The sequence below is a fragment of the Prinia subflava genome, chromosome 9 (genome assembly GCF_021018805.1).
Source record: "Prinia subflava isolate CZ2003 ecotype Zambia chromosome 9, Cam_Psub_1.2, whole genome shotgun sequence".
Taxonomy (NCBI): Eukaryota; Metazoa; Chordata; class Aves; order Passeriformes; family Cisticolidae; genus Prinia; species Prinia subflava.
Genome location: NC_086255.1, coordinates 5,140,581 through 5,279,918, shown reverse-complemented (window position 1 = coordinate 5,279,918; position 139,338 = coordinate 5,140,581). Strand labels below are relative to the sequence as shown.

Below are 139,338 nucleotides of genomic sequence, written 5' to 3'. Positions count from 1 at the left end.
CATTTAACAGAAATGTTTATAAAATTGAGATCTGTGGTTGTCTTACAGAAATTTTCAGATCTTAGCTTCTTCTGCAAAGTCATTATTCTTTATTAAAAACTATGGAATTTTGTATGCAGAAGTACACGTTTCTGTATTTAGAAATATATTTTGTATTCACAGAGTCAGTAGGATTCCTCTCACTTTGTGGGCAGTTTTAAGGAATGCTTTTTTCAAAAAGATCAGCAATTTGCACTTAAGCGAGGGAGATAAACCATTCTTCATCTACATCCATATGAAGTGAAAGCAGCAGAGTGAGTGCAAGGGAGGAAGGGGTACTAACTCAAATCCAGAAGTTATGCTTGACTTGTTAATTTTACAAATGCAAGTTTTCTTTTTCCTGATGGCATGTTTGCAGCATAGAACCCCAAATTTATGAATACCAAACCAGATCTGCTCAAGGCAATTGATGACTTACTGAACTACACTTACAATCATGACAGTGGCCTCGAAATAAGGTTTAAACCCATCTGAAAATCTCTTCTTTTTAAGAGGCAGGTTGAGAGTGGTCATTGAGAACTGTCACTATTTTAAAGTAACAATATACCATGTAAATGATGGTGCAATATGTGTAGCATTTGGGCTGTGAACTGTCTGTTTGGTTGTAGGTAGAAGGTTGATGCTTCTTTTAGTTTCATTTTCATAGTCAACAGCGCTGTGTGAGAATACACAATGTCTTGTAACCTTTTGGCTGCTCCAGCTTTGAGAGCAGCATTTGAGGCATTCTAGAAGAGGTGTGAAAGTTCAGCTGCCTGCATAATTCCTGCATGAACTCACTTCAGTGGCACATTGCTCATGCTGGGTTACATTTCAGCTGAGGACACGTATCTGACATCATATAACGAAAATACTTAAATTGAAGAAAATGAGCTGTGGATTTTTAGAACCAAGCTCTCTAAGCAAAGTTTGTGGGAGGTATAAGGCCCTATCTCTTAATGGTTTCTCTTAGTAGACCACTAAAACAATCCAGATCAAAATCACCTCATTAACTGAGGTGGCACCGTGGAAATTAGGATTGTAGTCTTAAAAATATGGTATTTACAGGAAGTAAAATGTGCTGGGTTTTTAATACATGTCATCTGCTGCTACTGGAGCCTGATTCATGTTACACTATTCTGTGTTGGTCAGAGTAGGTGGAGTCAAATTCAATTGCAACTGATGGGGGTCTTTAAAGAAGCAAAGCTGGAGCTAGAGCTGCACTCTGCCAAGTGCTGCTTTAGAAGTTGATTGTTAAAAGTCAGTGCTACTACTGCAGAATTAGGTACAACTCAAAGTGAGGTTTCGTGATGTGGCCTAATAAGGGAAAGTGCATTTGGCTGCCCTGGAGCTGCCTAGCTGGAGACTGGTGCTCTGAGTCATAGTCTCTCCTTGTTTCCTCTGTTGCTCAAGACTAAACTGCGCCCAGTCCAGCTTATATGTCTTGACACATCAGCATAGCTACAAATCCTGCGTATGGGCTGGGAGGAGGGAGTGGCCAAGGAGGAAGCAGCTGGAGCTTCCCACCCATTCCCTGTGAGCTCCTGACCTACTCTGTGCAGAGCCTGTTTGCTGCCTTGAGTTGGTACCAGTGCTGTGTGGAGCCGGCAGAGGAGGGGGATTCCTGCTTCACTTGTCTTTCTGAGGGATGGTGCTACTTGCTCTGTGCTTTGACCCTGGGTAATAACAGGAAACTTGGGTTTGAGACTCAGCTAGAAAATAATTAGGAGTTTAAAACCCTCAGAATTGTGTTACATTACTCCTCAAATGCAGCCGTGCACAACAAACAGCAGCTGTGCTGTTGAATGCAAGGTTTTCAAATACACAGTGCATTTGGAGGAGCCATTTCAAAAAATTGAATAAATGTCAAGCAATGCAATTTATTCAAAACTGAACGATCCCCTGTCAGTGAAAGACGTTGCTTCAGCTCATTTGAAAGTAGCAGGAGGGATATGAAAAGCCTGTGCACAGAACCACAGTAAAAGCTTAGGCTATTTTCTGATTGCACTATCTTGTCCACTGAGTGCTATTTTAAATGCTAGTAGTGGCCTGTTCTCTATATTTAAACCCTCACAGCAGCAAGGCATTGTGTTTCCTGTAAATGTGGCATTTTGACTATTTATTTACAGACTCTCAGACCCTGCCATGCCCTGAGGAAGGGGCAGCACTTACATTGCCCCCAGGAGCAGGGTGAGACAGGCCTGGTGACAATTCCTCTCCAGAGGGAGGGACAAACCCTTCCTTTATCTGGGGTATGTTTTGCTTTCAGTGTTATGTTGGCTCAGCTGTGTTTGCAGGGAAGGTGGGAGAGGAGAGGGGTACAAATCACACTCCATCCAGGAGGCAGGAAAGCAGCACAGCAGTTCAGAGAGGCAGGTTCTGCCCCTGCACCTCAGGTCAAGGTAAGTCAAAGCCCTGATCCAGTGTCCTCAGGGAGGGTATCTCTTTTAAAAATAATTGTAATGGCTTCTGGTGGCTGGCACACTGCTGCTGAAGAGGACAAAACTCAGTCAAGGTATGCTTATGAGGAGGTTTTAATTTGCTATATTTTCAGTCTCCTTAAATGTGCATGTACTGATCTTTTAAAATACTCAGGTAACCAAATAGAAGGCACAATATTATAAACTTAATTAAGACATACACAGGCATGGGGGGAAATTGCCTTAGACTAAAGGTCTGGTAATAGGCAATAATTTCTGTGCTTTTGGTCCTGTTGTGTCCAAGAAATAAAATGCAGATGTCCTAGAAACAAGTCTTAGTGCTGTAAAAGTTGAATATCATAAAATTTTGGGCTTATTACAAAAGTCAGCAGTAAGCCACTTTTTCTGACAAACAAATCCAGCCCTTCTGGGCCACTTGGGTAAAGAAGGCCTTCAGGAAAAACTAATTCAAGCTCAGCACTCTCTGTGGAATACAGATTGAAGCCAGAAGTTAACCATACAAAATACCATTTCCTGGAGCTAGTGTAAATATTAAAACTCTAAAGCCAAGCTTCTCTGGGTAGACAGTACTGCCGTTAATGAAATATGAACACAATCATTTTAGCATTTAGTAAACTGGTTTTATTGCCACTTGTACCTATTTATGTGCAATGTACAGGAGAGCCAAATGAACAAGAGTGTTTAAACCTTTTTTCATAAGATAAATCATTTGTTTAAAGATAAATGGGTGACACTGAGATACATTGGCCTGTTGCACAAAGAAATAGCCTTCAAGACTGGATAATTTGTGTTCCTGAGCTCTGCCCAAAGAATACATCCATAGGATTGTGCATGGGATCAGTCCCTGTGGCAATGAACAACTGAGGGACTGTGGATGGCCTGTAACACTAGAGACCAATGTAACTGAATGCCAGCCCCTGTAATCCAGAGCAAGAGTTATTTTAAGACGGGCAAGAGGCTAGTTACAAAGCAGGGGAACACACCAATTCTCAGTCAAACACCTTCCCAGGATCTATAAATAAGCAACTTCAAAAGAATAAAGGGGCTAGTTCAGTTGTTCCTGCTGGAATTTCCACTCCAGAAGCTGGAAATTGCATGAAAAGAAGGAACAGGTCCAGCCAGCCATTAGCTTCCATATGTCCCTGCAGCAGCAAATTGCAGGGCAAGCAGAAGTGGAGGCTCTTGCATTAAAATTCAGACTGTAAAAGTACACTTGCCACACATCTTTCAGAAAATAATTCCAAAGGCCACTGATCTGTAAGGAAACACTTCATGTTTCAGGATTAAAAATGTAGTATGGAGTTCTTCATCCCTGGTTCTTTACATTTGACATCTATTCAAGGACTGTGCAATGTTCTCTGACGTGTTCCACAACAAACACAGAAATCACTGATAGGGTTTGCACTAAAGGATAACGTTGAAAGTCTCGGTAAAAAGGCTGGAGATAGAACAGAGATGAAAATAATTAACTCCTTCTAGTGATACATGGTGCCTATGTTAGGAATGAGGTGAGCAGGCAAGAAAATGTAACAAACTTTGAAATATTACTACATATATCTATTCAGTGGATAGATGATCTGACAAATAATTTTTAAAAATGGGGTGTTACATGAGGGTTTTTATAAGAGTAAAAGAAATACACTGACTTTAGCAACCAAGGGGTTATGGAACTTAGCCTGTTTTTTACTGCATTTCTACAGCTCCTGACAGTGAACAGATGAGATTTGCAAAATCATCCACATGGGTTACTTGAAGCCCTGATTTATTGCTTTTCATAATTTCATGAACTTCGAGTTCTCATCCATTTGTGTATTGTCAGGAAAGCTCTGCTCCTTCCATTTGCAGAAATGAGCAGTGTGTGGAATAATTCCCTTGCGCATTTCCCACAGGGCTGCAGGCAGATAATGTGATTTTTTTTCTGCAGCCCATACTGATCCATGGCAAAGAATAGGAGTTCCAGCACTCTGTGTTGCCACTCCAAGTACACAGCTCAGATGGTAAAGTGTGTCAGTAAGATAATGTGTCAGTAAGTAATAATGTTTACCCCAGTGCGAGCTTTCCTATTTTATTTAAATCAAGATGAGATGAAAGCATGGAAAACCTAAAGCAGTTTTTCCCAGCAGCCACACATACAGCATTTTTTAATTCCAAAGGACTGATGAAATGATAACACACATCCCTAGTTGGGCATTTCAGTAGGTGTTGGTGAGTGTTTGGTCCCTGGGACCTTTCCTTGTGTCACAATTGAGGATGAGTTCCTGTCTCACCTCCATTCCTGCTCTCCCCAGCTGCCTTTCCAACAACCATGAAATGTTTCTTTCCCTTGGCCTATTACCCTTAGAAAAAAGAGCAAGATAGAGCATGTGAAGATTTCTCTTAAAAATTTAGAGAGCTGGGTCAAAAAAAGTTCTGGGAGTTCAACTCTAACCTCTCTCAGTAATTAAAGGTGATCTTGACTCTGAGCCAATGATCTCAAACATTTATCAAAGTTTCTGCATGACTGCATACCCGGTATAAAGCCAGCTCTTAAGATGGAACATGCCTGGAAGCATGAAAACAAGGATCAAGGTAACTGTAAATAATCCAAATTGGGCTTCTTTCCACCCAAAAGAGTGAAATCATACAATTTACTTTAAAAGTTAGGAAATTTGCACAATGGCAGATGTAAGCATCTGCTGGTGCTGAAAGTGCACTGAAGCAGTGCCAAATTTTAAATGGCCTTATTTGTTTCATTTAGTTCCTAAGATTGTTTACTAGCACCCTGACAAAGATTAAATCTTGTACATCAGAGGCATCTTTTCATTCTGAAGAGTAGTTACTCCATTAGGCTACTCTGTGACAAATAAAAGTATCAGGACAGAAGTTTAGCTGTATGGATATATTAGATTACACTGAATAAAGGATATAAGGTAGGGTTGGATAACAATATCATAAACAAATATTGCTGCCTAGAAACAGCAGGCAGAGACACATTAAAATATTTAAGGTGCCTTTAATGTTAACTACCTAGCAACAAGTCCTTGATTGCTTCAAGGAAAATAGGCACTACTGGAGAAGGCAGGAATCATAGCAATTATTATTGTTATACCTTTCTTTTCCCCTCAGTAACAATTAGACACATAACTTTTATTATATAACATACAATTACCTGCCGAGGGAATCCCTGCCTTAAATAGTTTGTGCTTGACTATGCTAAGAAACAGACGTGATTGTGAAATTAGAGGATGTGGATTTGATAGAGCTGAGAAACAGCATCGCTGAGTTCTGGTTCCTCCCGCGCCTCGGATTTACGGTGTGAGCCCAGCACATCCCCGTTTGGGATTGCGCTCAGAGCTGGGGCACAGCGCAGCGAAGGAACCCGAGGCACCTTCCAGGCTCTCATTTGACGAGAGAACCGGGGCAGGGCGCGGGTCTCCCTCCCGGGACGCTGCTGATGTCGCCGAATCTCCCTGAGTGTCACCGCGGGGATCACAGCGCCGCACTGCCGCCTCCCTCAGCACCGCTGCCCCTGCCAGGCACCACAATTTCCTCCTGCCGTGCTGGTGAAGCAGCAGGACCGCGATGGAAAATGGTTTCCGGCGATAGTGGAGAAGTTTCTCATCTTGCATGTGCCCACCCTGCTGGCAGGATGCTCCCCAGCGGTGTGGGCAGGCTCGGGGGGATGCTGGCATTCCCAGGATTTCTTTTCAAAGCTATAAAAGGTGCCAGGTTTGCATTGGAGGCCTTGGGTTTCTGCAGTTCCAGTTATAACAAACAACATTGACATATCCAGCATTTTAACAGGGGATAGTTTCAGATTTGGCTTCCAAGGTGGGTTTTGTAGAACCCTGCTTGCACATGACACTCTTGATCTTCACATAAAACCAGAAAACATTTCCAGTCTGGGATCTACATGAAGATAATTATCCCCAACACAGGCACTGGAGTTTGTTTCAGTTTATAAATCCCAAAGAAAGCCATTGGCTCATTTCTGCACATCTTTATTCCATAACCACAATTCTAATCCTCATTCCAAATCTCAAAATCACCAACAATCCTAAACCATCAATCTCAAAAGAAATACAAGCCTGCAGATTCAGAAAGAACAAACCCAAAATTTTTCCAGCAGCTCTTAATTTCCTGCAGTCTTGAAACAGAGCATAACTAATTGAGGGAAAGGATAATAAACTGAAGTGGAAAAAACACTGGGGGAAGGTGTGGTTTCAAATACCTTGCTCTCAGTGACATCTACTTTTGAGATTAGTGAGCAGGTCAGCATTGGTGTGATGGGCCTGGCTCTTCTATAGGAGAGAATGAATCAGCCAGCTGTAAAACCAGGTCCTGTATAAATGTTCACCCAGAAGTTGTTTGCTAATTTTACTCATTCACTTGAATTTGTGTTTTTTATCAAATAAGGAATGTAGAATTGAGACGTATCTTTATTTTTTGTGCGTGTGTATTGTACTTTCCTCTGATAAATCTGATAAAAGTTATTTCTTTACCATAAGTAATGGTTTCTTGGTTTAATTACATTAAATGTATTCTCAGATTTTTGCAAAGACTCTTAAAGCATTTGTCTTTATAATTGATTAACATTTTATACCATCCAAGCTACGTCTCCAAGAGGTGTCACATGGTGATATTTTTACTTTTTGTCCCTCAGTCTTCCATTGGGAGCTCTGCATGTGTCTCCAGTAGTTGTTGATAAAGCCTGATCCATTGGTGTAATCCCCTCCTGCTGCTTCTTTTCCCGTAACTCTCCTCTCAGGGGCAGGAGATTTAAGGAGCTTTTTGTGCTTATAATTTCCTCTGTCCTCCCTGGTGGATTTTCTGTCTCAAGGACTGGACAGCCAAAGCTTCCTTTGCTTCCAGAAGCTGGAACAGAGCCTGAGTATATTTATGTAAATGACAGAGCAAGAAAAGACCCAATTTTTGTATTAGCTCAAATGGACATTTCCAGTGTGACTCAAGCAGGTCATGTGCACCTTGGCAAAACAAAATCCAGAGAGTCTGTCAAATTTAAAATCTGAACTCCTGAAGATCCTTGGGCTTGAGCTGAGGAATTTGTTCCTAACTAAGGGATTTTGTTACATGATGCTCTGATAAAGGCAAAATCCACTCAGTGGAAGAACCTAACAGTGCCAGTAAATGGTAACTTAGCATTCATCATACAGATCTTGAGATGGGGAATTCAGATTAGATATTAGAAGAAAATGTTTTCACTCTCTGGTTCTCAGGCATTGGGTATTGGTTGCCCACGGAGATAGTGGAGTCACCATCCCTGGAAGCGTTTAAGAGCAGCAGGGTGATGTGGTTTGTGGGGCGGCCAGCTTGTCTGGGTGATCTTGGTCTCTTCCAACCCTGACAGTTCTGTGGCTCCGCACCAGGAGAAGGCTCCACTGGAGCACTGCTACTAAACCCAGCCGCCCTCCTGAGGCCGCGGGGCCTGGGAGGCCTTAGGAGACCTGCCAGAAGCAGCTCTGGGCTCAGGCCCAGCCCCGGAGCTCGGCTATGACGTCACGCGCCGTGACGTGCGCGGGCGCGGCCGGCAGGGGGCAGCAGCGCCCCGCGGATGGCGCCAAACCCTAAAGCGGCGATTTTCCACAAAAACCGGGCTGTGACGTCACTACCGCACCTGGGAGCGGCACCGGGGCTGTGACGTCACTACCGCACCTGGGAGCGGCACCGCGGCTGGCGCGGAGCTCCGCACGTCTGGCCACGGAAGGGAATGCTGGTATCGGTCTTACGGCACATACGCGTAAATTCTGGCTTAGGTGTTGCTCTTAGAGGTACCTGAACCCTTCAAAACCTCAAAACTACAAAATAAGAGCAGATTTAAGTAGTTCCAGTGCCTTGTATCAGTTATTTTTCCTTATACAGACTGTGAGGAGCAGCAAAATATAAAATTTCAGCCCTGCTCTTAAATGAAGTGCTGCCTCAAGTGAAAGGTTAGGCTAACAATCTGCAGAGTTCCCTTCTGACCAGCATTGGTACAGCTCCACTTTGATTTCTGAAAAAACTCATTTTGAAAGGGCAAGATATTAAAATCACAATCAATCTATTCAGTAAATATTTCTTTTGTTGAGGGTGCTCTTGGTCAAAGCCAGGCCGGGTCAGAATTCATAAAAGACACTTTTTCCCTGAGAGGAAGTGATTGCAGATCCCTTCAGAGCGACTTATGTCACCAAGAGAAGCTGCCAAGGAGCCACAAACGTCTAAGGACTGCTCCGAGCTTTATGATTTGATAGCTGAGACAGCCTTCCCTTGAACAAATTGGACTGTAAGAAGAGGATATGTAAAGCACAGAGCAAAATTTGATCTTTTCATGATGGAATAATGTCCACATAAATTAATCCTATTATCACAATTGTCGGGGATTATTTTTCACTGATTTCCATCAATCTCAGGGAACTTTGCATACTCTTGTGTGTACTTATGTCTTTTAATTACTGATTCCAAAGTGCTTTCCAGTCATGAAATGCTCCGTGGGCATAGTCCATGTGCCCATTATTCCAGTTTACAAGTAGCACAGTGAATTATTTGCAGTGTCTGTTATATAACCCAGTGGTGTTGATTCCCAGGGCTCCCCAAATCCTTCCCCCATAGACATTGTTATAAAACTGTAGCAGGACATGAATTTTTCATTTTATCTTTCTTAAACTGAATCAAATATATTAAACAAAACTGATATTTAAAATTACACACTCTAACTGAGAATCAAACCTGTGACCACGGTTGGTTTTGTTAGTATTACACCGTGTTTGCTTTTGCATACAGTGTTTGATTAACAGTAGGGCAGGAGCTCCTATTTTTAAGATAGTTAGCAAATTTAACTGGAGTTTGTGTTTATTTTTTAGCTGTAATTAACATTGCAGCTTGAGGCAAATCAAATCAGCCAAACAGAACAATTGCTTGTGTGATGCACCAGCTGCTCTCAGAAACCTCGTTTCAAACTGATTTAGCTGAGCAGGAAAGTTATTTGGGGACTTGCTCATGTTTGCTTTCTCATTTTTTGGGGTGGGTTTTCTGGCACATTCAGGGCTGCTCTTTTCTGTAAAGAGGTAATATGTCTAAGGGGGAGAAAGGGAATGTCAGCCTTTTTTCTCTTTTTTTTTTCCCCTTTTTCCTTCTAACAGCTGCCTAGAAAAAAAAAGTATTGATAAATGTCACAGAAAGAAACAAAACTCTTATGAAGGAGGCTTTCTTTTCTTAATTAAAACAATAAATTGAGAGGCTGTGGCCCAAACCTTCTGGTGAAGTATCTACTGGGAGTGCTGGAATGCAGTGGCCTGAAATGTGACAATCCTACCATTCCTCAGGTGGCTCTGGATGCCTCAGTTCATTTGCACAATATTTATAAGCAGGCAGTGCCCTCACAGGAGCTGCACACAGGACGTGACATTCACAGCATTGTTCAGAGGCTCGGAACCCAGCCGGAAGAGGCACAGAAAGCACGGAGGGTTGAGGAGGATGAATGTTGCAATTTCTTGCAGCTGGCAAGTATTTGCAGTTCTGTGGGGCTGCTGCACCTTGGCAGAAACTTCTGCTGCTGCTTGACAGATACATGCGTGAGACAAGAAAGGGAATGGGTGAAAAGAAGGTTAAAGGAATGTGGAAATGGGCAAAGAGACTGAGATTCACAAAAATTAGGGTGCAGCAAATCTTCATAGGTTGTGAATAGGAAGAGATCATATTACCTTGTTCCTGTCTTGCCTAACATGTTCTTAAACACCAGCGGTGGATAATACCCAGATAATGTCACTGAGCAATCTATTCCCAGGCCTGTTCAGCCAAATGCTTGTTTCTAACTCATCCTTTGTTCGTCTAACTCATTCTTCCTGTGATTATGCTCAGTACTTGTATTTTCTAGAATAAGACTTGGGAGTGTTTAGCCTGAAAATGAAAAGACTCAGGGGGGAACCTTTTCAGTGTGTGTAAATGTCTGATGGGAGGAAGAAAAGAAGATGGGGCTAGACTCTTCTCATGGATATCCTGTGAAGAGAGGAGAGGAAACGGCTGCAAACTGAAATACAGGAAATGTCACTTAGAGGTAAGAAATTTTATTTTTTTGTGAAGGTTGTCAAACAGTGGCACAGATTGCCCAGAGTGGAGGTGGGGTCACTGTCTTTGGAGATAGCCAAACCCCACTGGACATGAACCTGGACAAGCTTCCCTAGCTGATCCTGCTGTGAGCAGAGGGCTTCAACCACAGGTACCTTTCACCCTCCACCATTCTATGGTTCAGCGACTCTGGGCAAAGAAACCAGTTTTTCTTGTCCTCTTTCCAGCAATTCTTATGTGTTTTAAGACTGTTTTCCTGTTTCCAATGAGAAACTAGTCCAAAAAAATGCCTGTTCTTCAAATAACAAATCACAGCTTTTAAAGTTCAGATTACCCTTGATTCCCTTTGTCCTGTTTTCAACAGATAATTCTTAAAATGGTTGTATCAAACTGAATATATAATTCCCACTGAGGTCTGACTCAGAGTAGAGTAAAAGGATTACTGCATAGGTCTTATGCATAATGTTCCTGTGTATTCATTGTAGTATAAATGGATTTATTTTTTCACTTTTTTGTTACTAGTTCCTTTATCAATTTATGATCTTGGATTACCCCAGAACTCCTGATTAACCAACTGTTCCTGAGCTTGTATTTATACAGATGATTGTTAATCTTGAAAATTTTTCATCTTGCCAGGCATTTCACTCATTTCAGGTAATTTATTCAGTTTGCCACAATAACCTCACAATGGAATCCTGACTCACAGCAGGCTTTCTGACCCTTCTAGCCTGATGAGTTCACTAAGTACAGTTGTTATTCCATTATTTGGGCCATTGGCAAAGGTACAGGATAGCACCAAACTGGAATGTGAACCATTAGTAACCACCCTCCAGGAGAAAATTCCCAAATGTTAGGACTGTAGAGGTGCCAGAAGTGGGCCGTATTTCCTCAGGCAATTATAGGGAAATCACAAGGAACAGGATCAAAGGTTGTATAAAGTGCAGGCACCACTATTGCCTAGCACTGCTAGACTGTCTTAAGAAGAAAGGATGTTGATTCAGTCTCATGTTTATTATCCTAACTGTTCACACGTCCTTGTCTTGCAGGTACTTGAAGGGACAAACTTTGATAATTTTTTCCTGTTCTTTCTTTTCATTTAAGAAAAGGGTATGGCTGATCTAATCTGTGACTCTTCCTACTTTCCTTTGTTAAGGTCAGGATGGTGGCACAGATTTCTCAATAGATGGGAAGCTTTAACCGCCCAGTGGTTTCACAGACCTTGGGAAACAATAGGAAATTAGAAACCCCAATACTTTTCCTCCTTTCTAGGGCCTCATTCTCTGTTTGTTTTCAAAGATCAGCATTTACTTCTCCAAGTTGATCATGTCTCCATCTGGCCCTACCAGACTGATGACCTAGTGTAACTCCTGCAACAACAACACATGCTTGTAATTTTCCCTTCAGTAATTACTCATGGACATTTCTATTTCCTCCTACATCCTATATGGTGTAATGGTGTATATGGCCTTAATAAATGAAAGGGTGCCTTGCAGTTCTTCCCCCAAAGAGGCCATTTATATGCAGTTTCTAGGATATTTTAGAATTTTGTTTAGGAATGCCTTTGACCTTATCTCAGAAACATCATGTAAAGCTGAGTCATTTGTGTAGCTCCATACCTGTCAGAGTGTTACAGCCTCTGATTTATCACACATAGCCATAGAGCCAGGGTAAAAACCTATTACAGAAATGCAGTATATAAATTGTTCAGGTAGATGTTGTAATATAATTAAAATACCAAAATGAAAAGCACATTGCCAAGTGTTTCATGTGGCTCTTATTCCACCTTGCTCCATTTCAATCTTGCTTCTCACTGGCAGTGCCCCCACAAATGCAGAACCTGACTGACTCCAACAAAAATACAGAACTTCCCTGATTTGTTTGAGGTATGACCATACATAAATTCTATTTTATAATTATTACCATAAAAGATAGACCTTGCTTTCATTTATCTGCATATAAATACGAATGTAAACTGTTGTCCTGGCAGTTTAAAACATTTTACACATATCAATATAGTCAGGCCATAATGCATTTGCACAGTAGGGAACAAATGTTACCTTTAGTCATAAATGTAAAAGTGCAGTGCAAAGAACCTGCAGTGCGTTCAAGGATAAGGACTCTCACTTTCTGATTTTCAGTCCTCTTTTTCAGTCTCATGTCTGTCTTCTTTCCCTAGGTTTGACAATGACCTACATAGCATTGCACAGGAAAAGCAAAGCCAGCAATAAACACTTTTAGCCTGAATATAGCAATGATCATCTCTCCCAGTCACTCAAGTATAGAACATATAATCTCACAGGAAAATAAAGTTCTTTTAATCTTCTGGTTTAGCCCTTGAGAGTCATAAGAATTCTAATTACCAGCACAGTACTTAACTGAGCATCAAGAGCTTGAGGATTGCAAGATCTATACAGGACTTTTTTATCCATATGCCACAGATGAAGGAAAAGCTGATAAGTATTTTTCGACCTACTGTTGCCTGGCAGCTCGAGACTCTGCTCTTGGGAGAGGAGAAGGTTGAGTGTCACTCTTCTAACTTCACACATCCCTGCTCCTCTAAAACACTGAGGTGTATCTGCAGTGTAAATGCAGCATTATGTAGAGGCTGAGGTTCTGTAAGTATGAGTTCTCTTGGAGACCTGTGGGTATGTGTGTCAATTAGGTTTTTTATGGCTCCAAGTTTCTGCCAGAGTAATTTCACTTGGAGTGTTAAAAACCATCACCTCATCTGTGTGTTGGTGAATCTGTCCGAGGTACAGCAAGGCTTCCAGAAGAGCACTCTTACTGTTCCACCTCACGACATTTGGGAAAGGTGGTGATCCCTGAAAAAGCTCCTTTGGATGACACTCTCTGAGGCCCATCCCAGGCCTCTGCTGTTCTGTGTGTGAGCACATGGATTGGGCTCCTTAAGAGCTGCAACAGAAAGCAGGAGCTGTACTCTGGAACTGCCTGTGACAGGCTCCAGCTGCTAAGAGGTCTGTAGGACAAAACTAGATCTAATCCTAAATAAAGCTCCTGGAGTGTGCATGGTTAACAAGCTGGATCCCCAGCACCAGCTGTTTAGTTCTCCAAATCCTTTCCAATTCCATGGCGCTGCTGCCTAATGTAGGCACGGTTGGCATTAACACATCCACACCACAGACAGGATCTGACTGTGCTCAGTGTGACCGTGGCACTGTCTGAGTGACACTGAGGGAAGTCCTGACCCCACAGAGTTGGGCTCCTGCTGCTCAGGTAAGTTTGTTCTAGCTTCAGTTACTGCGATTTGGAGCCCAGTTTCATAAATAGTACTTCATAGGTTATTGTGCATCTGCAAATCCAGTTGACAATATGCTGCACAAACGCTTGTGGCTATCCAGTGCAGGCATGGGACAGGAATAGAAACACACAGCTGGGAAGGAGGAAAGGATTATTTAAGCTGGCTTTAGCAGCATTCACTATTTTTGCTGAATGTCACAGTGTCAGACCTCACTCTGCAAAGTTCCCTCTGGAACAACTTCTGGGGTGAGGAGGGCAGAGTTTGACCCCAAGTTAATTTGTTGCACATGCTTTTGCTGCAGCTGTACAAGTACATGTGCTATTTTGAAAGCATGTTATTCTCAGTATAGAGAATGGAGTCCACTAGAGTGATATAAATGAATATTTAGTGTTAAAACGTTATTAATTGAATGGAGTACTAAAGTATGTTTTCCATCACAATGCTTAAATCCTGGAATGCTGAGACCATGGCTTCTAAGCTGATGAAAAATGCCTCATCATGTTATGTTCATTCCTCAACACCTCGTTCTGTTCTTGACCTTGCCTTTTGTAGAGGTTCTGAATCCCTGGAATCTGAGCAGACACTGCTGGCTCTGCACAGCACCTCCCACAGGGGGGGCCTTGTCCAGAACTGAAGCTCCTGGGCATGACACAAATGTAAACAATGCACAAGAATTCAGAAATCCTGGATAAATAATGAGTGCCAGGAGAACAGGGAGCAAGAGGAATGAGATTCAGCCCCCCCTCACTTTTCCTGCATTTATTTCCATCACACATGACTGACAGATTTTTGCACTGAATAGCTAATTAATACATTTCCTTTTCCTAGGGCAGCCAAACCCAGGGAAAAGTGACAAAAAGTCATGTATAACACTTCAGCACTTGGCAACTGCTGCTGTTCCTCAGGTGGCTTTTGATGCTTGGCCTCTGCAGTATTCACAGCTCATAACGTTAGTTATGCAAAAATGGAATATGCATTTTGGGTTACTTTTGCTGTTTTACTGTCTAATCTACTGATACATCTTGGGGAAAAAGCTAGATTCAGTGGATACCAGTAACGTCACAAAGACGATGGGGTTTTTTTTCTACAATATTAAAATAGAAAAAAAAAACCCTTAGGGAAATTAAACTTCCAAGAAAGCTAATTGCAAAATCAATTCAAATTGGCTAAATGCTATCAGAACAAAAAACAAAAAACAAACAAAAAACCTTTAAAAAATCTTCTTTTTCTAAAAGACATATTCCAGTGATCCTGCAATTTTACTTTTTATCATTTCTAAAGGCAGATTTTTTCTTTTTGTAATGTGAGCTATTTTACTCTTTAAAAAAACCCCAGCCCAAATTAAAAGTAAAGAAATGGAGATAAGTTCTTTCAAAGGGTAATAAAAACCATTACCTTTTTCAGACTGAGGAAACGCAAGTAGAATCTATTTTAAATGACATGCAAATTTTATTACAATGGCCATGAGGAACAGCCTGCTGTTTACTTTGGAGAAATTATGAATTAAATGTGGCCTTGGTATAGTATAAACCATATTTTAACTGAGGAAGGCAGCCCAACAGCACAGTAAGGAATCTTTTTATGTGCACCAGCTTGGTAGTCTTCAAAGTGCAATTTGCAATCCCAGAATAAAAGAATTGTAGGAAGTTAAAACACTTTAATTTGATTTTGAAAATGGTCCCATTGATTTGCTCTTAACAGCCAGTGCAACAGAGGGAAATCAATACCTTGTCCATAAGCCGTAGTGTATATTGCAGATATTAACCACAAACACATTGCTTTGAAGGGAGAAGGTTGTTCTTTTCCTAGTGCTCACTGAAATAGAAATATTCCCATTGCAAGGTAGAGATTTTCATGGGGAAGGAGGCAATACCAGAGTTCCTCTTCCTTTAGAGGTAACTACAGCTGCCACAAAAAGTTACTTCATTTAAAAGAAAGCTAAAAATAAATTCAGGCAAAAATTCTTACGCAGAACTGCTTTGCCTGGGTTTTGAGAGTTTTCATTTTCTTGCCAAAAAGCTAATATTCATTCCAATAGTTTTGTATTTTTCTGTTATAAAATACATCACACAACTGTTTTTCAGTAGTACATTTACAGGCACTCCAGAAAATGTTCTAGTCCCAAACAGATCTTTTTTATCCTCTGCATTGTCTGTCAGGGGACCCTCTTGTGTTACTCTTTTTCTTCTCAAAGCAGATTCTTCAGTCTGTGTTTAATGCATAACAGACCCTCTCCAAAAAGCACACAAAAGCCTTCTCAAAAACATATTTCAGAATGGGAAAGTAATCTCACTGCAAAGGAAAACAGGAGCACATGGAAGTGGGTAGGGAATGCCAAGGAGGAATACAGAGATATTGCCTTGGACACACAGGGATGAAAATAGAAAGGACAAAGCACAGTTGGGTTAAAAACTAGCAAGGAGTATGAAGGGTAACAAGAAAGCCTTTTGTAGTTACTTTGGCATCAAAATAGATGACCCAAGATTTTTCTAGTGTTTCTCAGGAAGCTACCGGGAGCATTGAAGCCAAACAGACAAAAAAATTATTTCACGACTTTTTAATGACCAACATTTAGAAATAAAGTTCCTCACTCTGTCTACAGTGCCACTTCCAAATCTGGTACCCTTCACCTCAGGAAGAATGGTCTATTTGCCCAATCTATCCAGCCAATTGTACTTCCAAGTGTGGAGTGTTACTAAATCACATCCCTTTCTGTTCATCAACATTGAAACTTGAAATCAAGCTGCTGGCAATCAGGTAATATGAGAGAGTGCATGACTAATTGTCAGCCTACGCATTTCCTTAACATTAGCTAGTGACAATGAATTGCAAAAATGCAAAATTAATCTTTCAGTCTTTCCCCCCTATGCTAACTAAAGCTGACAGGCTCATAAAAACAGCACCCAGCTGGGAATCTATGGAAAACACACTGAATGCAAACAGAAAGCTACCCACGGGGGAAAGAAAATCTCTGATCAAAGCGTGAAAAAGGGCAAAACAAAAGTCTGTCCTTGAAATCCCTGCAAGCATTTTAATGATGACCCTGTGCATTGTGCTAGAGCACTGAACTATTTGGGATATGCAAGCAGAATAGAGATGATATTGCAAGTGAGAAATACTTAGTGAATGATAGTGCAGACTAAAAACATGGGAGCAAAAATAATATTTTGACCCCCTGAGAAGTTCAGTTCCCAGTCCCAAACCAGAAAAGTTCTGAAGTACATGCTTATCTTAAAAGAAGCTAATGGTCAATTAAACCAATTTAAATTATACATCCAAAGTCATGCCTGCACTTAAATGCTTTTCTAGACTGTCTGCTCAGTACCTCCCAAAATCAAGCTCCTCCCTGGCTCTTGAATGTTCACATTTAATAATGAGATTTCTCGTTTCTTAATGTCCTTTAGTCACTTAGTGTTTTGTAGCATCACCAATATGTATCAATGGAGAAAAATAGTATGAGAGAAACCGATCTTTTCAGAGAGTGGTTTGAAGGTAGTGTTTTTCTCCTACTGTAGGTGGGTTAACAGTAATCGGTAAATGTTTTAATTTGTGAATTGAAGCAGCCAGCAGCCCTTCAGTAGGACGCCAGGTGCCCACCAGAGCTGCTCCATCACTCCCCTACCTGTGTGCAGGACAGGATGCTTTTTGTCCGCCTCCATCTCTTCCTCAGTTTCACAGGGAGCGGGACTTCAGCTTCTGTAATCAAACAAAAGCTCTGGAAGCCTGTGGACAAGCCCTCAGTAAGGCTGGGAAGGGTCTGGAGCAGCGGCAAGTTTGCAGGTACGTTTTCCAGCGGTGCCTGCAGAAGAGTCAGAGGGAATGATTTGCCCTTTCATCAGGAGGTGCCGCCTTCTGGATAAATATTTAAAATAACGATGAGCCCTGTGCTGTGGTCCTGACATTTCCTTTCACCACGAGTTATAGCAGGTATCACCTTTTGAGGGCTGAGGGGAGCGGGACTGAGGGGAGAGGGGATGAGAATGTCCGGGCTGAGGGGAGCGGGGATGAGGTGAGCGGGCTGAGGGGAGCCGAAATGATGGACTGGGGGCTGAGGGAAAGAGCTGAGGGCAGCCGATCTTAGAGGAGCCGGGCTGAGGGGAAGGGGCTGAGGGCAGCCCATCTGAGGGGAGCCGGGCTGAGGGGAAGGGGCTGAGGGCAGCCGATCTGAGGGGAGCCGGGCTGAGGGGAAGGGGCTGAGGGACCACCCGGGGCCGTCGGGCAGGGTCGGGAGCGCAGCCCCGCCCCTCACAGACCACGCCCACAAAGGCCCCGCCCCCTCAGGCCCCGCCCCCCGCGCTGCCCCTTTAAGCGCGCGCGGGGCGGGGCCGCGCGCTGTCACGTGCGGCGGCGGGAGCGGAACCCGAGCTCGCGCGCGCTCCGCCCGCTCGCGCTCGGGCTCCGGGGCAGCGCCCCCGCGTGCGCGCCCCCGCGCGCGGCCGCCCGGGAGCGCGCGCCCCCCGTGCCGGCCATTCCCCCTTCCGCCCCGGGGCCGCGCGCGGCGGCGGCAGCGGCGGGAGCGCCCCTGCCATTCCCTTCCCTTCCCTTCCATTCCCTTCCTCCCCTCCGTCCCTCTCTCCCGGCGGCTCCCGGCGCGCCAGCATGGAGCTGTTCCAAGCCAAGGACCACTACATCCTGCAGAGCGGGGAGCGGGCGCTGTGGTGCAGCCGGAGGGACGGCAGCCTGCAGCTGCGAGCCGGTGAGACCCCCGCGGCCGCGCCCGGGGAAGGGCGGGCTGGGACCCACCCCAGCGCCGGGGCGGGCGGGGGGCGGCGGGGCCGGGCCGGGCGCGGTGTCCCCGGCGGTGCCGCGGGGGTTCGGTACCGCGGGGGTTCGGTGCCGCTGCCCGTCGCCCCGCAGCCCCCGGGAGGTCACGCGTGTCCCGCTGTCCCGGCCGGCGCGCTGCTTTCCCTCTCCGTGCCGCGGTTTCCCCGCAAATAAAGCAGCGCTGCCCCCGCCCGGGGCTCCGTGCACGGTGTGACCCCGGGAGCTGCCGGTGTCCAGAGGCACCCGGGCATCCCCGGGAGCATCGCTGGGGCCGTGTGGGGCCGGTGTCAGCCTTACATAAGGGATGCTCCCGAGGCACGGGCATTGCGTCTTTGGGCAGATGTGGCCCCTGGTCGCCTCTTCCAGCAGAAACTGAACAGGTGGATACACTAGGTAGGGACTGGGTGATCTGTAAGGTCCGTTCCGATCCTCTGACGTCCTGTGATTCTGTGGCTTCTAAAGTGCTTCTGAATTCTTCAGTGATTACAGGCTGTGTAAAGTGACAATTACACAGAGCTCCACTGTGTGTTAATATAAGACTGAAGGGAAGGCAGTGCGAGCAAAAATTGAGATGGAGTTGTGTAAAAGGGAATTTTGAAACAAAGGTAATTATCCTATCCTACCTAGGGGGTTACTCAGTAAAGGTGTCCGTAAAATAAAATGCCGTGGAAATTAGCTTGCTTTGTGTAATATGGGCTCGCTACCCATGGTAGGGAGTTGGAACAAAATGATCTTTAAGGTCCCTTCCAAGCCAAACAATTCTGAGTTCTCATCGTTCTTTGTGATTCTATTGTGTAGCTTTCATGTAAAAGACCATGCTGACCCTGCTGATTTACTAAAGAACTCTAAATAGCTGGATGTTTCACCAAACACGTGTCAGGCTGCACAGAGGTTGCTTACAGCTTTCTAAAACTGGGATCTGTGTTATGCCAAAAAAGATGGCTAAACATGTATATGACGAGGTTGGCTGAGTACAGTAGACTTCATGAGCTTGTGTGAAAGGCTGGATAAACTTTAAACATAAACATCAAATACCGTTGTTATCTGTGTTTTTCCAGAGAACTGTTTTTCATACTGCACTTTCTTGTGTTATATTTTCATCTTTGAGTTGTGTCTTCTCAGCGCAGTTTGTTTGTGTTTCTTAGATAAAATTGCAATCTGTGTCGAGTTAGCGTGACTAATTCTTGTCCATCAACTTCACTAATCCAGCAATACTTCGATTTGCAAGTGATCTTACAAAATAATTGGTGTGAAGCTGGCAGACAGTACTGCCAGTCAGTGAAATGTGTGCTTTCCCAGGGGGGAAACCCCTCAGGTTTGGGTTTCTGATGGTTACAGCCATCTGCATGGGCTAAAAGCTCTCCTTGACCCCCAGTAATTAAAACACAAACTAGTGATCTGTAGTTCTGGAGATCAGTGTTTGGTAACTTTAACTTTTAAAAGCATCAATGCCTTGCTTTCATGCAGCCATTGTGTTTTATTTTTTCTTGCTGTTCCTTAATTTCGAGGAGGCTTTGCCAGTGCCCAGCAGTTTGTCTGCCTGCTGTTCCAGCAGCATTTTGTCCTTTGCCTGCCTCTGCATTTTCAGGCAGTTTCCATGTGATCCCTATTGTGTGTGACCTGCAGATTAACTAAAGGTAATGTGATATTGAAGTCCCCTGGCCTGCTTGAAACTCTCAGTTGTTAACAATTCTCATTTCCCTGTGTTTGGAGCTTTCTTTTTCCAGTTCAGTCTGTGGATCATCTTCTTGACAGTGGATTCCAGGTCTGTGAAGTGAAATACCTTAGCAGTTTGAAAGTAAGCCCAAGAAAGAAACAGTTCTCTCACAGGAAGTGTTTCTTGGATCAATAGCTCTTTCTTGTATTAAGACAAAACTGCATATCCTCAAGTTTACAATTTTATTACATTTGACCATTTATTATTGAGGCCACTGCCCGGAAATGATTAAATGGATTTCTGTGTGATGAGTCACTGCTGGGTTAAAAGAAACAACAAAGTCATAACTTGTGTTCATTGACATGTTTAATAATCTGTCAAAGGGCTGTGATCTAGCTGTGTGTCTCTGCTTGGTTTTGGAGGCCTTGGTTTTAAAAATTGCATCTCACAGAGGCTGCTCTGAATTAATCTTTGGACATTCATGGGTTGAAATAGATAATACTGGTAAACCTTGCAAATCATTACTTGAGAGGGTAGGTCTCAATCTGAAGAGCTGATGTTAAGCTCTAAAGTACTCTTCTCCCTCAACTATAAAGGCATGTTCAGAAATTTAGTGATGTTGAGAGCTGTATTTCTGACCTCTTTGAATCATGGAGATAACAGCTTGAATTTTAAAAAAAAGGGGCAAATAATCTTGGTAAATATTTGCCATAAGCAAAGTCTGAGGTTGGCCCTCATTTGAAGGATGTCAGCCTGTGTTTACAAGATGTTTCTGGGTTTTTTTATTCTCTAAAGTGAAAGCATTAATGAGTCACCTGCAGGAAATCTATGAATCACATTGGCATCATAGATTTTTTTTTTTTTTTTAAGGATTTGGCTGTCGAGAGTGTACTTTTTTCAGTGTAGTGAAAAAACATGTGCTGTTCAGCCATGCCTTAAATACCTTACATCAGGTCTTGGTCAGGATTTCACTCTTGGGTTACGCTGTTTATGCTCTATGTGGCTGCTCTTGACTGGTAGTTCTACACAGATTACAAATATTTTTTTTTATTGATGATGTTTGTATAAATTATGTGTTTATATTTGCATATGTATGCATATATGTGTGTGTGTAAAGGATAAAAAGTGTTGAAGACACTGAATTCTCCTCACCCCTTTTTTAGCAGCAGCAGGAGGAATGAGACTGTTATGGTGTGAAAGCTTCTATTATCGTTGTGCTGGCCTTGATCATACTCCAGGCACTAATGTCAAATAAGATTGGGAACAGTTGCTACTGAAACTATTTCTTGGAATTATGCTGATTCCCACTGCTCTGCAGAAAAAAAATCCTACCAAATATTTTGAGGGGTACACACATTGGAATTAGTCTAACACAGCTTTTGTGGATGTCATGCTCAAAGACTGTGTTGCCTGTGCCTGAAAGATGGGTTAACCTGTGTTTTACCTCTGGAGCTGTAAACTAGAGGCAGAGGAGCATTTGTGTGTTTCAAACAAACATTTCAGGAATTTATTGTTACAGTATTCATTTTCATCTGTTGAAAATGGTTGTGAGTCAGCAACTGAAGCAATACACTTTAAATACTTTTAGTGAGGGATGTGTTACCAAACAGTATTTTCAGAGTAGCAGGAAACACAATTCAGGTTAGGTGTCTTAGTCTGATAGTGTGAAATCATCTCTGAATCACAAATCATAAGGGCATCTGATATTCCAGCTGTGTGTTTGCCTTACTCCTCAAAGGCATTGCAGGAATCAGGAAGAAATGACTTGTCAGAATTCCTGAGCTGTTCTTCATGGCTGTAGACTGGGGAGGAAGAGCAGTTCCTTTGTGGGAAGTCTGGAAGGGCTCAGGTGGAGGCCTTGAGCTAATGAATGGTGTAAGGAGTGATGCCACTGCTACCGAAATGTGTATTGCTAAATTTAAGTCTCCAGAGCAGTCCTAGACGTGGCTCTGAGGGGTGGCAGCCTGGGTGTGAAGTCATGCTACTGAAGTATTTCATACAAAATCGCCTTCCTGAATTTCAGTGGTATGTCTTGGAAACTGCCTATCTATTCTGGGAAACGAATTCCACAGGAGGCTGGAGCTTTAGAAAAATTCTCTCTGTATTTCAAGTTACTTCATAAGGAACCTCAAGCTGGTTTTTGGCACCTTTTTAGCTGCAGTGGGTACTGCACTGCTTCTCACCCTTGCTTGCTCATTCTGTTCCCTCTTTCCCCTACTCTTTCTTGGTTGTCAGCACCACGTACTTGTGGCGTATGTGACAAACCAGATGTCAGAACTGATCTGCATTAGCTGCAACCCAGCGAGAATGTAGGCTGAAAAAACCTTCAGCAGTTGGGTCCCTGTTGCTGCTTTTTCCTTCTTGTGAAAGAGAACAGAAGGGACCAGGGGAATGGGCTGGGCTGTTCTATATCCTTCGTCTGATTAAATATTGCATACATTAGTCACTGTTGTAGCTTCTCACTCTGAGGCGGGATCTTCCTGGATATTTATCAGAAAGAAGTTATTTTCTATTTTTTATAAGTAAGACCTACTTTGTAGTTCCATCCATGGTTCTTTTTTTATAGAATATAGTAAACCTAAAACTGATACTTAAGTGGGTTGATAGTGTGTTAAAACCTAGCCTGGTGAGAATTAAATAAACCTTGAGGTGAAGTGTTTACTTTCCTGTTGAATCTTAGCAGGTGAAGAGTTGAATATGACAAGGCTGTTCCTCTCTTTTTTTCTCCTTTTCCTTCTAGAGAGAGTTCTGAAAATGCCAAATTTGTCCATGCTCAGATGTGTAGATGTCTTGGAATTGCTGAAATGACCTGAGGTTTTAAATAAATATATGAAAAACTCCTAATGCTTCATGTCTTGATATTCTGGTGTTGCTGGTTCTTTTTTTTTTTTTTTTTTTTTTTTTTTTTTTTTTTTTTTTTTTTTTACCTTCCCCTGGAATGAAAATAAATATAAATCAAGCGGATTTCTGTGGCTTGTATTTTGCTGGCAGAGGTGACTCATCTTTGATCTCATAAGTTAGTATTAACCAAATATTGAAAAGGAAATTGCAGACTAACTGCAGCTAAAATATTTAGAACAGGACACAGATTTCAATTAAGAAAGGTCTGCATCTGTACCAAGGGCTTGTGGTTTTTTCATCTGAGAACACTGTTCTTCATGTTGGGTTGTTTCACAGTTTAATGGTGTGGGTGATACTTCAGCTGTATGTGTAAAGAAACTTGAAAACTTTTGTGATTTTAAGTTTTAAACTCTGAACTGCAGGACAAGGCAGCCACTTGTTTGATATGCTGCTTGTGTTCTTTCAAAACAACTGCTGTAGATTGGAATGGGATAAAAAATAAAGTAATGGGAGTGGAGTATCAAAAAGAGGAGAAATTGTTGGTTGTATATCTAAAAGAAAGATGTGGAAATAATGCATAAACTGTTTTTTATTAGAGCTTGGCTTTAGTAAACAGGAATATTAATACTTAATCCTCAGTGGTATTTTCTTGCTCCAAACATCTTCCCCAGTAAAGGGAGAGGATTATTTTCCTGAAAAGCTGAACCCAAATGAATGAAATAGCACTTGAACACTGAGGTTTTCCTTTTAAGGCAGGAATCTTTACTTGAATAGAGCCCTGGAGCAGTTTTTGCTGGGTCTCTAAAAAACTGAAAACAAGGCCCTTGAACATGCTTTGAACTGGAGAACAGAATTCTGAGCCAAATTTCAAAGTAAATGACCTTGCCCAAGAGGTAGTTGCAAGATGTAAATGGCAAATATGCTGGTCTGTCATTAATTGTTGTCTTTCAGGTTTTTTTTTCTTTGTCTGTTTCTCAGTTAATAAAAACCAGCAATGTTTGCACATAGGAGTGATGGTTTAGTTTTTCCCTATACTTGTATGTCTTCCAGTAACACTTAAATTATGTTGCTTCTTGTTGCTTGTTATCTGAGTAGTCAAATTGTCCCCAATAGTTAAAAAAAAAAGAAAAAGAAAAAAAAAAAAAAAAAAAAAAAAAAAAAAAAAAAAAAAAGAAGAGGAATATAGGGGGTGGGGAGTGGCTTGAAATCCTGTCTGTTGCTGATACACATGCCAAATTTTTGGTGTTTAAGGGAGTTTAACTCCCTTTTTTAGTGCTATAAATGGTTGTTCTCCAATCCATAACTCGTTTTGTGCTTTGAGACTGATTAGTTGGACAATCAGAGAAGAAAGTTAATTATGGTATCAGAAGAACAGGTGGCAGTGAGGGAAAACTTTACCTTGCTTAGACTTGGCTCACACTTTAATTCTCTCATGGCTCTTAAGAAGCATTAGCATAAGTCAGCTCAGTGATTAGTAAAACAAACTAATTTCCATAATTGCGAAATCCTTCTGCTCAGCAAATATTTATATTTTAAATTTTTGAGCACAGAATTGCTTTCTTGTGTTCTTCTTTCAGTATAGCTATAGCTGAGCAAACTTTTAACAGACGATGTTCAGAAGGAGTGAACGTAGTGTTTAAGCTGTCAGTTTTGTAAGTAGGTTTGAATAAAATCTTTCTCCTGCCTGATTGATAGTTTCCTTCTTGCAGAGTAAATAGGATTTAAAAAATGCAGACAACCTACTGCTTTCTTAGCTTTAAGGGTATATCCTCAAACAATTTGAGCTTTGTTGAAATACCAGCTAAAAATGGGAATGAATGTGTGTTGGTGTGGAATAATATTAATTAGTGCAGAGTTGTTGGTTTTGGAAGGATAACAGGTACTTTTTCCTATTCTGTTTTACTTCTGAGAAAATGTGTTTGCTAACAAAGTTCAGCAATGTGAAGAATAAAGGGAAGCTCCAAAGTTAAAAAAAAAAAAAAAAGAAAAGCCAAACCAACCAACCAAAAAACCAACCCTGTGAGCTCCAGTGGCTTGGCAATTATTTGCATTTTAAGAGTCCCTGCTGGGTGGTTTTCTGAATGGTATTTACAGGTTTGTGGAAGGGATGTGAGGAAGTGATTCTTGTTTCAAATGGTTGAAATGCACACAGCAATTTGTGGCATAAAACAAATAAAATGGCATAAAACAAAGCCACCTACACCAGTGGTGTCTAAAGTGGGGTGCACACACCTTGTGGGTGCTCAGGGCAGTCCATTGGATGTGTTGGAAGAAAATATTTTGTACCATTAATAAAGACAAATGCTGTTTTAAAATAGTGTCTATTCATCCATTAAAATCCTCTTATCTTTTGTATGTTTTATAATGCATGCAATATAAATTATTTATGTGTTCTGCTGGACTAATAAATAAATATACATATTTGAGATGTGTGCTAATTTTGTTTTTCTTGATGTGGCACTTGATCAAGAAGTTTGGAGGCCGCTGATGCCCAGGGTCAGGCTGTGTTTGGAGCAAACACTGGTGACAGCAGTTTGTTTCCACTTCGAGCACAGGGGTTCCTTGTGCAATTCCATGTAACACTGGACACTCTCCAGACAACTGAACATTTTCCGTATGTTTTCCAGTTTCCCAAGCAATGCCTGGTGACTCAAGGGATTTTCTGACTGCACCAGAATACAAAGAAGTATTTCTTTATCAAGATGAGTAGTAGAGATTCATTTTTGTTAGGTGCTTTCTCTGGGACTTGCATCCTGCTTTGGCAGCAGCAATACAAATGTCTGTTCTTGTGTGCTGCCATCCCCACTGCTTTAAATCTGTCACTGAATTGTGCTTGACCTGTTTGTGTTCATCTCTTTTAATGCTGAGATGTTGAAGGAAAGTGTCCCAATAAAGCAGGTGGTCAGCTGAAGGGATAACTTGTTTAAAGTTTGGAGGAGAACATTCAAGTAAATAAAGTTAACACTTAATAACAATTAAGAGTTTGTAATACTGAATGTCTTAGTGCTCTGTCATTCTGCAAGTAGCTTAAATAGAGTTTCAGAAATCTGTGTTGAAAGGAAAATTCAAGTAGCCTAAGTTTTATTTGCTTAAATAGTACTTTATTTCCTCCAGGAGAAAGAAGTTCAGTTTTATATTCTTAAATCTTCCCAGTTAATTTGTAATCTCTTAATCCTGGATAATATTCCAGAACACTATTCAAAGATGAAGTGAAACTTGGAAGCAGACTTTCTTTTGAAAAGCCACAGGAGGTCATAAAGGTCAAATAATGCTAATAATAAAGTCTTGCAGTTGTTTTTGATCTAAAGCAGACACAATTTAAAGAAAAAAAAACCTACCCTGAAATCTATTTTTAAATAGGATTGAAGCTTCTTCCTGAAAATTAACACTTCTGGTGTTGAAATTTACAGTAGCAGAGCTGTGTGATTTATTTTGGCTATACATAGTGAGTCATTCTGCTTTTATTTTTCCTATATAAATATCTATGGCTTGTGTTGAATGGTGAAATGATGGAGAATTAGTGCTCTGTGAGACTCCAGGAAGACTTTTTGAGCACTGACATGTTAATGTCCATGCTTATACACTTGGGCATAACCAGAAGGAAATTTAGTGATGGTGTGCATGTTTTATATTACACTGTCAGGAAACACTTTCTAGCTGGGGTTCATTGCCAACAACAAGGGAAATAAGAGGTGTGTGTGTGCCCTCTGAGCTACAGCAAGATTGGAAGAGAAATAATTACAGCTACTCAATGGACTGAACCAGGCAGTGGCTCAGTAGTATGGGCTGGATTCAAATGATAACAAATGAAATCTTTTTTCCTTCCTGCCTTCTCCAGAGGAAGCTGCCAGCCTCTCCAGACTTGCCTCCAGCCATTCTGTGTTGAGAAAATGGTTTATCCCAAAGCAGTGGTTTGTGTTTTTTATCAGAGCTTGTGCCTGACCTTGGAACAGCTCAGCTGGTGGTAGACAACAGGAAGAGCCAGAAAGCAGTTTTGGGTTTTGATGCTCTTCCAAGTTGCTTTTGTATCACCTTTATCAGGGTTGTGTTTGTGTAAACACAAAGAATTAAAGAGACCTTATCTGGTGTTGCACGGCTCTGCATCGCTGCTGGTGAGCTCTGAGGGTGGTGGTGGAAGTCAATCACATCAAAGCTGGTTTTGTTCTGAATTTGTGACAGAAGTTCTGTTGTGCTGCAACTGAATGCTGATACAATCACTGTGAATGGCAAATGCATTGCAGTGGTCATTAATCTCTGACAGGAATCAGCAAAAAACCCCAACATTTGTTTCAGTAGCTTGAATTTATTTAGTAGGATAAGGGAAGGAATGAGCAATTTTGTGCTTCAGGATGGAAACTTGGTGAGCAAGTGTATACATCAGAGTGTTAAGGCCTGTCAAACACTGGCAGTTCTCTCAAATTGAAACACATTGAGGACAGCAGAAAATTCCTCAAGTCAGGGAAGATCTTCCATGGGACTCATCTCACTGCTCACAGTGATTCTTTCTGGACACAGCTTCTGACTTTCTGCAGTGACTGCTTTGACACTGCTCTTTTATCATCAGCACAATACTGTAAGAAGTTTGTTTCAACATCATTGTGTCGCAGTTTAAAGTTGATAAATCCTTATTCCTGGCTCTGTGAGGTTCAAAAGAGGACTAGTGTGACATTTATAGGAAGTTATGTTTGTGTAGGGAGACAAGAGTAACTATTGATAAATTGTATTTCACATTATATCTCAAAACATTGTTTTGTCTGTAAGCAAAGTTCAGAGTTTGCTTTGGTAGAGCCTAGTGGTGGTTAATTCTTACTGATAGCATTTCTTTAAAAAAGAAAAGAGAATCAAGGTTGTGAATTCTTTCAGCAGTCAGAAATGTGGCCAGGTCTCATGTATGCTATCTGCAAACTTCTAACTGAGGCTTTTCAGTTTTGTTTTGTATGGTTAATTTCTTTTTATGACTTCAAAAGGATGTGGATACCTTCTGTGGCATGTATCACTGTCTACCATCTTAGGCTGCCTCTTAAAATCTGTAAAATATAATCAGTTAAATACTTATATCCTGCAGGCTTGCAGTTAACATTCTTGGATCTCTGAATCTTTGCTTATGTAATGATTTTAAATATAGAGTGGTTCTAATTTTCAAAGATACAAGATAGTGACTGGAGATTGCTGCTGCCAGTTTTACCAAATGGCTGCAAGGAAACAGTCTTGATCAATTTTAGTGTCAGACAAAAGCTGGAGACAGCTTCTTTCTATACAGAATAAATAGGAGTGCATAAAAGCCCATCTTTGGGGATGGCTGGGGAAATGGTATTTAAACCTTTATTTTGTTTGGTTCATCCATCTCTAATTCCATCAGGAGCAAGAGCTCATATTGGTATTTAGTGTAGTGACATTTTTTCAGCATGATTGGAGGTTTGCTCTGAGCTGAGATATGGTTGTCTCACAGGAAACTGAATTCTAACCAATAACAAAGTTCTAATCAGGTTTGAACCAGATGTGTTTTATTTAGTTTAAAAAACTGGCTTGCTTCTGTGCTGTCACACATACTTTCCTATAGAAAGTTTTCTAGACTAATGTAAGAAAAACAAATTTTGTGGTGTTGTCACCAAAAGGAACTCCACAAAAGGATTCCACAATTGTTTTGTGGAAAAGCCTACAAGCATTTCTCCTGTAAGGCTTCTTTGCATCTGGGTTTTCTTGGATGCTGAAAAAAACATGGTAATCCCCTTACATATTGCTAAATATGTATTTTTTTTTCCCCTCTATGCCCTGCCTTCCCCATGGAAAATTTTCTTCAAGCAGTCAGCCTTTGCCATTAGTAGCTTGGTAATCACACTTACCTAAGAGCCAGTGCTGCCCAGCTGGTGGATCCATATTTGCTGCCTTTAAACTCTGGAATTGGAATGTGCATTTGATTCCAAATACATTCTCTTCTCTTCCAAAGCTTGTCTGTACTCAAAGTTTAGAGTCATTTCTCATTGTGTCTCTGCTGCTTGGGTAGCAGGATTCCTGTACAAGGCTTGGGTTGTCTGGTGCTGCTCTTTCAGAGGAACAGAATAATAGAACATCTGTGTAAGAGCCACTTGTCTTTTTTCTTATGTTCTTTTATAGGCAAGTCTAAAATGTCGTTTCCTTATCCCTCTAATTAAAAAAAAAATCTTGTTTCTTCATTCTTTAATCTTTTGTAAACTCCTAGAGAAAAGCTCTGGATAGCAAGTGAAGTTTTCTTGCTAATATCTTGTCACAGCAGGAAATCAGAGTTTTAGAAAGACATCTAGAATGTCTGTTAGATTAGTGAGCTTATGGTAGCCATGGTAAACCTTCACTGATTTGGTTCTTTGAATTCCTCCTGTGCCTGGCTTTGTTTGCTGCTTGTTATCTCTGTCTGGCTTTTACCTATCATGGTGGAAACATGATTTTAAAGCAAATTACAAAGACAGCAAGAAGGAGATGAAGTGAGAGACAGTGCAGCTCTAGAAAAGTCCCAGGGTGCAGACAAAACTGGGATTGTGTGGGTGAACTGGGAGAGAAGGGGGAAGGTTTGGGAGTGAGGGAAGCTGCTTGCATTCCTCTTTGCTGGTAGTGCAGATTTCCCACTCAGCACAGGGAAACTCCTGTGTGTTATTTGGAGTGGAGCAGAGCTCAGGCTGTTCTAGAACGTGTTTTGCATGAGCACAAATCAGGAGGGTACAAGATGTGTTCAGGTGCTCCAGCAGGCATTGAGGGCACATCAAACCCTTCAGTCTGTCATCCCCACTGTCACTGATTTCCTGATGCTCAGCTGTGTTAGTCTCCCTAAGAAGTTCATTTTGTTCTGGCATGATTCACACAAGGTTCTGTGCAGTTCAAGTCACTCTTCAGAGAAAGGAATAAACAGGAATTTGGTCCAGTGTGGACCAAATTAACACATTAATTGCAGGCTTGCATGCTGCTGCAAACATTGCTTTAAATTCTGCTGCTATGGGCTTTTAGTTGTTGCTTGTCTGTGTCCAGGCACCTGTGATCCACCCATTTAATGAATTAATTCTAGATCAACCCTACTGCCACCATTTCTATTGCAGCTCGTGGAGATGCTGGTATGTAATGAGGAAATCAGCTAAATCTAGTACTATTAAATATTGTACTGGAAGCTGGGAAAGCTGTGTGTGTTCTTGCAATGTCGAGGCCTCAATTACAAATGTTCAAGGAGGATTCAGTGTTTTAAAACAAGTGTGTAAAAAATAAAATCATACTATCAGTTGTCACCTGCAGACCTGCAGATTTATAAGAAGAAATGAAAGTATTGTAGATAAAGTGTTTATGTGGATGATTTGTACTCTTTTGTGAGTTTCTTCTTTCAAATGTTCATCTACTTCCACCAATAGCTAAGATATTCAATTTGTGTGCATGTTAAAACTGGAGAAACTCTTACCTTGGAACAAGTGTGTTTTGGTAAATAATAACAAGCTTGTCCTTCATGGAATAGAAAAAACCTCTTCTCCTTTGAGATTTCTCTCTCCTACACAGATATTTGCTTTTAAGTATTTGTTTTCACTTTAAAGATTTGAATGAGGAGTTTCATTCTTTCCCCCACTCTCGAGTCCTTGAGCAGGTACTACACCACAGTTAGAAACTCCTTTTCTTCCTGCTTTCTCTTCTACTTCCTATGTGGTTCACTGGAATTTGTGAAGAGTAGAACTAGAAACCTAAACCTGAACTGTGTGTGCTTTGATATTCCATGTACTCATGGAGAGTGTTTTAACAAAAGAGGAAGTGTCTGTGTGTGCATGTTTATAGAAGGAGGATGTGAAAGTAATAGTAATTGGATACAAATGGGAGGGAGCTGGGGGTGAAAGGCAACATCTGCTGGGCTTTGAAGCTGTCTTGTTAACTCAGTGACTTCTATGCAATTTCAATACAGCCATGTAAAATTTTGCTTAAATTTTAAAAATTCCTTAAAAATTCCTTAAAAATTCCTTAAAAATTCCAGTGGATATGAGAAGAATTAAGCCTCCCTTAAATTCAATTACTACCACCTAAAGCTACTTTTCCCCCCTCAAAAATCTGGAAAATATCTGTGGTAGGGCTTTATGTTGGAAACTTAGTTGTTTTTTCATAGCTACTTGGTAGCAAGCAAAAATGGACATGTGCATCATCTTCTTTTTGCTGGAATTATTGTACAGTTTCTACCTTCTAAGGTGGGGAAAGTGAGGAGGGTTACTATCACTGGATTAATTGTCTCGTTTGGTTTACTGTTTTAAAACAGGAGCTTTGTTCTTTTTTACAGCCACTGATCTTCTTTTGGCTTGGAACCCCATTTGTCTGGGCCTGGTAGAGGGACTCATTGGTAAAGTCCAGCTTCATACAGGTATGTGCTTTGTTCCCTTCTGGTGGGTTTTTTATTTGTTTTCTGCAGACATTCTATGATATTACAAATGGGCTTGTCAAGGTGATTATATTATAGCTGCACATGCAAATTTCCTCTGCTCTCCAGTGATGTATGTGTTGTGATTTGGCACTGTCTTGTAAAAATAGAGAACTGCATTCACAAATAGAAGAAACTTGTGTTTGAAGTTCTATTTCAATCTCTGTGTGAGATTTATAAAATTCTTAAACCTTTTGGAATAATCGTTTCAAGGAGATTCCCATTGTTCTCCTATGGTACAGTGCAAAAACCAATAAAGGAAGCTTTCCCAAAAGTATAAGGCCTGAATTCTCAATGCTATATGAAAACCTGAGGAATAATTGCTGGCTTGGTAGAGGAATATTTGAAAGCAAAAGAAACATTTAAACTTTTTGCAGTTAAATGACAGAGCTATAAAATTCAAGCAGGTGTAGAATTCATTGTTATTTTAATGATAACTTGTCTCTAACTGATAGTAATGTTTTCCTGTAAAATAAACTCAGTACTCCTTTTGCTTTATCAGCTGCAAATTCCTGTAGCCATAATAAATATTATTTTGATATATCCCAGCTTTGTCCAAGAAGATACTTCTGGCTGTGTGTTTACTGGCAGGCAGGAAAGGCAGCCATAAACCCTTGCTGTGTGCCATTCTTTTTGTGAGTGCCAACCCCCTGCATTTAAAGTAGTGCCTGGCAATATGATCAATACAGGTAAAGTTTCAAGTGTGTTCCAGGAGGGCAGGATGGATTAAGTGCTGAAATGGATCAGATGTTTGTGGTCCCTTGAATAGAAACAGATTGCTCAGCGTGGCAATAATGGGATAGAGAGCAGGGCCTGGGACACCCTGGCATGGGTATAGGGCAGATAATTCATGGCTCCATAGGTACTGTGACCTCTGTTCCCTCTGTTTCTGGGAGTGATAGTTCAGAGCTCAGCTCTCCATGAAGTTCATGATCATGTCCTCTTCCTAGATCATCACTTTATCTTCTTTGACTTCACCTGGTATTTTTGTCTATGCTCATTCTCCAGATCTGTTCATCCATCCTTTTCCAGATCTGCTGCTATGAAGTGGTTCAGACCCTGCCATCACTTTCTCTTCTCCTCATGCAGGTTGTCAGTGCTGGTCAGCAGTGCTGTCCATGGTGAATGATGGCTAAATTCCAGTAATGACATTTTTCTGCTGTGGGAAAATGAGCAGTGACTGGTTTTGACACGTGTTTTTGTGTTTGTGTGGGGTGTGGTGTTTTGTTTTAAAATCAGGCCCTGGAGTACACAAAAGCCTTTCCCTTCTCTCTGGGGAGTCTAGATATAAAAGGCTTTTAAAGGGGAGCCCTCAGATGCTTTCTGAAGGTTTTTTAGATGTTGTGGCAACTGAAGATCTTTGCATGTGTGTTTATTGTGAGCTGCTTCCTCTGCTTATGAAACCTGAGTTGAAACTTTCCTCGGAGTGTGACACTTCAACAGGTGTCAGCTTGCTATTGTCAGGTAAATTAAGATTATCAGGTAATAAGCCTGATATCTCTTCTTTCCATGTGTCCTGTAGAGCTCCTGAATCAATTAAACTCATCCAGGCATTCCACTCAGTTGCTCTCAGGTCAGTGGAAATGTTTCCTTTTGTCTCTGCCTTGTTCAGATGACACCATCGCAAACTCTTCATCCTTTCTTTTTGTTGTAGATATTCTGGTATTTATTGATGCAACTCTCCTATAAATGGTGTTTTGTTTTCTACTATTAAATGTCTGAAGAAAGATAGCCTCCAGCAGTTTATCCTTACATTTTTTTTGGTGGAACTCCTTGAATTTGCTGCCATTTCCCGTTGAGTGTCATCCATCAGGCTGCAGTCACAACAGAGGGCTGACTGGGGTCTCTCCTCAAACCTGCAATTTTCAATGAACTCCTACTTGATCATATTCAAGCGTAGCTTGATGTTATCCTCAGGCTGAATCATCTAGCAGTCTGTAACAGTAACCTGTCTTCATTACTTATTCTTGTATCAATCTTTGTCACCTGGAAACTTTATCAGCAGAAGTTGTATAAATATTTAACTTTGCTGGACCTTTCTGCCCAGGCTCAGCAGGAGATGTGTGCTGCAGGAGCTGGGGGAAATGCCTGACCTGCAACAGAAGCACTTGCTGCTCTGATTTCTTATCTCCTGCCCCCAGGCTATGAGGATCAGAAAGCTTAATTTGAAGCTCATTTGGTGATTTTGTCCTTGTTACCAGCTATTGTTGAAAAGAGGTTTTAAAAGTCCTTAGCGCACACAAGTGCTGGAAACTTCAAATGCTTTTTTAAGTATTAGGGTTGCTGCCAGTGAGCTCCAGAGCTGTCACAAAGCCTGTATGCACTTGAGTGTCTTGGACATAGATCCTCATCTATTCCTTGCTTATTGCAAGAATGCTGGAGTTGTCTAAGATGACCTTGAAATGTCCCTGCAATCAGTCATGGGCTGTCTGTAATTTAGCATTGAAATACCCTTGCCAATGAGCTGTAACTAGGGATGGGTTTTAATTTCCTCTTAATCTTGCTGGGTTTATTGCTTGCCTCATGCAGGAGAATTTGTAGGAAAGCTGCTGTGACAGGGAAGCTGTCTCATAGAAACGAGCTAGCCAATATTACATGGGTTTTTTTTTTAATTCTTCAAGGAATGTTTGACATGAGAGGGCCAGTTGTACCTCTGAACATAACAGTGCACTCACATTTGAGATTCAAATCTATTTAAAGCAATGTTTTGTTCTTCCCCAAAGTGAATTTTCTTAAACATTCAGATACTTTATATTTTTGTGTGTGTGGGGAACTCAAACCCAAACAATAAAACGTTTATTGAATATCAGAATGTAAGAATATAATTGCTTACCATTTTCTGGCCCATCTCAAAACATTTCTGAGAAAATGCAGAGTAACAATGGGAATAAAAGGAAAAGGGTTTTAGGATGTATCGTGGAGATGTTACTGTGCCAGATCATAGCACATTTCCTTGGTAAAATGCACAATTAAAATTGTCTTTGCATAATCTTCCCATACAGAGGCAAACACATCTTTTGCATAAAGTGTCTCCTTTATAGAATTGAATTTTGTTGTCCAGTATATCTGACTATAACCAAAGCTGGATTTCTTAACCAGTTCCAGCCATTTAAGGCAATCATTTCTGCCACAGGTTCTTCTGTTTCTTGGTCAAAGCACACCCCTGTACTTGGATTCATTTGGAGTGTTCTTCCAGTGCTGGTTAATTAAGACCCAGGTTAAATGCTGCTGGCAGGAGTCCACAGACTCTGTAAACAGGAGGGAAATGGGAGTTCTTCCTTCCTTATCCCCAGCTTTTTTTTTTGTTAGCATGCCTCTGAATGTTGATAGAAACTGCAGGCTGTTCAGCATCTGAAATCTCATCATTGAGATATAACTGGATTTCATACAGTCAGCAACCAAAAGCATTCTTTTTGCATGCAGCCAATTTTTAAATTGTTCAGGTAACAAAAAGTAGGAAATCGGTAGCATAGAATTTCTTGGCTAAAATCAAAATACTTGCAGAGAGCAGCATTTGCAGTAAACTCATGTACAGTTTATGAAAAGTTACTGCAAAAGCTTTTGGGAGAAAGTAAATGCTAGATTGTTGGGGAAGTGTTAGAGAAAAAAGCAATGTTGTGTTGACAGTGTTGAAACAACAGAGGAGTAAATTTCCATTTTAGTGAGGAATGAGAGGTAATAGCTTCCTTTGGATGCAATACTTCAAACTAGTTGTTGCCATCTGCTCTGCCATAGTTCATAAAACACTGAAAATGAACATTATATCCTGAGAGATGACTTGAAATGTGCACTTTTCTGGAGAGGCATGCAGCTGTCCTGCTCTGCAGTGCACACCACAGCTCACACCCTGAGCAGGCAATAACTGATCTGTGGAACTGCTTTTTTCTTTATCTATATTTAGGGATTCAGTTATTTAGATATTGCTGGCTATTACAATATGCTTGCTTTTATGGCTATTGTTGAAGCTTTTACTTCAGGGCATACTTTATCTGCATAATTGCTTCCTGACTGTTTACTTCTGATCTGCTGGGGAATTCCTGTTTTCTTTCAATGTTCTGTGGCTCTGGCTATAATCCAAAGAGTTCTGCAATCTACACCAAGATGACATTTCAGAGCATTTTAAAAATGACAAAAAAATACTCAATTCAATTTAATACTTGTCTGTATCAAGCTCTTAAGTTCTTGTTTGTTACCAGGGTTTGTTAATATAGGTAGGGGGAAGACTGGGCAGAGCTTTTTCCTTTTCAGTTTTTAACTATGACATATTTGCTCAGACGTGTCTTTACCTTATGCTAATCTCCAATAGAACCCTACTGATTAATTAATTCACTGCAGCTCTAGAAGGTTGCCTTTCTTAGAAGAGTGTCTGCTTTGTTTGCTGACATACATTGGTGATCTCCTAGCAGTAAATTGTGTGGCCAACCTTCTGCAGGTGGGAATAAATGAGATTGCAGGGCTGCCCAGCAGGAATATCTGCCTGGATGCCCTGTCGTGAGAGCTTGGATTGCCCTGACTTTTCAGAGACTGCTGGATTTGCCTACTAGAAATCAACCTAGGAAGGGCAGCCCTTTTCAGCTGAACTGATAGGCATCTTTATGTGTTGCTGGTGGGTTTGGCAGCATTTCAATTTCTCCTTTGCAAAAGGACTTTTTTAACCTGTTCATTGGTCTTGTTGCTGTTGCATAAATGTGTTGTTTTCCTCAGTTTCCTTTTCCCCGTGGCTGCCAGATGGGGAAAAGGAGGGAAAAGGCAAATGTTCTCCAGGGCATGTGTTCCCAAATGTTCCCTGCTCCTGCACAGAGGAGCTGCTCCAGCACCTGCTGGTCAGGGAGGACCACAGGGTGGCATTTGCTGTCACTCTCCTCTCCTAGTTTGGTGTCCTTTGACCGGTTTTAGGAGATTGTGCTTGTGTGACCGCTTGGAGTAGCCCGCTCCAGCCTCAGGGCTGACTCTGCTCCATCAGGGTGACACCCTGAGCTTCTCTGGTCCTGCAGAGATCAGGATTCTGTTCAGGGCTCCCCTTACAGGACCATGTCTATGAAAGAAGTGATGAATCTCTTCCTTCCCCTTCCCCTCCTGCCTTTCTGGGAGGCACCTCTGGCTCTCACAGCAGCTCTGTAGTTATTATATTATATTATAAATTTTTTAAAGGCTTCTTAATACCTAACATAAATATATCTCTTTTTTAAAGGCAGTAATGCAGAATCAAAGGGAGGAGTGGAGTGTCACAGCACACAGTTGTCTGTTGGCAATGACTATTCCTGTTCTTTAGATAAAAGAAACTGCTGGGGTTTTCTGTGTTTTTCTTAAGCATTCAGAGGATAAAATGCTGTTTAAAATTTACTGAGCAAGGAGAACAGAGTTTGTATTTGCTATAGAGCTGCTAACTGGGTTTTTCAAAGGCTGTGTTTCGTATTCAGAGGCATAATACATGACACATTCTGCCATCACAAGTGTGGGAGCGTATTTAAGTCTATCACAGCAGGCTTTTTATGTCTTTATATCACCTTTTCAGTTGAACTCAGTTGGCTGCTTCTCAGCTGGGAGAAATAGTGAGTGTGTATGTTTGTCTCTAGGACTTTCTCTGCCTTTTCCATCTCCCTTAACAGAACTTTTGACTCCTAAAAGCCCAGCAGACAGCTCCTGCTCTAGCCAAGGGATTGAGATCTGGGAATGTCGAGGCATCTTCAGCAGTGGGAATGTTTGCTCTGTTTCCCTGTCTCATTAAAGTGTGGCTGCTGCAGCTGCAAGTGCTGTAGGCTGGATGTGTGCATGGAATGCACCTTCATTAATTTTTATCTCACTGATTTCTCCACCACTTTGTGCTCTTCAGGAATGATGCCATGAGCCTTTAAACACGTGTGAGCTGCTTTGTGGTGCAGTCCATGTTTGCTCACTGGATTTCTCCACTCATGAATCTTGTAATCAGGTGTTACCTGTGTCTGTCTTGTTTGCTGTTTGATCCCTGACAGGAGGTACAAAGGGACATTCTTAACTTGCTGTCTGAGCTCCAGCTATTCTCAAATTGTGCTGCCATCAGTGGGAATGTGCAGCATCCTAGGGACTGTTAATTGCAATGTGTGAAGCAGGGGTAACTCTAATGTAAGCCTGTGAAATAGTTAATCTTATTATATTAGAGACTGAATAAATATTTTAAAGGTTTTTTTTCTTATTTTTATTTTTATTTTATTGCAGTGCATAATAACAAAACACAACAATAAGAAGTCATCATTCACTGGATTCTTCTAGTCAAATGGTCTCTGGCACACTAATCAAAATGAATTCCTGACAGGACAAATGAAAGCATCCTCTAATCTCTTTTTTCCCCAGATTTACCATGGTGGCTGCTTTTAATTCGTCAGAAAGCATTGATTGGCAAACTTCCAGGAGATCACGAGGTTTGCAAAATCACAAAGATTGCAGTGATTCCACTTTCTGAGACAGAACCTCAGGATCTGGAATTGGAGGTATGGCCATCCTCAGGGAACTCTGACTGTCCCCCTCCTGCTTCAGTGAAATAAAAATCAAATGCCTCTCATCTCTTTTTCCTGGTATAAGCAAACATCTTGAATATATTGTGCTTTTATAAATATTGTTTTTTGATAAGAAGTATTTTTAAACAGAAAATTGCAAGTTCTGCTGGGGAGGGAAATTGCAACAAAGTAATACCTAAAATTCATAAAGATCGTTGGGAATACCACACAAGAATAAGATTTATTGAACCAGGAGAAAGTATATTTTTTAATGGATTTTCTTGCTTTCATCCTGTTTTGGAAGGTTAATTCTATAACTTGGTTTGAAGGGAAATTCGTACTTAAAATGTTGCAATTTTTTTCCTCGAAGAAAATGGACAAAGGAACAAAGATAAAAATGAGTAGTGCTAATTTAATTTGGGTGGAAATTGGATGGGTCTGGGTACTCAAGTCATGTCAAATTGAGGCAGAGATTCTCACAATCAGGAGAAAATGCCTTTCATAGAAGAGTGAGAATTAACCTACAGATGGAAATTTGCATGTCTCCCTCTATTTCAGTGTCTCCCCTAGGTTTGTGGACATCAACATCTTGCTTTTGTAGACTTTGAGTTTGCTTTGAACTTTTTAAAAAAACCAGTGTTTAAATGTTGGCTTTAATTCAATGTCATTATTTTAGCTTTGTAAAAAGCACCATTTTGGGATAAACAAGCCAGAGAAGATAACACAGTCCCCAGATGACACAAAATTCCTGCTGAAGACTCTTACTCAAATTAAATCTAATGTGTCTGCTCCAAATAAAAAGAAGGTAAAGTTTTCTACTGTTTCCTTTTTTTGTTCCAAAATGTTGAGTTTATAATTCAAATGTTTTGATGGATGATCAAATGGAATATAAAGATCTTAAAAAAACTGCAGAATATGGAACTACTGTCTTGATGCCCAGTTTAATTTTTTTGATTATTTAGCTATGGCTCTTCTGTGATTATTTTTTTTCATTTTGTAATTACATAATTTTGGCAGAATTGCTAATAGATTGCTAATTGCTAAATAAATCTTTTTTACCAGGATTAGCTTCTAGTGAGGTTCTAAACTTCCAGAAGTTTCTTTGCATAAGTGTCTCTTATAGAATTGGACACAAAATTTGGTGCCTGGCTCCTCAGAGGACACCATCCAATGTCATCTAACTGCTTTTAACACAATAATGGCTTGGATTAGGAAGGCAAACCAGTGGTTATTAAAATTAGAATGATGTTGCTGTGGCTGCTGTCTCTTGTGTGCATCTCTGCTGGGAATTTTAAGGTCCTGCTCATCACTGGGGAAGTGTTTGTCCTCCAAGGTTAGAGATGGAAAATACGACTGCAGTCTTTTGCACACACAGAGAAAGACATGAGAGCCATTTTTTTTCTCTCAGATTAGAGAAAGCAAAGAGAAAGAGAGACTGGAGAAGAGATTGCTGGAGGAGTTGTTCAAGATGTTCATGGATTCAGACTCCTTTTACTACAGCCTGAGCTACGACCTGACAAATTCTGTGCAGAGGCAGAGCGCGTGTGAGAAAACCAACCTTCCCCTGTGGCGCAAAGTGAGTGCCTTGTGTGTGTTCCTTCCACTGGGGGATGAGCTGTCCAGAAATGATTGTGATCCAAACCTGGCTGGTTTTACAGCGGCTGAGCCCCTTGTCCTGTGACCAGCTCAGGTGCAAGGGAACAGAGGTGTGCAGCAGCAGGACCTGAGCTGTTTTGTTAAAGGCAAACCTGTCTGTACAGGTGTGGTGATGGACACTGGTGTTCCCCCCACAAATATTGCCAGATCTAACCTGTAATACTGCAAAAACTGCCCTTTGTCTTCTTAACAGGTGGATGACAGATTCTTTTGGAACAAGCACATGATTGAAGATCTCATCAGCATTGATGTGAGTCTTATTTCTAACGTGCCATTCTTTAGTTCTTTTAGTTGAACTGTTTGCCTAAGGCCTCGTAGGTGTTTGATTACCAACCTGCTTGGCAGACAGGTCAGGAGCAGGGCTGTGCCTTCTGTAGCTGAGCAGCTGCCACTGCCTTCTTCCCCCAGCCAGCCTGTGATCATTGCTAAGGAGTGAACTTCAGCTCAATTAAAACATTCACTACAATAAAGCAATGCAGAATGACTTGGTGTGATAAGCTTGTGCTGATTTCTGAAGGTAAATTTGAGTTGTATTTTTATGTGAAATGGATTGTCCCTGAGCACAGCTGAACTTGATAATCGGGAGGAGCCAGAAAAGGAATGATCTCTGAATTCCAAAGTTTCCCTGAGATAAGATTTTGGTCCTCCATAGTGGAGGATAGTGTTGTATCTCCTTGAGCACAGTAGCTGATCAGTAAAACCAGTGTAGAACAAGTTGTTCTGAACATCTCTTCAGAGTAAATAACACACAAAGAAGCAGCAAACCACCACTCTTTGTTCAATATATGACCTTCCATCATTTTAAATTAACCTCAAAGATCAAGGACTAAGTTGCTAACTTCTGTATGCCAGTTTAGGCCAAGTCTGATTTTCTTTAGGGATGACAACAGACATTGTGCCTTATGCCCTGCCCCTCTTCCATTGATAATTATAAATAAACAAATGATTATAGAGTCACAGCAGGATAAACCTATGTCCTCTGTGAAAAGTTATGTGTAGTGCAGAAGTTAATGAGTTGTATTTTTCATGTTATAAGATATAAATGGATAACTTTGAGTTAGTGGGGAATTTGGATCTTAATTCTGTTTAAGAAATCAATGTTTCAGGGTGCAGAGCCATGAACCAGTTGTCTTGAGGACCAAATTAGCCCATATGAAGCTTTATACTGTTATGTGTTGCTGAAAACAGGCTAACATCTACACTCCTGTATAAACGTGATACAGTGTGTGTCCACACAGAAGTTTTAAAACTGCCTTAAAGCAGAAACTAGGTCAAAAAGTTGCTTTCTTTCTTCCTCCTGATTTAAAAGCTCTTTGACTGATGGAGGAAAAATGCTGGTATCTCTTATGAAAATAAGGATATGGCAAAAATTAAAGCATGTGAATCGTCTGCTTTATAAACATGAGAAATAGCAGAAATAATTGTAGGTAATGTCAGACCAACAGGAAAGTGAATGTTTTTTGTCACCTCCAGAATGCTGAAGTGGACTTCTGGATTATCCCCATCATTCAAGGATTTGTGCAAATCGAAGAACTTGTAGTAAACTACAGCGAGTCTTCAGATGAGGACAAGAGCAGCCCTGACACTCCTCCCCAGGAGTCAGGATGTGTGGATGACGTTCACCCCTCGTTCCTGGTGGCGCTCATCTCCCGCCGCAGCCGCCACAGAGCTGGTAGGCAAACACCAAACTAAAGCCCAGCGTGTTCTGAGCACTGCAGAGGGGTGAAACTGGTGAAACTGGGCAGTGCTGGGCTGCTCAGAGTCTGCACTGAGCCCTCCCTGCTGGGAGGAGGGAGAGGAGAGGCTGCAGTGCCTACAGCACCAGTGGCTGCTGAGTGAGCTGCTCACGAGCACTGAGTGCATCCTTGGAGCTCACATCCCTGAGTTCCATTTTTGCAGAGATCCCCCTGATTAGGACCTTACTTAACTCTGTGCTGTTGTATTTCATTAGGCTTGGATGGGAATTAAATTTTCAAAGCTCTCTGAGGGCTTTGGCAGCAGCTGAAGAGGATGAAAAGCCACATGTGTGCATGCCTGTGTCCCAGGAGATGTTTGTTAGGGGCAAGGTGTGAAATGTGACCACGCTTTGGTCTTGTACTTTATTTGACTTAGAGTAGCAAGGCAAACAGAAATTATTCCCTGCCCTTAGGATCTCAGAAAGAAAGATTGAGTCACTTTACAGCTTAATAAATCCAGTTTAACTCCAGGCTTTTCAGTCTATCTAATTTTTATGAAGACACTCTCCAATGTCTCCAACTCCTTTCTTACACAGTTGGATTTTTAACATGTCAAAAAATGAGAAAAAAACCTGTTGAGCTTGCCCTGCTATAGGACTGTACCTTTGTACCACAGCTCACTTGGATGCATTTAATTCAGTTCCAAGGAAAATGGTTTGTCAGAACAACAAGGAGTAAATACTTGAGGGTTTCAGAGTAGTATCTAGTTTGCAGTCTGCCTTTTTCTTACTAATTTGTTACAGCAACTGAATTCTAGAGGGAAAATTTCTTATTGATTCCTTCTTGCTATTAATATCACCTTGCTCATCTGATTTCTAGTCTGGAGCATAAACTGTGTAGAATCTTCTCCCTGTCTGATTAAAGGCTGTAATGCTGCTGACAATTTCTCTATAAAGATCCCTATTATAGGTATTTTACATTCTTTTCCTTTCCCTCCTTGTAATCTCTTCCCTTCTGTGCTGCCAAGGTTCAGCTCAAAAGTTTGGTTCCATGCTACTTCAGGACTTGGAACTGAATTTCCACAACCTTGAATATTTTTCCAACTCTCTTACTCCTTCCCTGTCCTTTGCTACCACCTGCATCCTTTCTGAAATAATGATGTACTCTCCTTTGAGTCAAGGATATGCAAACACATTTCTGTTTAATGAGCAGTCCAGAGCTGGGTAGGCATAAATCTGTAGTCAGAGGAGCATTGTCTCTTCTTAATGTGCAGAATTAGTTACACCAATTAAAACAAGGAGGGGAAGGGGAACAACAAAGGGAACGTGCAAATCCTCTTGGGCTGCTTGTGGGGTCACTGTGAGAAGTGGAGCCTCTGTCAGTAAAAGTGGCCTTTAGGTTCATGGAAAACACTGAGCACTGAAGTAAAACTTTGTGCTAAACGTGACAGAACAGGAAGAAATGTGTCTTTTAAGATGGATAAGAAGATGCTTTTAAGTATTTGTGGCTTTAAGCTGCCCTGTGCTGTCAGCTTACATTCTGCTGCTCACAGTGTATCAGTAAATAAATGTTATCCATATAGTCAAAATAACTCTGAGGAACAAACTAGGATAGGAGTGACTTGTACCACTGATCACAGATTTGGGCTAGAACTGTTATCTTGGGTCAGCATTGTCAAGACCAGCAACATAAATTATTAATGTTTAAGGCTTAAATATGACTTGACCGTTCTCATTCCCCCTAGGAATGCGCTATAAGCGGAGAGGTGTTGATAAAAATGGGAATGTGGCAAATTATGTTGAGACAGAGCAACTGATCCATGTCCATAATCACACCCTTTCCTATATCCAAACACGAGGCTCTGTGCCTGTTTTCTGGAGCCAGGTTGGATACAGATATAACCCACGGCCCCGGCTGGACAAGAGTGAGTATTTGGGTGAAAAACATAAAAATCAGCGTCCCCTGGAGCTCTTCTTTTGGAAAAGATGCTTATGTGAGTGTGATGCATATGTAGAATGATGAAGCAGGCTTATTAAAAGTTAATTTTTTGTCCCATCTCTTCTGCACAAAAAGCAAAATGCAGCAAAATTCAAGAACGTGTTTGCTGTATGTTAAACTAAAACATCAATGTTGAAGCTGAGCAAATTAATGAAAGACCTTTAAAAGTAATTTTGTGCAATGTTATTATCTTTAAGCTAAGGTATCTTGGTTTTTTAGAGTACAATTTTGGGCATGATTTAATACATCAAACAGGACTTCTTGCTGAACAGGCTGTTTCTGTCTAACACTGCTCTGCCTTGTAGGTGAAAATGAAACCGTGCCCTGTTTCCGTGCACACTTTGAAGAACAGCTGAAGAATTACAAAAAGCAGGTGAGTGCTACATGACAGAATAGTAATCTCATGGAAATGCAGGGGCTGAAGGATAATGTTTTGAGGTTGTTTTTCTTGGTGATGTGTTGTGGGTTTTTTTTAGAAGCTTGTTGACAATTGGAAGGTTGGTACATGAATAGAAATTTAGTTTAGATTTTTCAATTATCCTTGTAGGTAACCAGTAAAACCCAGGAATAACTTATGGAAATGTGTAAACCCTATTTCTGTGTACCTGTCCTCTGCATTCAGAGCTCTTTGTATTTAAATTTGTGTAGGCAGGGAGCTGTTGGAGCTGATTTGTCTTAGGTACAATCTATCAAAGATTGTAACTTCAGCAAGATTGCTACAAATCTTTAACTCTTGAGCTATTTGTTATTGCATGGTGTAAATCTGAGCAAGCTGTGTACCAGATGATGAGTGTTAAATAATTAAACTTTTGAACAGGTTATTATTAACTTGGTGGATCAGACAGGCAGAGAGAAGATTATTGGAGATGCTTACCTTAAACAAGTTCTTCTCTACAACAATGCAAATCTGACTTATGTTTCATTTGACTTCCATGAGCACTGGTAAGAAACCTTTTAAAAATGTCACTTTCCATCTTTTTTATTGGCATGAAGGGTGAGTATAAAGGAGAGGAAAACTCATTGTTATTTCTACTTCTGCATAAAACACTGTTCTTTTACACAAGAATACATAACACTGTAACAAGAAAAAAGCACTTTAAAATTTAAGTTTTGGGTAACCAAGCTCTGCTGTTTGTGATGTTGTGTCCCTGACCTGTTAAATATGCAATTACTTATTGGGCAAAGCTTAATTGTCACATGTTTTAAGAGTTTCCTTAAACATGCCATGAATGTGAAGCTGTGGCTGACCCTTTTCAAGCTATGTAATGTTTTGCCTTTAATTCTCTACTTCTATTTCTCTTCGTTCTTTCTATAAAAACATGATGGGTTCTTTCAGGACCCTGATGCTGTTATTTCAATATAAAATACATGGGTTTTTTCTTAGTCCAGTGGGAGTAGTTTCTGTTTTCATGACTGCCCTCTGATGCTGCCATGCTCTGGAGCAGTGCTCACATGTCCAAGCGTGTCATCTGTCACTGCCATGCATTTGTCCTGCTCCCCTCAGGCTGGCTGCATTTGTGTGGGGTCTAAACTGGTTTAATCTTCACTTCCAAACTTAATCTGGGGATTGCAGCTGGCCTGGAGAGCCTTGCTGGCTGACTGAGTATGGCATTAGTAGATCTTGTCAGAGGGAGTGGTGGGAAGGGAAGCCCCTCTCAGAACAGTGTTGGCCTTTGAGAGTTCTGTTGGCACCCTGGATTGAGTTGGTAATTAATTGTTTATTTAGAGGAATTTCCATTTTCCTTCATTCACTTTTCTGCTATGATAGTTGTAGTGGCCAGGACTGTTTCTGCACTGTGAGCAGGAGTCAACTGAGAACAATCCTGAAAAATAACCAGATGGGCTAGGGGAGGAGGAGGAGGTGATGTGTCTATAGGTGGTTTTCTCTGTACAATCACTGGCAAAGCAGGGCTCACCATCCCAGTTCCAAATCTACTTTTCTTGAGACTAAAATGAGATCAGAATGTTGCACATGCCTGAATAGCTGCACACTTATTCTTCCTAATGGGAGCAGCATTAAGAAAAGTGAGGTCTTGAGAATTTAATGATCTTTTAACCTCTTGCCTTGGATTTGGACAATGAGTTGTACTGCAAAATAGTTCTGAATATTGGCTCCGTTTAAAGCTCATTGCAGGAGGGAATGCTTGTCTCTCTCATTTAGCTAAAACACCATCTTAGTTAACATTACAAATAAGATAAAGTTGTTAAGTAAGTCACGGCTCTAGTTCACACTAACTTTAGTGAAATTCTGTGTTTCAGCCGAGGAATGAAGTTTGAAAATGTTCAAACACTGACTGATGCCATTCATGATATTATTCTTGACATGAAGTGGTGCTGGTAGGTTGTTTGTCATTCTTTGTCTTGTGAAGTGTTGGTGTTCTGTCCCTGTAACAGTGAAAATTCTCAGGTGCTGTTTCCTGCCCGAGGTTTACTGCATTTCACACTTTTAGGGTCGCTCACATTTAATGTGACACACTCTGTGTCTGACCCACAAACCCCAGAATGACAACCTTACCACTGACAGCAAGCAGACATGCTTGACCTTTAGTTTGAACTGATTAAAGTTCATACATTTGAGTTACAAGTGTGGCTGCAGCCTCAATCAATTGCTCTATATTGTTCTGTATTGCTGTCATTATCATTGGCTTCTCTGTTCTTGAAATTAAATGCTTTGCTCTTGAAAGCCTGTATTAGGTATGCATGACTTGAATTCAGCATCTGATTGCATCTCAAGTTTGTGGCCTCAGCAGGATTTATGCCTGATATCCAGCCTAGATTAAAGAGGAGGATAAGTTGGGAAAAAAGGAGTTAATTCAGTGTGGGGCATGCCTGGGGTGTGAGTGCAGCCATAAACAGTGCTCCATGTGTAAAATGTTCTGCTGTTTATAGAAGCTGATGAATGACACTGGATTTTAAGTGTCTCAGTGTGCTTTTGTTCTCCTCCTGTCAAAGGGTTGACCAGGCTGGAGTGATCTGCAAGCAGGAGGGGATTTTCCGGGTGAACTGCATGGACTGCCTGGACCGCACCAACGTCGTGCAGGCTGCCATTGCCAGGGTGGTCATGGAGCAGCAGGCACGTAAAACTGAGGGCTCTGTCTGCTGCTGAGTGCCTCACACCTGAATTGTGTTCACAGAGAGATCTGTGTGTCTGGAAAATGCTGGACTGACCTCTACCAGAAAAACCTTTGCAAAATAATTGAAGAGCCATGAAGCCGAGAGGAATGATATATACAAATGCAAAAGTTGAAAGCATTATAGAATAGTGATGCCTCCTTCTGTCCTCCTTCAGAAAGGACTGGCTGTCCACCACTTGGAGAGGACTGTCTTGTCTGGATTTAGTAATTTCAGTTTAATTTAGTAATTTAGTAATTTCAGTTTACATAGGAATACAGAGTTTAGAAGCAAGACACCTCCCTCCCAAGTCCCTCACTGAAATGATGCTAAAAGGCCAAATCTAACAAGCTGGATGCTCCTTTAGGTGCTTTGATGTGAAATATTGTGGTGCAGCAAGTAGGGGGATTAGTTGTCCCTTCTGTGTGAGAGGAATAATTAATTCATTATGTAAATAGCCCTGATGGCTTTGATGCTGTGTTCTGGAGTAGTTCTCCCTGTACAGAGGAGGGATTTCCAAGCAGGCAGAGTACTTTCCCTCAGTTTTCCTCTTTGCTCTGGCCCTCACTGGCTTTCTAGAAGCTCAGTGGTGACTTTGTTCCCTTGTGAGGACTTCACTGCCACAGTACTGCTACAGACCTAGTGCAGACTTAATGTTCTATAGCTGAAACATCAAAGCCCCAGCCACAGCCCAAAACGAGCAAACCTGATTATGGTTCAGGTGCAGGAGAAAGGATGAAATGGGTCCTTCATTAGGGTGAAAAGTGAATGGATGTGGCCACTGCAGCTTCAGTTCCTCTTTGTTATTGTGAACTCCTGACACAGGAGTACTGAGGACCAGGGGAGGGATCAGCAGTCCCACAGTCATTATTTTAGAATAGGGTTTTTATCCAGGGTAACTCTTGAGTTCCAAGGCAATTCTTTGAAAAACAAGAGTGTTACAGATTGTTGTGAAGAGGCTTCACTCCCCATTGCTGAAGTGTGAGCTTGTGATGTGCTGCATCATTCCCACCCTGCAGCTCAAGTACTGGAATCAGTTCCTGAGTGAGAAATGCCCTGAGCACTGCAGGGTCAGGAGTGAAGGGCTGAGGGTTACATGGACCTCACACTTCTCCTCCCTGGAACCACTGGCTCTGCTTTCTCTCGTCTGGAAACTTGATAGGGCTTTCAAAGTTAATGAGCAGCTTTGTGTTAATTTTCATCTAACTTACAAAGAGTGCTTGAGCATTTGGTTTCAGTTGTAAATGGAAGTTTTCCTATGGTTTATTCCAAGTTATCCCTATTATTTAGTGACTGCATTGCAGTTATGTATGTCTGTGTGTGTGTACAAAGCCTGACATTGGTGTTGTACCCAAGGCTTATCTGGGGGAAACTCAAGGACTGGGTGTTCTCAGAGGGAGATATCTTACTCTAGTATCAGTGACAAACAGTAACTGTCCAAAATGTGCAAGCACTAATAATAAACCAACAGAAGAAGTTATTTTTTCTTTATTTTCAAACCCTTGAGGCCACGAATGCCTTTGCAATAGAAGACATATTAACTTGTTTATTTTGAAACTGCGATATCTGTTTTTTTGATGGTTCTCTATTGGAAAATTTCCACTATCTTGAGAATCTACAGTAACTTGTTTGCCTTCAGCTAATTTTTTTGATGATTGACTTAACATCCATAATTAATGTTCCTGCTGCCTCCAGTGATAGGATGTTTAGCAATAAACCACCAATCCATTAATTTAATCTGACAAATCAGCACAATGGCCTCCTTTCCCCCATCATACAAAATCTACCAACCAAACGCTTGGCCAGCGCTTCCATTTACTTCACCAAGCTCTGATACTAAGAATGACTTTCACTTTGGGCACAGAATTAACACATATGTCAAATTCCAGCTCAAAAAACTGGGTGTGATGCCACCAGAGCAGCCTCTGCCCGTGAAGTGCAACAGGATCTACCAGATCATGTGGGCCAACAACGGCGATGCCATCAGCCGGCAGTACGCGGGCACGGCCGCCCTGAAGGTAGGGGAGAGCCTCAGGAGTGTCTGGTATTACAGGGATATTGTGCACTGGAAAACCCTGGGATATCTGGAAATTCAGGCATTCTGTGTGGTTTTGTTCTGGAGAGATGAGGCTTTGCAATAGAAGAATGTTTTGTTTTTCCATTGTGTCGCACTCGGTGGGAATCAAAGAGGAGTTGAGTTTTCCCTGCACTTTGCCTGAATTCTGTTCTCCTCATATCTGGGGACAAAGCACAGCAGAGCTGAGAGTTTGAGAGATGTATTAATTATTTAATTATTAATCCATTTAAATTTCATCATGGTTATAGTACTTCTAAGCAGTTACAATATTTGAAAAATACTCTAAAGTTCTGGAGATTGGGCTGTGTAGGTGGTAGGGTGATATTAATTAGCTATATTTTCTAAAGACTCTTCTTAATCAGCTGTAATGTACTCTGTCTTCCAAGATCAAGCATGAAACTCCTTGCTCTGTACTTCCACTGATTTGAAAAGTCATAGAATTGGAGGTGTTGGCTGTGTGTAACTGGTGAAACAAATTATTTCCCTTGGGAAAAGTATTTGCATTTGGCACAGGAAAATCATTATGGTGGAAATGCTTAACATTTAAATGTCTCTTTAAATATCTCTACTGAGTTTTGATTAATTGATTGCACTAATATTTAAAAATATGTATAAAAAACAGCCTGATATGCTCGTTTTCATTGAGTATATTAAACTTTAAATCTGAAGTGCAGGCCTCAATTTGTCGATCTAAATTTTCAGGCCTTCTGCTGGAAGATTTCTCCACTCACTGTTGAGGTTCATGGATTAAATGAATAAATTTTAATGGTGGTATTTCTTTGAATTTGAAAGTGAAACACACTTGAAATATTCTTCATAGGAGTTGATGTGGCTTTTAGAAATGCTCTGTGCCAGTGTTCAGAGTGTCTCTGAAAATAGAATCCTCTAATGAAGTGGAACTACCAAAACAGCTTTTTATTCAAATTCTAAGCCTTCCATGGCCTAGAAACTTTCTTTTGTTTCTGAGGTTGTATGGGTATGTGCTGCTTTCCCCAGTATGTTTGTCTTGTTTTTGGTAGCAAAAGCACTGAGAGGAGAACCATTTTTCAGTAAGCTTCAGTCTTCTATTGTTGCAATAGTGTTCCTTTCACATTAAAGGCCAAAAAATAAAGGGATTTTTGCTTTTGGCGGTATTGAAGCTTCACAGTGATTGATGTGTTGAAAGTCCTGCTTCAATGGTAGCTGGCTTATATGTCTAGATTTGTTTTCTATTGGAATTTCCTACTGAAATTTTAAGTCTGTCAGAAACACAGGATTCTCTGCAGAGAAAAAAATCAATATGTTCAACTTTTGCATGAAATCTTTCCTTGAAGATAATTCCCGAGTTTCTCTGTTCAGTTCTGAGTTTCAGAGTGCCCAATCCTTTGAGCTGAGCCTGCTGCTCCCAGGTTTGATGTGTGATAATTTGCGTTGTGTGTGACAGGGTGACTTCACAAGGACCGGGGAAAGGAAGCTGGCAGGGGTGATGAAGGATGGAGTGAACTCTGCAAACAGATATTACCTGAATCGTTTCAGGGATGCTTACAGGCAAGCAGTCATAGGTAAGAGAACAATTTCCACCAAACTGAGCTGTGCTATTTACAAAAGATCATTAAATCATATTGGTTTCATCTTTCTGACTGATGATTTTTTCCTGTTGCTAAAAGCATCGTGTGTGGGTACATATCTGTACTGGACACTACAAGGAACAGTCTCACTCACTCTGGAATTGAAGCACCACTCAGTTCAGAGGGATTGCATGCACTGGGACTCATTGGAGACTTTGCCCCAGTTTCATTTTAGCATTAAATGCCTTGTAGCATCTCTTTTTTTTAAGACAAAGTTAAATTTATGTAGTGAGTATATCTTAAAATCGTGAGGAATTTTTGTTTTTCACTGAAACTAGGGTTACACCTTCTGAGTTTTGAGTTACAGGCAACATTCTCTTCAGAAAGACTACCCAAAAGCAACATTAAAATGCAGCATTTGGAAGGAATTTACAAACTCTTGCCATGTATCACTTTTAACTGTTTCTTGCTTGTTATTTTCTGGGGTTTATTTAGATTTGATGCAGGGCATCCCTGTGACAGAGGACCTGTACTCCATATTTACAAAAGAGAAGGAGCACGAAGCCCTGCACAAGGAGAACCTGAGGAGCCACCAGGAGCTGATCAGCCAGCTACTGCAGAGCTACATGAAACTGCTCCTGCCAGAGGATGAGAAATTCCATGGAGGCTGGGCACTCATTGACTGTGATCCAAGGTTTGTGGAACAAAGTTAAAATTGATCAGCTGCTGCTCTCACACCTCTGTTAATTACTGCTGAGCTTAAAAGGTTTTGATAGCTGGTGTGTGAACAGAAAGCAAGTGTAGAAGGACAGGAGTGCTTCAAGGGTTTGAATATTTGTAAAGGGAAAAGTCCTCTAAACATGTGCTGTTCCCAAAGTGCCATAAAAGTGGTGCATGCTGGAATTAGCTTTGAGACATCATCTGGAAATGGATGTATTTGGTTCATATTGCCCAAATGTGGTAGGTACCATCAAGAGAACTTGTAGAACCTGTAGGTGGTTAAAAGGGAGTGCTTGAGGGGTTGTTCCTTATTGCTTTATAGAGGAAGAGTAACTTCACTGATCACATTGAATCCTTGGGGAATGAGTCAGCAGTTGGACAGTCTGGATTTCTGTTCATGGAAAGTAATGGGATAAAGTCTGAACTTCAGTCCTAATCAAGGTCAGAGTTCAGGAGCTTGCAAGAGAAAAATAGTGGTTAGATCTGCAGGTTAAACTTCAGCATCTAAAAATAGCAGAGCAGGTTGTTATGAGAGCTATTCAGGGCACAGACTCATCACCCTCACTGAGTCTGAGGTATTTTTCCATTTCTCTGGTAGCATTTTTAATAGCTTGTGGGCTTTCTGTTTATTTTTGGACCTTCTGCTGACGTGTTTGAGCTGTTAGGTAATGTCAGGTCTGGGTGAGAGTGTTGCTTACATGGATCCTTTTGATAACACACCGTGATTGAAACTTCTTGTAACTTGTGTTCAGCTCTTAAAGGGTGTCCCCAGAACATGCTGGGCATGGGTTACAGCTCTGCAAATAAAACCTTCTACCTTGTATTTATTTTTCTTCCCTTCAGTCTCATCGATGCCACTCACAGGGATGTGGATGTGCTGCTGTTGCTTTCAAATTCTGCCTACTATGTGGCCTAGTAAGTTACCACTTGCCCTTACTATGTGTAGTTTATTTTAGTAGCTTTGCTTTAGATTAGTAGGAAGCACTAAATTTTGTTTCTTTTTTCTAGTTATGACGATGAAATCGACAAAGTGAATCAGTACCAAAGGTTAAGTCTTGAAGCTCTGGAAAAAATAGAAATAGGTAAGAAAACAGTCACTCTGTGTCTTTTTTTAAATGCTCTTAATGGCTTGAGCACTTACCAAAGCATCCTACAAAGGTATTGAAGCTGCAGCCCTTGAAGTGTGGCACAAACCCTGGGCAGCCCATCAGAAATGGCCCTTCTGGCTGACAGCAGATGCCAGGCTCTTCCTGCTGCTGGAATTGCAAGCTTTGATCACTGGAGGGGTTCTAAAATTTTCCCTCTTTCAAACTCCTAAAAAGAACCATGGAGTCATCCAAACAGATTTCATTATTTATCAAATGGCAGGAACAATTTTGTCAACTTCTCTAATGAGTCATGGGATTGTGCATTCAGTGCTCTCTTCCTTTGATCCAAGCACAGCAACTGGCTCAGGGTTGTACTTTAGATCTATTTCAGAGCTTTGCAAAACTTCTTTCTCAAGGGCTGATAACAAACATGCTATTAAAAAAGCACCTTGTTATGTTGATTTAACTCATTTGCTATAGAATGTAACATCTGCAGGCTAAATCCAGCATTTTCTGCTGTGAGCATTGAAGATGTGATGTTTTTGAAGTATGAAAAAGGTGATGCAGTTGGAGAGAAGGGAGTGTGTGTCCTCCTGATGGAGTTTAACCCTCCATTACACAACACACACTGATTTCATCATCTCCTGACTGTGACTTTCACTGTGTCTGTGCAAATTCTAAGAGTTTAGGGGAAAGGCCTCCCTCACTTGTGTATTGTGGGGATTTTGTATCCTGAGGTACAGAACAGAGTGAAACTCCTACTTCCACACCTCATTTAATGCTATAGATTATGCAGTGCACTGAATAGTTGAAGTACTTGGTCTAAATCTTGAAATTTTAATTACATCCTCCTGATAACAATATTAGCTTTCCCTTAAATCCTTGCCAGGAGCATTCCCTAAAAACCCCACAGGATGTAAAAAGTGTAAAACTTTTTTTTTCCTTCTGTTTGAAAGGGTGATCTGCAATAAACAACCAGGCTGATGGTAATAGACATACAGAGAGTCCAATTGCTTTTTGTAAGTTATTGATTGCTTAGTTAATGTGAAAATCTTTCATTTAAAGTGTATGTCCTGCTCTAATGAAAACATAAAGCCTTTTAGGCTGAAAAGGACTGTCAGGACTTACCCTTAGGTTCAGGCTCTGCAGTTCTCTCTTTCAGTGTTTGGTTAAAGATTTCCAAAGATTTCTCCTGGTTTCTCTCTCAGGGCCTGAGCCTACTCTGTTTGGCAAACCCAAGTTCTCCTGCATGAGGCTGCATTACAGATACAAAGAAATGAGTGGATATTTCCACACTCTCAGGGCTGTGGTTCGCAGCCCAGAAGAAGATGGAAAAGGTTTGTATCCTGTGTAAAAGTTTTAGATTTAGAAGTGTATTCAGTGGATCAGTGTTTCTCTAAAAGACTTGTTCCATTGCTCTTAAAATTTATCCTTCAGAGATCACTCCAAAAAAATCCAGCTGTGTGAGTGGGAAAGCAATTTTAAAAAACCACTCAGATGTTACTGTTTTAATAGAAAGAAAAATAAGTTTCAGACACAGCTTTAAAGCAAAATATCTCTCTAGAAATAGAGTAATTTCCCTGTTCAGGTCTTTACTGCTTCAAAAACTTAGAAAATGAAGTTAAAATTAGCTCCTAAAGAGGTAAAGAAATTGATTTTTTAGTGAAATCAATGTCTGGAAATGTTCTTGCTTGTTGTTAAACTAGATTAAATGAACACTAACAAGGGAAAAAATATCACTTCATACCTGGAGCACTGAGTTTTGTTAACAAGGATTAGAATAAATAAAGTTGCTTCTCTTCCTTCCCCAAATTAGGGAAAGTTGTTTGCTTAATGCTGAGTATTTAGGGCTGAAGGAGAGTTTATTCTTTACGTTTGTTTTGTAAGCTTTAAAACAGAGTTGCAACTTGTAAGGCACAACTGCTCTGTGGGATGAAAGAAAAAAAAGCAATAGACACAAACAAACTTAATTGTGTTAAAATTAGACCTGTTTGTTTGTAGATTATGGAATATGGGTTTTCAAGAGTGTTTTTAAGGGTCTGACAGGCTCTCTTGGATTCCAGACACTCTTCAGTGCATTGCAGAAATGCTGAGAATCACCAAGCAAGCAATGGGAATGGATGTGCCCATTATTGAGAAGAAGCTGGAGAGGTGAGTACCTCAGTGATGGGAACCTTCTGTATCCCAGCTGAGTAGAAAGTGTAGCAAAAAACGCTCGGTTCTTTTTTACAGGTATTGCAGACTGAATATTTGCTAAATCTGGCTACTGAGTACAGCATACACAAAGCCAGAGTTAAAAAAATGGAGAATTCAAATCCTTTTGCATCAAAAACTGAAATGCCTGCAGAAACTGCCTGCTCCTCTTGTTTGGCTACTGTTCTGTATCAATCCTCCTTTGTTTTTGTTGGTTTGAGCTTGATTAGCTTATTATGGGTACAATATTATTATGCAGAAAAAGGATTAAATTCATTATTTATGCAAGGAAGGGGTAACTTAGGAACCAAACTTAGGAACCAAAATGTCCATCTTGGTTACGGAAATAGACTGGAAGACAGTGAGTACTTGGTGTTTGATTGTACATTAAAGATCTTTCTCCTCTTCTAGGAGGAGCAGCAAACCTCACGAAGACATCATTGGCATTCGGTCTCAGAACAGAGGGTCCCTGGCTCAAGGCAAGAATTATTTACTGAGCAAGTTCTCCTCCCTCAATCAAAAGGTGAAACAAACCAAGTCCAACGTAAACATCAGCAACCTTCGGAAGCTGGGCAGCTTCGCCAAACCTGAGATGAAAGTCAATTTTTTAAAGCCAAATTTGAAAGTGAATCTCTGGAAGTCAGACAGCAGCCTGGAAACCCTGGAGAACCCGGGGGCGGATCCGAAAGCCCCGAGCGAGTCTGACACGGAGGCCTCGGACAACGACTCCTTCCACTCCGACGACTTCCTGAGCAACTCCAAGTCGGACGAGGAGGCGCAGCTGGCGGATTCCCTGGAGAACATCGGCCCCACGGACTACGTGCTGCCCAGCTGCGGCATCCTGGCCTCGGCGCCGCGCCTGGGCAGCCGCTCGCAGTCCCTCAGCAGCACGGACGTGAGCATCAGCGTTCCCGTGCCCGCCGAGGGCCAGCACGAGCCCACGCCCTCTGCTGACAGCGCAGAGCTGCAGTTTGCTAAGCCCGTGGACGTGTACTGCCAGAGGTTCGTGCAGGATGCCCAGAGCAAGGAGTGTGATGTGGTGGAGCCTGAGGCTGGTTCTCAGGAGCCGCACCACACGCTGGCCCAAAGCGGCAGGAGCGCAGCCAAGAAGGCAGAACCTAAGGCTGAAGCTGCTGCAGACATTCCTCCCAGGCCATCAAAGCTGGATGTTCAGTCTTCTGAGCCAAATCCTCAGCTCTTGGCAGTGGGTGGGCCTGACTCGAGTAAATCCCACAGAAGCCCGGGATCTGTGTGTGGGAACCACGAGCCAGGGCTCCACACGACTCCTTCCCCCGCCGACGGCAGCAGCAGCAGGGCCGTATCGCCCTTCGCGAAAATCCGCAGCTCCATGGTCCAGGTCGCCAACATCACCCAGGCAGGATTGACTCAAGGGATTAATTTTGCTGTGGCAAAGGTCCAAAAGAGCCCTGCGGAACCAGAGGCTTTAAATGAAATCAAACAAAAAGAACTGAGAGAAATGTTTACGCAATGCCAGACACGAATAATTCAGATCTAGTTGCTCATTTGGGAAGTGTTCTTCTAGCTGTGGCTTCTAATAAAATGACACAATGACATCAGGACTATTGTGGCATGAACTGCTACTGGATACTGGGGTTGATAACAGGTAACTTGTTTACAAGCAGTGAGAGATGCAAATGAATTTGGTTCTGACCAAGCTTCAGAATTCCCTCAGGCAGGTGAGGCAGAACCTGTATAAACCATATTTAAACAGGTAGCTTAGACACTGGGATTCAATAAGCATGCTGTCTATCTTAGATGTGTTGCACAGTTATTTTTTTGAGACTAATTTTGTAGCTCTTCTGAATTATGTAGAAAGTATTTATACTCAAAAGATGATACTGCACTTCTCTGACCTTACTTACCTTGCACTACACCAGCAAAATAAAGTACCGGTAAATTGCATTTTATTTATTTTTGGGACTAGTATTTTTTACTTGTTTTCATTGAAGTTCTAGATGCAGCTCTCTATGAATTGTGCCTCTACAATGGGAACCAATGTGTTTTTGTTGAATTTAATATGTTAATAACCAGAAAGTAAGGTTTCTTTGCTATCCTTTTCTTTCCAGACATCCTGGGACACTCTCATTATAGATAAAGACCCAATCTGAAATACCCACAAATCCTGCAGTGCAGGTTTCTTCTGAAGATTGGGTTTTTTCCTCACTTGTTTTGAGGTGAGGGGAAATGAAGCAAATGTCTTTGAATTGTCTTGCCCGTGTTTAAGCAATTCCTTTTTTTTTGTTAAATTCCAAACTCTGCCAGTTTGCTCTAATTTTTTGTCTGTAAAGCAAGACAAGCCAGATACCTGCCCATCAGGCACTGTGTCCTCTGTGCTAGGATTCTCTTTAAGTGTAAAAAACAATGCAAAATCCCAACTAACATCTAAAGCAGAAGGCCAGTGCACTGCTTTGTAAGATCAGGGTTGCATTAGAGCATAGCTGTCAGCATCTGTTCAAGACCAAATTCGTGACCAACTCCAGCTTTGCACCTCGCAGGGTAAAGCACCCGCTGGGAACTGGATAAAAACCCCTTTTCTGTGTGTGTCAAAGGATTACACCTGTTCAATGCTCCTTCCCAGGAATGCCTTGCCATGCCATTCTAGTGTAGGACATTGTCCAGAAGCTGCTGTGGAGCAGGACCTTCCTGTGCTGTGGTTTGTGACTGCAACCACCCTGACAGCCCCAGTGCCTCTGTCCTTGTCCCTGTACTGTAGATAGGCTGCACGTGGTGTCCCCACAACGTCGTGTCCTGGGCTAGGGTAGCTCTGTGTCTTAGGACTTGTACTGTGTCTGAAGTCATTTATCACCTGAAACTTTGATAAACAAATTTGGTTTATTTATTAAAGTGATGTGGGTTTGGTTCTGGTTTTTTTTTTTTTTTGAGTTGTCTATACTTGTGGCTATATTTAAAATTAAACTACTGCTGTATTTTAATGTGAGCAATATACATGAGATATTTTAATAAAAAAAGTGGAATCAAAAGCTGGGTTTGGTATGTGATGTTAAGGGATGTGGGACTGCAGGGCTCCAGGGGCTTCTTTCAAAGTTACAGACACAATCCCCTGGTACTCACGGGCCACAGCTGTAACTTCAATTCTTTATCCTGTTAGAATGCTGCTGCTTTTCTGGGCAACTTGTGCCAGGGCCTCACCACCCTCACAGGGAAGAATTTCTTTATATTTATTCTTTATATCTTATCTAAATCTACCCACTGTTAGTTTGAGGTCATCAGCCCTTGTCCTGTCCCTTTCCAGCTTGGGAACTGTCCTATCCCTGGCTGTGAAACATTGGAGATGTGCACAGAACAATTCCCTGAGGCAATCTTAGAACCAAACCCTGCATTCCAGCCCAGCTGCCTTTTGAAGAGACCCAATTTCCTTCCTCATTTGTTCAGTTGCTTCACTCCACAGTAATGCAGCACAAGTCAGATGAAACCATGAATATTCATTTGTAGTGTTCAAAAAAAAAAAACAACAAACTATAAGTGATTTGAAACAGCACCAAACTTGGCTCAAGTTTAGGATACACAAAAAATGTTTCTCATAATAAGTACTCATTATCAGTGTGAAGAGATGAAATCTCCAGATTGGCTGTACAGCAAAACTGCTCATGTTTAGAAGAGGAAAATGCCATAAAAAAGAGGGTTCCTGTCGCTGTGATTTCAATCAGCAGAAATCACTAAGTAAAGGGGGTCTGAGCTTAAAAAAATTTGGCAGGAGCCTTTTATCTTGTTCTGAACAGGATTAATGAAAGCAGAATGTGGAACTGGCTCCAGCACAGGTTCCTGCAGGCTGTTTCCACACCACCAGCCTCCCTGGATTACTCCCAGCATTTCCCTCTTTAAACCACCCTTGGTAAATGAGTTCTGCAAGTCCCATTAGGGGCAGCACATCCTCTGAGGACCAGCTCGAACTGCACAGTAGGATTCAGAGATGGAGAGACCATTCCTAATGCCTCAATGACATCATCCAAACCATTTCAACACCCTGCAATACCACTGAGGTAGAAAGTAAAGATAGGTTTCATATGAGCACAGGAATATCACCCATTGTGCAGTCAATGTGGGTTTTTTAAGAAGCTGTACCAGGATAAAGTTCATTGGAGAAGTTGGAGAAGTCGTGGTCTGTTTGAAGCACAAGGTAAAATGTATTTCATACCTGAGCTGCTCAAGGGCAAGATCAAATCCCTGCTTGGTACTGTGGTACCATCACAATGATGCTGCTGCTGCTCTGAGTGTGATGTGCCTCAGCTCACAGAACAGCACTGAGTGAAGTCAGCACCTCCTCCAGCTGCAGCTGCTGGGCAGCTGACAGCTCTGATCCTCACAATTCAGCCAAGCAGAAATTAGAGCACAAACGTACCCCAGAACAGAGCCTACCACTGCTATGTACAAGCCAGAGCCCTTCAAATTTTCTTATTATTAAAGGAAATAAGTTTACACAACCTCAGTATTAAAGTTTAATATCAAACAATTTGCTCAATGTTACCAATTTTCAATTACAAAACAGGGTCCAAAAAAATTCCACAAAATATGTTTAGGTGGCCGAACAGAGTTAAGTGTGTTCAGACCTCAAGGGTAAATATCCGTAACTTTTTGGTATAAATTATCTACAAAAACCTGGTATAAACAATATTCCAATCTCAGTATGGGTTCCACCTAGGATTAGAGCAATTTTCAGGGTGACATTCGGGTGTTAAAGTTCGTTGCCATTGACGCTTTGCTGCTGCTGCAGCCTGGCCTTGCGCAGCGCCTCCAGTTGCTTTGCTCTCAGCCACCTCTCCCTGGACAGCGTCGTCTGCCCCGCGCTGAGCGACAGAAACCTGGGGAGCACAGAGAGCCCGTCAGGAACAGCTCCTCAGAGCTGAGGAACCAGCACAGCCCACAGCCAGCTGCCTCTCAGCGTCCTGGGAGTGAGCGCAGCCAGGGAAGGCTTTGCCTGACTAAGGGGACAGGGCAGAGGAGATTCTGTCAGCCAGCTGCCTCTCAGCGTCCTGGGAGTGAGGGAGCACAGCATGAAAGCAGCCAGGGAAGGCTTGGCCTAACTAAGAGGAATGAGGCAGGGGAGATTCTGTCTGGCACAACTCAGTTAAGCTGCAGACCAAGTGCTGGCTCAGTCTGCAGCTTGCTGGGAAGCCCTGAGTGCTGACAGGAGCACCACACCCACCTGGCCACCAGCAGCATCTTGTGCAGGTCATCGGCCGTGACGCTCTCGGGGTTGTTCTTGCGCATTTCCACAAAGTCTTCTTCCACTGCCTGGAACAACACAGCGAGGAATTATGGAGCAAAGCACATCTCCAGGATGGATGAGCTGTCGGGGAGCTGAACACTGTAACAACCTTTAGATTTCAAAAGTTTCAACTCACTGCTGTCCAGCTGTGAGCCTGAGCAAAACCACGCTACTTCTCATCTTTGAAAAGAACCCATTTTCAAAATCAGTGTTAGAAAGGAGGTTCCATGTGCTGTTTCTTATCCATAATAATAATAATAAATCTTATTCATAATAATAAATTCAGTATATACTTTACAAATCCTTGAAGGCACAGTCAGGATGTGAAAACGCTTCTGTTTGGGTTTTGTAAAACTTAAAGGAGAATCACTGACAGGGAAAGTACAGTAACTGCCTACTAATGTGCTTTCTATCCAAACACACCACTGAAAACGTGTTAGGAAGTGTCCATACCTTGGTCACCTCATCAGATATGCTGTAGTCCAGCAGCCTCAACAAACTCAGGTAAATTCGGAATTTGTTCAGCACGGAGGGTAGCACTGCAGTGAGGAGGCTGCTCATGTACTCTTCCATGTTCGGGGGAATTATCTGAGGTTGTAAGTGGACTTGGCAGTCTGACTGAAAGAGAAATTCACATTTCATCTCTTTCCACATCCTACTGTTTTTTATCCCAAGACTAATTTACTCTAAAGCAGCAGAAGTCACTGTTTAGCAGAACTAAGATAAGACAATTCCTGAAACATTCCCCAGGTCACATTTTGAACAGCTCCTGACTCAATCAGGAGAGCAAAGGCTCAGTGAACAAAGCTGGAATGTCAGAGAGCAGATGTCTGCAGGCTCAGGCTACTGCAGGGAAATGCCACATCTGTGCCCATCGCCTCAGAACACACATGCCAGAGGGAGGCTGTGAGAGTGGCACATCTCTGCAGCTTCACCCGCCCTGGGTCCTTCACCACCTCACAGTCCCTGCTCAGAAGGGGAGGGAAGCTCCATCTCTGCTTTCCCAGCAGCAGGTTTCCGGCCACGAGGGAGAAGGCAGCAGCTACTGCCAGTGTCACCCCCTCCCTGGTCACAAGACACGTTTCCTGTCCCCACTTGTCCCTGGCAGGGCCTGCTCTGGCAGCAGCTGGCAGCTGCAGCTCCCCAGCAGAGCCTGGACACCCTTCCCATACCGGCAGGAGCGAGCGGCCCTCGGAAGTGATGAGAACATTAATGTTGCATGGGAATTCCATCCGGTGGTAATTGAAGTCATAATCCACCTTCTGCCAAGTGATCAGGTTACCCAGTGCTGTCACATTGTGGACACCTGCAAGAGCAAGAACAAACTCCCTGAGCACTGGGCCGAAACAAATGTCAGCCCTGATTTTTGTTTCCCATCTGTCTTTAAGGAGCAGCCAGCAGAAGGATTCCTGCAATTGTCCCGTTCCTTCTTGTGTTTGAGGTGTCTTCCAGACAGAGACAACCACTTCTTAACGTGAATTAAGATTAAGAATTCCTGATTTCAGGCCTAAACTTTGTCTGGCTTAGTACATGAGTTTATAGCTCGTGTTTTCATTGGCCTGACAAAGCCAGGTACCAATTTACAGAGAAACACCAAAAATAGAAATCTCTCCTCAAAAGCAGAAAAACACTACCAATTTAATTTTGCCAATTTTTTTTAATAGTACTCACTCACCTTACCTGGAATGAAGTTATTTAAAATATAAAATGTTAAAAGTTGGCAAATTAACTGGTTGACTCTTGGAATTCTCTCTTTCGAATATGAATGCGTACCTGACAAATTGAATTTCTCTCTGGCAGTTACTGCACCAAATGACAAAACTACTGTTACAGTTTTGCCTTTAAATACTTAGTAATAATTTATAGTATTGTAGATAAAGGCAAAGTTAGCAAAAAAAAAAAAAAAAAAAAAAGGAAATTTCTCCATTTGAAATTTCTAAGCTGTAGCTTGCAAGAGTTCCAAACCAACTAGTACATCTGAAAACACTCTTCTCTAGGGTTAAATTTTGTTCCCAATGTTGCTGTAAGAGATTAAACATTAACTTCTTTACTCTAAATTCAGTAGAAAATCATATCACATCAGCAAAAATAAAATTAACAAGCCTTTTTAAATGCAACTTTTAATACCTAAAATATTATTTTTAACTAAAAGCTGAGGATTTTTAGACATTACAGACAAACATCTTAGAAAACCTATAAACCAGCACAGCAAGAATTCTCTTTAAATGGGAGTTTATCATATTTTAGCTATTTTTTTGGAAACAGACAATGCAGAGCTTGTTACTACTTTTACTGTTTTCTTTAGTAAAATTTTGTTGCTTTACTAAAGCTGAGTAACAAGAAATACTGAAAACTCACAAGCAATTGAATAATTTCAATTAGCAATTTTTAGGAGCAGTAATCAAAACAACCAAAGCAGCTTTCTCAAGACAGCATTTTTATTTTAACATTACGTTACTTGCAGTGATTTCCTGATGTTGTTTCATATAATCTCCTGAGTTGGAAGGGACCCACAAGGATCACTGGGCTCCAACTCCTGGCCTTGCACAGGACAGCCCCAGGACTCACCAAAGACACCTGTACTATGCATTCTCCAGGTATTGAGGTTTTAATATGTAACTCTGCTGTTTTATGTGAATTAAAATTAAATTAATTTCTGAAGCTCTGCTGAAAGCGGGCTACACAGTGCTACATCAGCTTGTAAGATAGAATCCCCACTATTTTTAACACAGTAATAGTCTCTTTTCTCCAGTTTTTAGCTGTGTTCTCAGGGATGGTTTCCAAGTATACAGTAAAAGTGTAGAGCATAAGGCATCAGCATATGCTTTGCCCACTTCATGCACTATCACAGGAAACTGAAAGGCCACTCTAATGAATCAGAGTTATTTTGGTAATTAAGAGTATTCCCAATTTGTCTTAAGTTGGCTGCAGGAAGCTGCTTCAAGGCAATGAAACAGGATGTAGAAACCACAACCAGTTTTGCAATAGACCCCTTACCGGAGGGACACGATTGTCACCACTGCTGTAAAACACAGCAGCTGTGAACCTCCCAAAGGAGATCAGAGACCCCAACAGCCGTGTACCTGCTGTGTCCAGCTGTCCCTGCTCCAGCTGGGTCTCATCTATGACCAGGGAGGTGTTGCTGGCCAGCTGCAGCAGCCCGCTGACCAGGCGATTGGCCGTGTAGTCCTTGTGCGGGATGAAGCGCGACTGGTTCATGCTCTCGATGCTCATGCGGAGGTGGTAGGACTGCAAGGAGAAATCCATCAGCACCTGTGCTGTCCTGTCCTGCAGCTGCCCCAGGGAATGCACAGTGCAACAAAACCTGCCACTGCAACACTTCATCCCAAATATCCAAATGCTGTATACTTAAAAATTTCCCTAAGGATAATATCGCTGTTAAGAATTCCTACCACCTGTTCTGCACACCTAGGATGAGCTCAATAACAAATGATTTATTGCAGCAATGCTGCTGGTGTGACCCCAAACTGAATTTCTGTGGCTTTTCTGCAGAGCAGTATCCACAAACTTCAGTAAGCCCTAATAACATCAGAATTAAATGACCCAAACATCTAAATATATCAACCCAGAAAGACCAGATAAAGCACGCAGCATCTGCCTGTCAGTTCAATACCTCTGAGGAGAGGATTTCACTCCATACTCATCCTAGATGATGAGGTACAGACTCCACCACACAGGCCAGGACATCTCTATTGCCACCTGCTCTGTCAATGGGGAGCAGGAGAGCATTCCATCAGGCTGCCCTGAGGCAGTGAGAGCCCCCCCGAGCCCGCCCTGCAGTGCTTACGGCCGGCACCAGCTGCTGGATGAGGCGGTACAGGTGCTCCGTGAAGGCGCTGCTCCGCGGACAGCCGCTCAGGTTGACGGTGAATTTCCCCAGAGGAAGCACGTCCCGTCTGGCATAACTGCACCAAAACCAGCACAGGTTAGGCAAACCTGGCCAGCACTGGCTACAGGTGTCATTCAGCTTGGGCATGTGTGGTGTCTCTGACAGCCAGCAAGATTTCAGAACACACACCCCAAAATCAGCCAGCTCTGCTTCCTCCCTTCTGCAGTGCCCAAGGGGCTGAGCCAGGCTGGAGCTGCTGCTCAAGGCTTTGCAGCACCACACAAAAGCAGCAATTTACAGTGCTTGGCATCCTGCAGTGGCCTTCCAGACGTTCTGTTCTCCTTGTACTCTGTTGTTACTCAGTGAACACACTTCATTCTTTTCCTTTCTGGTGCCCAATCTCAGCTTCCCTCCTTATCACACTTGTTCATCTCCTTTACCTGCCCTCAGCTTTCCTCTCCCTCTTCTCACTGTGTATCTTCTCCCCATTCTTGACAACTCTCAACCTTTTTGTGATACCAGCTAAGAGAGAAAATACATTCTAGTATAAGTGTTGGAACATTCACAGTCCCACTAAAAAGAATGAAAACAGAACCCATTTTGATTTTGAAGACTAAAATGACTGAACTTGTGCCTGACAACTATCATGTCTGAAGTTTCACACTTAAAATTTTAATGAGTCAAAGGATGCTGCTCTTTCACCCAGAGATAGTTTAAATCAACATAAGAATAAATCTCTATCACATGCTGAACAGGTCACTTGAATTTACCATTAAAGAGGTTTACATTTAATGAATAAGTTCCCAGAATGTACATTTCAGTACCATGCAGTACCTAAGCAATAATTCCTGCAGTCAGGAAATGCTCTCTTTGGGAAGCCAGTGGCACGTCCTACTCATTAGAAGAAGCCAGAGGCAGAAAGATGTTTCCATACCTCTGTTTAAACTTTTTGGGGATTTTGTCAGCTCTCAAAGCTGAAAAGATACACTGCCACAAAGCTGGTCTTTTATCAATATTTACTGTTATTTCAGACACTGAAATCTGCCTTTGTGTCCATTGTGACAGGACAACTCTACGTGGACAATGTACTACTGAAATAAGTTTTATTTCAGCTATTCCTGCCATTTATTTCCAGACTGGTGAAGAACTCCGTAGAAGGAGGTTCATTTTAAATGATAAATACATGAACTCTCAGCACACATGTAAATACTTACACTGTAGAAATGAGATGCAATATCAGGTACTCAGCAGCCAAACTGTCTCCCAAGAGGGCATGGGTGAGGAACCCCAGCAACTCTGCTCTCACTGGTGACAGCTCAGACATGAAATTAGAAACAACTGGCAAAAGAGCAGAAGACAAAGGTCAGAAAATGTTCTTGTTTCTCACCCTCTTCCCTCTATATAAATCTGACTTTCTGTCACAGTTTGATGAAGAAAAATGTTTATTCCAAAGCAGTCTAGAAAATAAACAAATGTTCATTGGTTTTTCTAACTGGCTTTGGATAACCTGAATCACTCAACACTTCTTTGGAAATATTTTTTTTTTTTAAAAATTAGATATTCTGTAATGCATTTGCAGCAGCCTATAAAGTGTAGAGCCAAATGTCTAAAATCCATAGCTGCTCCATTTTGTATTAAAGGCAGAAAAAATCTCTTACATATTGCTCAGAACAAGCAATACAAAGCATTTAAGGAAGAAAGTTATAAATATCAGAAGTGGGGGAGCAATAATTCAATAAAAAAAATAACAGGCAAACAAGGAATAGCACTGTTGCTTCAAAGCAGAATTGCCTTATTTTGTGCACAGTATTAGGAGTCCCTATATTATCAGTATATTTCTTATTTCCAGTATCACACTAAATTGGAAATCTAATTTTCTAGCAATTCACAACTCCATTTGAAAACATATCAAATCTTATGGCTGAACAACTTGGTAAAATCCTTGGGCACGTAGAATGCAAAACCAAATTCCACATAAATCACTTTTATTTCCGCCAGATAAAAACATAAGCATCACATAAACACAAACATCTGGTTCTTCCATTTAACGAGGTTTAAATTCAAACCTTGCTGTTTGTATTTACTTTGAGCACAGCAGTATTTGTTCAGATGTCCTGGGAAGTGCCCAGAGTTCAGACACTCACAGGTTTTACTCTCCTCTTCGTTAAGGCAAGCAGGCAGCAAGGGGTTGATGTGTTGCAATTTCTGTGCCAAAATGACGTGGATCCTGGGCACCAGGGAGGCCGGGGGGCTGTGCACTCTCTGCTCCTCTGCCGTGTCCATGCTCTCCACGGGATCCAGGGTTGAGCTGTCCCTGCAGAGAGGGCACAGCACAGGGCACTTCAAACATTCCACAAACATTCCTGGAACTGCTCTCCCTCCGACCCAGAGCGCTGGAGCCAGGCCAAGAACAGAACAAACAACATCCGATCCGGCTCCTGGTGACTCCTCCCACACCCAAAAGATCTTTAGGATCTTTACAAACACCATAAATACTGAATCACAATTACATAATGACATATTCACACCAAAGCAGGCTTGACCCAAAATTTCTGGCTTCTACTATTTTCAGAAAATAATCAAGTCACATTTTTCTGGAGGAAAAAAAAACAAACAATCCAACAAAAATCCCATAAAACCAAACCCCACAAACATAACCACATTTATTATTTGCTGCACCATTTAATAGGCTGTAGCTTCTAGTAAAATATTGCACACTGTTCTGTCCAGCCTGTACTGAGTGAAGTCTAAACAGCAGCTTAAAAAAAAATAAGGTCATTTATTACATTTGTCTCTGTCTGCACATGTGGGATTTTCATATCCCACCAGGCTCTGGAGTCTGACAAACTTTCTAGACAGTCACATCACAGCTCTGTCACTGGCTGAGTAAAAAACTGTGAATAAATAAATCCTAATGTACCTCTGCTGGAACCTGGAGGTATTACCTCTTAATTTAAGAGTTCAGATACATAAGGTTTGCTTTCCTCACAGGTGTCTTACAAAAACTCTTCCAGGTGGTTTTCATTTTTCATTTTCATTTTTAGAAAGTAAAATCCCCAAAGTGACTCTATCAGAGTTTAGCACAAATTTCATCTTCTTGTACTGGTTTTAGAAGCTGTCAGGCTTTATAACTCCAAAGCCACTTCAGCAGTTCACCCACACACTATCCACTCTTTCCATTAAAAGAGTTTTCTTCTGTTCGCATTCAAAATATTGCTAAATGCCACCATTTTGTCTTCTTGTTCCAGAATGACACAGGAAAAAAACCCACAAGCACCCGTGACAGAGCAACTGAGCTGTCAGTCTGGGATTAGCTGTCACACAGATGATAACAAAAAGCAGCTGACCAGGCTGAGTTAATTTTTAAGAAGTTGGCACTATAAAGGATTCACATTGCACTCTGGGTATTGTACTTGCCAGACAGATAAACAAACTCACCAACAGAAATGATTCAGAGTGCAATGGTTCAAGATGTCAGCAGTAGTTGTGTTGATTTGGTCAAGAGTTTTATTTTGAAAATTGATTTCTTGCAGCCGAAATTATTTTGTGTTTTGTCAGGCAAGGAATTGTAGAACAGCAGATGAAATGAGAAGTTTTATCAGTGGATTAACAAGATGAGATACCTTAATTGATGAAATATCAACCATTTTTTACTCATTTTGGTCACTATGCAGACATGCCAACTTTTTTTTTAATATTGTTCAGAAATGTTTACATTTCTGGTAACAACCTTCATGGACTTTGAGACTACTTCAAAAGGACATTTAATAATTTTAACACTTCTTTTAAAGCCCTGTTCACTATTCACTGAAAGTTTAGTACACATGAAAGAGTATAAAATATTTAGCTGTAGAAGCATTTTCTGCTTTACAGACTGTACAACAACCTAAAAAAAGATGCACTGGGTATCCAAGGATATGGATGTACCAGAGCACATTGGGCTTCAGTTTCCAGGATGCAGGATGTAACACTTTCCTCATCAAGCTATTTTAAAGCAACAAAATTCACTTCTTAAGCATAATTATCACGTATTTACACATTTCCTTATCTGCTCAATAAAAAACCTGCATTTCAGGGCAGCCTTACCTCTCTTCACTGTTCACTATGCTCAGCACGGGGTCCACAGACAGAACACCAAACACCTCCAGCACATCATTGACTTTGAAGCTCTCCCAGTTCTCGTAGACCTGCCCCAAACAGAAAATAAAATGCAGAGGCAGATGGGCCACGTGCAGGACAGCAGAAAAACACAAAGAAAACTCAGGAGACTCCACTGTGGACTGAGAACAGGCTGAGTGAAGGTCTACCCTGCCCTCGGTGCCAGTAATCTTACACTGCAAAAGGGAGTTTCTGTGACTCCATGCTCTTTCTACTTTCATCCTTTGCCACTCAAGTGTAAACAATTGTATTCTACTCTGATTCATCAAGATTTACTGAATAAGAGAGAAGTCAATATAGCAACAGCAGAGAAATTTTGAGTTGAAGTTTCATAATAATGTAGCATAGCAGTGAATCAAGGACTATTTCAAATTCAATATACAAACAATGTCGTTTATGTAGTTTATTGGTTTTCCAGTTTGGTTTTTCCCAGCTGTTTTTCAATTAGAGGAGATACCCTAAAAGAAAAATACCAGGGCTCAATACCAGCTACACCCTCAAGCATCTAATACTGGAACCTTTTTTGTTTTTAAACTAAAAGGGGTGAGAAGGTGCAACCTCTGATAAATGCTGCTGAAGGATTCCAGCAATTCAAATGCAGCACTCAAGAAGAGAAACACTGTGTTAGTGAAGAGAAAGAATGTAATTATCACTAGAAACAAAATTATGGACTTGAGACACAAATTCTGTGCCCACAAACCACTGCTAGGCTGATTCTGTCTGCCTGATTGATCACCTCTCCTGTCTCTTACCTTTACAAGACAAGCTGGTCCCTTCTCTCCTGGCAAGGGAAAATTTAGGTCAAGTGGAGGGGAGCAGTTGGGAGAAATGACATGATGACCTGCTGAAGCTTCTGTTTCTAATCTCTTTGGCTCCACACATCCATGGATATCACCTCCACTGCCTGAAAAACACAGGATTTGCAGGCTTTTTAAACAGAAGTGCAGAACTGAACAGTGAGCAATACGGAATAAAACTAATTTAACAAGACATCTGAGACAAGCATATTTAATAATGCGATATACTTGAAAGAATATACTCTTAATATGAGAAGCCTCACAAGTGCATATTTAATGTAATCATGTTAAGTGTGAGAGAGAGTGCTGGCAAAGAACTATGTGTCTTGGAAACACAAATACAGCCAGAAATCTGATTTTCAAAATGCAGTGTTTAAACCAGGGGAATGATTTTTTCCTACAGCCCATAGGACTACAAAGGTAGTATTTTTCTGCACTTCACATTTAAAAAAACATGAAGTCGGAATATGCATAAAAACCAGTTTATATTAAAAATCTCTGTAGTTTGTCAGCAAGACATACAACACACATGTAACACTGCAGGCTCTCCCACACTCCTTCAAATCAAACCACTGACTTCAACAAAGCCTCCATATCATAAAGGCTGCAACAACACCAATAATTAAAACAGCTGCAAATATTTCAGTTTCTAGCACTGATCTTTTGCCAAATCCTGGGAAGACATCAGAACAACCATTCATCAGCAGCAGCTCTTACCCATGTGCTGCTCCTTCTGTTTGCAGGGATGCAGATCCATGTCCTCATCCTCCTCATAGCTCCTCTTGTGGCGGCTGGGGGTGTAGGAGGTGGAAGGGCTCACTCGGGCTTGGCTGGCGCTGACGTACGCCTGGGACGGCGGGTTAAGGAAGCCACGGACTGAGCAGAGAAAACTCAGCCACACTAAGGTTTAGTTGGGATTTTTTAAACAGAATCCTCATCTTAACATGCTCAGCTATAGGTGTTTTATAGGAGATTCTCGCTGTCTAACTGTCCTGCTGTAGAAAATGCCAATGGCTCAGTTGAAGTTTCTCTTTTCCTACGCATTTGCAACTAGAAATTAACAGAAATTTTCAAGACTCTCCCAAGCAAAAATGTCTACTAAATCAAACAAATGCTCCTAAATTCATTTGCATCCTCTCTGTGCATATCACACACCATCAACTTTCTGTCTCTTTCTACACTTATCACCTCTCCAGATCCACTAAAAAAAAAACACAACAAATTTTAAATAAACTTATCTCCTTAAATCTAATTAATTAGCTGGTGATCACTGATTGTATAACAAAACACTGTCTCAGTCAAAAAAGATATTTCTTTCACCCATGCTGATTCACCAGGCACTGGAACACAGTAGAAAGTCTGTCTCTCCAAGGTGACTGTTTGTGAGGAGTTCAAATCAATTTCCTGCTGAGGCTGGAATCCCAAGAGAAATTTTGTTAAAAATCTGATTACTGTTTGTTTTCTTTATTTAAACTAACCCCACAGATTCAGTTACTCAGCCAGAAGTTACAATTAACATGCAAGACTACATAACTCAAGAAAAAGTGAATATATAATATTTTGATTCAAATTGCACTGTACTACCAAAAGTAACTTTTCCATAGCAGACAATTTCAAGGTCATGGGCACTCCCCCCTCCACTCAACCAAACCAAATTTTAAATACAACAGAAACAGCTGGAAGCCTGCTGAAATTAGAATGCCAGTGAGCAGTTATGAATACTCCGCTTTCCAAACCAAAGATTAATTTTCCATTTAAAGCAGTATCGTCAGGAATCCACTGCCAAGTACCAAAGAAGCTCTGTCACACTTATAAAACTGCAACTTTCCATCCAATATTTCTTCTCTAAGTTTACATAATTGATATCACTTACCCCACATTCTGCCACATCTCTGTATTTACCGAAATGCAAAACCTGTCAAGAGGGAGAAGGCAATGCAATCATTCTGTTTCTGACAGCATCCTGAACATGAATCACACCAAAATCACAGCAGTCCAAAGTCCCTCACAGACATCATTTTCTACTCCTCAACAGAAATGTAACAGGTTATGTTTTGCTGATGCCACTGGGGCTGGACACAGTTACTCTCAGTGTCCAGGCTCCATAGATTTAACTCAAAAAACAGAGAAATACAAAGACCACAATGAGCAAAGTGACAAACATCTGCTAAAACAGTAAGTCAGTATTTCACTTACACGTGCATTTGTGTTTGGGTCAACTGTTTCATACACTCCCATGTAAAACTCAGGATCAAACATATCTTGAACCATGCAGCGGAATTTCACCAGGCTGTTGGGTTTTAGGTAATGTACAGGAACATCATTCAGTGATGGAACCTGGGAAAAAAGAGATGTATATATAGGTAAAGGTATATATTGAGCAGTGCTCTGAAGTAAGCCAAAACCAGCACAAAAACTTAATTCTCTGAACATCCAGTATATCCTCCTCCTCAAAATATACAGCATACTTAATATTTTCTGAGTGCATCTCTCACCCTAATCTAAGCAGGTAGAAAATGTAGCTACCACAACACCTTTCTGCAATGGCTGTTACAGATAATTGTTACAATTCTCAGGCACTTAACAGTTCCCAAATTCTTCCAGTCCCAATACTGGACTACAAAAGAAGTGGTTATAGGTCACTGGAACTGTATGAAAACTGTACAACATTTGAAACCAACTTTTAAATTTTAGAACTATTGCAGCTGCAGGATTAAACAGAATTTATCACTTATTTCTGCTTAACAGCCCTTCCACCATGTGCTGTGTACCAGTACTTCCACTGGTACTATGAATTGCATGCACATTTTCTTATAACAAAAGGTTCTGGAAAACCTGTATGTTAATTTCCAAGGCCACATTGGGGAAGTCTTTTACACAGTTTTACATGACAATGGGAAAATAGAAAGGAAAAAATCAATGCCTAAGCACGTGGTATAACTTCAAAGAACGAGACTTGCAATATGAATTGAGTTTTCTAAATTTGAAATAAAATCTTTGTTGAAAAAGCCCACATCCAACATTAAAATGCAACAAAACCTGTAAGTTTGTATAAAATATCTATAGGAAGTGGCATTTTAACAAAAGTATATCCCCTCATGGTTTTCTTGAGTAAGAAAATATGATTTCCATTCACTCTGATGTTACAAATTTTACTCAATTTTGCCATTTATGCTTTAAGCTACCATTTAATACTAAACACAGAACACTTTCACTGACTGAGAAAGAAAACAAATAATTTTCACCTGTTTTTAGTCATAAGTAGAACAGATTTCATATGAAAGTTTCTAATCCCCTTATCAGTCCTACTATGTTATTTCTGCTACAGCCTTTTAGAAAAGTACCAGCTTTTGAACTCAACCGTGCACATTTTATTTTTAAAACCTAAAGCACAGCTTCCCTGCTAAACTGCACAAACCAGGCAAAGCACAGTTTTAGTAGGAAAAGCATTTTTTCCTTAAAACCTGAAGGTTTTATTCAACCCACACAAGTTTGCAGCATCGTGATAACAGCTCCTGAGAGAAGAGGTTTATAAGCAGCAGCTGAGAAGCTCGTGGTGCACACCGAGGAGTCACACTTCCCCAAAAATGACAATATTTGTCATCTCCTGCCATCTACTGACTGTGCTAGAGAGCGGCAGCACCCACAGTGACACCCTGGGGAAGGAGGGTGCTGGAGGGGATGGATGGGCTGGGATCTCCCATCCTGGCTTTGCACTCGGGTTAAAGCAGCCGAGGGGTGAATTCCACACCCCAAAGCTGGGTCTGAAATGCGTCCTTAGCACGAACAGACAGCACTTATCAACAGCGAGCCACTGCAATAAAATGTAAAAAACAATGGAGCTTAAGAAAAAGTGTAACTCGAAAAGAATAAAACACTCTTACCCAGTTAGTAGCATTATTTTCTTTTAATTTCTCCTTGAAGTATTCGGTTACCTTCTTCTCCCAATCAGAATTTGGAACATTTTGGGCTACAAAAACCAACACATTTATGTGTCTATTAGCACCACCACCACCACAAGAGACTCTCAATCAGCACTCTCCCCCCATATCAAACAAACTCGACTTTCACTTCTATTTTAGGGAAGTACGCGCTTCTCAGACTAATTTATTCCCCTTGCAATTCATTGACTTCCCATTTCAAACCCTTTCAGGCCAACCAAGAAGCACAGAGCCATTCCTGGAAGCGAGAGAAAGCTCTGCAACACCCCCGTGGGAAAAGGCAGGAACCGAGGCAACACTTTCCGCGCTGTGTCGGCTGGGGAAAGTTTTATTTCGGTATTCTTTTAGTTAAGATCAAGCCCAACACGGAAGCAGCCGCGGCTGATAGCGCTGGTAACATCAGCCCCGCTCGGCAGCGCGCAGACAGCACGCGTTGTTGCCGGAACACGGAGATACATGAAATACACGGAACACACGCTGTATACAAGATATACAGGATATAAAGCAGATACATAAGACACGGAGCCGGCCCCGCCGCTCCCCCGCCACCACCCCGCGAGGGAAAGCGCGGTCCGGTTCCGGCGCCCTCAGGGCGCTCCCGCTGCCGCCCCGGGGCCGCGGGCCCCGCCTCACCGAAGATGCCCTGCACGATGCTCAGAGGGCTGTTCAGCCAGTCGCCCACGCACGGCATGGCGGGGTCGCGCCTCGCCGCGGGGCTGCCGGCACCCTGCGGCCGCCGAGTCCCGCTCGCCAGCCCAGCGCGGGGCCCGCCGCCGCTTCCTCCTCCTCCTCTTCCTGCGGGAATGGCGGCCGGGCCCGCCTCCCGCCCCTCACGGCTGCGCGCGGCCGCCGCCGCCATCTTGGCTGAGGGCGGAAGGGGCCGGGGCAGGGACGTGGCCGGGGCGCGGCTATGGCGGCGGCGAAGCCCGGGGGAGGCACCGGCACCAACCTGCTCTTCTCGTCCTCCGCCACCGAGTTCAGCTTCAACGTGCCCTTCATCCCCGTCAGCCAAGCGCCGGCCGCGCCGCCCGGGCCCGCGCTGCTGCCCGCCGGTACGGACATAGGGAGACATGGAGGGAGGGCAGCCGGGAGCGCAGGGGATGTGCGGGGTCCCGCCGGGTCCCGCCGCCGCCGGGAAGGGGCGGTGGGGCCGGGGGAGCCCCCAGAGCCGAGCCCGGACTCCAGGGAGGGCTGCGGGCCTGGGGGGCCCGGTACGTGTGGGCTGGACCCGGCGCTGGGGCTCCCCGAGCCGGGTGTCTCTGGTGGTGCCTCAGCAGAGACGCTGCTCGGGATTACATTTTCCGCTTTCCGGCACTAAATTTTTTCTACTTCCCCCTACTTATTGGTTGTGTGTGTGGATTTTAGCGCTGTGTCTAAGGACGGGCGCTGATCATCGCGCTCCCAGCTCAATGACGCGTCAGTGCTTCCATTCAGCGTGTACTTAATGATTTCGCGTTTTTTAAGCCCTTCTCTCATATTATCTTCTGTTTTCCCGGTTTGAAAATAGCACGTTAAGCAGCCACCTTAGATATCCTTGCTAATTTAATCCTGGTTCTAATATCCTTTTCTCCTAAAGCTTTAATGGTGTTCCCAACACATGTGCGTGCAACTTAAAATCTGATGCTCAGGCAGTTTCAGGTAAAGGAATGGATTTTTCTGGGAATGTGTCCAGTCAGAGATTAGAGCTCAAAACATTCAAAGTGCATCTAGAAACCAGGTATTTTAAATTTTACTGTATTGTATATGTTGGGATTGGACTAATGACCTTTGAAGGTCCCATTTAACCCAAACTATTCTGTGCTGAGTTTTCAAGGCTTCATTTCCACATTATTGTATCCTGGCTAAAATAAGTATTAATATAGCTGGAAATCAGTGCAGTGCTTCTCTGCAGATTTAATAAAATGTTTGTCAAGTATGACTTGGGAAGTTTTTTAGATCAACTACATTTTTTGGGTAGGAGGAATAAAAGCATTACAAATTACTCCTACTTACTTTTGGTATCTAGATAATTGATCTGATTCCATTGTGCAATCTTCATAGTTTTTCTTTCATGCAAGTATACATTAATTTTTCATTAAGAAAATAAAGTAATTTTAAAGTGATCTGGCTACTAGCTTTACACAAATGACTGTCCTGGCAATTTTCTGAACATTTTGAAGCCAGCTGGGGATAAAATCTGATGGGATTTGATTAATGTGGTGAATTTCATGCTCTCCGTGTGACTTAAAATTTGATCAGGTGAGGATTCATGTTTTTGTAGCTGGAGTGAATTTCAGTGTCAGAGGTTGTGCCACGTTCTGTGTCAGTCCAAGTAAGGCCCATATCCTGTTAAATGTTCTATTTCCACAGTCAAGCCTACTCACCATTTGCCCAGCCAGGTGTAGTTGGGATCTTCTTGCTGTGTAGAATATTTTGTATTTGGAATCATAACTTTAAGTTGTGTAAAATGTAATGAGAGTCAATCCAGGGATTTGTTTGAAGCCTGACAGCTGACATTAGAGAGCTGTGTGCAGTCATTCATTTGTTCATCTGTCTCCAAAAGTGAGTAGTCAGTGGTTTGAGCTATGCAGTTGGACAATAAGATGCATTTTCTGGCTCAGGTGTGGGTGATGTAACCAATATATTTACTGTAGGTGAAGAGTGTTCCCAGTGAGGACGTGCACTGATGTCACTTGTGGCTGTCTGGTGACAGTCTGTGAATGAGAAAGTTCTGCCTTGTGTAGGGAGGGAGGTGCAGGAGGTTGGCACAGTCACAGGTGAAGAAAGACTGTTCTGTGCATGGGAAGAACACTCATCAAAGCTGTACACTCATTTTTTTACATTATGACGTGCTTGTTTTTGCAACAGAGATTGTGCAAAAATAGAAAAAGTCAAGAAAAGCAGTAATGTTTTGTGTTGGAAACTGCATGTGTGTGCACATACACATATAGTGTTTTTTTTGGCAGAACTTTTGTCAACCTCATTTTGCAAGGAAAGCTGCACTTGGGCTCAATCTCCAAAGCCCTTTTGAAACTGGAGAATAGTAGGTGTTTTGTGAATGTTCATTTGCTGAAGGCCTGAGAACTCTTGAGCACACTGCTGCATGTTTATGGTGGCCTGGCAGAGTGAGGTGAAGGGCTCTGCTGCCAATTGCTTGGGAAAGCTGAGAGTTGACAGTGTGGTTTGCAGTGTGCTACTCTGCCCCATGCTGATTATGACATGTGAAAGGAAGGTAGATTTTATTATTTAGAAGCTGAGACTACCAAATAAATGGTATCAATGGTACTGCTTGCAGCTGGGAGATGATCCCCAGGCCTGACTTCAGAGTAGTCATTGGCTATAAGTGGTTTTAGCATTCTTCACACAGTGGCTCACACAGGGATTTTGGCTTTGTTCCTCAAAGTGGGATCAAGTGCTGTGAGTGAAAGCAGGAGGAATTGATAAATGCAGGTGATGGCTCAAATTGACTCCGTCTGCACAGACTAAATAAAAGATGGTTAAAATAGTTCTTTTTAATCTTGGCAGCTGAGTCTTCTATGATTAATTAATTAGAACAGCAGCTTCCTAGGGAGGCTTCTCCGTGGATTCCCCTGTACTCCCTTGATGCTCACTATTAGCGCTGTGTTGGCTGTGGATAAAGCCATTTGTTGTTGGCAGCTTGAAGCTGCAGAGACTCTTGGTCTCTGCCTGGGGACTGAGCAGCAGAGCTGCTCTGTGGGGTCTTCCCCACAGCCTGGGGACATTTGATTGCCAGACAGGTAAAACACTGCTGGTTTCTGCTGGTGGCACTGGCTCCTTGCTGGTGGCACTGGCTCCTTGCTGGTGGCACTTGCTCCTTGCTGTTCCCTCAGCAGGCAGCCACTGCTGCTCATCCCATCCTTAGGTGAGCTTGCTGTGAGACCTCAGATCATGCCAAACCTCCTTTGTTCCCACTTGTTCCTAGATCACTGCGAAGTAGAAAACTGTCATTGATCAGGACCTCTTTTATTCATTTTTTCCATGCTAAAGGGCATTCATGGCCTTGCATCTTTTTAAATCCTCTTCTGCAATTATGCATAATGGAGACTGATTTTTCTACATCAGAGATGTGGCTTTTATGCAAGTCTAGAGTAGGATTTTTAGGGAGAACTGGACTAAGTCCTGCTCATTAGGGGGCTTGGGATCATGAGTTATGGCCACCATGCGAGGCAGATGAGAAACCTTGAGAGGGCTCTGCTGAAGGAGCAGGCAAGAATGGGTGGTTTAACCTGCAACTCTGGCCTATTTAGGAATGTTTTTAAGTTCTGTCTTAAAAATTGGAGCATAAAGTCCTATGCTTAGTAGCTGTTTTCATGGTGAAAGGATATGAACCAAGGTTCTTGCATTTGAGGGATAAGTGAAGTTGGGAGGGATTTTAGTGCCTGCCAGATTGCCCTGGGAAGGTCCTGACTCCGGTTATATTTTGGTTTCTTATTGAGTATTTGTTGCTTTTTCTGTGTACACTGAGTGACTTTCACAGTCCATTTTAAGTGGTCTTGAAGACTTGGTATCTCTTGTTTCATTTTATGATGTGCTGAATCAAGGATGTGTAAGCTTTATGGGGACCAACAGTTTTGGCCATAGCTGATGGTGTTACAGAACATTTTGACCCCGTACACTGATTTGAAGCTGTCACAAGATCTCTGGTGATCCTTTTGTTTTTGCAGATGATTCTGCAGATGTTGGGGAAGAGGACAGCTTCTTGGGTCAGACATCAGCCAGCCCCAACCCACCACAGACTTTCAGCTACTTCTCCCAAGTTCCCAGCACCAGCGATCCCTTTGGAAGTATTGGGCAGCCACCTTTAACAACTGTTTCAACACCTGTCGGAGCACCAGCCTTCTCCAGACCTCCCACTTCACTCCCACTCGTGTCTGGGTCACAGGATGGGCAAAATGCCTTTCCACCACACATTCCCCAGTCCCAGTCCTACAGTGCACCTCCCACTTCCCAGGTGGGAGTGGCGCCTTACCCGCCCCCTCAGCAGAGCTGTCCCCCGCCTGCCAGCGCCGCCGGGCCCGCGGGCACCCCGCAGCAGCAGGGCTACAACCCCTACAGGCACACCACGCTGAGCAGCAGGGCCAACCCCTACCTCACCCCGCCGCAGCTGCAGCACAGCCACCCCCCTGCCACCTGTGCCACCCCTGTGCCACCCCTGCAGATGTACCAGACACCCCCGGGGCCGCTCACACAGGTATGTGGCTCCTGCCACCAAAACAAGTCACTTTCCTCTTTCAGCTGTGTATTTTATCTTCTGAAGATTTTTTTCTCTGCCAAAAAGTCCCAGAAGAAGTCTTGAACCATTTTAACAGCAAAAGCTTTTCACTAGAAGTAGCTTGGAACTGTTGTTCCAGGAAAACTTCCTGATCTTTGAAGTGAGTGTACCCTGAGGCTGTGGCTCTGCCAGCCTCTGGGCATCAGGAACAAAGTCAGGTTCTGAAGTTCTGTTGCTCTTTTCTGTGGGTTTCTGAGTTTGCTGAGTTTCAGCTGTGCTGCTGCATTTTTTGTGCCTCAGCTTTAAAACAGGTCATTCAGCCATTTCAAAGATATGGGCTAAAATCTCTTTTTAAGCTGGTTTTGTTGGTGAAGCCAGAACTTTTTGAAAGTAAGTCACATAAAATTGTCAGCAAACTCTTTGAAACACACTGGATGAAGATTTTCTGTGATATAAAGCAATAATCTTAATACTTTTCTACCTGCACAAAAGCATTATTAAAGTAATGCCAATGGCTTAATAAAATGTTTACCTTGAAAACAGCAAAAACTGTTTTTATTTTTGCCTGAGCTATTGCGATATTTCTGTTATCAAGAATAAAGAATGTGAAGGTTATATGATGACAAAACATAGCAAAGGCAGTAGAACCTAAACAGTCTGGAGTTTAGTTTATATAATTTCCGAATTTCTGTTTGTTGAATTTTACATATTGTACAATATTTTGGTGCCCTTTTTTTTCCCCCTTTAAATGTATCATCAACCAAGGCAGTTGCTACTGCTGACATTGGTTGCTTTTATTTGTACTGACTGGGATTTCTGTACAATTTGTATGAAATCAGCTTTATGTAGGCTGTAGACCCTTTCAAAATCAGTTACTTTTCTTGTGCCACTGATGCTACATTTGAGTTTGAAGTCTGCCTGTTTTGGTCACTTTGCAGGAAGAGAGCTATTGCTGAAGTGGCCACTTGTTAAAATCAGGAGTCTTTATGCAAAAGCATAATTATGTGTAAATGAACAATGAGAAGAATGTGTTTTTATTTTCCTGTCAAATTTTGTGGCTATAAGAAACAAGTTCAGCTCAAGTTTTGAAAATTTTAGAGGATATTTGAACTCTCACTGATTTTAGGTAATCATGATGCTAAACCAGGGCAGTTTTTAACAGTTTGTGATAATGAAATTTACATTCTTTCTCAGTTTGAGAAGGTGTAAGTTCTCAAACAGATGATAAAGTGGACAATATTTTTAGAATGGAAGGTAATGTTTCTGGGGAGGAAAACATGTTAGAAGTGAAGTATTCCCTGTAGCAAAGTATAGAAGAGTTCTGTAAAAACCCTGTGAGACTGAGGTGCTGAGCCCTTCTGTTTTCAGTTTCCACAGTCCCAGTCCCAGCTCCAGCCTGCCAGGCCTGCAGGGCCCCTGGTGCCAGCCCCTCCTGTGCTGCTGCAGAACCAGTACGAGCCAGTGCAGCCCCACTGGTTCTACTGTAAGGAGGTGGAGGACAAGCAAATATGGATGCCATTCAGCATTCTGGATTCTGCAAAGCTGGAGGAGATCTATAATTCTGGTAAGTCCTGTCTTATCCAGAGCTGAGCAGAAGGGCTAAAGGAAGATATTGGGGTAATACCACTCGTGTGTGTGGCAGTAGTAAATAAAGTCTTAAAGATATATTTTGTCCCACTTAATTTATTTCACTGACATCATCATTGCTTGATGCTGTCAGTGTTGAGATGTATTAGATTTTCATATAGAACTCCTCATAATTTGTGTCTTGGGTTGCTTTGTTGTTAAACTGCCAGTTCTGGCATAAGTGTTTGTATTTGGGAATTTCTCTAAGCTTTTTGTTGGGTACAGAGTGTACAGAAGCATCACAGCATCACAGCTTCTCTGCTGAGGTGTGACTGTCAGTCCCAATGGCCCGAGAGCGGTGCCAGGGGTGCTGGGGCCGGGCTGAGGGAGCAGAATATTGTTCATTGACACATAATCATTCTGAGAGGGGTGTCAGTGTGGTGAGCACGTGTGGCTGTGTGTCCCAGTCCAGCCCGACCCCGAGAGCGTGGTGCTGAGCACGGACGGCGGCCGCTACGACGTGTTCCTGTACGAGCGCGTGCGCAGAGCCGTGTACTGGGACGAGGAGCCCTCGGAGGTGAGGCGCTGCCTCTGGTTCTACAAGGGAGACAAGGACAGCCGCTTCGTGCCCTACTCTGAGGACTTCAGTGACAAGCTGGAGGTCAGTCAGGCACAGGGACCTTGATAGTTCATGGTATTAATCACCTTAGAAACTCTTCTCTCTGTTTCGTGAAGAGGGTTTTCAGAATGCGCTTTCTGGAACATAATCAAATTCTGAAAGAGGAGTGTCTAGAAGGCCACATTGCTCCTGCATCAGTCCTGCACTGCTGTGACCTAAAATCTGCTTGTGTAGCTCTACGTGTGACATTTGTATATAAAGAAAGTGATGTAAATTTGAATTGGGAGAGGAGGTTGCCATGCTGGTTTTGTGTAACTTGTTTCCTGTTTCAGGCAGAATATAAGAGAGCTGTAACTACAAATCAATGGCATCGGCGACTTGAATTTCCAAACGGGGAGACAATTGTTATGCATAATCCCAAGGTAATAGATTTTGGCAGTTGTGTCTCACAGGATTCATTAAGGGGGAGTGAGCAAATGGATGGAAGCATAAACTGAATGTGGTCTTAATCTTGTATAAATCATACCAGTTGGTTGTTCTAGGTGTGTGTGCATTAAAGATGATCAGGTTTACAGAACACTGAACTTGTGCTTGCTTCAGTATGGTTAAAAGACTATGCTTTCTGAAACCTATAGAGAATATGGGTTTGCATAATAAATATTTTGGCTAAGCATAACTGGCAGCAAATGGTAAGTAATTAGAATTATTTTAACCTCAGTCTGTGCCAAATGAAAGTTATTTAAAACGAAGAGCTTTCATGTGGGAAGAGCATTAATCTGGTTATAAGGTAAATAGTTCCTTTAAGGCCTGAGAAGGTTTCTGCTCATTTTCAGGCCATAAGAAATTATAGCAAGACAAGCTTTAAACATTATTCTAAATACTCTGTGAACAGTCTCATATGGTTAAAACATGGACTTCAGCCTTATTGATCAATGCTGTTAACTGCTGTTCACTTATCACAGATGCAGTAATTAATACACAATAAAAAAATGTCCAAGGGCCAGAAAGGCTCATGGTTGCTCCTACTTAAAGTGTTTAATAATCCTGGTTAGGGAATTCTGTCCAATAAAAATCTAGAGAAGGAGCATTTAAACCACTTGGTGTAAATATGAGTTCAGACTGTAAATCCTATAAACAATTGTAGTACTGAATTCCTCACGTTCTAGGGTTTCTGGACTACTTTAGATGCTGTTGTCCTTCCCTGAAAAGCACTGCAGGTTTTTTTTATTTCTATTTTCTCCTTGTGATAGTTATTGTAAATCAGGTAGCATTCAATTTCAGTAGTCTGCTAAGGAAGAGTGGATACTGGAGACTAGGAAGGAGAAGCTTGAATAATGAGGCTGAGGAGTTAAAATGGTTCAGAATCACTGAGCAGCCCCAGCTGCTTCACCTTGTGGTTACTTTGAGTCATCTGTTTGCTTTTCACACTAATGAGGATTTTGTGGAAGAAAACATTTGATTTTCAGTTGCAAGGTAAAGCAGTCAAAAAATATGTTCAACCATGCAGTGCTTTCAGACTAACAGTGTGAGTCACGAGGGTTTTCTGTGGTTGGAACTGGACACTGTTTGTTGCAGGTCATAGTGCAGTTCCAGCCCTCTGCCACACCAGATGAATGGGGCACCACTCAGGATGGGCAGGCGAGGCCAAGGGTAGTGAAACGTGGAATTGATGATGACCATGATGAGATTCCTGATGGTAGGTGGTGAGATTCCTGGGGTACTTGGGTCTGCACTGGGAGCAGTCAGTTTGGATCTGGGCAGAAACTGGACAGTGGTGGGTGGGGTGGCTGTGTGCTGTTCCTGCCTGGAGTCTAAAGATTAAAGTTATTCCTTCATCTCAGCTGCTTGATGAGGTTATCTGGTTTTGGGGTGTTTTAATCAAAGGAGTCCTGTGGGCTCTGTTATGTCCTGAGCCATGTTATGTAATAGGCTTTATAAAACAAGTGTGTGTTACATTTCCTAGTCTCTGAACTTGACTCCTGCAGTGCATACAGGTACTCAGAATGTTTTCCTTTTTTTTTGTTCTACAGGAGAAATGTCCCAAATTGACCATCTGGTATTTATGGTTCATGGCATAGGTCCTGTATGTGACTTGAGGTTTAGAAGCATTGTTGAATGTGGTAAGTTTGGGCTTGTATAATGAGCACTTGTATTGTTGCTGTTTAAATGTGGCTATCTCTAGCTCATATTCAGATAACCATGTCTTTATAATGTTTTTTAAAGAAAAGTCTCTAATGTTAAGAAATTCAGTTTTTTCATGATTATTTTCCAAAGGCAGAATCTGTGTTCTGTCAAATTTGAAGCTTTAACTGTTACTGCTGGTACTCAATATCACACTTGCAGGGCGATTTGGGTTTTGGGATGTGTGGTGAGGGTTTTTTTGGATTGATTGGGTTTTTTGCTTTTTCTTTTTGTGGTGTGAGTGAAAGTGTTTGGTTTGTGTGGTGTGGTTTTGTGTTTGCCTTTTTTTTTTCTAAATACACTCCAAACAAAACCTTGAGTAAATTAGGAAAGCCTTGTCTGGTTATGGAGTGAACAGGCAGTCATTGTGAGAGAAATAGAAGCTTGCTAGAAAACACACTAACAAAAATCTGTGCTTTCTTTTTGTTAAAATAGTAATACTTGAAAAGATTTTTCCAGTTTTCAGTTTCCATCATTTGTATTCTGACTATCTGTAAAATTAAGGGGAAGGATCTGTTACCTGAGTATTGCAGCTATCAGATTTTCATTATTCTTTTTCTTCACAGTTGATGATTTTAGGACTGTTTCTCTGAAGTTGTTGCAGACTCACTTTAGGAAATGTTTGGAGGAGCGCAAAGTGAGCAGGGTGGAATTCCTTCCAGTTCATTGGCACAGCTCTCTGCATGGAGATGCAACAGGTGTAGACAGGTGAGGGCATTGTTTAATGTTGAAAACATCTTAAAAGCTGCTTTTTATTGGGTTATGGAAAGTGGAGAAAAAGAGCAGCTCGTATGCTCTGCAGGTTATAAGAGTAAATGTATGATTGGATGAGAGAATTGCAGACTTTTGTAAATTAACATTTTGATGAGGAGTATTTGGAAAGCTGGAAAGGTGTGAGGAATATTTCTCTTGTTTCTTTTTGTGCACACAACTTTCCAGTACTGAATTTTCATCAAAGTGAATGATACTTGATGATGAGTGAGTGTGTAGAGGTTATGATCACAAGTATGAGGTGTTGAGCCTGGAGATGTTTTGTCCATGAGGTGTGGACAATTTAGAGTGGAGAGTTTTCTATTCTTTACTTTCCTGCAGTCCGAATTTGACCCTAGGAGTTATTTCTGAGGAGGGCATTGAGCCCTCTGTCCAGTCCTAGAGGAGTGCCTGAATTATGATTAGGCACTTGAGCTAGGGGGTTCCTTTTTTGAAGCAAAGTATCTATATTTGGGTAGAAGTGTTAAACAGCATTTAAATATCTGTTTTAAAATCCCTTCTCTGTCCCTATCCCTTTGCTGTGACTTCACATTTCAAGCTGTTCCCCTTGCTCAAAGCTGGGTAAGTAAAAATTGTGAGGTGTGAACCTGTGCCCCTTAAAGCAATGCTGATGTTCTCCAGACTGTTCTAACTCAGTCAAATCACACTGCTTTCCTCCAGCCTTGGTGTTTTATTTGCATTTGAGCTCTGCATGAGGAGGGAACCTTATTGTTAGTCAAACCAGGCAGTCTCAAGTCTATAGCAATTCCCCTGCAGCTGTCTTGACTCCAGGCAGGCAGATGGTGATGCCAAACTTTTTCTTCAAAAAGAGAGTATTACCATTCTCTGATTCTAATTTTATATGTGAGTTCCTTTTCCTCTTCCTCTTCAATCTGCTCACCAAACTTCCCTGGTACTTTATGAGAACAGTGTTGGAATAGAGAAGAGGTTATTTCAGGCATCTCTTCAGCCTGGAGAGGAAAAAAAAGGGGCTGTATCTTTCACAAATATTACAATCAGCAGGTAGCATTAATGTGTGAATATGCAACAAGGCCAGAAGGCTGTATGGATTTTTAAAATCTCTTCAGAGACCCTTTCTGTAGCATTTACATTGCATTAATTTCAAAAACCAACTAAGTTCTCACGGGCGTTTCTTTAAAGACTTTCATGCTTTTAACCATTCTGTGTTACCAGGAACATAAAGAAAATCACTTTGCCGAGCATCGGTCGCCTGAGGCACTTCACCAACGAAACGCTGCTGGACATCCTGTTCTACAACAGCCCCACCTACTGCCAGACCATCGTGGATAAAGTGGGCATGGAGATGAACCGCCTCTACGCGCTCTTCATGAGCCGTAACCCCGACTTCAGAGGGGGCGTCTCTGTGGCTGGCCACAGCTTGGGTGAGTGGCAAAGGAAAACGGCCCCTTTGTTATGCATAAAAGTCAAATGAGCTGTCTTTCAGAAAATAGCTGACAAATTCCTCTCTGCAGCTGAGTTTATCAGGCTTTGAGAGAAAGTTAGTACTTCCCTTCAGGAAAACTTAGTGTCAGGAAATCTGTGTTTAAAAGTTATTTCCTGTCTTCTTAGGTGGGTGATGTCTTTCTCAGAACCTCCACTTTGTAAAAGTACAGGCATTTTTTGGAAGACTAGAGAGACTCTACAAAGACTAGACTTTGTAGAGCAGCATAATGACATACTGGTTTGAACTGGAATTTTTCCTCGAGTTCATCAATCTCAGGTGTTTAAGGAAAAATAGTTTAGTCATGGCAGCTACATAAAGCATGAACAGGGGAGAAAAGGGGTTGCTTCTAGCTGAGGGTGATTATGTTAAAGTTAATATATTTAATTCAGCCATCTCTTTTGATCAAACTATACTGTGACATTGCTATTGCATATAAATCTGCAATTAAGATTTAGGGACGGGAAAACCTGGTATTTTTCCCAAATCAACTCTAATTCCCGTTTGCAGGTTCCTTAATTTTATTTGACATACTGTCTAACCAGAAGGACTTGGCTTCATCAGTAAATTCTGGACCATTCTCTGGTGTTAATGGGAGTGTGAAGGATGTGGCTGTTCATGACAAACAGGTAATTTGCATGCTGGTATTTCCAGGCCAATAGATCTGGTATTTTTGATCATTTTTTTCTTAACTTTTCAGGATTTATTACCTGAACCAAGTTTGTGGGTTTGATAGTACATTTAAATATGTTAATGGGAAGGTGTTGTTTTGTAAATATTGTCATTTCTCAGGACAAATTAATTCGATCTCTCTTAAGTTCCAAGTAGGCCAGTAATGAGATTTGATGTTGAACATCAGCTTTGATTCTTGTGAACGTGTAACTTTTTCTAACAGTATCTAAGTGGTGGGGGAGATGTATAAAAGGGAAAGAATCTGTGTTTGGACTAGAAATGGTGACCAGTTGTTTGAGGAATAAAAGGAAGCATTTTTGAGTGTTTTGTCTCTCGTAGTAATTTTTAAATATTTTAAATGTTTATTTTGCAGGCCTGTTTTAGTGGAAAATCTTTATTGTGCTTCACTAAAAATGGATATATATTTACAGAGTTTGCTTGATAATGTTTTTAGGAGAAAGTAGTTAGACTTGGTTTGGCTTGCTGCTTCCTGGTTTTCCACTGTTAGAGGATGTGATCCTGTTTCTGTGCTGTTTTGTTGAGATGACTGAAGATACCAGCTCCCTGGGCTCCTCCATTGCAACCTCTGCTGATGACCTGTGTGAGCCTGAGGCAGAGGAGGACGTTCCCACTCTGCAGAAGACTCTGGAAATGCTCAGCTTGGCAGAGTACGCCAGCACCTTCGAGAAGGAGCGGATCGACATGGAGTCTCTGGTACAGAAATGTTCACTGGACTTGGAGGGGTTGCCCAAGCTGTGGAGGTTTATGTTTGGGTTTTCTTGTTGTTGTTTTGTTTTTCCTTTCCTTTTCCTTTCCTTTCTGTGGCCATGAAAGTAGTTGCAAATATAAGATAATCAATGCATGACTTGAAGACTGAATGTTCTGCAGCTCTTGTTGTTTTTTTCTTGGTGTGGCGCATCCTCCCGGTTATGTTAAGGCACTTGGTGTCATGTCTTTTAAATTTTTTTTTTCTTTTTTTTTATAAATTGACTTAAATTCATAAGTCATCACCAGTAAGAAATTACTCATTTTACTAGAAAAGTTATAAGTACTTTTTCTACTCGAAAAATATCTTCTGATGTGTGTATTTGGTGTTTGTTTCTTAAGCTCATGTGTACAGTTGATGACCTGAAGGAGATGGGGATACCTCTTGGACCAAGAAAGAAAATAGCTAATTTTGTAAAAGACAGAGCAGCCAAGCAGGTAAATACATATTTCAGGATTGAAATTAGAAGTTGTTAAGCAAATGTTACAACACACACCTTGTTGTGGAGTAGCTTCTATTCTTGAACACTCTTGTTAACATCCTGGATATGTTAAAAGAATTTTGACTATTGTGAAATTAACTTTTTTTTCTCCCTAAATTTAAAACTTTTCTCAAAAGGAACAGAAGAAAGCAGTAGCAGAAAAGAAAGCAGTGCTGGCTGCCACACTCCAGACTCAGGAAGACACCCAGAAACCAAAAGAGGCAGTTTCTTCTGTCTCACCCTCGGAGTCTGGTCAGATGCACTCAAAGAGGAAGCTCCCAGTTGGTGCATCCGTGTCTTCTGTGAACATTGACTATGAGTATTTTGAAGTTGGAACTGGCCAGGTGAGAGTACATACATCTAAATGATCTGAACAATTTAAAGGATTTGATCAATTCTCTCTTTTCACTATTTTTTTTTTAATGTTGATGACCTTTTGCTGCTTCCTTTGAAGCCGGCAGTTCTGAGAGATGATGTGTCTGGTTTCTGCCTGGTAGGTTTCTGTGGTTTACAGTGCACTGGACTTTGAACCAGATATTTTCTTTGCGCTTGGTTCCCCTATTGGTGTGTTCCTGACTGTGAGGGGTGTGGAGAAGATTGATGAAAACTACAGGCTCCCTACCTGCAAGGGCTTCTTCAATATCTATCACCCAGTGAGTAGCAGTGCTTTTCAGATTTGATTTTAGCTGATGTAGGTGACAGAAAAGGCAGAATACTAAGTTTTACCTTCGGAGCATTACACCTCTTGTTCCCCTGTGTACATTTCCAGGCATGGGTTGTTTTGATAATATTTCCCTTGTTTCTTTTCAGAATTAAGGAAGGGCTTTTTTTGGGGGGTGGGGGTTGGAAATGTTTGGGTTTTTTCATTAATTCGTAGATTTTTATGGAATATTTGTATTTTTACATGCATTGTTTGTCCTTCTCTGTCTCATTTTGCTTAACAATTCAACAGTGACATGTTGATAGAGAATGAGTGCAAGGAAATCTTGCTGTTGTGTTTCCTCATTAGAATCTCCTTCTGTAGGAGAACAAGACCAAAGTAGTTCATGAGCCTGCTTAATATATCATGAACTGAATTTCTGTAAATTCAAATAGTGCAGAATTCAAAAATGATTGTTTATAAACCATAAATAGGGATTTTTTTCACTGAAATGTGATAATTAGAATAATTTTAAAGATAACTAAACTGTTGTCTCTTAACAGCTGGATCCAGTAGCTTACAGGTTAGAACCAATGATCATCGAAGATACGGATTTAAAACCAGTTCTCATTCCACATCATAAAGGCAGAAAAAGACTTCATCTGGGTAAAAAAAACCTTATTTCATATGGATCCTATTCATAATTTACTCAGTTGATGCATTAGAATATTGTAAGATTTTAACAGACCAATGAATATCCCTGGATATCTGATTCCATATTTTTCCTAAACATCAGAGGTGATTCCACCCAGCCCTGTAATTTGGGCATTCACAATTTCATTCAAAAGTAATAATCATATTTCCTCCAGATTTAACCTTCTCCTTACCAAAGTTCCATTAAAAATTGCTGTACGTTGCTTGATCTAGGAAACTGTGAAACAGAAACTAAATTTATTGGTGTCCCTAATGCCCACCATGGTGTGTTTAACCAGAGTCTGTTCAGTGTTGGAAACCCTGAGGGAAAAGGAGCTTCTGTAGCCATTGGAGGGCAAAGACTGATTTTGTCACTCACTGGTGCACATCAGACCAAGGTGCTCTACTTAAATTTTGCACATCTAATAAGAAAAGTCAGTTTTGCTGTTGTGCAAGTTAACAGAGCCCTCCTGAAAGCCTTGCTTCAGGCACTTGAAAACATTCTGCAGCATCTGTCCTTGGAATTGTCCCTTAGAGTGAGTCTGCTTTGCTAGACTACACAAGCTACTTGTTTCAGGTTACAACTCTCTAAAAGTGTCTTTAGTAAAGGAGAAAAATATGGTCTGTTGCTCCTTACTGTTTTTACTTTGATGTAGGTGGATTCCTTGGCCCGTTCAGTAAGAAGTCAATTGTGTATTAATAACATTTCACCTAATCTTTAAAATGGAATAGGGAAGCAAAAACTGCACATTTATGACACAGCAGGCCTGTTTCCCCTAGTATTTGTGATGTTTATTGAACAGAATTTCATCATTCTGGTTTTAGTTGGTAATTTTAAATCATTCTAAATTCAATTTTTTGGTTTTTTTTCTTTCTCAGAGCTGAAGGACTCTCTGTCTCGCATGGGATCTGATCTGAAGCAGGGCTTTATCAGCTCTTTGAAGAGTGCATGGCAGACCCTCAATGAATTTGCACGTGCTCATACATCTTCAACCCAGCTGCAGGCAGAACTGGAGAAAGTAGCTAACCAGATTAAAGAGGAGGAAGAAAAGCAGGTGGTGGAAGGTACATGGACACATTATTGGTTTCCCTGTAACTTACTTATCTCAAATAAGTTGACACTTGAATATCCCAGTGACTGTTTGCTATTGATTTTCCTGACCGTGTTAAGGAGGTCTCTGCTAAAAGCCAGGTTCCCACCAAAGCTGCTCTCTCACTGTCCCCCTCAGCTGGGTGTGGGAGAGAAATTACAATGAAAGCTTTGTAGGTTGGAGTGAGTTCAGGGAGAGATCACTCAGTAGTTACTTCATAAGAAAAGTGTTTAAAAGAAGTAAGCCTATAGTTCAGTAACCTTTCTGAACCATTCTGGCCAGTACAGGTTGTTATTAATGTCTTATCACAAACACTTGGAAATTACAGCAGGAAAAATGGGCAGTATTTCTCAATTATAGTCAAGCAGGCTGTGCTTGAAAACAGTTCAAATCTGAAACTCTTTGATTTTAGCTGAGAAGATCACTGAAAGCCCAGACCCTCCAAAAGATGAAGATGTGTCAGTGAAGGTTGGGATGCTGAACGGAGGGCGTCGCATTGATTATGTTCTACAGGAGAAACCAATAGAAAGCTTCAATGAGTACCTGTTTGCTCTGCAGAGCCACCTGTGCTACTGGTAAGGGGAAAGATCTGTGATTCCAGAAGGGCTGCTTAAGGTACACAGGATGTGTGATTGTCCAGGAGTGTTGGGCTCAGGGTGTTGTGCTTGGATGTCACTATTTCATAATTAAATTTCAAAATAAGATCCTGTATTATCACACAGTGAACAAATTTTTTGCAGTAAAGACATTTGACACTGTTCTCTTGACCTTTGACACTTCAGAGTTTTAACTACTGTCAAAATAACTACTGTTATTTTCAAAACAAGGAGAGCTCTGGAAGCGTTTTGGCAACTGTAGCTTTTCCAATAAAACTGTTCACAAAGGATTGTTATTAGACTACAATAAGTGGTAAAACGTTATTGCTTCTTCTGGCAGAGCAAAGGATGTGTGAACTATATTTAACAACACCTCTTGGTATGTAATAGCCAACCTTGGGTGTCAGCTGTGAGCTGTGCAAAGTGGTGTTGGTGGGAGGAGAGACTTGTCTCTCATTTTGAGTTCAGCAGGTGCTCTACAAAGGGTGCTGTAGGTTCTTTCTGAAGGTTTTGATTTTCAGTAGGTGATTTGAGCAGCAGGCTTTTTTTCCAAAGGTTAAAATACAGCTCTGAACACATGACCTGAAGGGTCTCGTTAGAGCCATCAGCACTTCCCTGGAAGCTCAGCCCCTGCCCCAGGAGGGGTTCCCAGGGCTGCTGCAGGCACTGAGCTCCGAGGTGACCCGGTGGTGGCAGTGGAAGCTCAGCCCCTGCCCCAGGAGGGGTTCCCGGGGCTGCTGTGGGCACTGAGCTCCGAGGTGACCCGGTGGTGGCAGTGGAAGCTCAGCCCCTGCCCCAGGAGGGGTTCCCGGGGCTGCTGTGGGCACTCAGCTCCGAGGTGACCCGGTGGTGGCAGTGCCGTTCCACAGGCAGGGCTGAAGGGATGGGAATTCTTTCCACAGGGTGGCAGCCGATCACTGCCAGGATTTTCAAAACTTGGTACCTGGAGCCGTTTTTGTCATTCGAGTAAGGAAGATAAGCACAGAGATGAATGACCCAAATAGGAGGGCATTTTTTTCCTAAGAAATGGTGGGAAAAGCTTTAAAAGAAATGCTCTGAGTGTTGCAGGGATTGGAGCTTCTATGTTGAACCTTCTGCTTGCTTGTTTGCTGCTCATTTAATGCAGAAACCATCAAGAAATGTCTGTGCTGAACTGTGGAAAATACATGTAGTCCCTCAGCTTGCATGTTCAATTCTGTACTGGTGTTCTGCAAATTATGTTCCTCACATTTGGAGGATCACAGTTCTGACCATCTAAATCTCCTTTACTGGTTCCCTATATCTTTTTTCTTAAAAGCACAGGAAGCTGCCCTTATCTAACAGTTCCTGTAGCTTTGGAACTTTGTTAAAATTTGCCTGTTTAACATTATTTTTTATGTTGGTATTGTTTATGTGTGTTTACATAGCATTTTACAGACGATGAAGAAAATAAAGTCTCATCCTGTTAACTTTAAATTCAAGTAGCCCAAAGCTTTGATATTTGAAAATAGGAGGAGAAACAGCCACTTGGAAACATGGCACTTGAATGATATTAATCTTTAAATTATTTAAGAGCTATCTAACATTTTAATGGTACGGAAGAGTTGAAGACTATGGGTATTCAATATAGTCTGTTTACAATTAAGGGCCTGCCAGGTAGAGAAGAATTAAAATATTGCTGCCAGAACTGGGCTAATTAATGGAATATGTCCAGGACAAAAAGTGATACATTATTTGGGGAGATTAAGATAAGGAGGTAACATCAAACAAGTGGATAGAGGAGAGGATTTAGAGTTGCAGCATAGGAAGTTAAGGAGGACAGGGGGAGGAAATGCACTGGAAAAAGGTAAATGTACAGGCTAGGGTTGATAGCAGAACTAATGCAAAACTTGTGTAGAATTATAGCTTGAAGCAAGTTGGTAGAGGTAAGGCCACGTTCATGAAAAATAAATACTAGGCCAAGAGGTTGTGCAAACTTTTTAGAGAGCTGAAATAGGATGGAATGTGACTTAGGAGAATTAGAAGATGGAACATACTGAACTAACTTTTTCCCCTTTTTTTCTTCCCTTTTCCCATTTGTTTTATTTATTTAATTTTTCATAGGGGATCTGAAGACACTGCCTTGCTGTTTCTCAAAGAGATATACAGGACCATGAATATCCATCCTGAGCAGCCACAACATTGATGTATAAAAACATGAATTTGTAAGTTTACTCTAATGTAACTTCTGTGCTCATATCAAATGCAGCTGCAGCTTAGATGTCTTTACTTTCCCTTTCTCCTCTGAAGTTTAAACTATGAAGCAGAGAGCCATAAAATGTCATTTTGATTGCAAAAACAGTTTCTAAACTTGAATGCCTTTGAGTTCTTCTTTTCATTCCCAGAAGATATCTGATGTTAGTGCTTTTGGTACTGGATAATAATTGCCACTACAAATACAACCAAAGTATGATCTCTTTATTATTCTTCCCCCTCAGTTCGATTGTTTAGTGCATATTCAAGAAAAGGCAAATTTGGTGAAATTGGATATGATGAAACTTTATTCACAGTGCAGTAGATTAAAGAACCCCAGCAGTGTTTCACTGTTGCAATGTCCATATTGGATTGGTTGACCAATGGTGCACATTTGCTAGCAAAAAGCTGTTTATCTCCTAAGGAGGTGTTAAACATTGCTCTTGATAAATTAATGAGATTCTTATACAGGTCAGTATTTTATTATCTTTGTACAGATTGAGAATTTCAGTAGAACAAGTGAAATGACACGGCATGGAAGATTGCTTTGAAAAGAAATTAAATACACATTATAATTGAGTATCTTAGAGCTGAAATATTCTTGCAGATATTTTTATTTTAAGATGTAGGTTTCCAAACTGAGCATCTGTATTGTACCAGTTTGCATCACTGGATGTTACAGAAAAGAAAATGCTTTCTTTTGAGGAGCAAGGAAGAAATAATGGTACACCTTGCCTTTTTGGAATCATACAAGATAGTTTCTGATGTATTTCTCCATTTTCAGAAGAACTGATAATGTCAAGGTACATAAATACCCAGCATGAAGAGAAATGCTTGACATTTGAGAGGAATATTTTAGGTATCTTTCATTGCTACCATACAGTTTTAGTACTCTTTTGTAACAGAATGCTTCTGATGGTCAGTTGATAGCAGATTTTTAAAATAGAATGTCAAGGCTGATCAAATGCATTTCTTTAAAGCGTGGAGAAGTAAAAGGGAAAAGGCAGCAGCTGGCTGCACAGCTCTGACAGTGCTGTATCAGTCATCACAATGCCTTGTGCAGAGTCTCAAGTCACAGTTGCACAACTTTTTCTCTATTTCTTTTTGATGGCTCTGGTTGAAATCACAGGAATCTCATTGCTAAGGAAATGCCTTTAAGCCTCATTGCAGGGGGGAGTGGGATGTGAAGATCTATCAGTGCAAAGCTCAGAGGAGTTTGTTGCTCAGCTGCAGCAGGCACTGGGATGGATAATTGTGGTTTTTTCATGGAGAACTACACGGTTGGGGGACCCAAGTTTAGCAGGATGTCACACAGCAAAGCATGGTCAGGAAACTGTAATTCCATGAGGAATTGCTCAGAATGGCCCTCAGCACTGGACAGTTTGAGACTGGGATTCGGATGCCAGAGGCTTAAACGGGAGGGCAGAATGCACTGAAGTGATGTCTTGGGAGGGCTGCACACCACAAGACCAGGATCTTTTCCACATAAATGTCTTTACATGTGCTTTGTAAAGTATTTTCACATCACAAGGAATCTGAAGAAGTGGAAGATTCTCCCCTAGTGCTTTTAGTCATGTTGGTTTTATTCCCTTTTTTCTGTTCTTTTAAGACCTTCAAACGTGAAGGGTGGCGGTGTGAAGGTAATGGATTATCCAGTGGTGCCTCTGACAGCAACATCCATTTTATTTTGTATGAGTGACTTGATTTAGCTCTTCTAGACCATCCTGAGGCTGCTCTTTGTGAAACAGTATTTTAAGGTTTCATGTAAACAATGGAATGAAGTGCACCAGCAGATTAAACCTTGGACATATGAACTATCATCATCCTCAGCAGGATAATTTATTACCAAAGCTAAAGAACCTAACAGCTGGTTGAAATGTATAATGAATGACACCCTATTAGCAGTTGTGATCTTTTTCTGTTTGCAGTTGTAATTGCCACTTTGTGTCCACAGAAAGTACATTTCAGAGGCTTACTGTATGAAAAATTTGATAAAAACATGTATGGATTTTTAGATCTTTTTGAGTCCTCTAGAAATTGAATGGTGGCATATTTAATTTGATTAGTTACTACTGCAGAAATAGAAAACCTGATTTCCTATTTCCAATATGTCCATCTTCTGTTCTCTCTGCACAGCCATACCCATTGCTCCAGCAGACCTGGTGAAAAACCCTCTGAGGAACATCTTGGATTTTCATAGTTACATATGACAGGATAAGCATCAGAGGTTTTTTTCCCTGCCAATCCAGAACTTGCTTGGATTCTACCTTCTTGTGTCACTTCAAGCAAACTTGAGTTATGACATGATCAGCACTGTCATTCAGGAGATGGATGGAATGTCACAGTTTTGATCTTAAATCAGTTCAGTTGTACCTTTGCCAAATCTAAGGTGATGGAAGAAGGTTTGTTTGGCATGCAAATCATAACTTCTCTCCTTCAGCTCTCCTCTCCCAGCTGGCTGCCAGACATGCTTTGCCTGCCAAGGCAGCATGTCCTTAGTAAAAAGGACTTGATGAGAAACAGCAATAATCTACTTTTCTTGACACATTTGTTCATCCACCTTTAAGAAATGAAATGTGAACTGTAGTTATAACCATCTTTAATACGGATTACACAAACCAGTTCATATTTACTAAAAACTAGCAACCAGAATAATTTTCTTACTATTGTAAGTGTGATGGAGATTATTTTATAAAGACCTTTTTAAGCCTCTGTTAAGAGTTTTATTGTGGCTTTTTTTTTAAGTGAAAATGAACATTTGAATTTGAAAATATTAGAAGTTTGTTACAGCTAGTTCCGTGTTCACGTATCCTGAAATGAGGAGTGATTTAAAATGACATTTTGATCTGGTAATTATAGAATCACAGACTATTCTAAGTTAATTAAGGCAATTTTAGTGAAATTAGGCTGCAGTTGCGAGAACTAAAACACTTACCTTGACCTTGCAGTTTAACATCTCAGAACAGTTACTGTAAATAGGAACCTGAAGCTTATGGGTGTTGGATAATAATCTAGATCCAGCCCTGCAATCCAGACTCCGTTGTCATGTGATGAGGTTGAGGTGAGTTAGGTATTGTGAAACCCTTGGAATTCATGTCTGAATACTGAGCTTCTGTAGCTTTCCTCTGGCTTCAATTTACACACACATTGTGGCTTTCCTTGATATTAGTGGCTTAACCTTATTCCTGATTATTTGCCTCTGTTACTACAGTAAACAAATTTTGAAATGCAGTTTGGTTTTTTTTATTCCTTGATACATGTAAAATACACATTATTGTGTATATAAACTGATTGCTGTAATTAAAATTACCTTACTTCCAGTGGGTCTTTACAACAAGGTTTTGTATTTAATCCCAAAAAATAGCTTGGAGGTCGCTTAATCCAACTTCCCTGCTTAGGGGCTGGTTCAAGGCTGGAGATTCTTTGCCTGTCTGGCCCTGTTGTAATGTTTGACTACAAGGATTGCAATCTTTTTTCTAATACACAGTTGAAATTTTCTGGGTGGAGCTCATGTCTGGCTTTTTGTCCTTTCTCTGCATCTTCAAGAATAAGCTCTCTGTCTTCTCTTGTACTCTCACTTTTGATAGCTGAGGACAATAACCAGATTTTCCTGTTTGGCTTCTCAAGATCCAACACTTCCCTTGGCATCTCCTTGCCTGCCATGGGCTCTGACCCTCCAGTGATTCTTGGGCCTTCCCACTCACTTTCCAAAATCCTCTTGCTCTGGGGAGCAAATCTACCCATAGAAACTTTTTATCCAAAATAGACAAATGTCTTTGTATCTTTATAAATTAACCTGTCAGACAGAGTTTTCAAGCTTTACAATGTCCTTAGTTAGAATAAAATTTTTTTAATATGTATACACAACACAAACCCTATGACCACTTCATTTTCATGTTAAACATCAGAGTTGGGGGCTTATATACACTTGTGTTTGTCAACTCTGTGCCACACTGAGCAATCTGATAAGTTAAATAGCATTTTTAAGAAGGTGCTGGGCCGTGACACATCCCCTTGGGAGGGGACAGCAGCACCAAGGAACAGTCAGATTTCATGAGTGTGTGGGAGGAGTTGTTTCAGGGCCCCCTGGCCTTTGCAATGGAAGAGGGAACAGGAGAATGCTGCAGGAATGAGGAGCATCAGGAGTGAAGAAATTGGTTTGGGAATACGGCATAAAAATTAGTTACAGAAACAAAAATTGGGCTGCAACTACAGTAACAAGCCATTCTTACATCTTAAAGGCAAATGGAAGTTTAGACATAAAAGAAGGAAAAATGACTGTAACCTATGGTTATGTAAAATAAACAAAAATAAAATAAATAGAGCTTACAGAGTGATTTTAAATCTACAAAAGAATACTTTACTTCCTGAGCAGAAATATGCCTTGTGTGCTGCAGCACACACCAGACACAGCACAGCTTCCAGTATATCCAGAAAATCTTCATTTATTCTTGTATGTATTGTAGTGCATAATTAAACAGATAAGGCTAATTACACTCTAATTAGTCAATCCACATACAAAAATTTAAAGTTCTCCCTGCTGTATTTTCATCTGTGCTGAAGTGATTGTAAGCATAAAAAAGAAAGAAAAAAAAGAAAAAAAAAAGAAAAAAAAAAGAAAAAGATAAAAAGATTGTCCAAAAGATTTTTTTAAAATAAAAATATCTATGGAACAGGGCATAGTAGGACAGGAAAGAAGGTAGAAATTTTTTATTAAATAATTGCAAGCAAAAAAATCAGAGCCTTTCTAAGAAATTCAGTACCTTCCCAAAAAATTCTCATTTGAACAGAAGTAATTTTTCATGGAAAACTTTTTCTTTTGGAAAACTTTTAATCCACTGCTTCTCCCCCTCTGTTCCAGGACTCCCTGCTTCTGCCAGTAGGAATGTTCCTGTCCTTTGGGAACACCTCCTTACACAGCTTTTCATAAAAGTAGCATAGTCAAATCTCCCTCCTTGTGCTGGGAGATGCCTTGCACAGCACAGACAATTTCCAGGAGCTGTGCTGGAGTTGTCCTGGTCCTTTCCCAGTGAAATTTAAATTAATATTTATAACTTTGTGTCTGCAATATGACAAATGTGTTACAAACTCTGTCTAAAATGCTATTTCCGTGATAGTATTCTCCCCAATTCCTCCCTGCATGTGATTTTTTTTTAACGTGTGATGAATAATAAAATCTTGCATTTTGTATTTCCTACAAAATGGTCAGTGCCAGGGTGCTGCTGCTGGAGACTGCATGTTCAGATAGGAGTAGGGATTGAGGAAGAGCTGTATTAATGGACTATTATTTTAATCATCACTTTGAGTTAGGGTGTGTTCCCCAGAGCTGAAATAAAAAATCCCATTAATTTCTGTTTAATAATGGAAATATTTCACATGGCTGTAACCACTTTAGTGCTGTTGGCAAACCTGTGCTTAATCCAAACAGGGGAATCACTGGCAGCTACTTGGATTTAATAGGAGCACTCTGGGGTTTTTTTTCCCCACTGTTCTCACAGCAACTGTTGAACTCTGAGCTTGGGTCTGACTTGATTTTCATAACTGTAAATCAGGATTAATGTCCCAAAGGCTGATGGAGCCACTCCAGTGTAAATACGGTTACAGGCAGCCTGCAGGGCATTTCCACAGAGCCATGGAGGGGACAGATTTAGCAGGGATGTCCTCTAAAGAGTTCCCATTTCCCCACGGTGACAGGAATGGGGTGAAGGGAAGCAGAAGTGGGCTATGGGTGTCACACAGCCCCTGGTGTCTGCCAGGAAGGAGGCTGAGGGAGAAATGGGCTCTGCAGCAGTGGGCTGGCATCTGGAGCATCCAAACGGGGTCCTGGGAGCATCCCTGGCCCTGTGTGGGGTTTGACCAGAAAATGTGGGAATGCCTGAACCCTGTGTGGGGTTTGACCAGAAAATGTGGGAATGCCTGAACCCTGTGTGAGGTTTGACCAGAAATTATGGGAATGCCTGAACCCTGTGTGGGGTTTGACCAGAAAATGTGGGAATACCTGAACCCTGTGTGGGGTTTGACCAGAACTTATGGGAATGCCTGAACCCTGTGTGGGGTTTGACCAGAAATTATGGGAATACCTGAACCCTGTGTCCTGCTGCTGTGTGATGCATACAGGGTAAGAGAAGCAGGAGTGTAGGGGTTACCCACAATCAGCAGGACCCAGGGCTGTCCCTGCAGAGCTGCTGTCCTGCTGGACACCCCCCATTTCTCCAGCCTGCTGAGGTCCCCCTGCAGCACAACCATCACCCAGCACTTCCTTTAAGGGTTCTTTCCTACCTGCAAAGCAACCTGTGGACAGAAAAACATGAACTGCTCTGCTCTCTGCTGCAGATCCCAAAGACCAAAGTATTTGTCTTTTTTCCACAGTGGAAATTTTCAGTGAGCAGTGGTGGCCATGAGTACGGGGTTTGCTCAGCTGAGCTGTTTGGGGAGCAGAGAACCCCACCTAAAGCAGCCCCTTGAAGGTAAAATGCAGTTCCCCAAAGTGCAGGAGGAGTGGTGCTTTCAGCTCAATGCCTCTTAAAACGCAGGGCTCTCAGCCTTCCTTTACATGTGAAAGCTGTAAAAGAAACATCTTTTATATGTCTATAACCCAGCTTCAGATCCATATAAATCCAGGCAATCAAAAGTGAAGTGTGTCTATTTAAGAGATGGTTATAGAGAACAAAGGCCTGAGAGGAGAACAAATCAAGCAGTTGACCTTGTAGCTCACTTTTCTGCCAAAAACCAGTTCAAATAACTTTTAATGTAATCTTGTAAAATGGCCTCGTGAATACAACCAGAGCAATGTTTATGCTCTGAGACTAAAGACTGCTCTGAGTGCATGAGTAGGAAAGGGTTTATTCAGAAACCAGGAGCTCATCTGAGTGTAGAGACAAGCCAAGTTTTCCTAAGCTGAGGTTTGTTATGTGTGTTGTGAAACATTTTGTTATTCATCTGTTGGTAGCTTAGGGGATTCACGGTGTTCTCTGCATTGCAGGATGTTCAGTTATGATTGTTCTGTCCCCACTTTCCTGTCCTGATATTCCTGTTCTGAATATCTAAATAATCAGCTCTAGCTCTAGCAGCCACCAGGAGGGTCTGAAGTGGTGTGGAAGGGAGCTGGAGAAGGGATCTGAGGGAGAATCAGGTCTCAGATTTCTGCCCATATAAAGTAGCCAGGAAAAGGGGAGCTCAACTTTGTCATGGCAAATGCTTCCTCTGGTTTTCCCCCTTCTCTTCTCAGTGGAAGCTCCATGAGGAAAAAATCCTGACAGTGAAAATCAGGAGTTGTAGCTGGAGAGCAGAAATAAATCACCTCCTTTATGGAGGTGGCAGCATTTCTGCAAAATATCTTAGCTAAATGATTTGTTAAGGGACCATTCTTTCTCAGAGCTGAGCTCTGTCAATAAACAAGATTAGTTTTGCTTTTCAGGCCATCCTTTGTACAAATATGTGTGGTTTCAGCCACTGGAAGCCCCTTTGTTAACAGGGTCATGATACAAGTTTATTGACTGAGATGTGGTGACATCTCATATTGAATGATTTGTGAAATCCTCTCAGGAGATAACACACCTAGAAAACAGTTGTGCCTGACAGCACCTAGAGACAAAAGAGCTATTAACAGAAATGACAAACTGAGATAGAATTAACAATTAGGAATAGATGCATATGCATGTAGTATGTGTTTATGTAATGAGTCACCTGTTTGAAAAGTCCTGAGGACAGAAGATGGATTTCTCTTGTTACATCAATGCTTGATCTGAAAGTTCCTTTGATTTGCAAAGAACCTCTGCACTGCAAAGAATCTCTGAAGCAAGAGCTCACTGCAGCCTCAGTGCCTGGGCTCGAGCAGGAGCTGCAATAAACTGGGTTTGGCTCCCAAGTCCTCCTGAGCTCAGCCATCTGTGCAAACTGCCGTGTGCACCCAGGTGTTTTATTACTCATAAACTGGAAGAGGAAATGAAGAAGTGCCAAATACTCGTGGGCAGATTCTTCAGCCTTTTGTCCTTTGTTTTGATAGTAGATCCCGAGCCTAACCCTTCCTCCAGGAGAAATTATACATGTACATATACATATTTATACATAAATACAAAGATGTATTGAACTGAAATACACTTAAGTTATTTTAATGTCCCCCATATATTTTTTATGACCTTGACTTTTTGCCTTTCTTTTAAATGGCATTAAGTTCAAAATGCCAGCTGCAGGAGACCACTGACACAGCAGATTCAAGGTAGGGGTGGAAATTTGTCTGTGCCATGTTCAAAGGGCTTGTGTCAGGCTCCTTTTACTCTAATATGAACTTAGTAATTAATTCTGCAATCACTCAGGTGGTGTTTTGACATATTTGGAGTAGTAACATCACCCTGCAAGCCTCTTTCCCTCTTTTGATCACTCAGCTGCCTGCTTGGATGTGTCTGTGCAGCTGTGAGGCTGCCTGGGGACCTGCACTCAGGTTAAAAGGAGTTCAGAAGGAAAAAAAAAGGCATTTTCCTCTGGATCAGCTCCTGGTTCTGAACCAAACAACTTCTCAGCCACAGCAGAGACAACAGCTTGGAGCTGTGGAACTTGGGCCAGCAACACTGCTGGAAGCAAATGCCTGTCAAGCTGTTCCTTGAGAGGTTGATGTGGCAACAACTATTTTTTTATTATTTGAGGTGAAAACATATAACAGACTTGCTGTCTGCAACAACAGCTCCTCAGGTGTCATTTGGTATCTGTGCAGGCTGGACTACTTAACAAATATCATCTGCACTCTTTAATCTGAGTCATTGTTATAATGTATAAAGGACTTTTGTTCACTAATGGCCATGGGAGGTTTTTAGCCAGGCAGTCTCCTGTTGACTACAAGCAAATATCCTTAGCAAAAAATCTCAAATACCATTAGCACAGGAGTAAAACCCCTTTGGACAGTCTGTGTGTGCTGGACTCACAGTGTGCCTAATTTGCTGATAAATGTACCTCGTTAGGTATCATTTTCTCCAGATATGCATTGACCTTTCCTTGGATTTCAGCAGGAGGTTCATAGTTAAAGTACAAGATAATTAATGGCCTGGCTAATCATATCAGATGTTGTACTGGAAGCACTGAGGGTAAAGCAATTAGGGATTAGTTCAGTAGAAGTTAAAATAATCTGTAGGCTAAAAACATTGTGAGTTTGGGCTTGGCCAGCAGGGAAAATTTGGAAGTTTGTAGGAAGGGCAAACTCTTTCAAAAGAGGCATAAATTCAATGAGCTTAACAGTGGTGCTTGATCAGCCACAGCCCTAAGGAAAGCTGGAGGCATCCTGTGCTTTCACTACCAGGGGTCAGGATTTTGAAGTTCACCAAATGTATTTAAAATTGAAGCTCATGGTAGGACGGGGAAGGAAAGGGAAAGTTTGTACAACCTTAATTGCTGGAAATTGTTAAGGAAAACAGTGTGAAGGATGGATTTGGGAGCAAGGTGAAAAAGCCTTTTGCAGAGAACTTGTCTGTGCTGGCAGCTGGACCCTCCTGGGGCTGAGCAGCTCCTGGTCTTTACCTGGCACAGCACCTGGGGTGCCCCTGGTGGGAGCATGACTGAGCCTCTGCTGGGCTTCTTATCCCCTTATCCTATCCCCTTTTGGAATGAGGGAAATGCCTCATTCCAAAAACCCTGCCTTGCCTGCATTGAGTCCAAGCTCATTTCTTCTGGTCACAGAGCTGTGAGGGCTCAGAGCCTGCAGGAGGGCTCAGCTCTGCCCACACAATGTGTCTGAAGGGAAATGAAATAATATTTCCCTTTTACTGCTCTTCATTCCGGGTGTCCGTGTATGTAACTCCCCAATGCACCCTTGCAGCACCTTGCTAATCAAAGCAATATTCAGCAATATTGTTTATTATGCTGCCCACATTTATTATAATAGAATATCCACTGGGAGAGAGCAGCCAGTTATTGTAAATAATCCTGGATCTGGGTGAAACAAGCAAGTCCAGAACATGGACTTGGTGAGGTGATAATATATCACATTAAATGCAAATAACAGAGCAGTAACCTGCAAGACATCAGTGCTAGAAGGAGAAATTCCTACCAGCAAAGGGCAATGCAAAAATATTCACTGCCTGGCTTAAAGTAGATTTGATCATTACAAACCTACAATTTACAGCCCAAATTAGGCTTCTGAGTTGGAAACATTATTTCTACCTTAACTTATGAATGTGGAAGCAGAGAAAACACCAGAAGTAGGGACAGATGGCTTGTCATCTTTTGTGAGCAGTTCCCTTAGGAATGTACCAACTTTCAAACACAGTGAATATGTGCCACTTGCCAAGATTTGTTACAGAGCTCCACGATCCCTTGACTCCAGAGCTGCACAGGAAAGGTCTGTGTGAAGAGCACAGCCCTCTGGATGAATTGCCTTTTTAGGCACCTGAGGGAGTGATCAGAAAATCCCATTGGAATACAGAGGGAAAAGAGTCTGTTCTAGATGCCTGATAAACCACACAAGTCATGCACAGCACGTCTGAGGACAAACAAGAACAGTGCAATTCCTTTTGTGCAGTTTTTTGGTGGTGTGTCTGGCCACGTCTCCAAAATACTCTGCCAATGTTTTAACAAGGGCTTGCTGTGGATAAAAAGTATTCCTGTCCAGCCTTGCCCATTACCCAGTGGTAAACTTCATGTGCCAGTGGCAACCTGCAATGCAAAGGTAATAAATGTCTCATTTCTTGCTCTCTTGAGGGCACTTTAAAACAACAATGAACTCCACAATCTTTACCTTTCCATGCTGAGTTTCAAGAAAGAATTCCCTCAGGAGAGAAAGGAATTTCTTAAATTCTCTTTAGTAAGGGAATTTCAGCACAGATGGTTAAGGACTTCACCTTCAGCACAGTGAGCTAAGGACTTGGGGCTGAGCTTTATGCTGATATATTTTGCAGAAACTCCAGCTCTAACAAAGGAGCTCCAGCAATGCCTGCCAGCAATAAAAGCAAACCTTGAGTTTATCTTGGCAACACTCTCACTTGCATTCTATCCAAAACCATAAAATACTACTATCAGCCCTGAATCCATTGCTTCTGAGCAATGAGCTTCAGGATTCAATTAGTGTATCATTATTAATATACATGAGAAAATGACTCTGAGTACCTTTCCTAGAGATAATGACAATGCCTTTACTCAGGCAGGGATGGTGCCCAGGAGATAACCTGTGCTGCAAAACAGAGACCTTGGTACTCTGTGCCTGTGGAGTGTTCATGTCCTGCAAAAACAGCAGCTGGTTTAAACACAGCTGGTTTAAACACAGCCTGATGTGTGCTCTGCCCAAACACAGACCTGGTGCTGCCCTGCACTGTGGCAGAGAGGCCCTGGTATTTCCCTCTGCAGGGGGATTGTGGCTTTTAGGAGCTCTGTTAGTACTGGCCATTATATATATATATTATATATATATATATATATATATATATATATATATACATATACACACTTGTTTTAATTTTATCTTTTTGAGGGTGCTTGAGCAGAATTAGATGTTTTTCATGCCCAGTACCGAATGTGGGCAGTACTATATAAAATGAGGATTAATCATATCAGAAATGGAAAGCCATTTGAAAGAGAATGGGAGTTTGTCAGTGTTTCAGTGGGATTTAGATCTGGCTTGACACGTTTTTGGAGAGCAAGCCCTGCTGACAGCCTCTTGCCCTTCTCTCCTTGGCCAGTTCAGTCTACATCTCTGCAAAGGCAGTTTACAAAAGTGTGCAGCAAAACCAAAATTTGAATGTGAAAATAACCCTGATGGGTCCTTCCTTTTAAGATCCAAGATGTAAAGGGGAATATAAGTGTTTATTTGCATTAAATAGATACAGGAGTAAAGGAAGTAAAATAAAATGTAATACCTTTATCTTGCTCTGAGACAATAATTTGTCTTGCAGGATAAATTGATTATACTGACACAGACTTTTCCTGAGGAGGCATGTTTCCAAGGGGGTCTTCATTCATATTTTTATTCATGAACAGGGAAACAGAACCACGGAAATTAATTAAAATTTCTTCTTTGACATGGGAAGGAAAGACCAGTAGCAAGGATTTTTGCAGAGGAAAATGAATAGGTGTGAGAGACTCCTGTTTGTGCCAGCCCCCCACAGCCAGCAGCACCCTCCTGTCCAGACAGGTTCCTTCACAGGGAGGTTTCACCTGGCCTAAGTTGTTGTTTGGGAAGCAAAAACTTCCCAGTGGATCTATCCTGCTTTTCCTGCACTGGATTTTTTGCCTTTTTTTCCCCCAAGAAGCAGAGAAATAAGAGAAGCAAAGGAAGGAGCCATGTCAAAATTCAATCCATTCATCCCTCTTGTCATCCCTATGCAATCAAGCTCTCATATTTCCAGAGGAGACACAAGGGCCTTTTAATCTCTTGGAAGGAAGAGTTGATGAGCCAGAAAATGAATGAATTATCAGCAAGTGCAGACAATCCATGGGAGAACAGTACACGCAATGTTGACCTTGTGTAAGAGAATTTGTGTGCAAGACCTGAGACCAAACGCTGACAATTTTTTTCTTCCTTTAGTTTTAACTCTAAGCAGTAAGGAAAGAATTACATACTGAAATTCTACCAACCTGGATGGCCTGTGTTAATTATTCTGTCATGTCAGACCTGAAAACCAAATTTCTCTGAAGTTTTCTCTCTCAGGCAAATCAGTGGTATCTATTAATGTTGTCAGATAACTTATGTTTTGTGAGGAGGCAAAATTCATTCTGTAGGATCAAATATTGGTTGAATCATTTTCTTGTATTTTCATTTTGTTGAAATGAAAGGAACCCACAAACCTCTCTAAGCACTTCACATGTTACAAACCCCTGTTAAAACATGGCATTCCAGAAAGCAAAATAATGGCAGACGTTTTTATTGCCCAAGACATCTAATGTATGAGTGACAAATTACTAAAGAGAAAATCAGATTTTAAAAAATTCTTTCAGATTTAATAACATGGAATACCATCAGCAGCACACGTTGGGCTTTGTTTTAATAAGATTTTTCTTATTTAAAAAATCCCCCAAATCAATACTTTACAGGCAGGACAGCTGCCACAAAATATGATGCCAAGAAAAACAAAACCCTGTTTAACATGAGAATAGTTTTCCATTTTCTTCATTTCTGTGCTTAGCAGCATTTAATTCCTGGAACTATTCTGGTCCTGATTACAATTTACAACTAATCACAAAATCACTCCCTTTGGAAACTCTGTCTTTTGGCATGTTGTGTAACTAATATTATTCATGGGGATCCTAGCTCAGTTGTATGCCCATCAATCACAGCTTCATTTGGATTTTTATTTTTAATGTTTTTTACCCTCTTTCTTCTCTTGGTTTATTGGTTTCTTGTCAGCAATGGAATATTGCATGACAGCTCCATTTATATCTAATACAGAACATGAAATTATGACATTTCTATTATCTCATAAGAAGTAATGGTTGCAATGTGTTCTTGCAGAGAGTATAAAACTACAACCAAAACATTTATATAAAATAGCTGGAAGTGATCTAATTAACAGAGCAAGCTCAACATACATTGAAATTGAACTTCATTCAAAATGCCTCATTAAAATAGAACAAAATAATTAGAATAAAATCCTTAAACTGTTTGGAAAAAAATTTCTTGCCCCTATATATTTATGCTGATGAGACAAGTACAGTTTCTACTATTACCAGTCAGCATAAGATGATGTTTTCTCTCCAATCCAGCTGAATCATAAAACCATAAACTCATCTCTACATGTGTCAGAACTGACAATCTAAACTGTTAGAGACAACCATTGTACATAAGAAAGAAAACGGTTGTTTTACAGCACCTTCAGGATCCTTTATAAATAAAGCTCTGAAAAGAAGTTCAGCCCAAACTTATTTTTGAGTTTCTCTGGTTCTACAGGAGCAATAACTCTGCTTTTAAACAGCAACGTGGCACTCCCAGCCCAGGGCAGGATGAACCCAGGTACTCCTGGTGATCTGATCTGCTGAGGGAGTTTTCTGTGCAAGTGCCTGTGTCTGTACAAAAGGGGATGGAACCATGCCAGCAACCACCTTCCTCTTTCTCAACATCACTCTGCTAAAAATTGAGCTATGCTGGTGTAGCATGGGATCGATTTTCCTGCAAGCTCAGTAGCCAAACAAGACAGTAAATAAAATTGCTGTGGGTGGTCTTTGCAAAATCATTACTATAACTTTGCTACCAGCAGCCTTTTTTTTTTTTTTTTAATTTTCTTTGCTATTAACACCACAAAGAAGCAATGGGCAGAAAATGATGCCCAGGAAGTTCCACCTGAAAATGAGGAAGAATTTCTTCCCTGTGCAGCGACTGAGCACTGGAGCAGAGACCAGACTCGTGTGGAGTCTCCCTCACTGGAGATGTTCCAGAAGCCTCTGGACACAACCCTGTGCCCTGGGATGGCCCTGCCTGAGCAGGGAGGTGGGGCCAGGTGAGCCACTGTGCTCCCTAAAATCCTGTGATTCTGGGAAACTCTCACAGCACTTCACTGTATTTCATCATGCTGTGAATTTTTAGAGCTAACAAAGACTTTTTCCTAACCAATCTTAAGAGGTAAGAAAGAGATTTCCATCCTCCTTTTCCTGGCACTGTTTATCAGCATTTTGCCATATCATGAACCATCAGCAAAGCTGATGGGGCTTCAGGGGGAACTGCATTTTAAATGGGACCTTTACAAGCTGCAGCTGGGACTCGCTGACCTGAAAGCAGAAAGATCAAAAAACATAACCCAGATCAGCTTCAGTTCTCTCTTTGGGCTGCTCTTGTCCTTTCTGTAGCTGGTGAGTGCATTCCTGCCTCCCAGCAGTGCTCTCTGACACCTGCAGACACTTTGCTGCCTTCTCCCTTCCCTCTGCCTCTGGCCTCCTGCAAAGAACAGATCGAGGCAATGCAGGGTAATTAAAAATGCTGAAGCCTGCATCCCTCCTGAAGGATGCTGCAGCTGGTTTGCAGCACCCAGGGGCCTGGCACAGCTCTGTCACTGTTCTGAGGGCACTGAAAAGCCTCAGTGACACCAGACAGCCTCACCTGAGACCTCTGCCCCCAGCCCTGGGCTCAGGGATTCTATTTAAGCTCAGCTGAGGTGTAAAGAATGAGGTCAGTGTGCATGAAACATGAGAATTCCTCATTCAGGAACAAGTTGGGGCAGCTTTCTTATCCCAGTCAGCTATGTCAGTTAAATTTTAAGTACTGAAGAAAACTCTGTATTGCCTCCAAACATCAGACAGTGGGACCCTGCCCCACAGCCCAGACAACATCACAGAAAATATTAAAATGAAGCAGTGGCAGCAAAGCATCCTGGATAATAAGTCTTTAAACTTGAGGAGGAGCCATTTAGGGAACTGGTGGATTGCTGAAATGAATATTTGTGACACTGGGAGCAATTCACTTGCCACTTGTGATCGCTGATTTTAGTTCACTCCCCAAAATCCCCTCTACACTCATCACTTGCTGCATGCTCTGCTGCTGCCATCGCAGGCAGAGCAGCATTCCAGCATTCCAGCATTCCAGCATCCCAACATTCCAGCATTCCAGCTTTCCAGCATTTCAGCATTCCAGCATTCCAACATTCCAACATTCCAACATTCCAGCATTCCAGCATTCCAGCATTCCAGCATTCCAACATTCCAACATTCCAGCATTCCAGCATTCCAGCATTCCAGCATTCCAGCATTCCAACATTCCAGCATTCCAACATTCCAGCATTCCAGCATCCCAGCATTCCAGCATTCCAACATTCCAACATTCCAGCATTCCAGCATTCCAGCATTCCAACATTCCAACATTCCAACATTCCAGCATTCCAGCATTCCAACATTCCAACATTCCAACATTCCAGCATTCCAGCATTCCAGCATTCCAACATTCCAACATTCCAGCATTCCAGCTTTCCAGCATTCCAGCATTCCAGCATTCCAGCATTTCAGCATTCCAGCATCCCAGAATTCCAGGGAGCCCAGGAGTGGGGAGAAGTTTGCAGCAGTGGATTCAAGCTGCCCTGGATTTAGGACATGGGATGAATGCTGCTTCTCCAGCCTGCACTCACAGGTGACTTTGGCAGGGAGGGCTTGGGGTTCAGCTGGAGAATTCTGGATTGCTGGCTCCTTTCCAAATCCATTTTGTGTTGGTTTTTTTCTGCTGCCTGCTTTGCTGGAATTGCAGGGGTTATTACAGGAACAGCACTCAATTGAAGCAGGCAGGGCCAGTGTCCCACCAGGAATCTGCCTTCAGCTTGTCCACACCAGCTCCTCTTTCTTAAAGAAGAAAAATGAACTCAAAAAAATCTGTATAATTAGCCTTAGCATGATTCAGATAAAAATATGCCCTAGAAGACTGGTTTAATAAGTTTTCTTTTTAATCTAGAGCTCAAGTTGTTATGTAATATTTCCCAGGGTTCAGTGTCTTTTGTTACCATCAGTAGAACTCCACTGAGCTAAATCCTGATGTGTTTGTTGTGTGTCTTTGGTCTCAGCCTGATGTAACCCAGTGGGAATGATTGCCTTCCTCTTGATGCACTTTGGAATGAAGCAGAGGGACCACTCTCTCCTTTTTTATTCTAAATAGATACCATATCAGTATAATTTTTGCAAATTCTGTCTTCTGAATGTACACAGAGAAACAATTCCTCCAGGAGAAGAGTTTGATGAATAGTTCCTGTGAGGCTTTGTTGAAATTAAAAATAAAGCCAAATGCAGGGATTAGAGCCCTGTCAATTGCTCTTTTTTAAATTCTGAATGTTTTTCTTGAACACTGCTTTCCTTATACCAGCTAATGACAATTAATGGGCTGCCAGTAGCAATCCCCCCACCTGTTGAGTTTCATTTCTCAGAGCCTTCCACCAGCAGCAGGAACAGATTGAAAAAGCTACATCAAGCAGCTGAGGGAGGGAAGAAAGGGAGGCAAGGCTGCCCTGCCTGTGTGCAGCCCTGCTGGGACTGAAACCAGGAGGGCAGGAGCATCAGGGAGCTCTGCACCTCGTCTGACCACAGACCCAGGTTATTCAGGCAAGGACTGAGCTTCAAATGCAGCTCAACTGAACATTTCTAAGCAGAGCAGGTATGTGGGACAGCACTCAGCTGTTTGAGGGCAGCTTTTCATTCCCAACATCAGCATTTCCCTGCAAGCCTGCACAAAAGCAGAGAATTCACCTCACCAAGGCATCAGTGTTCACCAGGCTACTGGAGCTGGGCTTCACATGTCACCCAGGAATAGTGGTCTCTATTCCCAGAATGGAAAATGCCCATCTGGAGTATTTAGCTAGCAAAAGGAAGATTTGTTATTGTCTGAAGCCAGCTTACTACAATTTGATTTATTTTTATATGGAAGGTTCATTTCATTCACAGGAATTCCTGGTCATTGCTTTTCTAGGACAGATGATTAGGGGCCAAAACCCACAAATATGTATAAATTCACTTTTCTATATCTGTATAAAAAAATCCAGTCTCTAAGAGGGTGCATTATACATAGCTTATGGAAAAAAAAGAGATAAAAGTAAGCACAAACTTAAAAGTAGGGAACAAACTGAAGCATTGATAAATATCACTGTGGCATTACTCTAGCAATAAAGGTTAGATGTTCCAGGCCTAAATACTGCCTTTAATGAGTTCACCTTGAAAAATATAGCATATTCTGTTTCCCTCTAAAGGACAAAAAGCTTGCTTTTGTACATAAAATGTTATATAAATGCATAATTCCAAAGCTGGATACTGTTATATTTCCAAGCAGTCAAGATTTCTTTTTAGGGAAATCAGTCAAAAATCCAATTTCTTTCGTTATTTTCAAATTGCCCACGAAGAGCTGCAGCTTTATTATTGCTGCCTGTCTCTGCTGGGATATGAGACTGTTTTAAGGTCAGAATATGAACATATTGGAATATAGGAGTTACTGTAGGGATTGGGAGGCTCCACGTCGTGGTGAATGTCAGGATCTGATCACAGTGCAATCATTTTTTTATAAGTCAATGTCCTCATCCAAAACCTGCTGCCATTTCCCTATCAAGACAATGAACCAAAATGAGCAAATAATCTGCTTTTGGAGTAGGTTTAGATGGGATTTTGGGCAGGAATTGTTCCCTGTGAGGGTGGGCAGACCCTGGCACAGGGTGCCCAGAGCAGCTGTGGCTGCCCCTGGATCCCTGGCAGTGCCCAAGGCCAGGCTGGACACTGGGGCTGGAGCAGCCTGGGACAGTGGGAGGTGTCCCTGCCATGGCAGGGGTGGCACTGGATGATCTTTAGGATCCCTTCTTTTTGGTTTTTTGACCTGAACCTTTTTGGTTTCTGGCAACATCCAGTTCTCATCAGTGCTGGGAAAAGTTGTTTGGTGTTGAGAACTTTATTAAGGTCTACAGGATTTTGAAGGGAAGAAGAGAGAGGTTGTTATTATGTAGAATAAAGAATTCAGGAGTAAAAGAATTCAGGAGTAAAAATATTCACCTGAGGGAACACAGACAATGATTAAACTTAAGCAGAACTTTCCTGAGAAGTTAATAGATAATACAGGGATTAAACCCAGAGGATCATTGCTATAGCTCAGCAATGTGACTTGTACTTATTAAGGAAAAGCAGAACCAAACTGCAATTCCTTTTCTTGAGCCTGGCTGTTTCTTCTGGGATTTCTCCCATCACAGGGATGAGATTCAGGGCCCAATAAAAGATCCTGGAATTAAGGATTTGTGCTTCAGGTAGAGTTTGCTTCAAAGTCCTTCATCTGACACCGACTTTTGAAACAGGAGAGAATTCTGTTCTGATTGATACTGGCCTCTAAATGTCTGACCATGGGAGGGGAGGACATGTGTGGCCTCTGTATGGAAAAGGTGAAGGTTCCAACTTGGTTAGGATTGGATGACTGATATTGAATGGTTCCAAGCTGCCTATTAACTATGAAATCCATCTGTTCTTTGAGCTACTTTAAACAAAGAACTAATTAAAGAGGGTGATGTTCACAGAAGCTTTGTTTCCTTTAAAAAAGCCCTTTAATAGTCCAGGCTTTGGTAATTCCTGTTTTTTCATCCCTTCTTGTTTGCTTACATCCTTTAAGACAAAGATTCAGGTGCCCTGGAAGGTATTTTGAAAACTGTAAGATAATGTTTTCATACTTCTGAATGAGGTATGCACTGATAAGTATCATTTGGCACTGATAAATAAGGGAAGAAGACGAAAAGAATTAATTTCCTTCCAATCTACACACTGTTTTATGCTGTACCTTTTTGCATTGGAAGCTTGCAATACAAATACTCTTCAGTGCAGTAGCTGGACACAAGATAGAACTAATTTATACCAAATATAGCACTAATTATAGAAACTGCAGCCCTGAATAAAGAGTAAAATTCCAACAAATCCTTTCTGGAATGGAAACCACTCTTTTATTTGCCTATAACTGGGTTTTATTGCATTCTTCCATCACCACTACCTTCTAACTTTCGCCCAGCTACTGGACTAAGAGGGACAAGAAAGGAAAAACTCACAGACCGGCAAAATAAAAAGAATTATGAGAGCCCTGAAGGCTGGTGAAGCATCAGCTCACTGTGGTAGAGCCCAGGAATGGTCAGCTAGAGCAAGAGAGAGAAAAAAGGAAAAAAACTCTGCCCATTCCAGCCTTCTGCAGTCACTGGCCTTTCGTGAATGAGGATGACCCTGAATTAGGGGCAGCCTGTGGAAAAGTGGTTTGTCTTCCAGATTCCAGCTTTTTCTGTTGCCATGGCAATATTTCATTTTTCCCCTTCCTTACTGGGAGGCTGTGAATATTACTTTAGGATTTTATGGAGTGATGCTCCCTTTACAGCAACAGCAGCTCTGAACTACCTGGTTGGGTAAGATAGAGAAATGGGATCATCAATTTTCAGTTTTCTGTGACAGCAATTTCTTTGAAGTCAAACAGCTCCTAAAAGCTGATGTTATCTTTTTGAGTGTCCTCAGAGCTTTAGAGGCCACGACTGTGATCAAAAACATTTTCTTCAACTCTTTTATCTTTTGCTGAGCTAGTGTTGGCCTCCTCTTCTGGGTTAGAAATTCCAGAGTGGAAGTTGCTTTTTGGTATTTATGGCAAGGATGAGCTTAAATTATTAAAGCTTATTTCACTATCTAACTTTGAAGAAGCACTTCCATATTCTTGTGTCACTTTTCTTCCAAAATAATCAGAAATGAGTATTCGAGCTGCACAGAAATCATTTGGCACACCCTGTCAAACTCTACTAACTCTGTGTCAGGTTTTTAGAAACCATCCAGTGATATCACACCAGCTTCAAATTCACTTTAGTGACCTTCTGCACAAGAAAGAAAGTCAGAATTTTCTTTCAGCTGCTCAAGACTTCAGGGTTTTAATTGCTTCTGCCATACCTGTCACTAAACTCGGCAAGCAGTGGCCCCATAAGGATTGTTCTTAAGCCTTTTGGGCCTGTAAAAACATGCAAGTAGGAAACCTTTTTTGATACTAAAGGAATTAAAAAACAATACTTAACATTTTTAATACACGGGCCTTTCAAGGGATCCTTTCCAGCCCATTAAAATGAATGGCAATCCACCCAAAGGGTTTGATGAACATCAGGATAGGCTGTTGTCTCCTAGGCACTTTCTGACACAGTAAACAAAAACTAATGAGCTGTAATTAAAATCACATTGTTTACTGTGTATTACTTGGCAGAGGTAATTTTTGCTTTCAAGTTAAAGTATGGTTCTGTTCTGGAAAGTCACTCTGAGAGTGGCACTGGGAAATGGCACATTTATTTATCACGTTAGTCTTCTCAGGTGAGTCTGTTCAGCTCATAAGCAAAAAAAACCAACAAAACAACAAAAAACCAAAAAACATTTCTTTTGCCTTATTGCTTGTCCTGGAAATGACATTTTGAAAGGGAATTTCAGCCATGTCCTTCACTGCTTATGATTCGTCATCACTGAGCGTGATAAAGCCCAGAGAGATCAGAGCTGAGATACAAAATGCAAATGAAAGATACCTGTAGTAACCCTGAATTAAAGATATGTCAGTGATCTGGAATACAGATTTCTACTTTGACTCCACCTACTTTTCCATCCAGTGTTTGGAAGCTAATTCTGAAAGTGTTTATACATCTACTTAATCCTCATGCTGAAAAAAATCACTGTCAGCAAGTGGAAGCCTCATCTGACCTGATGATGCCAACTTTTTCATTTTCCACTGACTGTAAACTTTAGCTGTAATTGATGTAGCTGATGTTGTGGGGGGAAAAACAAGAAAGAAAAAACAAAAGAAAAAACCCCATTTCTTTTTATTCTGACATTTTCTGTGTCTCAGGCCCAGGTCCTGCAGCTGCTGTGTGCACAAGCAGCCCCATAGACTGTCTGAGCTGCAGCCTCAGAGATTATGCTAAAATCTGACAAAAAGGTCACAAAGCATAACCAGGAACAAGGGCAAGTCACCAAAATGCATTTGCATTGTGTCCTTCAGGTCTCTAACCAATAGAAATGAAAACAAAATCAGCAGTGCCTGGCCCAGGGGTCTCTTGGTTTGGAAAGACAGGTGTCTGCCAGGGAAAGCTGGAGCTTCCCTTGGAATGGAGATTGTAAATCCCCTCCCTCTGAATTATTATAAAATTGAAATTAAAGGGCTTTTAGGCAAAGATATGGGATAGGAATAATAGTTCTTTACTGGGAATATTAAAAATGTAGTAGTACAAAAAAGCAAATAAACAAAATCCCCCCACTGACAGCATCAGAACATGACCTGACACCCTGTTGGTCAGGGTGTTGGTGGCAGTCCAATTAAATCCTCCTGCAGTGACAGATGTGGCTCTGTGGGAGCAGAGATGATCCTGGAGCAGGGGCAGTTTCCTCTGAAGGTGCAGTGGGGTGAGATGGGTCCAGCCTTCCTCTGGGAATGCAGTGCACACAGGCTGTGCTGGGCTCTGAATGCCAGGGTTTATCCAGGTGGGAATGCAGTGCACACAGGCTGTGCTGGGCTCTGAATGCCAGGGTTTATCCAGGTGGGAATGCAGAGCACACAGGCTGTGCTGGGCTCTGAATGCCAGGGTTTATCCAGGTGGGAATGCAGTGCACACAGGCTGTGCTGGGCTCTGAATGCCAGGGTTTATCCAGGTGGGAATGCAGTGCACACAGGCTGTGCTGGGCTCTGAATGCCAGGGTTTATCCAGGTGGGAATGCAGAGCACACAGGCTGTGCTGGGCTCTGAATGCCAGGGTTTATCCAGGTGGGAATGCAGAGCACACAGGCTGTGCTGGGCTCTGAATGCCAGGGTTTATCCAGGTGGGAATGCTGGGCTCCTCCCCTGGGTGCAGCATCTCCCATGGATGATGGAATTGGATCAGCCCTGCAGGGAGCCTCGATGGCCCATGGACAGCAGAGATCCCCTGGAGGGAGGATGGGTCCTGGAAGGGATAAAGAAAAACACCTCCCCAGCAGCTGGCACTAGAATACAAACTTCTGGTTACATCTTGCACTGCAACCCAAGACAAGGGGCTGTGCAGGGCTGGGGATTCACACAGAACCTCTGCTGTCCTGTTGTGCCTGGGACAGTGACCAAAGCAGGGGCAATGGTGGAATTAAAATTGTTAATGGATAATTTGAACCAGAGTGGGCACCAGGATCCTGTGAGTGTTCAGGATGTGCTGAATGCCTGGGCTGTATCAGGCACCACTGCTGCTCTCCCTGGGTCCTCCATCACATCACCCTGATTTTCCTGTGGCCTGCAGGTACAGAACAAAACTGGGGAGGCAGTGAAGATTGAAAAATGGATTAATTACTGTGAAATAAGTAGTGCTTAAATACACTGTTGCATTTCTTTGCATCAAAGACAGTTCTTTAGAGCATAAATCTAAGGTTTAGGCCAAATTGAAAGTTGTTAATCATTTATATGAGCTCTATGACAGGTAAAGGGCTGCAATGTAGAGAAAGACATAATAAACATTAAAATTATTTTAAATACCCATCACACTTCTGAGCCCTCTAGAGCTCCGTTTTTTGCTGACAGGTGCCATTGCCATTCCCCTAAGTGAAATTGTCCCCACAACATTTTCCAGGATCACTGCAGGGCTGCTGGAATTACAACAACAAAAACATTCATTTAGAAAATTTACATTCACCAACCCATCACAGTGACACAGTACCTTGGAGTTTAAAACGGGCTCTCTGGATGAGAAAAGGTAAATACAAGGAGGAGAAAGAACCTGAGGGCAATTTGGCAGCTCTTGCCTACTAATAAATAGTGAATTACTGAACGGTGGTGCAGGAGCAAGGCAGCAAACCGAGGGCAACAGGGATTATCACTGCTATTGATCTGACTCCATCGTGCTCCCCTAGGAGTAGTTTTAGCCTTTATACTGTGTAATAAATAATTCTGATTAAGGTCTTTTGTCTAATAATTTGTCATAATAAATAATTAATTTTATAGAAACCTTTCTGATTTGCCGTCTTCAAATCCTGTGGGACAGAGTTACTTAAACTCTAATAAACTTTGTCTGAAGCTCCCACTCCACCTGTGACAGGAGGTTTGTGCATGCTCATAACAAAAGCAACAGACATTTGTCCACTGGGGGTGTTAAAACTCCCTTTCCCACTCACATCCACAACATTCCTTCAGGTTCATCTTCAGGAGCTCCCCTGGATTGTCCCTTGCTGCTCAGCTGATGTTTGCTTGAACACAGCAGTGTTTGTGTTTTCTGTGGGGCAAGACTTGGAGCAGCTGTGACATCCCCAAGAGCCAAGCTCTGCTCTGTGTGCTCAAATTCACAAACAGCATTTGGGGCACTTTGCACGAGAAGGGCTGAATTGCTGCCTGTGTAAATACCTGTGCATATAAAGACAAAAACCCAGCTGAAGCCAGTCCCTAAAAAGAGAAGTTAGAAGGTGACAGCATCTGCAGCACCTGCCTGGGAGCACCGTCCTGGCAAATCTGACCAGATTGGAAATCGATGTCTGTAATTGATGACAAACACATCCTAAGTCAAATCAGCTGCTGTTTGCCTTCAGGCAGCACCACACATTCCACTTAACACTGATTAACCGAGCTGGGCACGGCCACAGCCCCAGAGCTGGGTGAGGATCAGTTTGCTGCTCAGCTGGGGAGAGAAAATCGGGAGTTGAGAGATGCTCTGCAAAGGTTGGAGTGTCAGATCCATCCCCACTTCCCTCTGCTGCTGGAGGTGTCACATCCATCTCCACCCAGCCTCAGAGCTTCTCTCCACTGCTGGAGGTGTCACATCCATCCCCACCCAACTTCTGAGCTTCCCTGCACTGCTGGAGGTGTCACATCCATCCCCACCCAACTTCTGAGCTTCCCTGCACTGCTGGAGGTGTCACATCCATCCCCACCCAACTTCTGAGCTTCCCTGCACTGCTGGAGGTGTCACATCCATCCCCACCCAACTTCTGAGCTTCCCTGCACTGCTGGAGGTGTCACATCCATCCCCACCCAGCCTCAGGGCTTCCCTGCACTGCTGGAGGTGTCACATCCATCCCCACCCAGCCTCAGGGATTCCTTCCACTGCTGGAGGTGTCACATCCATTCCCACCCAACTCCTGAGCTTCCCTGCACTGCTGGAGGTGTCCCATCCATCCCCTGTCCCATCCATCCCCCCTTTCCTGCACTGCTGGAGGTGCTGCTGTGCCTCAGTGTCCTGCAAGGCAATGGGGGAGAAGGAAGGAGCTGGAAATGAAGAAATAAACACTTGGTTTGTGAGAAATTCATGAGTCTGGTTACAAGAACCTGTGTGTCTATTTTGTGAATTACTCTGCAGCATAAGCCTGCCTGTTGGATGTGGGCATGTTGTACTGATGGCTCTGAGGAAAACACCTATTTTTGGACATAAATTGGATTTTTCTTTGAGTTCTGTCCCAAGCAGATTTTATTTGTGTGGTGAAATGCTGCACTCCCTTCTGCAGGGAGCAGGTGTACCTCTTTAAAACTTTTATTTTCCTTCTCTGAGACAGGAAAGCAAAGCAACGCCTTGGAATGGCAGCAGAATGCTTGGGGAAGAGCTGGAGATATCTGGGAGGCATCATCTGTTCACTGGCAATGGAAATAGGAAAAAATGCATCAGGAAAAGCAACTCTTCACTCATATTTCCTAATCTGGAGGGACAAGTGGGCGTGGGAAGTAATGACAGCCTGTAATAGCCTTGGCTGGCCATCTGCTAGGGGCTTTATTTGCTCTGTAAAAGAGTGAATTTAATACTCAGTTTAGAAAAAAAAAATTGTGCTGTCTAAAAATTCAGTCAGCAAAACAGACTTCCAGGAGAAGAGAGAATTTATCTCACCCCCAAAACATTTGTGGGCATGCATATACATATATTTTTTTACATCATTTACACCTATACACATAAATTCTTCATAAAACTATCAAATATCTCTAAAGTATGCTTGGTTAAGTTGTTTGGCTCTAGTGGGTTAAAGAACTAGTCACAGAAAAATAGGAAAAGTTTGGATTTTGCACACTGAATAAATTGCAAGACATCAGCAGGAGCCTAAACGCTCTTCAGTCAACAGCTTTAAAATAACACTTGAAGAGCTGTGAAATCAAACATTCAGAGTTTCAGAGATGGTGAAGTAGCAAAATTGGCATTTCTAACACAGTCAAAGTTGGTTCATCTGCAACTTGGGATGTGTTTTCTTGAAGCCTGAGCTGCAGGAGGTTCATTCCTCCAACATTTATTTGTTGAGATCTCCACTAACCTGCAGCTGTGTCATTTCAGCTCAAAGCTGGAATTAACTTCTTTAGGGAATCTTCATGGAGCTGCTTTCACTGGGAAGTGAAATATCCAGCATGTTATGACCCCGTGGTTTGTTGTGCAAAGCAACAACCCAAGGCCTGCCAGCTCTCTCATCTTATTTCATGATGCAATCTTTGAGCCAGGACTGAAAAACAGGTCCTGCTGTGTCAGAGTGAGGATAGATCAGTGAGACAGTTAATTCAGAATTGTAGGATGATTTGGGTTGGAAAGGACCCTAAAGATCATCTCATTCCAAGCCCCTGCTGTGGGTACAGGTCACTCTTATCCTTGAAGCTTGAGCAAAACCTTTGGCAGCCACATCTACAAAGGTGAAACAATCAAAAAAACAAAAAACCAAACCAAAACAAACAAACAAACAAACAAACAAAAAAAAAAAAACCAAACCAAAAACAAAACAAAACAAAACCCCCAAAAACCCAAAAAAACCCAAAAAACCAAACCCCCCCCCCCAAAAAAAAAACCCAAAAAACAAACAAAAAAACAAACAAAAAAAACCAAACCAAAAACCCATCCCAAAGATTAGGGCAGTGCTCAGGTTTCATAGCAATTCCATATTTACTGTCCTGATTGCAAAGCTAGCCTCCGACTGTAGAGAATTTATTATTTGAAAGAAAAAATCCTCCTATGAGGAGCAGGCATAGCACAATTTCCACATGCTCTGCAAATCATCTTGGCATGGTGACTGAACTAAAATATTGACTTGAGCTCAGTGAGAGTGCTGGGTGTTGACATTAGCTTGAGGTACTGACTGCCTCCAGAAACATAAAATCCTCAGGGGTGCAGAGACAGGGTTCATTTAGCCTGCAGGAAGCACCCACATTCCTGAATTCAGGGTTCTCATATCTCAGTGCAAATACTTTGCCAAAATATTTTCTCATTGTATTTTAAACCCATTTTTGTCAGTATTTGCTAGAAACTCAAGCAACTTTTGTTCATTACTGAACTGCCTAAATACTTTTCTTTATCCAAATGGAAAAGGACTAGAAAAAACAATTCTGTTTGATCTCCTTTGTATAAAAACTATCAAGTGACCGCTCCAAATGCAGAAAAAATACTTACAAATTTGATTTTTATGTCAAAGCAGTTCTCAGTGTGTTCAGACCACAAGGAACATCCAAGTTCCTTAATAGGAGATACAATTTTCAAGACATTTTTTAATCATTTAAAACATCAGTGCTAATGTTGGTGCTTATTTTTTGTTCTGGTAACATGGGTATTATACCAGAATCCATCTTTCTGCTCATTAACACTCCAAGAGAGTAAATAAAAACATGCATCAAGCAACAAATGTGCCTTCTAAGTTTTGATGTTTATGGCACAGAACCTCATAATCTCAGCCTTAAAGTGTTTTGTCAATGTTAGACACTACAAAGATTTGGCTTTTCTACTTTATTTCACAGCCTATCATTTGCCCATTACAGGCTTGTTTTTACTCAATTCCCACTGCATTTCATTTCTTTTTAAAAACATTTTCTTCAGTGCTCATCTGAAAAGTCTTTATGTCTGCATGCTGGGAACATCCCTATCTCAGCTCTCTTTGATGATGTTCTCTCTGTTTAATTCGGGTGCTTTTCATATTTGGTGCACTAATTGGCTTTTCACAGTCTGGCTTTTCATCTCTGCATGACAGATCTTAGTGCATTAAACCCGTTTTTACCTTTGTTTCCTCTCCCATTCTCCAGATTTTCCCCCTTTTTTTATTAGTTCTGAGCCATTGTCTTTCCTGTCAGCGATGTGTAATCACATAGATCAAAATTGCTTCAAATTAAAACTTTTTGCCCAACTCTTTCCTTACTCTGTGAGAGCTTATTTAAGGCAGACTGACTGAAGCAATGGGATAAAATCTGGAGTCTGGACAGGACGTGTGGAGTCAACCAATAAATATATATATTTTAAAAATTATTTGTGCCTAATAAAAACAGCCTTCCTGCAGGATATTTGCTTGCAAAGGGAGAATTCCCTTGTTTCTGCTTTGCTCTTCACATCAAACGTTTTATTTGAAACAAATGCTTTAAAAAAAACCCCTCAAACTACTAAAACACACCCTGAAATATTTAGTCACTCACCCCAAAAGGGATAAATTCCCAAAACTAGATTTATATTAACCTTTATCATTTATATTAACCTTTTATCAGCATTACGGTTGATATCTGCTAAGGAAAAATGTCATATATAAGTTCAGGGAAGTGAAATAAAATAATGAAAAATTGAAATAAATCACTCCACCCATCCCCAAAGGAGTGTCACCCATCCCCTAAGGGGTGTCAAAACCAAAAAATTTCAATATTTTTCCTCATTTTTAAAAATTGTTCCAACTTATGATGGTGGCTGACAGCAAAGCAGGGACTCTTTAGGGATTGTGGATGGGACAGGAAAGAGAAAAAGGAAATCCTCTTGTCCAGAGCTCACTGCTCCTTACTTGGGAATTAAGATAGTTCTGAGACAACACAGCAATGAAATCAATTCAGTCACATGCCATGGCAAAATTACCTGTATGCTCATAAAATGAGACTCAGGTGGAAATTAAATGTTCAAAATCTTGTGGCTGAACTGGAATAGATTTAATCTCTCAGTATGAATGCTTATTTCTGTCCAGTGTATTACTCCGTTTTTTTAAGCTAAAATTATTTCCAATACGAGCAGCAGAGCCTGGATTTTACAGGGGAAGAAGACTTGGCAGCCTTTATCTATTTCCTTATAAAGTACTCTGTGAAGTGCATACAGTGAATTAATTAGGAAACAGAATTGAGAAATACAAACCTTTGCTCTTCATTAGGCTTACTAGACAGACTAATTAATATTGCAATATTAATTAATATTCCTATATAATATATATTGCTATATAATTACCAGGTTTGGTGACTGAGTGGCCAAATCCAGCTGACTGGGAAAAAAGTAAAGCAACTGAAGCCTAAATCACCCTGATGGGGTGAGGAGCCTGCTGCACTGAAATGGAAAACTGGAGAGTGTTGGGTCATTGAATTTAATGTGTGAATTTCATTTCACAGCTCTGGGAAGGTTCCTCGTGCACTGGGCAGAGGAAGAGCCAAGTGCAGGCTCTGGACTTGGCACCAGCCCTTCCTCCACGCTCCTGCTTCTTTTTCAGCACCAGCTTGGAAGCCTCATTTGTTGGTTAGAAGATAAAAATAGGCAAGAGAAGGAAAAATGATTTGCAAAGCGGAGAGGATTGGTTTTAAAATTTGAAAACCTCAGAAGCATGTGGAGAAAGAACAAAGAGCTTGTTGCTGGCCTGTGAAACATCTGGAAAAATGGTGGAAAATGATGCTCAGAGGGCTGAGGCCCCTCTCCAGTGAGCAGAGACTGGGGGTGTTCACCTGGAGAAGGCTCCAGCAGACCTTAGAGACCCTCCCAGTGCCCAAAGAGGGTCCAGGAGATCTGGAGAGGGGCTTGGGACAAAGGCATGGAGTGATGGGACACAGGGGGAAGGAGTTCAAGCTGCAGGCGGGCAGATTCGGGTTGGGTATTGTGCAGGAATTGTTCCCTGTGAGGGTGGGCAGGCCCTGGCACAGGGTGCCCAGAGCAGCTGTGGCTGCCCCTGGATCCCTGGCAATGCCCAAGGCCAGGCTGGACACTGGGGCTGGAGCAGCCTGGGGCAGTGGGAGGTGTCCCTGCCATGGCAGGGGTTGGAAGGAGATCTTAAGGTCCCTTCCAACCCATTCCATGTTCCTGTGATCTTTCTCAGGTACCCTCACAGCTTCTCCACACCAAGCAGTGCCCTCAGCTCCCTGCCTGCACCCTCCTCCCCAAACCTGCATCCCCTGGTCCCAAATCCTCCCTGACCCCTCCCCAGGGCACTGCTCACTGCACTCCTGCTGCCTTCAGGTGCTGGTGACCACCACATCCCTGGGAAAGACTTTTATTTTAGCTGCTGCTGCTGAGATCAGGGTTTGCAGAGGAGGGAGAGGCCCTGGGAAGCTCTGGTGCTTTGTGTGTCAGTGATTAAACCCAGCACTCCTCAGGCTCAGCGCCATCTCCAGCAGAGCTGCTCACTGAGCTCTGGCTGGTTCCACAGGGTGCAGCCTCCAGGCTGCTCCTGCAGCAGGGATAAAGGGATTAAATACAACTTTCCCCACTGGAACAACCAGAAATGACAGGCTGAATAATACCTAGCTTTCATAGGTGGCTCAGCAGACAGAAATTTTACCCTGTTTGTGCCTCAAGTTGGAATATTTTCCACTTAAATTAAAATAACTGCTGATTTATGCAATCAAGGCAAAAGTTGGAATAAGTTACATGGTCTTTTAAGGTAATCACTTAAAAATAATCACTTAAAAATACCTAACATAAATGGAACTGCTTGCTTAAAATAGACAAAAGACATTTTATTCAGAAAAATAACTCCTTCAGATATAGCCATCTGTATTCAAGCTGTGCTTTCCAGCATCATCCATTTGCTCAAATGCAATATGAGATATGAAACCCCTTTAGGAATGGTTTTTCCACAATGTTTATTTGGTTTTCTTTTATTTATTTATGACAGCACAGGATACAATTGTTGTTGAGATTCTTGGACACACTTGCCCCTTGGATTCTTTGATGTTTTTATTCCAATGCTGGAAGCAAAGGGATCTGAATGACAAATATAAGCATTCAAAATGAGTTGGGCAATTTGTCTTTAATACTTGGATTTTGCCAGGCACTGTGCCCAGCCAAGAAAGCACTCAACATATCCCTGTCTGAAAGTGTCATAATTTTACAATCTCTATGCCAAATGTATCACCAAATAATTGAAACACAAAACTGACAAAATTTTCCTTTCAATAACGATAAGAAATTAAGTAATTGTTAAATAAGAATTCTAGAAAAAGCCTTTGGGTCTCTTACTCACATTATATGAATAGCGTGACAGTGTTACAGGGTTACAGTGATCTTGTTAACTTGATTTTAAACTCAAATAAGTAAAAAAAAAATCAAACAAACTTTCTGGATGTCAAGGCTGATGGTTCTGTGGTTTTTTGTCTTTTATTTTTAATGTGTTATTCTAATGATTTTGTACAGAAAAAATATTTTCACAGGTTAGCTCAGATAAAGTAATTTTAACTATTTTTCTTCTGCTGTTGAACAAAATTACTAAAAGTTATTTCTAAACAAGACAAAAATTATAAAGCTGTTTAGCACCAAAAAGTTCAGCTCAAAAAGTAATTTTCTGTTCCAAGAAGCAGGAAATGGGATCCACTTTGATTCACTGAATACAAAGACAGAGCATACTGGAAGACTTCAGCTTTTTTATTGTTTTTTCCATTACTTTTGAAGCAGAAGTGCTTCAGAAGCCATAATGAACCTTTTAACTCTGAATAATTTCACCCAAGTGCTGTTTGCCTCCCTTGCACCTTGGTGAGAGTGCTCCGGGCTTGCAGTGAAATTGTCCCCAATGATTCCAATTCCCAGGGATTGACTCTTGGAAAGGCTCACAGCTGATAGTGTGACAGAAGAAATTCAAACCTAAATACCACCTTTGTCAGAAGGTTTGATTTGAGAGAGCAGCATCCATTTTATGCCTGCTTCGTTTTTAAACAGACTCGTTTGTGTGGTTGTCAAAACCAAATTAAAGGCGCAGTGTGTCTGCCATGCCAAATACAGAAATTCTTTCAAAACTTGCTTTGCATAGTAATGATGTTATTCTTCTCTTTTTTTTAGGAAATGGCTGTTTTAGAAGGCAATGCTGTGTGTTAGCAACAGCTTTGTGAATAGTTATTGTTTTAAGCAATACTCCTCCTATTTATTGGTCAAAATATAGAAAAATGTTAGAATTTCATGAAGTAAAAAAGTGGTGCTGCTTCCTCAGTGCAGTGCAGTCACCCTGCAGTTTGTGGCATCAGAATTTAGGAGTTTCTTTCCTATTGTAAAGGCCAGTATTTCTGAGAGGAAATGGCAACTTCCATAAACTTGATTCAAACATACAGAACCTGTAATTATAAGGGATGAGGTATCTGGCAAAAGAGGACCTTCCAATCCCAAAAACAAAAGCCACATCACAGTAATATAAAATCATGCAAACTCTGAGACAGAAGAAATCTCCATCCCAGCTGGTGCTTGTCTGGTGTGCCTGATCTGCTGGCCAGGTGAAACCTAGAAATCAGGAATTATCCCTGAACCCCCAACAGTTGATATAAAAGCCTTTTAGAGGTGCTGATAGAACAGTCTCAGCTGATACAAAAACCTTTTAGAGAACCAGAGGAGTGGCTGCCTGCTTGGAAGGAGCAGGAAGGTGGAATGGCTCAGCTCAGAAGAGGTCAGTGTTGATCTTACCTGTTAATCTTTTCAATTTTATGGAAAAAAAAATCCCCTAAATTTTGAAGTGCTTTGGAGAAGCTGGAGGGCATTTTCTGTTTTGTTTGTGTTGTCAGAGTGTTTGTTGGGCTGCTGCTGGCCAGCCCCAGGGACACTGTGTGCAGCTTGGTGGCCTGGCTACCCCAGGGTGTTTGTACTTGGGCTTGTGACTCTGCACAATTAATTGTATATGAGTGTTTTACACTTAAATTTGCTGCTGTCTCAGGAAAGTGGGAATAACTCTGCAAGTTACAAGCCCTGAACTGCTGCTGGGTTCTTTCCTCATGGCCAGGCAGGGATGGGTTTGCAGTTGAAATGCAGGTGTAGCTTAGATCTCTGTGGATTTCTGCTGTGCCATTTTTCTGGCTATTTCTTTGCTTTCTTCTCACTCTGAGGGACTGAGCTGCACCCTCACCACTTCCCCTTGTGAGGATTTTAAGAAGCAATAAACAAATTAAAAACTGAAGCAAAAGGATTATTCTCTATTTGTGGCTGGAGCAATAAACCAGGCGGAGTGGCTGGGGTGGCACCTTGGTGTCACAGGTGAGAGGAGAGAGGGAGGGAGCTGCTCTGCAAGGGACTCCTGATGGCTTTGTAGAAGCCTCTAATCCCCTCTGAGCCGCTGTTTTCCTGCCCTTTGTGCTGTTCTTTACACCGTGCTGTCCTTCAGGCTCAGCTGGGCTCCCCCTCTGTGGCAGGGGTTTGTGCAGCAGGGCACGGGCTGGGCTCCTGTGATGGGCTGGGGATTCCACACTGGAGGATTCCAGCTGCTCCAGCTCCTGCTCCCACCACAGGCATCTCCCAGTTTGCTGCTCTGCCTTTGCCCCTGGGTTACACCTGGCAGGTAAATGCTGGAGGTTTGGGGAGTTGCACAATCAATATATACAAATATTTCCTGCTCCTCCAGGCTGACAGGGCTTGAAAGGACACCTTGGTCGAAGCAATTCATTATTTGTTCCACTGTCCTTCGTTTCCCTGGTGCACTGCATTAAGGTAAAAAGGTGGCATGAGGTGGGAGGATGATGAATTTCTTTAATTGTGGGGCTCTCTGATGGTTCCAGAGGCTCACGAGTGCAGCTGGGTCAGGCCTGGCTGTGCTCAGGGCAGAGATCAGAGTGAGCTGAGTGCTGCTGGAGCTCCTGGGGTGCTGCAGGGTGTGTGGAGGGTGGCTGAGACAGGCTTGGAAATGAGTGAAGGAGGTCTGACATTTGCCACAATGGATAAATATGATTAAGGATTAAAAAAAAAAAAAAAGGAAACGGATGTCTAATGCTGACAAAATCAGTCTAATGTAATGCAACCAGTGTTGTTGGGATGTGCTTTGGCTCAGTGATATATTCCATGTTTGTGGTGGGAATTGGGTGGTTCTGGGGGAATTGGGAAGGATTCTGTGCTCTGCAGTGGCAGCTCCAACATAAACTGGCAGCTCCTCTGCACCAATCTGCCTGGTCTGGTACAGCTGGAACAACGCTTATGACACTGTTGAACTGACATTTTTTTTTCTATTTCTGAAGAATCACTTCCATCTCTGCTTACCTGGCTTTGGTTTTGTCTAAAACCACCCCAACAAACCCCCAACCAACCCCAAACAAAACTACAGTTGTGATTTCTGGAGCCTAAGCTACTTACAAATTGATGGTAAAGAGTAATTGTGCTGTAATCACCGTGTTTAAGTGTCTGTGACCATGAAAGTGTGTGATTGTTTCTGTAGGAAGTAAAAGCTAAAAGTAACTTATCAGAATTCCCACAAGTTTAATCCATTCTTCTGGAATTCTTGGAAATACTGCCTCTGATTCAGCTTTCCACAAGGTTGTGGCTTTCAGGGGTGCTCTTTTAGTTGTTCTGGTTTTGTACAAAAGACTCAATAGTGAGCCATGTGTTTATTTTTTACTTTCCAATCACCTGTGTGTATTTTGGCATATTTTATATTGTCAAAGTGAAATAGAAGTAGTCTTGCTCATATTTAGGTCTCAGTGTATTTCCTCAAAAAGGCCCATAAAAGCCCATGAGTAAGTCCAAACTATGAATTAGATTTGAGGGAAGAAATATTTTAGATTAGAAGCATTTTCTTCAGGCAGCCCCACAAAGGATTGGGAGACTTTTCTTCACTTAATTCAATCTGGAAAAACACACAATAGCCTGCAAGCATCCTTTTTCCTACCAAGGGCCTTTTCTGCCTCTGCAGGGTAATGTGCTTGTGGTTTTAGGGAGAATTAAGCCTGGAATTCTGCTAGGAGGGTATCCAAACATTTCACTGTGGTCTCTTATATTGAAAAACAGATCTAATTATTTTTATTTACAGATGTTCTTCCTCCCTGTGGGGGGCATGCAAGATAAATTGTGCTATTAGTAGATTCCTTTAATTCTCACACCTATCCACTATTAAAAGACTATTTAATAAATACTTTTGAAATCCTTTTGGTGATATTATCTCAATTCTTGTAGCTTATCAGTGAAGAATACGAGGCAGTACCCAATAAAATCCCATTTTTCTCAAGCTGTATCAGTATGAAAAGAATTTAATAAGGGTCTGGTCTTGGGATGTTTTCTGTAATGAGCAAGTTTAGTTTCATTAAGAGGAAATTAAAATTTAATGGCAGAATACATGACCTAAATTCTTTAGAGAGGGTGCAGTGATACACTTCTGTGCAGGCAACCTGACTGCATCTAGTCCTAGGTTTTATGGCAACTGATTGATAATTAATTTTCCACAAGTAATTGAACTTTAGGATTGGATAATTGTTGATAAACATGTTTCTGGAGGTTTCAAACTAAACTTTTCAGAGGAATATAATTCTCATGAGAGGGCTAACTCTCCAAGTAAGAAACAAGCAGACCAGTTTGGACACTGCTTCAGGCAGGGTTTAGTGGCAGAAATGGGGGTGCAGTTTAAAATGATCAAATGTTCACAGATTCATTAATTCCCCTGCAGAGTCTAGTGAATTTGCTGAACTTGATTTAGCCCCTGGAAAACAGCAGTGAGAGGAGCTGCTTATGTAAGTAAGATTAGCATCTGTGCTTATGTTAGTTAGAAAAAATTAGGAAGGTTATCAATGCTTCAAATCACTGACTGAAATAAAAAAGGAAAAAAAATAGCCCATAATAGCACATCCATGCTGTGGTGTAATTATGTGCATCACCCTTTCTCTGATTAAATGCAATTCAAGCTTCTGTTAAAAAGAACTGAAGGAAAAAAAAATCATACAACAATTACAATCTTTTCTAAAGCCCCTACACCTGTTTCTGGTTTATCAAATGCTCCAACCACAATCCTACAGTCCTTTGGGGCAAACAGCAGCCCCAAATATGCAATATCTCCATGCTTTATTTGGGGTGCTGTAATGATAGCATTAAATCCACAGGTGTTAGATGGGTTTCAAGGCCTCTGCAGCTTTGTGATCTGGTTGTGCTTCTGGAAAAGGGAGCAGCAGCTGGTTCATTCCTCCTTCAGGGTTCTGTGTGCTCTGTATCTGCAGACCTGGTGTGATAAGGGATGAGGGGGTGGCTGATTTGCTCTCCTCTCACCTTGCTTTGTGCTCAGATTTTCTGCATTAGAACTCCTTCCTCGTGTGGACAAATCTGAATCACTTCCTTTCTCTGCAGCAAACACAGCAATCAGGAATTTCAGCTCTCGTTCAGTGGGTGGTGTGTGTTTGGTGTTTAAGTTAATAGCCTCACATTTTTATATCAATATATTTGGTATAATTATTACTTTGTGGTCTTTCAAGTTGCCACTCAATTGGAGAACGACAGTTTTCTGAACACGGGATAAATCTACTTTATCTCTTAAATTAATTAGCAGGAGACTGTATAAACACTGGAAATAATTTAATAAAGGAGGGGCTCCAGATGGCTGAAGGTAGAGTTGGGCATTCAGAGCACTCCACATCCTGATTGCAAAACCATGTACAGCCATATCCTGATGCTTTGGGGAATTTACAGATGAGCTGCACTGCAATCTGCTGGGAGGCAGAACAGTCACAGGGCTTTATTGTCACAGAAAAAGCATCATGTCTATTGAAGAAAAGTAATTGCTGACAGTTTTTGAGCTGGCTTTGGTACATGATACATTTGTTCTGCCCCGTAGATTCTTGTTTCAAAAAATAAAGTACACATATGCAAATAGAAACATATTGCTCCACTCTCCATGGCATTTCTGTGCAAGTCCCCTCCAATGGCTCCAAGCTCCCTTTGTCTGTACAGGTGTTTAGTTGGCAGTGGGGTTTTTTTCCAAAGGTTCCCTTTCAATGCAGCTCTGGTGAGAGGCCCTGCATTGCACAGCCCAGGTCCTGAATAACAAACTAATGTGACAGGCTTTAAATTATGTGCTTCAGCACATCCTTCTCTCATCCTCCCTTCAGGAGGCAGCAAGAGAACAGATTAGTCCAGTTTCTCCCTGGGGACGTTCTGGGGTGCTGCTCTCATCTGAGAGCAAAGAAAGAGCTGCAATTCAGGACTCTGACCCAGCAACACCTACAAAAGAGAAGGGAATCCCCCAAACATCTGTGTTTCTGATCCCCAGTGACCACTGCAGCATGGTTTTGTTCACAGTATTTTTCTCCTTCTCTTATCCTCCTCTTGCTGAGGAAAATCCAGCAGACAGTGTTGATGTGACCTTCAAGGCTCCAAACACCCACTGCTGACTGACTTAAAGCCAAATTACAGCCTGGCTGCAGAGGGCTCTCCTGGATGTCTGAAATGAGGGGGTTTATGCCACAGGCTGGTTTCCAGAATTCATGAAGGCACCCCTATGCAGAGTTTCTGATAACTCATTAGCAATGTGTTCTTGGGTAAGTCACTTCCAGGTGCAGAGAAGTTTGTACTGCAGTTCAGTCAATGGTTTCTCGAGGAAGCAGGGGGATCTGAACCTTCTGTGAGGTGCTCTTGGGTCTGGGCTTTATTTTTTTTTCCCCCTGTGAACCCTCATTATTCATTCCCTGCTCAGTAAAAAGCTATTTATCAGTTTTTCAGTGCCAATCTCAGAGCAGTGGAGAGTTCCTGCTGAAGGAAGGGCACCTCATGTGTCACAAGAACTGGAAGGGCATCAGTCTTGGAGGGGTTGTGGTGGGCATTGAGGTGATGTGAGAGAACTCAGCAGCCAGAAAAAGAGAAAATGTGTTTGCAGTGATTAATTAGCTGTGCCTGCTGTTGGATTTAGCTGATGAAATGTTCTCCTCTGATGTGATTGCCTTGGCTTGGGCACCCAAGGAAGGCACAGTTGCCACTGGGATACCTTTGTCAGTGTGGAACAAGATTGAATACACAATTTATGCCTGAAACAGAAGCAGTTGTGCATGGGTTGGGTAAACTGGAGCACAGGGGGTGCCTCCTGGGATCTGCAGTCACGCCTGGGAGCAGGAAATAAATTTGGGCCCAACAGGGTTGTGAAAGGATGAGAGCATTCCAAGCTGGGAGACCACACGTGTGAGGTGACCAGAGGGGCCAGGGTGTCTCCAGCTCAGTGAGTCAGAATCATAAAACAGTTTGGCTTAAAGGGACCTTTCAGGGTCACCTCCTCCAGCCCCCTGCAGTGAGCATCTTCAGCTGGACCAGGGTCCTGCAGCTGGATCAGGGACCTGACCTGGCCTTGGACACTTCCAGGGATTGGGCATCCACCACCAGTCTGGGCAACCTGTGCCAGAGGTTCATGAGGTAATCCTGACAGAGTAACAGTTTATACCTTCTCCTCTAAAGAAAATAAAGCAAAGATTGCAGCAACAAGAAGTTTAGACTTTCGAGAAGTGACTTCTTTGCAATATTAACGTAGAGGCTGGATAATGTACCAGGGGAGCACTGCCAACACAAATTTGGACAAAAGAATGAGTGTGGATTATGGGAATAAAACTATTCAACCTCCTCTTGGCACCTGCTATAATCCATCAGACCTCTGGGAAATTCAAATGTGTAAGCAACTCCTGGAACAAAACAATCACTGTTGCTTTCCTGTTTTAAAATTTCATGTGCCTAGTCATGAGGGGAAAAAAGAAAAGATCTGCAAATGGTTACAGATTTATCTTCTGCCTTGTTTAGGCAGCTCACGTCTGGGATGTGAGCGTTTCAGTGCTGAAAATTGATTTCTGGACAAAATGGGGATCAAAGAGGTAAAAATTGGAACTCAAACCATGTTTTCATCATCAGCCAGGCTTCAGACAGCTGCATGGTGGGAAGGCTTAGCAGCAGGCTGAGCTGTGGCTTGATGATATGATAAACCTGGCTTGTCAATCAGTGATGGGGGATCAGCAACGCCGTGACTGCCTGACACAAAGCTCTGATCAGAGGAAATTCGCTTGGAAGGTTGAACTTTTGTTTAAAGGAATGTTTACGGATTAACTTTGGAGCAGGAAGGATTTGTGCCATGCCTGGGGCTGTCAGTGGGCATAAATTTGACAGAAAGGAACATGGAATTCAGGCTGTGCTCTCTGACTAACCAGGAATGCACAGTTGGTGATTCAGGGGTGTTTTTATTTTTTATATTTTTTCAATAGAGATATTCGCTATTTTTTAAAAGGGGGATGCTTAATTTTAGGGGGATGTTTTGTCAAAGACTGTCTAGAGCTGGAGCTGTCCAGAGAAGGGTGATGAAGGTGGGAAAGGGTCTAGAGAACACGTGAGCAGCAGCTGAGGGTGGTTAGTCCCTGTTAAATGACACAGGATTTCCAGCAAGATTACACATGAGCCTTGTGAAATTTTCACAATGGATTGCATAGAATCTATGACATATGACTTTCAAAGAAGATGATTTCGTAGCAGAAACCAGTGCAAACAATATATATATTGTTAATATAGATATATCAAATATATATTAAATATATATAAAAAAAATATATATTTATGTTCATTGACTTGCACCTACGCCTACAAGCTTTCAAGATCTAGGGGCATGGTCCAGTAATAGGCAGGAAAATGATTTTGCAATTATAATAATACTCAAATTTCCCTTCCCAAAGCAACAAGCCCCTTTTTTTTCTGTAGAAAAACAAACTGGTTACAGAAGGAAGCAAAATGCTGATGGACTGAAGATTCCTTATCTCAGTTATTAATTAAATACCTTATTCAGCTGATGAAAACATTGTAAGAACAGAGAGATGCATTTTATTGAATTCCAGGGTATGTAGTTATTTAGGTAGGTGAATGAAATCTGTGAGTGGTGAAAAATAACCCCGTACAGAAGGAGTAGCAGGTGTGGTGTTACTTGTTTGTCTCCTGTAGATCAAGAAATCTATCTCAAGTAAATCAGGTTTAGGTAAAAACACTTCCAAAATGCCAGAACCTTTCCTCTCTAGTTCTTCCAGCTGAGGTAATGTTTCTCCCATCCCCTCTGTGAAAAAAGCCCTTCCTAATCCTCAACATCATAAATTCCTTTGCTCACTTTTATTGTCTTTATCCAGTTCCCATTTTCTCAAATGACTGAATTAAAACAAAATGTTAATTGCATGGAGGCTGACCTCTTTGCATGTCTTTATGTCTCTGCTCTGTTTATGAGCTCTTCCTTACAAAATGTCTGGAAAATAAAAATATCTGGGGTCTGGGCAAAGGCTCCAGAGATGAAAGGATGCCTTCTCAGAGGGAGTGGTGTCCTCCAGAGCCCCTCTGGGTTACCAAGTGCTCTCACTGTGGCTGCACAGCTCCACGGGCTGCCCCTCTGTGAAGTTGGAAGCATTTGGAGCTTAGCTCAATGCCAATTGGAATTTTTGGGAATTTCCCACAGCCTGGAGGGTCTGAGGATCTGCCTCTTAAGCCAAGCCCTTAAAATCACTGTCAAATAAACACAGCAGTGTCAGACTGTAGCTGTCTATCCTCAGACCTTGGATGTACTGAGCCAGCAGTGCCACCTCAGCCTTACCCTGGTGTCAGCAGAGTTTCCTGCTTTTCCTCTCACCCCTTCTGCTTTTATCCCCCTCAGATCCTGCCCCTGGCCTCGCCCTGCACACAGTGGTGATGGCTTCTGAGAGAAAACTGACTCCTTTCAGGGACTGAATGAACAAACAGAGCTGGTGCAGAGTTTAATGCTGCCAGGATGGAACCCCTGAGGCCACAGAGTGACCTCTGCTGCTCAGTGTTCTTGCCCTCACTTTTTACACACTTAAAAGAATGTAATCTTTGGGAGAAAGATGTGTTTGAGTTACTCAGTGAGGCTGTGGCAGAGCAAGCACAGCACCAGCAGCCACAGCTGGGCTTGCTGAGCCCTTCTGGTGCTTTTTTGAGAATTTTGCAGTTTATTCCTTGTCCTATGACCTTGAAAGTATTTTAACTTAATATGTGTGTGTGGAATTTATCTGTTGTCTTGTTCAAAACACACAGGATTGTTGTGTGAAGCACCAATTGTTTGTTGAGTGAAGCTGACAGATCATAGGTGTCTGGTTGCAGCTTAAAAAATGGGAGTGTGTTGTTAGAAACTGAAGATAAATTCCACTGGGGTAAAAGATATTTCTGCCTTTATGGAGAGGTTAATTTCTCTGCTGTCTCCTTGATTAAATTAGAGCTGGCAAAGATGTGATGAGGCTCATGGTGGGGAGAAGGACAGTATTTCTTACAGGAACTGTTTATTATTTTAAAGAGAAACTATTCAAAGGGTTTTGAACTTAAAAATAATCTAACTATGGTACAAGTGGTACAAACTAAAGACTCAGTTATCTGTTGAAACAATGTGAACCATAACTTAAGTGTCAGTTTTTTGCTGTGGTTTTGTATAAATAAATGTAAATAACTGGGGGGGAAGCACAATTGTCACACTTTGGTGCTGAGTTATCAGGGAGACATTTCAGCTCCCTCTGTGGGACTGGGGGAGCCTGATAAGATGAGCAGGCTCAGTTAGTTACACGTTTTTCTGGGGAATTTCCAGGTTACTCTATCCCTGACTAGTTTATCAATGTCTTTTTGCATTGTTGATCCAGCCAGATGGTTCCCAGGCTCAGCACTTGTCTCTTCTGATGTGCTGCACCCAGCATCTTATGGAGAAAAGGTAGGGAATCCTCATAAATAAAGCAAATTTAGGAAATAATTTGTGCCTTCAGTCTGCTGTGCTCAACCTCTACTTGTGCCTTGTTCTGATAAATGTGATCAACTCGCTGCTGTCCCTGCTCTGTGCTGGAAAGGCTCTGCCCTTTACATCCACTGTGGAAAGCCTGTGTGACCTGGTGATGAATATCTGACAAATTCCAGAGGACTGGGATTTAAATCACATGTAATTTCACAGTGCCACTCCAGGCCAAGCAGTTACAAATGCAATTTAAAAAAAATAAAAATTATTTCGCATGAAACCCTGCTTTCAATGCTATTTTTTTCACTTGCCAGCCTGGTCTTATTGTTGTTCATGGATTTATAGCAATGGCAATTTGGCTCTGTATTTTGATTTGCAAAGGTGAGCAGAAATATTGTTCCTTGATATTGCAAACTTTATAGTGGAGAAACCAGAAGTAACTCACCTGATTTCACCTAAAGATATCTCCAAGCAGTTAAGAGAAAATGATGTATTTCTGCCAAGCCATTAAGGGAATACTTTGTTGAAAAGTTGCCCTTGCCTAAGTCTTGTTTTTATGGAGCAATTATAATTAGTTAGGGCTGCTCCAAGTGTCAGCCAGGAGTCAGGGTGCTTCAGGGAAATAAGTCCAGCAAGTTTATTGCTTCCCAGTTTGGAGTGATGGCCTGCCTCAGCAACCTGCAGCATGCCAAATAGTTTCTGATGGGATGAAAACTCAGATTTTATTACTTCTGAAGGTCACAGCATATTTAAATATATCACAAATATACATAAACAGCTGTAAAATGCAAATTTTCTTCCTCTGTCAAGCAAAATTTCCTGTAATATATTCCTAGTTGGTTTCTTTTACTTGGCTTCTGCAGAAATCAGGTCTGTGAGATTTATTTATGGAGTGGCTGAGTTGGTGTCCGTTTTTTAATTGTTTTGTTTTTTTTTAAGAGCTCAGTTTACACCACTGAACTTCCCAGTTCCATATTTATTTATATCAGATAAAACATAGTGGGGTTTTTTTTCCCCTTAGTGAGGAATAATATCTTTTTAATACAGCCTTTGTTTTTTTTATTGAAATCTACTTTATCCTGAGGGGTGGCTGAATATTAAATTGTTGCTGCAGCATGACAGGAGGTGCTGTTTTCATTCCTAGATTAGAGGTTCAGATCTGCCTGTGAAAAAGAGAAAAGAAGATCCAATGTATTGGTGCTGCCTAAATTAACAAGTTGTGACTGATGGCCCTTAATGGACTGGAAGGACCCAGTCTAGGGTAACTTTTTTCCACAAGTGTATTTTTTCTTTCATATTTGTTGACTTGAAGCTTCAGGAGTGCTCTCCCAAGAGATTACCTATGACCTCAGTGGGTTTTTTTTTTTTTACTGACATTAAAATCTATTTTTCTCTTCCAAAAACATAGTGCTGTCCTAACATATTTTTCTCTCTTTTCACTGGAAGAAAGAAATCTGAAAATAAGAGTTGCAGAGATCCTTGGAGAGAAAAACAATGTGTAGTCATAACTTAAAACTGACTTTTTTTGTCTGAAGATGTGTGATGTTTTATGAGGATTTTATCTTTCAATAAAATGATTTTCAGCTGCCTGAATTCACAAGAAATGGCAGCAAAATATTTTTTGTTTGATACTTAAATTTTTGAATACTTCTGGTTGACAGGATTATTCATTAAGGCCCCTGGAAGCTTTTCTGAGGTCTTTTAGTAGGCTTTGCCATTATTCAGTAGGGTAAATTAGAATTAAAAACACTGGAGATTGAGTTTGCTTTCAAATAATGTGTGTTCAATTTTATTGTCTTTTATGATAGAGTTTGCTTTGGCTTGTTATAAAAATATCAATTAGTCTTCATCCTTTGTTTTTGAAAGAACCCCCACAACCTGCAAACAACTGGAAACCCCAGCAAGAATCTTTTCTGTCTAAACCATGATTTATGATTTTTTTTTTTTTTTTTTAAGTTCCAAACTTGAAGCTGAAAATTATAATTTTTTTTTTCTCTTCCATTAATGGAAGAAGGCTGTGAAGCTTTCATGCAGGTTTTGGTTCTGTGTTTGAAGACAATTGGAGAAATCTGGGCATTTAGAGCAATTTGCTGCATTGCACATCTCCCAGTCTCTAAAAAAAAGGGCAGGCAATCTTGTGGAAGAGTTGATGAATGTAAATTTATAAAAAGCCAGGGTTTCTGCTCAGAGCCAAGACTTCTGTTGGAGAAGGAGCTGTTTCAGGTGCTCCTCAGGGAGAGGAGGGCACCTCAACCCTCTTGCTTTAAAAAAGCTGGAGAGGTGAAAAAAGGTGAATGGTTGTGGTTATTTAAGTACTGTAGTGTCAATTCCATAAAATATTTTATCCATGTAAGACTTAAATGAGGTTAACCTTTGGAGGAAGCTTCTCTGCCTGAAACACCAGTTCTAAAATCAGGTTTTAATGTAAGACATGTCTATAGCCAGTGGAGAAAAACTGACCCTGGGGAAGCCAGTTCATCAGGAGTAAAGTGGGGAAAAGTCCACCTGGTTGTGCCTCTCCCCCTGGATTATTTTTGGGGGGTGTGGGAGGAATGAGGTGACAGAAAAGCATTGGGTTATTGTCTCCAGGCAGTGGAACTGAGAACAAGAACAATCCAGCCCTAAATAAGCAGTTGCAGATGACTTCAGTGCAATTTCTGCAGTACCCATGGCTCGTGAGGCTGATGTGCAGGTCAGATCTGATGCTAAATATGTAGTGACTGGCATCATAATGTTTATTCCCGGTTTTCTACTGCAGCTGTTATCAAATTACTGAGTTTTCTACCTCTGTGTCTGGCTGCTGTCAAGGGGAACAGTCTGCCTGCAGTGATTGATGGTGGCTTTTCCCATCACTGCTGCCTCCTGATTTCATTTTCCAGGCATATCTACATCAAATTTTATTATGAAAGATTCCTGCTTTGTAATTTCATTATACAGAGAGAATGAAGAATTAAAAGCATGAATACTTTTGTAATAAAGCAATATGTAGATTTCCAGACTCATGCTCTGAAATGCTCACTGACTTAGAGAAAAACACGGTGCTTGAGGCAGAAAAAGGCAGCCCTGGAATGATGAGTTTAGGCTCTGGAGAATCCAGCTGAGGCCTCTGCCAGTACAAACAGACAATTAGAAAAATATCTGCCCCAAAGGGCTTCAGATTTATGGACAACACAGGCAAACTGTGCAGTGGGAAAAGTCTGGGAGGGTGTGACAAGGAAGTGACAAAGGCAGAAAAGGGTGGCTCTTGAACCTTTTTGTGCAGCTTGTGGTGGCCTGGCCCCAGGTCCAGGTGTCCCAAAGGCTCTGCTTCTCCCAACTAAAGAGCTTTTGGTGTGGGAAATGAGCAGGCAGCTTTTGGTGTGGGAAATGAGCAGGCAGCTTTTGGTGTGGGAAATGAGCAGGCAGCTTTTGGTGTGGGAAATGAGCAGGCAGCTTTTGGTGTGGGAAATGAGCAGGCAGCTTTTGGTGTGGGAAATGAGCAGGCAGCTTTTGGTGTGGGAAATGAGGAGCCTGGAGCTCCAGGACAGGGGCTGTGACATCCCTGCCTGCTGTGAGCTCACCCACCCCAGCACAGAGGGAGGGCTGATGGACTGTGTTGTGTTGTGCTGTTATCAGACATGATCAAGGTCACATATTTGGTTCTCCAACCTCTTTCCTGTGGTGTAGGAGCCCTCCAGACCCTGCCCAGATCCTGGGGTTCACCAGCTTTGCCCACTCATCCTCCAGAGCTCCACTCCATGGAGCTTTTCCCTAAGCCCCCTGCAGCTGGATCAGGAATTCCAGGAAAGGATGGGCTAAAGAACAGAAAGTAGGGCAGAGTTGTGGAAACAAAGTCAAATAACATATAGCCTGGGATTTCTGAGGAGATTTGAAGTATAAACTTGGCCAGCTTTCCATGAAATGTGAGATTTAGAGCATCAGCTCCTGAAAGCTATTTTTTTTTTGAAAGTTGTAAGTTAAGCAAGAAGAACAAAAAAACTTTAGAAACCAAGTGGAAAGAGTCATATGGCTCAATGCAGAACAGGAAAATCTGACCCTGCTGAGGCTCTCTGGCCTCTTCTAGGGGTGCAGCAGAGCTGGGGCTCACTGCATTCACACTGGCCTGTGCTGAACAGTGAGCCCAAAGCAGAGCCACGAGTGCTGTCAATGCCACGCTGTCCCCAACACTTGGGGTTCTCACTTCTGTCATTCTCACTTCTGTCACTTACCCAGTTCTGAATTGAGAATTATAACAGTCCAATCATTAATTTTGGTGGGTTTTTTCCCTTTTTTTTTTTTTTTTTTTTTTTTTTTTTTTTTTTTTTTTTTTTTTTTTTTTTTTTTCCTACCAATAGGAAACAGCATTGATGACTTGAACATGTGCACTACAAACATGTTAGTCCCAGCTCATTTGCTGTCAGGAAATTGCCTCCTCGTTAAAGAAGAATGATCATGCCTCAAATTATAGCTGATGTTGCATAGCAAATAACAAATAAATAACATAAAGGAGCTTTGGCTGTGATGTTGAATGGTCTTTCTCTGAAGTTTTAAGTGTAATCACTTAATGATGGTGATAGGTGAATAAGGCAAGGGGAAATTTTATAATAGTACAAAGAAATGAGGCACAAGCAGAGATCAGGTGTAATACAGCAGGAATGAGTTATTTTACCCATGGAACTGCCTCAGCCTTGCCAAGTGCTTCAGCTAAGCTGCCTTTTGTGTGGTACGTGATAAAGATTTTGCTAACCTGAACCAAACTACTTATTTATACAATTCAGCATATATTTCTTCTATTTATTGTTTTTTATTAATTTTTTTGTTCTGTTAAAAACCCCAATTTTTTCCTACCTAACTAGATCTTCTACTCTAATTTCTCTTTGCACTTTCATGAACATAATAACTTGACTTTACCCAGTTCTTTATGATGCTTGACCATCAGGAACAGCTGGGATAGGATCACTACACTTATGCTTCAAGAAACATCTTGTACAGAACTGCATGGAGCAGTCTCATGCCAAAAGAGTAAAAAACCCCAGACTTTAAAGCCAAATAAATGATTATCATGTCTGTAAATCCCAGGCCTCTGAGTGATGCTGAAAGGTGCCAAAGGGCTCACAGGAGGGTTAGCTGAGTGTTTATCTATGATCCTGGAAGATGATTTAATCTTGTAAAGGAGCAAAACCTCTCAAAAAAAGCTGTTTTTGAGAGTCCCAAGACTGAAATTTTCATTCCTTGAACAAAATGAAGATTCTTAAAGAGCAATCTGGTTTGAGCAGCTGAGGATTTTAATAAATAAATACATTTCTTCCTTCGTCTTGTGATGCAGCTATCATGGCATTTAGAAATGGGCCTCTAAAGACACATTGTGTCTCAACACTCCTAAATATTGAGTGAGAAAGGCACCAATCCACTGATCTGTCAGACACTTCTGACTAAATGCATCCCCAAATTAGGTGACCTCAAACATTAGCAAGGTTTATTTCTGCAGCTAAATTCACAGCTCATTTGCTTACCACTCAAAGAAAGTGGAGGAAAAAAATTAAAACTTAACTTTTTTTTTTTTTCTTTTAAAGGAATCCTGGCTTGTTGACCAAGTTGTGTGTGTATTTCTTCCCAAATAACAGTATTTGGTAACTGAGGTGGGATTGACAGAATAATAGTGTTCATCTGAATAAACCACTTGAATTTATTCTATTTTATGGTGATAAAATACCCATATTCATTTACTTGTTTTCAATTTGTATGAGATAATGTCTCCCAATGCCAATCAGCAAAGCATACAAATAATGATATCAGTGCAAGGGATTAGCCCTGAGCAAGAGGAACAGTGTGTAGTCTGTTGTACAAATAGTCAGACTGATTCCTTCCTTCCTAGTTTTTTTTCCCCAGCTCCCTTTAAGATGAAATTCTGTGAAGTATCAAACACACAGGGCTTATTCACTTGTTTGTGTTGGGTAAGTGAATTCAGGGCTTGTGGGAGATGCCAGATGGGCTCTGGGAGAGACAGAAGTTCTCTGTCTCCACCAAGCAGCAGCAGTGTGTGTTTCCCAAATTGTGCTGCCAAGAGCCTCAAACCTGACCCACAGGTAAGAGGCTCATTTTGATGCCCCCTCCATCCATATTTAATGGATGAATATGAATATCCTGAATACTCCATCTCTTCCTGGTGTGCTACTGCTTAGCATGGAGGTTTGGATGCTGCTCATCTTCAACCATCCAGTGAGGCAAACATACCCTGCCCTCCAGAAAAGATACAGCAATGATTGCACTGCTTGGGCTGCTAAAAAATATCCCCGAGCAAAAACATCACCACAAGGAAAAAGCTCCATAATTAATTTCCCTTTCAGTCCTGGGTGGCTGAAAACAACATGCATAAAACTTAGAGTTTCTGATGGCTTTTCCTGTTTGGTATTGCTAAGTAAAGAGTTTAGGTTCATAAATTTACTCTGTTGTAGCCTAGTGCACTGGGAAAATGAAAGTCTGTATTAATCTAAGACTGAAATTTCTTCTTAGATTAGGAAAAACTTTCCAAATTTCTTCTTGGATAAATCAAGACTTTCCACAATATTCTTGACTAGAGAGTCCTTTGTGGACTATACAGGGTCAGGGTACTGGCTGATTTCAGTTTAAGCCATATTTTAGTTTAATTTGTTCCTCAATTGTCATCAGTTGAAAAAGTTTAATGAGTGTGGGTGAAATTGAGAGCTACACTGCATTTTCCTGAACAATACATGTATAAATATTTGCAGTGATTCTGGTTTGTTGCTGCATATTTTGTGCAGCCCATTTCACTGAGCTTAGCAGAGTGGATTTGGTTTTCACATTGTGACTTGCTAAATTTATCTTGAGAATGAAATGCCAGCAGGAAAATTTCTCAGGTTCTGCTTTTTGTTGATTTTCATAATGTTTTTAAGTTTGAAGGAAGATGATTCATTTGGATATTTGGGCAGAAAAAAAAGCTGCAAGGAAAACAAATTGGTTTACATCAGGGGGATTGGAGAGGAGCTTTATTTCAGACAGAAGGAAAATTGTGATTATATATTGTTTTCTCTATTTCATGGCATAGGACTTGCTGAATAATCACAGCAGGACATCAGTCAGGGCTGGTATTACAATCCAAACCAGACTTGGCAGTTTTCTTTCTGGAATACACCTTCTTAGTCAGATAATCGTTATAAAAACCAACCACAGGATGCTTACTAGAACTCCAAAAGGATTGGTACGTGAGTGCATGTAGGAAGTCAGCTGAGTTTGCAGCAAATTCTTTACCTAAACCAGATTTTCTTACTGTAGTCAGTCAGAAAATGTCAGTGTTCTTCATGGGAACACCTGAGATAAATCAGAGATTCAGAGAATGGTTTGGGTTTGAAGGAACCTTAAAGATCCTTACAGTTCTAACCCTCCTGCTCTGAATTTGGAAGAGGTTAATCTTTGCAGCCCACTGTGAATATTTTAGGCTTAAATTTTTTTTTTTTTTGTCTTCAGTGCACAGGCTCA

At 41.7% G+C, this 139,338-nt stretch overlaps 3 protein-coding genes across 5 annotated transcripts; 2 read left to right on the top strand and 1 right to left on the bottom strand.

Moving 5' to 3' along the window:
- Positions 1 to 17,969: 17,969 nt before the first annotated feature.
- Positions 17,970 to 56,965, top strand: INPP5F (inositol polyphosphate-5-phosphatase F). Its single transcript, XM_063405191.1, has 20 exons — positions 17,970 to 18,451; positions 31,287 to 31,367; positions 37,755 to 37,891; positions 38,574 to 38,702; positions 39,306 to 39,473; positions 39,747 to 39,803; positions 41,027 to 41,225; positions 42,974 to 43,153; positions 43,533 to 43,600; positions 44,045 to 44,169; positions 45,487 to 45,564; positions 46,180 to 46,300; positions 48,228 to 48,356; positions 49,839 to 49,956; positions 50,458 to 50,656; positions 51,526 to 51,597; positions 51,691 to 51,764; positions 52,979 to 53,107; positions 53,834 to 53,921; positions 54,375 to 56,965. Exons 1-20 carry the CDS (start codon positions 18,355 to 18,357, stop codon positions 55,477 to 55,479), a joined length of 3,354 nt encoding a protein of 1,117 aa, XP_063261261.1. The 5' UTR covers positions 17,970 to 18,354; the 3' UTR covers positions 55,480 to 56,965.
- A 1,463-nt stretch (positions 56,966 to 58,428) lies between these two features.
- Positions 58,429 to 73,045, bottom strand: MCMBP (minichromosome maintenance complex binding protein). Of its 3 annotated transcripts, none has more exons than XM_063405195.1 (16): positions 72,907 to 73,045; positions 71,901 to 71,986; positions 70,213 to 70,353; positions 69,890 to 69,931; positions 69,328 to 69,429; positions 68,734 to 68,863; positions 67,972 to 68,123; positions 67,148 to 67,248; positions 65,206 to 65,375; positions 64,276 to 64,399; positions 63,020 to 63,137; positions 62,295 to 62,460; positions 60,384 to 60,517; positions 59,665 to 59,829; positions 59,149 to 59,237; positions 58,429 to 58,804 (listed from the first exon to the last, which is right to left on the bottom strand). In XM_063405195.1, the coding sequence occupies exons 3-16, from the start codon at positions 70,285 to 70,287 to the stop codon at positions 58,678 to 58,680; spliced, it is 1,695 nt and encodes a 564-aa protein (XP_063261265.1). In that variant the 5' UTR covers positions 70,288 to 70,353; positions 71,901 to 71,986; positions 72,907 to 73,045; the 3' UTR covers positions 58,429 to 58,677. The 3 variants fall into 3 exon arrangements, with proteins under 3 accessions (XP_063261265.1, XP_063261263.1, XP_063261264.1); XM_063405193.1 differs by lacking the exon at positions 72,907 to 73,045 and adding an exon at positions 72,591 to 72,767; XM_063405194.1 differs by lacking the exon at positions 72,907 to 73,045 and adding an exon at positions 72,591 to 72,767 and having other exon boundaries at positions 68,734 to 68,857.
- Positions 72,811 to 94,217, top strand: SEC23IP (SEC23 interacting protein). The gene is made up of 19 exons (XM_063405192.1): positions 72,811 to 73,009; positions 76,622 to 77,148; positions 78,538 to 78,733; positions 79,203 to 79,396; positions 79,687 to 79,776; positions 80,930 to 81,050; positions 81,385 to 81,474; positions 82,102 to 82,243; positions 83,480 to 83,688; positions 84,258 to 84,376; positions 84,963 to 85,133; positions 85,527 to 85,622; positions 85,804 to 86,010; positions 86,164 to 86,319; positions 86,870 to 86,972; positions 87,879 to 88,064; positions 88,503 to 88,665; positions 90,769 to 90,869; positions 93,034 to 94,217. Exons 1-18 carry the CDS (start codon positions 72,868 to 72,870, stop codon positions 90,848 to 90,850), a joined length of 2,994 nt encoding a protein of 997 aa, XP_063261262.1. The 5' UTR covers positions 72,811 to 72,867; the 3' UTR covers positions 90,851 to 90,869; positions 93,034 to 94,217.
- The last annotated feature ends 45,121 nt before the right edge of the window (positions 94,218 to 139,338 follow it).

Bases quoted from the DNA above. Each gene is read 5' to 3' on its own strand.
- MCMBP (XM_063405193.1), bottom strand. From the start codon at position 72,648: ATGCCGTGCGTGGGCGACTGGCTGAACAGCCCTCTGAGCATCGTGCAG. The intron at 68,124-68,733 runs GTAAGAGCTGCT...TGTGTTTTTCAG, and splicing joins ACAGAAGGAGCAGCACATGG to GCAGTGGAGGTGATATCCAT. The intron at 63,138-64,275 runs GTAAGTATTTAC...GTTTTGGTGCAG, and splicing joins TTGCATCTCATTTCTACAGT to TTATGCCAGACGGGACGTGC.
- SEC23IP (XM_063405192.1), top strand. From the start codon at position 72,868: ATGGCGGCGGCGAAGCCCGGGGGAGGCACCGGCACCAACCTGCTCTTC. The intron at 73,010-76,621 runs GTACGGACATAG...TTGTTTTTGCAG, and splicing joins GCCCGCGCTGCTGCCCGCCG to ATGATTCTGCAGATGTTGGG. The intron at 78,734-79,202 runs GTAAGTCCTGTC...TGTGTGTCCCAG, and splicing joins GGAGGAGATCTATAATTCTG to TCCAGCCCGACCCCGAGAGC.
- INPP5F (XM_063405191.1), top strand. From the start codon at position 18,355: ATGGAGCTGTTCCAAGCCAAGGACCACTACATCCTGCAGAGCGGGGAG. The intron at 48,357-49,838 runs GTAGGGGAGAGC...TGTGTGTGACAG, and splicing joins CGGGCACGGCCGCCCTGAAG to GGTGACTTCACAAGGACCGG. The intron at 49,957-50,457 runs GTAAGAGAACAA...GGGTTTATTTAG, and splicing joins TTACAGGCAAGCAGTCATAG to ATTTGATGCAGGGCATCCCT.